The 122,284-nt window shown below is 44.3% G+C and overlaps 1 protein-coding gene across 3 annotated transcripts; it reads right to left on the bottom strand.

Annotated features, from left to right (window-relative positions):
• Positions 1-6,941: 6,941 nt before the first annotated feature.
• Positions 6,942-103,303, bottom strand: ADGRF5 (adhesion G protein-coupled receptor F5). Of its 3 annotated transcripts, none has more exons than XM_053286699.1 (21): positions 103,062-103,303; positions 59,787-59,915; positions 52,918-52,984; positions 49,813-49,983; positions 43,693-43,872; positions 40,454-40,575; positions 34,573-34,631; positions 33,892-34,043; positions 30,580-30,783; positions 29,303-29,518; positions 24,973-25,134; positions 23,978-24,202; positions 23,502-23,714; positions 20,921-21,073; positions 17,563-17,756; positions 16,431-16,610; positions 13,906-15,285; positions 13,399-13,440; positions 12,623-12,682; positions 9,761-9,845; positions 6,942-7,753 (listed from the first exon to the last, which is right to left on the bottom strand). In XM_053286699.1, the coding sequence occupies exons 2-21, from the start codon at positions 59,886-59,888 to the stop codon at positions 7,674-7,676; spliced, it is 4,047 nt and encodes a 1,348-aa protein (XP_053142674.1). In that variant the 5' UTR covers positions 59,889-59,915; positions 103,062-103,303; the 3' UTR covers positions 6,942-7,673. The 3 variants fall into 3 exon arrangements, with proteins under 3 accessions (XP_053142674.1, XP_053142675.1, XP_053142676.1); XM_053286700.1 differs by having other exon boundaries at positions 23,978-24,199; XM_053286701.1 differs by lacking the exon at positions 16,431-16,610.
• Positions 103,304-122,284: the final 18,981 nt, after the last annotated feature.

Here is a 122,284-nt window from a genome sequence, read left to right as displayed (position 1 = left end):
TATTGTCAGGGCCGGACTGGGGGCACTGAGAGGGTGGTGGAATATATGTGGGGAGGGGGCAGGTTTTAAGCAGAATGGTTAATTAAGGGTGGGAGTTGGGGCGCAGGGGTGGGGTGGGGCACACCAGGTGGGGGTGGGGTGCAGCAGGTGGGGTGGGGCAGGTGGGGCACACCGGGAATATGCCCTGTTGCCCTAAGGGCAGTCTGAGCCTACTTCTCACGACCAATCGGAAGGAGAGGAGGTGGGGCTCTCCGGACAGGGAGAGGGGGAAAGGGGAGCTGGGCAGCTGGCATGGGGAGAGCCCAGCGAGCTCAGGAGGGTGCACCAGGCGAGGGTGCACCAGGAAAATGCCTTGCTGCTCGGTGAGCCAGTCCGAGCCTGAGTATTGAGAGCACAGTGGCGAGGAGAGTGAGTTTTAACTCTTCCATCCCATCCTTTACTATGGTCCTGACAAAAATGGCCTCCCAAGTTGTTATTTGCCCTGAGAGGGAAGCTGCCATGGACACCAGTGGCAGCTTCTCTTCCAAGGAAAGTTGCCACTACATGGTGGTTGTTTGGGACTGGAGCACAGTGAGGAAGGGTCAGACCTCCTCCTCCATGCCATGGTCCTAGTCCTGACTGGAGTCCGTCCCTGCCCCCAAATGGCTGCCATTTGAAATGAATGTTCTCAGAGCATTAGCACCACACTGTTCTTTTCCGGGAGAGAGGCTGGCAAGTTCTCTGTTCTTGTCTCTCTTCCTCCTAAAATGGTTTGCAGCTGTTCCTTGTGGGTGTATGGTCCACACCAGCAAACAGTAATAAAAATAGTTACTCAATAGGTCCCTGAACTTCCTTCTCTCTGAAAGTCTAAGGAATATAACAACACCTGCTGGATCCCTTACACAGCCAGAAGTACCTAACCACTAAGAGGCTTTTACCCTGGCTCACTGGGATGCCCTTGCCTCGGGAAGTGTTCAGTGTCCTTGAAGGAAGATACAGGAAGATCCCTTTCCCAGAACGCCTGTGCCCCTGCAACTCGGGACAAGTTCAAACTATTGAGCACGTCCTCCTTCACGGCCTGTTCTACAGAGATGTATGAAACGCCCTTATTGCCTCACTTCTTGACAGGTCCCCAGGATGCTCAGGCCAATACTATGTCTCCTTATTACTCTCAGACTACAACATCTACAACATACAATGTTGCCAGGTTTTGCATGACAGCATGCAAAACTCTCCGGGCCCTGACCACCAGCAAGAACTAACTTCTTCAACCATTCAGTGCTACTGCTTTTAAAGTCTTAATTTCTTTTTTCAGAGATTTTAGCATTGCAGCAATTTATAGCTTACAGCATATAACTTTCAACAACATTTTAGCACCACCATGCCTCCACAGTCATATGCTACTGTTTTAGCAATTTTATAGCTCCTTTAACACTTTTTACAGACATTCATAGTTTGTAATCTTATAGTAATCTCATAGTAGCCTTACATTCTTTATGCTAATAGGCACAGATTCTATTGCATTTGTCTGCTTTTAATATATGTTGAATGCTCCTTTTACCTTGTGCTGGTCTGAAAGTGTTATGATGATTGATTGATTGACTGATTGAGTAAAAATAGTTACTCGTGAGAAAGCATGAACCAACAGACTTGCTTGTGTACTCATTCATAGAACTGCTGGCACAGTGAGAAGGCATTGAGGCTTTCAGCTGAAATGGCACCCTTCATCCCTTCCTTGGAAGCAGATGATGAAGTGGCTGAGAGTTTCCAAGCCATTTGAAAAACTCCTGAGCAAATGGGCAATATTCCCGAGAAGTCTGTTCCGTGCTCCATATCCAGCACTGTGTACAAGTGTCATACTGCTAACATTATAATATAACACTAGTATCTTTCAGCCCGTTAAATTAACGGGAGCTAGTAGCCTTCTCCGCCCTCCCCCGCCGCCTCCTCCCGCCCGGGCCCACCGCCTCCTCCGGCCAGGGCTGGTGCCATCCGGGGCCGCTGCTGCCTCGCCCGGCTTCCCCCGCCGCCTCCTCGCTTTGCCCGGCCGTCCGGTGTTGGCGGCGGCCACTTGTCCTCGGTGCGGCTGCCCGGCGGTGGCCGCTTCTCCTCAGCCTGCCGCTGCTCCTCCTCCCGCACGGGCCCACTGCCTCCTCTGGCCAGGGCCAGCACCATCCGGGGCCACTGCCGCCTCGCCCGGCTTCCCCTGCTGCCTCCTCGCTTTGCCCGGCCGTCCGGCGTCGGAGTCGGCCGCTTGTCCCTGGCGTGGCCGCCTGGCGGTGGCCGCTTCTCCTCAGCCTGCCGCTGCTCCTCCCCCCGCCCGGCGTCAGCGGTGGCCACTTCTCCTCAGCCCGCCGCTTCTCCGCCACCCGGCCAACATGGCGGCTGGCGCCTGCGTCCGTATCTCCCTCACTGTGTTCTGCGCACGCGCACCACGCATGCGCAGAACACCCGAAAAAGACACGGACGCAGACACCAAGCATCTTATTATATAGGATTATACTTCCTGTTTAAAAAGGAAGTAGCTTTCCTGCAAACAAACCCAGACTAGAGCACTAAATAGTGAGGCTGTTCTCACGCCAAGTCTTGCCTGCACATGAGAACCAGTTGAATCATGCCCAATCCCAGCGGTGCCTTGGTGGCAAACCTGCCAAGCCAGCCACCCTCTTAAATGGAGTTAAGAGAGTGAGGGCTCTCTTAACCCTGTTTTTCTGATCGTCTGCCAGCCCCAGGAGACTGCTGGGCTCCTGGCTGGCGTCAGGGGAATCCCCATAATGCACTGCACACAGTGCATTATGGGAGTCCTAGGGGGGTCAGGTGACACCTCCTGGCAGCCCGACCCTTCGCACAGCCAGAGAAGGCTGCATGTCTGAGTGTACCATCTCTGCGCCCAGACCAACAGAGAGGATCGTAAGCTTCTTGAGGATTCCTCCCCTGCCCCTTCAAGCCGGATCATGATAAAGAGTTCAGTGTCTAGAAGGCCCAATATCTGGCGTGAAATGAAGACCTAGGACATATTCTTGGGAGGATGGGTCAATGGTATGGTTCTGCTAAGGACCCTATATTGATCTATAACTTACGCTTTTTCATTCTGAGTTAGCTTGGTTTTCTATATCATGTTGCCCGGTGGTAAGGACAACTGTTCCACACATCAGGCACAGATTTGTGATCAAAAATGTCTTGTAAAATGGTTGTCTGTATTTGCCCAGTTTTTAAGGCACTTGTATACTCCCTCGTTTAATCTTTAAGAAATAGCTCCAGAGTTGTAAATTATATTAAGGTCTTTAATAACAACATTTAACTTAACGTATTTACCAAGATGTGTGTTTCCTACCAGTCTCTGTCTCTGAGTCTCTGTGCTGACACTTCCTGCCTCTGCTGCACAGACTGCTGGGATGTGTAGTACTGCAGGAAACATTGTAAGTAGCTACACTACAGCACTGAAAAGTTTTAAACTGAGAAGAAAAGTTTCAAGGAGGAAAAAATGTATTGCAGAAATAATGGCTTCACATGCATGTATTAAATACTACTTCTCCTTTCATTTTTATCATTTTGAAAAAAATGGGGTTTTTTTAAACCAAGCTTCTGCTTGTACACACATGGCCTTTGATGTGAATGTCATGCATAACTAATTTCAAGGCAGCTTAATGATAAGATACTGAAAGGTTTTCATGCAGGCACTGGACATTCTAGTGTGGGCAAAGGCTATGAGCATGTAAAAGGTACAGAGTGTTTCATGTACACCTGGACCAATAGAATAATAGAGTCCTACTCAGTCTTGTCTAGTATCAGTTAGAAGCAAAGAATCAGGGGCAAAACAGCATGCCTTGTTTCTAAAACAGATGTTGACAAGTCCTTAAGGTATGCAGATTTGTTTCTTTGGAAGAAAAATTGCTCAGGTCATTCATATATGAGCGCTACAGACTTTATTCTTTCCTGCTAGGGAACCCTGGGAACTGTAAGAACAAGGGATCAACAACAGTAAATTATCACTATTCTTATCCATTACAGTTTCCAGGATATTGTGAACATGACAGTTAAGCTGATATAAAACTGATTAAAATCTGCCGTGTTGATATGACCTAGTATTCCTTTCAAAATATGGGAGAAATGGACTAAACCAAGTTGTATTGCTGAGAGTTAATGTTTACTGTACTTTAGTCCTATTTGCTTGAAGATAGGCAAAAGCCCAACACAGGTGCTGTGATCTATGTAAGTAATATGTAGGAAATGATTTCTGTTTGGATTAAGATGCATTTGGTTATGGGTTTATTATCTTAAGATGCAATGTTATCATGATGCTGTAGGGTCATTTCACACACCTAAAACGTTGGGGCTATTCTTACGATCAAAAAATCGGGCTAGGAAAATCCTAGCCCGATTTTTGTGATCGTCAGAACCACCATGCTCGCAGCCGAGCCCGGTGGTTCTAGAGTGGCTAACCTGCTCCTGTAGCCAGCCCGTTAGCCCAGGTTTGCGGAGTGAGCACTCCATAAACCCGGGCTATCTGCTCGTGAGTATGCTTGCGCAGGGCATACTGGGGCGCGGCCCCGAGCTCCCCAGCCCCCGCCGTCTCCGTCTCGGAGCCGGTCATCGTGTGGGCGGCCAATCTGGCCGCCCAGGGCTCCCTGCCCGCTCGTGAGCGGGGAGAGCCGACTTAGCCCGCTCTTCCCGCTCACCAGGAAAAACTGGGTCTCACTGATCGTGAGACCCGGTCCATTGTCTAGTAAACATTAACTGCTAGATTTTCTGTGGCACATGTACTCCCAGTTTCTATTCTTATGAAACTGGAAATTTTTGGCAACCATGTGGTGTTTGAATCCTTGACCTTTGTTCACCTGAAAACTAAAGGTGGGCATAGTCATAAGAACATAAGAACAGCCCTGCTGGATCAGGCCCAAGGCCCATCTAGTCCAGCATCCTGTTTCGCACAGTGGCCCACCAAACACATACCATGGATATTAGGAAAGCTTATTTTAATAAACACTTTACCTTTACTTTAAAGATGGGTCACCAGCATCACCTTGAAGTTCACCTTGGAAAATACTTGTAGATTTGCTATGAAGCTAAATGGGGGAGCCCTGTGTCCAAACGTGTCTGTGATTACATGCAAATTGCAGAACTTCTGTAATAAAAACCCACCTATCACAGAAACAACTGATGCACTGCCTATATCAACATATATTGTTAAGTCCAAAAGAGGTTGATAGATGAGAGGAAGCCCTGCTATTCTGTGGCCATCATTCTGGATTGCAACGCCTCCAGCCTGAATGGCTTCTTTATCATTAATTTGCTGCGCCATTTGCTGAATCAGTCTAATATGCTGTGAACACCCTTACTCTTTTTTTTTTAACTAAGAAAAATTGAATAGACCCCAGAATAGAATTGAATAGACCCCTTTGTGTCTTTGGGACTGGTTTGCTAGCCTGTTTCTATCAGGTGCTTGTTGGATGGCCTGCAAGATGAGAATGTTTTTCCCAGTGTCTGCCCTTAGAGATTTTGGATGAACATTAGGAGAAACTTCTTACTTAATGGTAAGAGCAATTTGGCAATGAACCAATTACCTAGGAGGGTGGTAGGCTCTCTCTCACTGGAGATCTTCAAGCAGAGCCTGGATAGTCATCTGTTGGGGCTGCTCTATCTCTGGATTTCCTGCATTAAGCAGAGAGTTGGAGAGCAAGGCTCTCTCCAACTCTGTTTTATTATTCTTGATTGCCTTTGGGAAAGTCCCCCCCCGCGCCCTCATTCACTCAACACTGTTACTTCAGTTCTGTTAAAAATTGGCTTCATTTGGCATAAGGCTTTCCACATAGAAAATATGTTCTGTATGGGTATGTGGTGTAAAGAGGCATAGTGGACATGGATGAGTATCTGGAGGAAACTAAGTGGTGAAGGAAAGATACCCACCACAACCTCTCATGGCTTACAATTCTGAGGGAACCAGAAGTAAGGAGTCCTCTTAGGGCTTTTATGGTCTCATTTACCCCTGCGGCTTACTGGCTTAGAGGGTGATGACAATGACAAGGTCACCTTTGCAAACCTTTCAGGTATGGAGACAGTGAAGAGCAATGATCAGTTATAGCATTGATCTGATGCTTGGAGGTTGGGTGATGTTGCCCATCCAAAGTGACTGGTGGTATACTGGAATTCTTATTAGCCCTTGCCTTGGTAGCAAGTATACCTGCACTAAGTTTGGGGAGGTTGGTTTTAGCTAATGCAGTTATTGCAGATCTCACCTGCATATTAATACACTTTGGGGCATAGTTCAACTCATTTACTGAGGTGATTCTCGAGCGTGAGAACCGCCCGGCTCGCAGGCGAGCCCGATGTCCTCAGAGCAGGCAACCCACTTAACTAGCCCTCCCCAACCCCATCTTTTCGATTGTGTGTTGCCGCGGCACGACTCCGTGCCATGGCAACACACGAGAACCCCACTGGGAGGCTGAAACAAGCCCCCCGGCCCTGGGGGTCTCTCCAGGATGCCCGCCGTGCTTGCGCGGGGCATCCTGGAACTTCTGGGGGCCACATGGCCCCCAATCCCCACAGCCCCCACGGGCTTCGTGATGGAGCCGGCAGTCGTGCGGGTGGCCGATCCGGCTGCCCAGGGCTGCAGCCTGGATCGTCTGTGGGGAGTCTCCCTGATCGTGAGACTTGCCTCCCTGTCTTTTGTCTTCAGTCCAGAGATGTGGGGGCAATGCTACAACAGCTGATCTGGCGGGGCTGGCCAGCCTTGGCTACATCTTGGGCAAACTTAACCACAAAGTGATTTTGGTTTTGCATCAATGCAGGTCTCAATATGTCCTCTAAATGCTTATTTTCTGCTACAGAACATCTGAAATGGACCTTGACTATGTGGCACAAGAATAAGACTGAACTGTAGAGATGAAATAGAATTGTACTGTGTAGTATAATATTTAAACAGAAATATGGAAAGTGTTATTTAATAAAGGAATGCTTAATAATGGAAGGTGGGACACATTTTATGTTTAAACACAAAGATTGTATTAGGCATCATAAATATTTATTGGTGTATATATATATATATATATATATATTTATATTTACATATATACAGAAAAGAGAGACTTTTTTTTCTTTCATTTTAGTAAAGCAAACAGTATAACTGGAAAGTCTTCTATAGTGCAAAAATAAAGTGCTTCTGTTTGTACAGACAATAGTTTACAAGACTGAAAAGGGCACCAAGATGACATTACTTAAAATGTTAGGGGGAAACATACATAAAAGGCCCCAATCCAGCAAGGCAGTTTCACATAAACAATGCTTATTTGAACTCATTGAATGGTCTGGATGCATCTTTGGTGTGATTGGGATTTGTATCCTCCCCGTGTTCCAGGGCCATCAGCGGTTAAGCACAACCACTTGTCCTCAACTTTCAAAGGATGGGACCAACATGACTGTGCAGTGAAGGTTTACCAGTACTGTGGGACAGGAGTATATTCAGCATCTTACAGCACTGGATTACATTTCTTCTAGCATAAAGGCCTTATTAAAATTAATCTTTCAGACATCAGATGGTGCATTGGAGAAATAAACAAATATGCCACAGTACTTTACAGTCTATGCAAATGCAACAGTTTCATTATTCACATATTCTTTTTCTGATTATTGCTTGCTCAGGAAAAACAAAACAAAGAAGACCCAGAGACCTTTCAAACGTGCATAGGTTAACATTCTCAAGAGAGTAAAGAATATGCTTTTGAAGTGCTTTCAGAAGTTGAAAATGTTGGTTCTGTTGAAGAGACTTCATATCTCCCTGTGGAGCAAAAGGAAAATTATACTTCTGCATATTGCTAGTTGCCCTCTCCAGTTTAGGAGGACAACACCATAAATCTAAACATGAAATTTTATAAGATAGTATAAGGGCGATGAAATATGCATTTCCACACTTCAAAGCTTTTATCAATGACCTTCTTTAATGCAGAAAAGTTTTAAAATTTTAAAAGCTTTAAAAGCTTTGAAATTTTATATTCTAATACATGCATATTAAACCAGGCAAAAGAAAGCCACCTTAATAATTTTGAGAGGAGTGTGTGTGTGTGTGAGTGTTCCCTCTAACAGGGAATCCCAGATGTTGTTGACTACAATTCTCATAATCCCCAGCCAAAGCCCATCACAGCTGAGGGATGCTGGGAGTTGTTAACAACAACTGGAATTCCCTGTTAGAGGGAATGCTGGTGCATGTGTGTCTGTGTGTCTGAGAAATAGTGACTTGTAGGCCACCCATGGCAGAGCAGGGATTTGAATCTGGGTTTCCATAATCAAAGAGTAACATTGTAGTCAGTGTCTTTTAGTCACTGTGTCATACTCAGGGGCCAGTGTGACTGACTGAACTGTGAAAAGATGCAGTCATTTTTAACTGTATTTAAGAATACCATTTCATTTATTTATTTATAGTGGGTCGTGTCCAGAGAAAGTTAAGTACGCCATAGTTCCATTTGATGGAACTGTGCCTACCACGACTAGATCATGTCTTAATTTATGTCTCAAGTAATTCATTCACCTCATATGTTTCGAATCAGCCCACATAAAGCTAGGCCCATTCGGCACTTGCACAAAGGGGCGTTTCCATTCGTTTCAGTGGAGGGATGCTCCATGCATGCAAAGAAAGGCCGCTGTGAGCAGGACAGCTCAGTGTGAAGCATATGGCCAGTTCATATGTTATCCCAGCAGGGTGACTGCAGAAATTCATGGGAGTCTACTAGTGGTGCAGCTGATACCACACTCATGTGTTTTGAACTGTGCCAGAGAACCCCCTGAGACCCCCTGGTGTGGTTACTCCAGCTTGAACCATGTGGACAGTTCTGCAAACAGTTGACTGGGCAGCTGGTTGCAACTGTAATGTCACGTGCTATTGCAGTAACATGTGGACAAGGTCCCCACATCCAGGATTGATCACTAGATCAGGATGCACATTTTTGCAAAGGACACTTGTACTTCTCTGCACATAAGCAGTCCTTGCATTGGAATGAACAGGGAAACTCTTGAGGGCAGGGGAATTCCATTAGAGCTGCCATGCCTGCAAGGAATGCTGGATCAGGGCCACTGGATCAAGGCCAGACATTATAGATAGAAGGAGCTTGGTTTGACCTTATTGTGCACTGAAATTATGTAAACTTGAAGCGCCAGCTTGGAGAATAATACCTTAAACTAGCTGACCCAGGCCCAGAGCATCTGCTTCCCCAGTTCTCCCTTCCTCTCCCTCCATTTCAGGGCTCAGCCAGTTCTCCTCCCATCCCTTCAGCTAGTCCCCCTTACTGTGCTTTCTGCCACCAGTTCTCATCCTCCTCACGAGGAGGCCGGTGGCCCCATTTTCGCTGCCTGCTCAGCTTCCTCCTCAATCTCCCTCCCTCCCTCCCTCCCTCCCTCCCTCTCACCAGCTCTTGTCTCCTTGTGAGGAGCCCAGTGGTCCACTTTTGTCTGCCACTAGCAGTGGCACCGCCGCCTTCTCTTAGACCTCCCCCCACCTCCCACCCCAGCTCTCATCCTCCCTGCAAAGCCAGCGGCCCCATTTTCACTGCCTGCTCGGCTGTTCTCGGCAGCTCGCAATGGTGCTGCCACCACCTCCTCCTCGGTCTCCTTCCCTCCCTCCTCACCAGCTGTCGCAACTCTCAGCAGCTGGTCATGAACTCTCGCAAGATCTGCCACACACGGGATTCGCCATGGATATGCCTTAGAGAATTATGTATATAGATAGATGACACAAGGAAGGCAGATTTAACTAAAAAATGGCCTCTTGCTTTGCTTCTTTATCACCCCATACCTGTTTTGCCAAACAAGTTGTTTAATGTTCTTGAGAAAGGAGATCCGATGGAAAGCATAGCTGCTGACATGCCTTGGGATGTTGACTGTAAAATAAAAATGAGTATTTTAAAAAATGCTGTTAATCCTTTCTGCAGTGTATGGTTTTAATTTGGTTATTTCCTGTTTCATGATAGATTAAATCAGATAACTGCAGGAATAAACACTGGCTGACATCCAGACTAAATTACTCCCGAGCAGTCCTACTGAAATTAAGTTGTCCTTCAGAGTAGCCCCTGAGTAGTAATACTGAATAATGTCTAGATGTCAGCCACCAAAACTTAAAAACGGTTTATGAGGCTATCCAGAATTTCACCTCACAAAGGTATGAAATAACAAAGCAATTAAACCTGTTTGAATAAATATGAGGGTCTGTGTGGCAGAAAAATTGCAGGTAAATAAATATGAACAGTTACAATATGTATTCAAGGCAGTCAGGTATGGCCTTACATATATGTTACTCATACATGTTTTCCAACACTAAAAAGTCCAGTACATTTGCTGGGGCTGCACATATATGGAGCCAATCATCTCTCTTGTAAATGAGAAGGGAGGTGCCCATTAAATTCTACCCCCACCCCACCCCACTAAACCCCCAATGGGGGCAGCTTAACAGAGCTTCCCAACTGACTTCACCCGTGCAGCAGTGGACAATGAGCAATTGTTGAGGCCTCCCCTTCCCCAGGAAGCCCTCTGTGCCTCCTGGAAATATATTCCCAAGGATTCTCTTGCTGCCCAAGAGTGTCCTTGCTCTGTATGTCAGTCCATGACTCCAGGATACCCTTATATATAAATGGCATCTTGGGTCTTTAATCATTCCCAAGATTAATTCTTATGAGGTCTCACAGACCACTTTTCTTCATTCAAAAATGTCTAGAGGTGTGAATTACAAAATAATGAATAGGTATAACTCTTGCATTAATATGAAGTAGCTATGGAGCCCATTCACACAACCAGGTGGGGTGGGGAAGGAGGCAGGGTTCAACCTACCTTCCCCCAGTCAATCCCTCTTTAGCCTTTTGGAGCACAAGCTGTGTGTCCACATATGACCTGCACTGCCAGGAACATTGCAGAGCAACTGAGGCTGGGACTAGTTGTTCCAGCCTCTGCACATCCCACAAGGCACTGCGCAACGAACGTGGTGCCTTTCTTTAGGTGCCTGCCTGTATCTCCTCAGCTCTGTGGAGCGGAGGAGACACTCGGGCCTACAAGCTGGGTTAAGGGAGCGCTTGCTCCCTTAACCTTGGCTAAGAGCTGGGATTGGAGCAGGGTTAGGCTGGGCGGGACCACCGGGATCCATGTGGATCTGGGTGCTCCACACGAGCAGCCTCATTGTGTTGCTATTATTCATTCATTCATTATTTATTTATTAGATTTATATACCGCCCTTCCGATACGGCTCAGGGCGGTTCACAACATGATAAAAACAATTAAAAACAAATTAACAATTAAAATCAAACTATTAAAAACACAATAAAACCAATAAAACAGCTAAAAGCCCAAAACAGTTTAAAACAATTAATCATTTAAAACTCTGGAAGGCCAGGCCAAATAAGTACGTTTTAAGGGCTCTCTTGAAGGATAGCAATGATCTCAGATTACGAATTTCTGCCGGGAGTGCATTCCATAGCCCAGGAGCAGCTACAGAGAAGGTCCGCCTCTGCATCGCCACCAGACGAACCGGTGGCAACTGGAGATGGACCTCCTCAGATGACCTTAACGTGCGGTGGGGATCATGCTAAAGGAACATTTCGTCATGTTGTTTTTATTTAGCTCTCTAACAGCATGCAGTGTTTCGTTTTGCTAAGGTAAAGGTAAAGTTGTGCTGTCCAGTTGGTGTCGACTCCTGGTGACCACTGAGCCCTGTGGTTTTCTTTAGTAGAACACAGGAGGGGTTTACCATTGCCTCCTCCTTCACAGTATGAGATGATGCCTTTCAGCATCTTCCTATATCGCTGCTGCCCGATATTGGTGTTTTCCATAGTTTGGGAAACATACCAGCGGGGATTCGAACCGGCAACCTCTTGCTCCCTAGGCAAGTTACATTGACTTTAGTTGGGGTCTAAGTGGCTTACATACTCCCATTGGGATTGATGGGAGTACCGTCACAGCTGCATTTACACAACGCTTAGTCGGCACAGAGCAGCCCCGCCGCCACTAGCTGCCTGGGTGTGCTTTATAGTGGCTTGCAAGGAATGTGCAGCCTCTGTCTTAGATTGGTGGCGCCCTACACAGCAGGACTCCAATGCTCTTTTAGTGAAAACCTCAAATTAAAATAAACACATCCACACAAAGAGAGGGGAGTTAACACGGACCACAGAAGAATCAGTTATTGTCTTGTCAGAAAGTGCATGGAGTGGGAAATGGTACAGTCTAGGGAGAAAATCTTTATATGTCTTTATAGCCCTTTGGGGCCAGTTATGACATATTTGTGCTCATAACTCAAATAGAAGGGCGGGGGGGGCAACAAATGAACTGAGGCATGGTTCTCACCTTCAGCTCATTTAACTATTTTGCACAGTACAATGTGTTGGATCCAAGAGAGGACGGCGACTGGAAAGAAACCAGCATCTAGCCCTGTTCCCTGAATGCCTGCCCAAGAGCTAGAACAGCTCATGCAGGGCTGGCCCAGGCATGTTCTGCAGCAGTTCTCATGCCTCTGCTGGCATAAACAGAAGAACATTTCTGGATATAGTTTCACTGTTCTCATGCAATGCTCTAATGCAAGATGTAAAAATGCTCTTCTGTGAATGGAAGGGCACCTTCTGTATGTAGAAGGGCACCTCTGGACCTAAACCATTATTTATTCCAGACATAATATTACCTTTGATTGTTGTGAATTCCACCGGGATGGGCAACACTTATTCCCAAAGGCCTCACGAACCTGGACATTTGAAACAAGGGAAATTAAAACCAATATCAAATTATCACCACAATTTATTATAATAGAATCATAGAAAAGGTGACCAACCTCCTTGACCAACCTCCTGCTCATGAAAGCCATAGCTAGAGCATTCCCAGCCAAGGCCTCTCCTGCCTCTACATGAAGAGCTCCAGTGAGGGAGTGGGTGTCCCCCCACCCAGGTAATTACTTCCATTTCTGAACTACTCTTTCTGTCAAGAACACTTAATGTTCAACCAAAAAAACTATCCTACTGTAACTTAAGGCCATTAGGTCTAGTCTTGCTCGCTTCTGTGTGACAGCCCGGCCTTCAGGTAATCCGAAAGAGGGCTACCATGTCTACCTCTCCTCTTCTCCAAGCTAAACATAACCAGTTCCTTTAATCCTACCTCACAGAATTTGTTTTCCAGACCCCTGACCAACTTTGTTGCCCTCCTCTGAACCTGTTCCAATTTGTTGACATCCATTTTAAAGTGTAGTGCCCAGAAATAGACACAGTACTCCGGATGATTAGTGCAGAATAAAATGGAACTATTATTTCTTGTGACTTGGAAACTAGAGTTCTCTTAAAGCAGCCTAAAATAACATTAGTCTTCCCCTGCCCATCACACTCATGTTCAGCTTGTGATCAATTGCAATTGATAATAAAATTACAACACATATAAAAACCGATATTTTAAAATAATTTTCTTTCCTACCTTCCTGTCCCAGAGAGTTCCAAATAACAGAATGAATAACCCCTGAAAAATATTTGCAAATTAAAATTATGTACAATTCTACCACAGCATCCCAGATATACTTTTCTACGCATAATTCTAAAAGCCACGAGATCCCCACAGTGTAAATAAGAATCTCGTTCCGGAGGAAATGCAGCATATTTCTCATCTCTGGTTGCCATGTATGAAAAAAACATCAACAATAGGATCGCAGATATGTTGTTCAGGGAGAGAAATGAGAATATTTGAACATCTCAAGGATTGCAAACATTCTGATAAACAAGTTTAAAGGGCTGACCAGCAAGAGCCTGACCTCTGTTGGAAAGATTGCTTAACTGCAAGTTATTAAAACCAAAGTGAATAATAGTTTTGATCTCTAATAACTGAGATCCACAAATTTTATCAGGGCAGTTATGGAACAGGAGAAAGAGTTGTGGTTGTGCTCAGCTGTGATGTCTATGTCATATGCCTGATATCTGAGTCACTTACCTGAAAGGAATTAAGGATGGTAAATAACCAATGGAATATGTCTGGGCTTTTTGAGAAAACAACTGCGAAGCCAAATCCCCAGGTGAGACCTAATAGTGGTGTCAGAACACAAATGCTCTTGGCAATCCGATACAATGAGCTCTTTTCTTCATTTTTTGAGTTTTCCCCAATGGATCGTCTTCGTATTTTTGCTATGACCACAATGGTAATAGCAGCATTAACAACAACAATGACTATAGCAGGAATTACTAAAGCCAAGAGAGCTCTGCTAGGTTCCCAGTTGAGTAAGCAGAGGTTTTTGGTTAAACTTGTGTAAGATTTCTGTGGATAAGTGATGGCTATTGTGATGACTGATATAACTAGAGGGCAACCGTATCCCAAGCAGAAGCCTACAGCTTTCATGATGGTCTTGCTTGTATTATGGAAAATGAAGAACAAGTGGTAGAAGAGCATAAAGCCCAAGGTGAGCATCCAAAAGAAGACACAAAGGTAGAAAAAGTGAATGAAAAATGCTGCGGCTGTGCAGATTTTTGGATCCATGCTGGCACCTTGGTCATGTATTACTGCAACAAAAATGAACCAGATGTCCGCAATCAGGAGAGAAACTGCAATGTTCAGCATACAGACATGGCGCATGTAGGAGATTCTTGTTTTGGTTACTGGTTTCCACACAACAGCTTCTATCACAATGCAGACTACCAGGCTCAGTATCGAAATGCTCACACCAATATAAGATATATAGTCCAAGGACACCGAGTTCACATTCCTGGGAGACATCAAAATGGAGAATGAAGTCAAGTGATTACAGAAGCAAATGACATTGTCCCCACTGACTTTGCTTTCACAGCCAGTTTCATCCCAGCCTCCTTTATCCCCTGCAAAACTGAAATTCCAAAAGACACATCGGGGATTTTCCAAGGATCTGTCACTCTTCGTAAATGTCATATTGATGTGGAAATCTCCTCCCAAGATGCTATGAGTATCCACTGTGGTTGAGATTACCAAACCATTGACTACCAGTTCATCTGTATCATTGTTCAATGGAATAATATGGCTGAGAGCTGAGTAAGCCACGCTAATGATGGTAGAGTTTGAGTTCAAGGTCCTTATTTTAGCTTCATCAATGAGCACACTGCCACCGAGACTTGAGGGTTTGGAGAATGAAAAGCTCTTGTCATAATCAGAAAGATTGCTTTTATTAATGACTACACCTTTGAGCTGGAGGCTGTCATAGCTGATAGGTGGAATGATGTTGTCAATAGGTTGGAGGGACCTCGCAAATTTCTCCACTGAATCTAATAACTGAGAGCTCCCATTCGTAAAATCTTTCCAGGTTCCTGCTGGACTACTGATAACAGTGTCCACTGTAGACAAAAAATCCTGTAATTATGAGAGAATAAAAATATATTATTCAAGTTACTGACCATTACTCTCTGTGAACAGTGGAAACTCCAGTCCTCCACCAGCAAACCCTAATTCACCAACCAACTTCCAGCTGGAAGGCTCAGGAACTAAAGACTTACCTATGTTAGGCACAAATAAGACCCATGTTTTATTAAACTGCAATATTGTGATATTTAAAAATGGATCAGCACAATGACTCCATCAGCATGAAACAGATGGTTGTGATGTAGAACAGTCTGAGGACACAGGCTATTGGCATTCACGCTCTGGCATAAAGCCCAGAACTGTATCCTGCTTTGCTGATGATGATTTAGAAAGAGTACCAATCTTGAGGTAACTTCTTCAAGAACTGGAGGAGCAACCAGTTCCCCTTATTTCTACATCCATTCTAATGCTTTTCCATTTCCTTCCTTCCTCGGCTAGTTGACAGTGCTGCCTTCCACTCTGCCATATTGCTCTTTCTGTGTTTCCACTCCCATCTGGGGTGGCCCTTGCATGAAGCAAGGTCAGGCAGTCACCTCAAATGGTGGATTCTTGGGGCACCAGCAGGGCAGCAAGATCCTCCCCACTGTTACCATCAGAGCAGCTTTTGGGGACTGATATGACTTGTGTAAACTTGGCAAGGGGCTCCTCTATTCAGACTCTTTGCAAAGCTTACAAGAAGCACAAGGAGAGAAGAGGGGGCTGCTAGCAACCTTCCCTTCTCCCTGCCCCCAATGCACTGGCAAGGCTTGCAAGGGCTGGTTTTGAGAGGGGGTGGCCCCCACCTGGGGCAGGAGGCAAGGCAACAGGTTGCACTTCTTTGCCTCAGGCACACACAAAACCTTGGGCTGCCCAGACTCCCAGTTTTGCCCAAGCCACCAAAGGCCATATTCCCAGCCTGAATTTGTCATACCTTTCAGTATCTGAAACAGATTCAGTGGAGAGTACTTTGCAGACACAATGGCAACAGTGAGGAGAATTTTATTTTAGAAATCTCTGCTGCCATGTGCCAGTGTCATCTTGAATAAGGTGACTTTTTTGCCCGTTACCCCTCACACTTCTAATCTTGATGTTAACCATTCACAACAGACTTCCATCTAGTGCTGGTGAAAAGAGACCATCAGCTTCTTAGAACTTACTTCCATGGTCTCCTGCTTTGCATCTGCTGGTATGACTGAAATCAAATTCAGGATCTCAACAACAGCTTTCAGGTTTGCAGTTGAATTCTTTATATCTTGCTGTTCCTTCTTCACAGTGCTATTCAGACGTCTAAGGTATTCAGGCAACTCCTGCACTGAATCAGGACTGGACGCCAAGGACTAGAATTAAAATTAAATGTAGCAAACACAAATAGAATTCCACTTGAGATGGTCCTCATCAAGATTGTAAACCACCCATTTTTGGGCTGCACAGACAATAATCACTGTGAGGATTGCCACCTTTTCCTAACTGGCCCTATCCAATCCCAGCACAGTATCCCTCCAGTGGCTGTTGTTGGTGTCTTTCTTATGCTTCTTTTTTAGACTGTGAGCCCTTTGGAGACAGGCAGTCATTTAATTAATTAATTTCTGTATGTAAACTGCTTTGGGAACTTTGGTTGAAAAGTAGTGTATAAATACTCGGCATATTCGTATATTCTTGAATGTTGATAACATTCTTCTCTATGACAGAATTGGGAAAGCATGCCACCAGTCTGTGCCTTTAAGTCAAGCAATATTGTCAGAAACCAATTGGGCCTAGAGGGGAAAAATATCATTGAAATGTTCATCCACATTGCTCCACTTTTCATTAGGATCTCCTGTAAATCTCTCTACCTGTGTACACTAAAATCACCTGCGTGATATAGCTCAGCCTCATGCCGGTTTGTTTGGATCCATCTTCCAATGACTTCAGTGGGGCTGACTCCCAGCTCAGCATGAGGCCTGTGCAAATATTTGGCTCCAAATAGCTGCAGCCAATTAATCTGCATAGCCCTCTTGGCACTTTGTGGAGGTAGTTGTCCTCACCACTCACCTCTGCACAGAGCAGTCCTGGCCAGAGTGCCTGGGAGGAGGTTTAGTCCTTCCCAGTGCCCCATGCATGGCTTCCCAAATGCCACCGTGCTCTCATTCTCTTTGGGTGCTATACACAGTACCGCTCTGCCTAGAGGTGAGTAGTGGGAGCAGTCACTTTGGTGTATGCCACTGAGGCCGTGCTACTACAGTATTTACAGTTGCAGCTGAAGGCTATTGTAAAAAGAGATGGAGGACACAGACTGAGGGATATGCTTACCTCAGCAGAACTGAAAAGGTTATTAATTTCGACAGACAGGCAGTTGTTTCTAGCAACTCTCCATTTTGAACTGTCACACAGATAGGTGATGTCTCCTTTGACAAGGTTGTTGGCCTGTTGCAAGCAAGGCTTTGTGACCACAGTTCCATTCTTTCCAACACCAATTTCTGAGCAATTGCAACTTACATCCTTCGCTATGGAAAAAAGAGGAAGAGAAAGAAAAGTGTCTCATCTCTTGATACACACTTATAGGGTTAGAAGCAACACAGAAATATATGTCCAGTTCTCTGGGTTCCCTGCTCCTGCTTATATAAGGGATCGTTTAAGGGATGTGAGTAGTTTTCTTCAGCTAAGGAGAAAGGGTTAAATGGGTGCTGTAAATTCGGAGCCTTACCTATGACCATTTTCGCCACTAATTTCTGCAGAGAAGATGACAACCTTCATTTCAAAATCTTAGCTGGTTGCAGCTACCACTCTGTCTGTGGTTGGATATCAGCATGCCAGATGATAGGCTGTTATCAAGGGTTATAGAAGGGCTGGATTCTTGTGTTTCATTATTTTAAAAGCTACATTCATGTAGTTCCAGAGGTCGCAAGCAAAATGTGCGGGTAGCATTTTGCCCAATTGTTCAGGAAAAAGTAGGCCTACGCCTGCTTCCCACTGCTCTGGGAAAGCTACTCTTTTAAGGGATGTGGAACTGACCAATGGGGATGAAAGAAGCAATTGCTTGTGGTAGTTGCCTAGAATATGGTGGAGAGAACTCTTCCATGGTTTGGGGTATCATTCCTCTACACTGTCATTGTCTTCTCACAAAAGCTATTATGTAGTCACTGAACATTCAAAGAAGTTTGGCTCAGACTTGGACCTCTTGGGGTGGGGGGTCTGGTTTGAGTCCAAACCGGTTGAACCGGGCTGGTTCTGCACACCCCTACAGTATACAGAGCTAGACCTAGCTATAGCTTAAAATGACTGGCAGCTGTTCTCCAGAGTATCAGACTTCCCCGGTCATACCTGGAAATGCTAGGGATTGAACCTGGGACCTTCTGGAAGCAAAGCATAGTGCTTTGCCACTGCGCTATGGCCACTCCCAAAGTACAGTATATCTAGGTAGTTCCACTGGCACCAGTGGCATTATTTTCTCTGCAAGCACCTTGTTCTGGTGTGTGGACTATCTGTTTCTAGCACACTGTGGCTGGTTGGTCTAGGAGGAGCAGTTGCCTTGCACACATCTTGCCTTGCACCTGGGAATTAAGAGACTGATTGCTTAATCTTTGCTCTTTGCAGCTTTAAAAATGTTGTTAATCCTATTAACTCTAACGTGAAAGACTGATTTCTTTGACAGTCTAAACAGGATGGTTGTAAATTCCAATCATCTTCGTCGCAAACAGTGCAATGGGTGAGATGGAGGTGAATGTAATACTTCTACATACAAGGAGGAAAAGAGGCTCAGGTTCCACCCTGGAGTGGGTGAGACAACATCCTCTTACATAATGAGTGTGTAACTTAGTGCACAGGGTTGTAGTATAACAACACGTGTTGGGGATTAACCACAAGAACAGCTCCACTAGACCCTACCCACCACCCCTTCATTTTGCAGTGTTCAGTTCTGATGACTGCCCCAGAAGATAAAATTCTTCTACCCAAGAGGCCAGTAAAATACTGGGTGGCAATCTTAAATGCCTCCCATATTGTTGGCATTGTTGGCATCATATTGTTGGCATATTGTTGGCACCACCCATATTGTTGGTTATAAGCAATATGGCTATGTAATGTTCTGTAGGAAAGGCAGTCTTCTTGGGCTAAGCCTGTAGCCTAGTTTGCTCTAGCTCAAGAATTCACTCCATTCTGGGGTTATCCCTGTCCTTCTTTTGTGCCCATGTATATAAGGCTCATTACTGTGATGGTGGACCCTGGTGGTGATCTTCCGCTACCAAGATCACTTCTGCACTTGGGGAGTTCTCCTGGCTGAAAAGAAAAGATTCTCCAGCATGGTGGATCCAGGGGCAAAATGAAACAAGAGAGCAAGAAAGCATCTCATTCCTTGGTGCTATGGTAAGCTGCTAGCTAATCACATATACATTTCCAGGTTTCTACGGTCCAGGCTGCAAAGTTCTGAACAAGTGCGGAGTGAACTGCTGAACCTCTTCCCTTAGTGACAGCCTGGCACAGGAAGGTTGGCAGCAGCCCCAGAACAAGGGTGTGAGGGTGGGCACTGCATCCCCCTTGTTGCCCCTGAGTGTCTGTGGCAACATGCCTGTGCCAACATGCCAATGCAGGGAAAGTGTGCCCGGTAGCCTGATTCCCCAGCCCATGAGCCAACGTTATCTTCCCCATTCTCTTGCTGCCTTCTTTACCTGCCTACTTGCTGCCAAGGCTTGGCCTAATTCAGACAGAAGCCAAACCAATTCCAGATGAAGGCAGAAACAAACCACTCAGGTCAGGGCAGAAACAGACCACCCACACCCTAGAATGTATCTTCCTTTTGAAGGCAAATTTGCATGACTCCCAGAAAAGAAAAAAATCTTCAGGTACTGCAATTTCTCTCTACTGTATATATATCTCCATGCCTGGAATTAGAAGTCCTCATAAAGTATCCACTTTTTTTTTTAATAGGACAGTTGCCTGACACACAGCAATTTAGCATCTCAAGCTTTTCCCGTAATCTCCATAGCAGCTAAATTTCTGCAGCTTCAGCATGTAGCAGTGGTGGAGCAGGGACGCCAGCAGCCTCTGTCTAGCCAGCCACCTGAGGCCCCTGTTGCCCCAGCCATGCCCCCTGTGTCTGGCCACATTAGCAAATGGGGCAGTGCCCCCATTTGCAAAAAAAACTTGGGCCATTGCTGCATTTGCAGCATGTTGGGAAACACCTCTCTCTGCTCGTAAAAGCAGAGTGACGCATTCCCAGTCAGTCTGGGAACCCAGTGCTGGCTGAAACTTTTCACAAATGGCTGCAAGGAGGAAAACAAGGGGTTCCTCTTCATACTTTGAATGTTAACTTTCCCATTGATTGAGGAGCAGGTGCAGAGCAGCAGAAGCAATTGAATAGGACACCACAATCCACCCCATCTCTCTCCAACGTAATTTGGTGTGCTCTCAGACACAAAGATGGCAGACAAGCAGAATAGATCACAAAGACCTGGCATCGACAAGTGGTCAAATATATTTCCACGGCATCTTCCTCAACTTCTGTGATATGTGTCAGGAGCAAATACAAAACGATTTGTAGTCCAAAAATAGTGTGCTTGCTGTGCATAACAGAATACATGCATAATATACAATTAGGATGCACAAATTTGGTGAACTGGGATATAACAACCCAACAGATTTCATGGGTGATTATTCATATTCTCTCCCTTACCTGACACAATGTGTAGGATCATAGGTGAACTCTGGACACTGCTACCAATTTCATTAGTGAACTCACAGTATGCCTGTAAAACATGGCCTGTAGAACTGCAGTGATTAACCACTGTGTAGTTGTAGCAGTTGGCGTTGTCTTTCTCTCTGCTCTCTGTCGAGGAAGGTTTTGTATAGAACAAGGTAAGATTTCATCAGCTATGGAAAAGAAGCTTGTTTCCTACTCTTTTAAATCCAAACACCAACCAAGATTAGCATGTGCTGGAAAAGGATGGGGAGACAAGCCTCTTGGCACCTATGCAAGTTTTGTGCCAAAATCTGATGGAAAGTTTATTAGACTGAAATCCTGAAGAGAACCTGGGTGGGTTCAACCAAGTATGCGAATGGACCCCAAAAGAACCCACCACCACCACCACATCATAACCTAAAAAGCTATGCTTTAAAAGTATGCATAGACTTTGGAAAATTATCAAGTCTATGGATGGTGGAAGTATGCAATAACTCCAAACAGCATGGAATACAAAGATAATATAAAGAAAAACGTTTAATAAGCAATCTCATTTAACACATCAATGTGAGCATTGTATATTTAAAAATGTAAATACATGTTAACTGTGAAAAACATGAGTACAGAATAACAACTTTGTATAATAAGCATTTGTAATTAACCTTACTACTGAGGCCCGCAAAACAAATATACAAGGAACATCAAAACTCGAAGATCAGTCCTCCATAAGATGACCTTCTGAGTATCTGAACATCCAATGTAAATTAAAGAGGAATCCAGTTGTCCTTGAATCAAGTAAGAATGTAAGTTTCATAGCTTAAGGGGAGTTGGCATCAACTGCAAGTCATATATAGGGAATGTCTTTCCTTATCTACTGTAGCCAGGGCCAGGGCTACCATTAGGCCAACTAGGCAGTCGCCTAGGGCACAGACCTCAGAGGGGCGCAGAGTGTATCAAATCAATCAAAATGATTTGTGTGTCAACATATTTTCTTTTGTATTTGAGAAAGATAATAAAAAATTGATGTATTACCTATTCTTGCAATTTAAAATAAGTCTAGCGGTTTTTTCTACAAAACATCTGTTTTTGAAAATCGAAGTTGAAATGTTGGGGTGTGTGTGCAAGTACTTCACTTTGCCTAGGGCGCAAAGTAGTCCGGCACCAGCCCTGACTGTAGCCGCATGCATTTCAGCCTATACTGGGCCTTCTGCAGTGGAAACCTTGTAGTTCTCCAGGCAGCACCTACGCTATCATGTGGAACCAGGAGCTTGGTTTCCAATTACTATGATTTCCAAAATTTCTTATCGACTTGGATGTCCTGCCCACATGGCTTTGAGCTTGTGTTTTCTATTCCCAAATCCCAATAAGGTGGGAATACGACTACCCTGTAAACTAGCTCTGAGAATGCTGGTGAATCTTTCAGGGTCCTCCTGCTGATAAATCCTAAGTTGTAATTGCTCAGGTAAATGGCTCCTGCTTAGAAGCTGCGGTGCAGAAACTCTGCTGGTGGTGGCTGCTCAGTGTCACATGCCCCTCATTTTCTCACCTCCCCCCCCCAAAAGTATTCAAAAGTGGACTGTGCTTTTTGGGGGTTAGGTGGCAGGCACAGGACCCAAGAGAAGCTGCCATGAGACTGCTCCATTCTGCCCATCCTACCACCCTCATTCTTCTGCAACAAGCTGATATCTAGCTTTTCCTATGCCATTTCGAGCATTTTACAAACAGGGCTGTTACCTCAAATCTCTGCCGGTAGAGAGAGTGTGACTTTACCACAAAGTCCATACATGGGAACATAGGAAGCTGCCATATACTGAGTCAGACCATTGGTCCATCTCGCTCAGTATTGTCTACACAGACTGACAGCGGCTTCTCCAAGGTTGCAGCCAGGAGTCTCTCCCAGCCCTATCTTGGAGATGCCGCTAGGGAGGGAACTTGGAACCTTCTGCATGCAAGCAGGCAGATGCTCTTCCCAGAGCGGCCCCATCCCCTAAGGGGAATATCTTACAGTGCTCACACATGTAGTCTAGACTCTCATTCAAATGCAAACTAGGGCAGACCCTGCTTTGCAAAGGGGACAATTCATGTCTGCTACCACAAGACCAGCCCTCCTGCCCCCTCCCCCCAATGGGCTGAAGCAAGGAGGTAGTGACAAGAGGACTGAAGGCAGGTGCTCCCTTAAGCTCTGGGTGCTGTTGTGAGCATGCACAGCATTATCCTGGAAAGTTAGGAACCAAGGGGAACCACGTTCCCCAGAGCCTCTGGGTGCTGCTGTTCCTAATCATGGCACTGTCTGAGATAAGGCAGGCACCCCCGGCACCCTCATGTTAAGTCAAGAAATGGGGCGTGGCTTGCGTTTTAGGCCAACTCCTCCAATTAGGAGTTGGCCTAAAAGCTGAAGGGACGTGGTCCAATCCTAATGGATCAGGAGCAGACAGTATAAAGCTGGTAACCAAACCCACTTCCCTTCATTCTGGATTTTACCTCATCTGCAAGTCTTTCTTCAAAATGTGAAAGCTAGATTTAAAAGGAAACACACACACACCCCACCGCCCGGTGCCCTTCCTTGCTTTCTTACCTGCCATAATATTCATTTGTGGGATATTGAACTTCACTGTGTAATTTCCCCTCTTGCTTGTGCAGCACTTCAGAACCTCAGCCCCTGGACAAGTGAAGTCTGCTTCGACCGGACTTCTGATGATATCATTTTTCAGCGGCAGAGGAAAGACTTTCATTATCGTGTTTGCAGAGCTGTTCACAACATTTTGGAAGAAGGTGCAAATGTAGATCCCTAAAGACAATGTAACCAACATGGAGTTTTTAACTGACAGCACTGAAGTGATGATACTTGCAAACAAATGAGCATGAGGCCACTTGAAAGCAGTACTGCCATCTACTTAATGCTATACACGCATGCATGCAATGCAAACCTGGGAAATGCATCATAAGGAGGTTTTATTTGCAGAGTGATTTGGGTAACAGAATGTCATGTTTTGCTCTCTGACCACTGTAGATGGGCAGGCGTCGGGGGTGGAGGTGCATATCTTTACTCACCATTCCAGCGCTGGTTAGCACTGTGTACAGTTAGGACAGACTCTACTCCTGTTTCAGTCTCCGTGGTGGTGTACCAGATCCTGTCCACGTTCCTAGTAATGTTTTGAGCCTGGATTTCCCAAGTGACGTCGTCATGATTGTTCACATTACTTTTGCAACTTAGAGAGAACGGGTGTCCCTCAGAAACTATTCCATTGGTGCTAGACATGATGTTTACATGTGCTGCTGAAATATAAAATACAGGAGATGCCGATTATCACTTGCTCATGAATACAGTATCACAGGTAGGACTTGCAGGGAAGCTGGACCACATTCTTGTTCAGCATGTAGATCAGTTCTGATAATAGTGCGATTTCAGTAAAGAGGTACACATCACCCCATGATCCGCCTGAATAGTGCCTTGCTTTGCATTCGTGATCCTGACTTTCATTCTTCCTTATTGGAGCCTCCCTCTTTTGTATTTTTAACACAGTTTGGAACAAAGGCTACCCTACCTCATTAAAGTCTCCTTCTAATTTCAAGGGTGGAGACCGTTTCTGATTGTGCACAACTCTGGATACTTTCCAGTCTTGCGTGAAGGTTCTCCACCTGTTTGGGGCCTATGGTATCCAATATTTATACAAACAACAGGGTCCCCACACAATTCAAAACCCTAAATCACAATGCCCAAACTTAATCATACACAAGCTCTCTCTCCCATTGCCCAGGCTTCCTAGTCTTTGTACCATTACCCACAGCCTTCAGCCTTCTGCATTGCCTTAGCTACAGTATTTCACATTGTGTCTGTTACCACTCCAATCCTTCCCCAAGTAACTCAAATATTGTAATTAGAAACATGTGCTAAGTAGAGACATTTATGAAAAACTGCATTACTTGAAAGGCTAATGCTAACCACAGCATTTCATTCTTCCTAGGCTAGGTTTGGCACTGATTGTATCGAATCCTGGATAGGTACCTACAGCCAGCAAATGTGGCATTCCCAAAGAGATGCTTACCCACTATATAGGTCACGTTGATGACTTTGCTGTTGCGAGCACCTTCGGCAGTGCTCAACTCACAGGTGTATGCTGTTGTGGTCCCAGACCTTTCTGCTGGGCAGTCAGTCACATTTGCCTGGAGCAGGTATTGAGTACAGTTGTGAGAGTCATTAATGGTTCCTGTAATAAAATGAGATGATAGTCAATGTAGTCTTCAGCTGTTACTGAAGGCTGGCCAACTCCTCAACTAAAACCCACACTTGAAGGTCCTGTCCAGTGTCTCTCTCTTCTTTCTTTGTGGGTAAAAACCAGTGTGGCAGTTCTGTGGTATAATCAACACTTAGAATATGTTCCCTCACTCCTAATAAAGACCTTGGGTTTGGGTTTGGGTCCAACACAGCTTTTAAATGTAGCATTTACCGAATGTAAATGCCCTCTGTAGCATTTACAGGAGAGGAGAGCTGGTCTTGTGGTAGCAAGCATGACTTGTCCCATTAGCTAAGCAGGGTCCACCTTGGTTGCATATGAATGGGAGACTTGATATGTGAGCACTGTAAGCTATTCCCCTCAGGGGATGGAGCCACTCTGTGAAGAGCAGTAGGTTCCAAGTTCCCTCCCTGGCTTCTCCAAGATAGGGCTGAGAGAGATTCCCGCCTGCAACCTTGAAGAAGCCACTGCTGGTCTGTGAAGACAATACTGAGCTAGATGGACCTGTGGTCTGACTCAGTATATGGCAGCTTCCTATGTTCCTATGCTCCTGTGTACTGCTGTTTTATGCATCATTTCCCCTCCATTCTCAGAGCTGTGCCAGACAACTGCTCACTGCTGTGCGCCTTCGTTTGTTACCTCTCCTTGCTCTTCAAGTGTGTCCTGGCCCCTGCCCCTGTTTCCAGTGGACTGCTGGTTTCCCAGCAATGAGAGCATTCCTAATGATGCTGCTGCATTTCCCTCCTGCTTGTGACTCAGTGGAGACTACAAAGGGAGCCAGAAGGCCCTTTCCCCCTCACTCTACAGGATGGCGGTTGGACCGCACAAGGCAGCAGTGTAATGGAGGGGATGGCAAGAGGAGGAGTGTGTTTCCACCAGGGGTGTAGCTATAATTGAGCAGATGGGTTCAAAGAACCTGGAGCCCCCAGCTCCTGAGGGCCCCCAGCCCCAGCCCTCCCTATTTTCTTCATTATCCCCCTCACTCCAAGGGGTCACCAGGGGGTGGAGTGAACATGGGCCCCCTCTCCCCAGCTATGCCTCTGGTTTCCACAGGAAAACCACAGAGCTAAAGCAAGTTGAGCTTTGGAATGGCAATTCTGCATGAGCTGTCCAGAACAGCTCATGCAATTGCAATTGAAATTGACTTCTCTGACTCCTTCCACTTCAGCTGAGGCACTGAGTGATTAGCAGAAGATAAGATATGCAAAAAGCTGTAGAGCATGAATGGTTTAGTTAAGTATGTGTTGTATTCAGTGTGATTTCAGTGCAAACTGACCTTGCAAAGGGATTTAGAAGACAGCATTTTGAGATCAAAATACCCAAATATCTTTGGGAGCTCAATGCAATTCCAAAGCTCTTGCTAAAAGCCATGGTATCAATTGTGTGGAGTAGCTTTTTGAGAAGCTGGTTAGGAAAGTTCTGAAATTACACAGGTGTGTCTTTCCAAAGGTTTAGAAAGAATCTCTTGACTTGTTCAGGGGTCTTTTGAAGAGCTATTTTGTTTTTCTTCTGATTTTTATGAGTTATAGTGGTGTCTAAGTTTTGTTGCCCAAGTTGAGCAGTCTAATGTAATTTAGGCCACAATGTAATTTGGTGGGACATGATGTCTAAGCTAGTGGTTCACAACTTTTGCCATTACAGGGACAGGTCATCCACATGGGACTACAGGAGACAAAAGGAGGGGGAAGGGGAATAACCCTGTCAATCTATTGACATCCCCAGGAATCTTAGTTGCTTCTCTCTTTCTTGTAACCATGTTTTTGTACTTTCTTAAATGAAGTGATGATAAATCTCAACAATTCTGAACAGTAGGCTGATTTGTTTGGGCTACGGCTCACTCCAGTTCAGTTAAATGAACATTTGAAGCTGTTCCATAGTACCAAGGCAGTTCATTGGTCTATCTTGCTATCTCAATTCTCAAATGACCTGTGGTCACTGTTCCATGGGGAGGGAGTGTTTTTATTGAAAGATTGCTTGAATGCACAAATGGGTTGTGCTGCTGTGCTAGTGCCACAGGGACAGGCTCCTGCCCACTGCAAAATTCTCAAATAACTGTGCCAAAAAATTAAGTGTCGTTGTTGTTCATCATTCTCTTCACTCTTTCAACTTGTTTATGTGGGGCTTCCGGGGCAAAACTGTGGGTTGGGTGGCAGTGCGCCAAGGGTGGTGCATCCAGATTCCAAATAGGGCAAAGGGCTGATTTCTTAGGAATTTTTGAGGTTTGCATGTCTTTTAAGATTTTTCCCCATAGGGAATAAAGGAGGTTTCAGCAGCCCCATAACTCCACCTGGGGGGCACTGGGATGGTCCGAAGTGAGTGGTGGTATAGTGCACAGAGGGTGCCAACCACCCCCTGCCCTGGATTGCTAACCCATTGGGGTACTGGGCTTTGTTGTTTCTGAAGTGTTGAGTTTAGGTTCTCTGGTTCCAAATGAGATTTTTAATGAATAGCCATGAATCCACTCTCATATGCTACTAGATAATCTACTCTCAGAACACCTCTAGAACAAAAAAAAACCCCTGTACTTCATGGGTTGGCAACCCATGTGGGTGGTTGGCACCCTATGTGCACTACACCGCCACTTGCTCTGGGCCACCCCAGTGCCCCTCAAGTGGAGCTATGGGACTGCAGGAACCTCCATTATACCCTACGTGGAAAATCTGAAAGAAGCGTAACGTCATTAATTCTTAAAAAATCAGCCCTTTGCCAAATTCCTCTGAAAAAATTGTGGTAGCTTCCTTGTACCAACTGGGCACTACCACCAACCACACTGCACTCTGGGCCACCCCTCCCCCGCCCTGCATGAAGCTATACTTTTCCTGAAACCTCCATCATACCCTATGGGGAAAATCTGAAAGACACGCAAACGTTAAAAATTCACCAAAAATCAGCAGTTTGCCCAATTCTTTTGAAATTTTTGTAGTAGTTTCCACTCATTGGGCAATATGGGCACCCCTACCCACTCTTTTGACCATGTGACCCATTTTAAAATCTGAATTAATTCGGATTCGGATTAATTCGGATACAAAACAAAACTGAGGTGATTTGGAAGGCTTAATTTCAGACAAAATACAAAATGGGGTTGGTTCAGATTTGGTACAAAACAAAACAGAAAAAATACAAAACGTGCAACCCTAGGATCCAGTGAGGATTCCCCTTTACAAGCAAAGGGGAATCCTGCCTTTAGAAAACCATGGGGCAGTATGGTCCCAGTAGTATGGCCCATGGGGTGGCAGTGCAGTTTCAGCCTCCGTACATGTGCGGAGGTCACACAAATGGCCTCCATGCAAGCACAGAGGCCTCAACTGTGCCACCACCGTGTGGGCCGCACTGCTGAGGAGAGCACTGGGGTTTAGAGGAGCCACTGCCACTGGTGCCTCTGGAGGTAATGTGCCCTCTCGCCACCCCTCCCCGATCGCCCTTAGAAGGCTTTTAAAAGGCAGGATTTTCCTTTTCTCATCCTCAGTTGATTCCCCTTTACAAGCATCACAGACTGGTGCTGCGGTTTGAATTCATTTTGAATTTGAACTAAAACAAACAGTTCCATGCACACCCCTACAATGAGGTCATGCACCCGACCTCTCTGGGGAGGGTGGGCAAGGAGGTAGGCTCCTGCCTGCCTCCCCACACGATCCCCCCCCCACCACACACATTAACTTTGCCTCTTGCCAAGGCACACGAGCAGCGCTGCTGAAAGCGGCAGAGAGGAGGAAGCAGTTGCAGCACTGCTGAAAGCAGCTGGAGGAGGAAGCCCTCTGGCATCCCTCAATGCACTGCATCAGAATTGCCATGCATTGAGAGATTCCCCATCAGCTGGGCACTCTAACCGCCTGGCTCTGTTTGTGCATGGGCTGCAGCAGGCAGCTTGAGCACATACACGACTGGTGAACCAAGGCCAGTGCGCCCTTTTGCCTGGGTAAAAACCTGGGGGGAAACCTTGGGCAACCTTGTGGGGCAGCCCCGGAATCGGCCCCAATCCCAGTGCTTCAAATGAGCAGCCCTACCCCAGTAGGGCTGCGTAAGCACAGGTAGGGCTGCTTGTGTGAACAGCCTTAATAAACAGGAGTTCTGTAGCTATGCAAAGGCCTAGGGAACGGAACAGTCACAACTAGAAGCCAGGAGAGATTATTTTGCTTCATACCTGAAATATTTATTGCTCCATTTGGTCTCCAGTAAGGATGGAATATGTCAATCTCTCTGTCCGTGCAGCAGCTCAGTTCTTTTGTTTCCCCATTGCACACAATCACAACATCGTTTGATGGCACAATTTGGATTGGAGAGATTTCTATCTTCTGCTCAGCTTGGTACATGACAAATGTCTTATTATTCCATTCTGTAAAAGTGCAACTATAATTACCTGCAATAAAACCAAAATTGATTATGAATGGAGATTTTATCATAGTCCTTTGAAGCAGTTGTTCTCCAACAGGGTCCATCTCAGCTCGCCAAATGAGTTGTCTGTCTCAACTCTACAATATGACTTGAGAAAAACAACCATCACCCTAAAACATATATCTCGTTGGTCTTACTTTAGATTATTGACTATGCAGCAAGTCAATGATATAGAAAAAAATAATAATGAAATCTAAAGTAAGGCAACTTCTGTGTAACTGGAATATTTTAAATTCTAAAGGACCATTAGCACCTCTTTCTCTGCATGAGTCTGATGGTGAAGTTGTATGGCCCACTCCTTCTCCTGGTAACCCTTGAGACCACATGGTGGCAGGAGGAGTGGCTTGCCTGCCTTCAAGCGTGACTCACTACCATTTCCATATGGGATGGCAAAACTTAGCTAATGTGAATGAGAGTAGCAGCTAACAGGAAGATGAGCTAAAGGGCTATATTAGAGAGGAGAATAAAGCTGTGAATGGCCAGATCCACTGCTGCTGCCTCCTTCGAGTCCTGGTTGCAGCAGAACATTAACTATTAAGGGCACTTTTCAGGCATAATGATATCTCATGAACATAGGTCTTTGGAAACTGAGTGGGTCATAGTTCAGGATTGAGTGTGTCCTAGTCCTGGAAGGATGTCAGGAAGGGATTCATTCTGTGTTTAACCATCAAACTCTGGTCAAAGGAAGGAACTACACAGTAATCAACCACCTAGAGCAGGAAGAAAGTTTATTGTCAGCAATATGCTTGAACAGGTCACATGGTGTTGTCTGACTCGATTAAAGATTCCAGGTCAGTCTTGCTCATTAGCCAGAGCAACAAGGGGCAGTGGTGGCTGCTGTTGCTGCTGCTCTTTCTCCTCCTCCTCCCTCCCACATCACAGTTTGGCTTTTTGACTTCACCTTGCCTGCCCCCATCATACCCCACCTTGATAGAAGGGGGTCCTGACATGTAGATTGCCCTGTGGTTTGACTCATTATAGAGTTTCTTATGCTCTTGACTGATATATTTTTCTGTTTAGAATTACCGGCCTCATTCCATGTAATGCTTGTAATTTTCAGTCTTGACACCGCCATTCCATTCACTATTTCGCTAGTTATAGTATGCCTGGTGCTGTTGGAGCCTGGAACATGCCACGTCACATTGGTTGAAGCCGATTTTGACTCACATTTCATCATTACCGTATCCCCTTTGAAAATGTTTTTTGGGGAAAAGGAGAAATTTGTTTGACCTGGCATGACAAAAAGAGAAGTTTTCAAAACCAATGGAAAAATTAGTATTACTTCACTATCCAAACGATCCAGAGTGCCACTCATCCAGTATACTTCCTATGCACTTCACAGCACACTTGGAGGTATTTTGAACACACTCAGGAAAATCTTTGAAAACTGGGTTGAAAAATCTAAGGTATGGCACTGACTGCAAAGATGATTGCAGCCCAAGTGAAATGTGCTTCCTTTCTTTAGGAGGGTCATGGATCCAAAGTTTGGGATTGGACTTACCATAAGTATTCCTTCTCTTTGGCAGTAAAAGTATTGGACATCCTGATTTAGGGTAACTCACCCCATCATGTTCTGGAAGAATTCTATGAGTGCAAATGTGCTCATATACTTGGGGTGTACAGGGTGTGGGGAAGGATCCTTTTCTCCAAATATGTTTGCTTTCATATCTAATGATCCTGTTCATGTCTATTTTCGTTTGTGACAATCATATTTGTGATGTCACAAAAATAATGCATTTTGTTTCCTAATTTGTCCATTTCCATCCCCATTGGCTTCAATGAGGCAACTGCTTCCATTTCTCCTATCTATAATTTCTCAGTTTTCCAGCTAATCTGCATGAAGTTTGCCTGCATTTGAGGACACTTCCAAAGGATCATGCCAGCACCAAGGGGTTCTATTTTATACACCACTGAAGAGGATATACCTATTATAAGCTCCACATTTATTTCAGTGGAGAATCATCTCCAGTTCTTCTCCATTTGCCATTTTGCAAATTTGCCCCCTGAACAAGCTAACAGAGAAGCACCCAAATATGAAGAAGAAACAAGAAATATATCTGAAATAATGCCAAAGTTTCTTTGGTGGGAAGAATATTGTACTTGTTTTGCAAGTAAAAATCTCCAAGGCAAGCAGCACAAATACACAAAACCCCAGTTTGCTGGGAAAGAATTGCATCAGATAAAGTCAATCTAATCCCACTGCTCCCCAAACCCACAATATATAAACCTTCAATAAACTGGGAAAAATAAATGAAAAAACTTTTTTCTCACACAAGGCAAACATCTGCAATGGATTAATAGAGAGTAATGCCAAGAAGCACAGTTATGGCAAAATAAAAGCAAAGGCAAAGTAGAATTAAAGTGTGTGTGTGTGTGTGTGTGTGTGTGTGTGTGTGTGTTTCAGAAAGCAAAGCTCCAAGCATAGCCTGCAACACTTCTCCCTTCCTTCAAATCCTGACTAGAGCCAACTCAACCAGGCAAAGTGGAGAGGCACTACATGTGTTTTATTTTTCTCAATATCCCTCCCATTGCAACTCTTGTCATTGAGGCTGGAATGTTTATGTCTCAAGGCCTATTGGATTCTTGGACGCTTTGGTGAGAATGTGTCCGTTTACAATTGGAGACTTTACATCCCCCCTGCTATCTCTCTAGCCTCCCTCCATGGCTGCTGAGTTGATGAAGGAACACAGACACAATCAGACTTGAATGCTGAAATGGATCACTGCTCCCTCCAGAATGGCTGTGAACATTGTATTCAGCTCAGACATGTGCCAAACAGAATGAAATGGGTTCTCCTTGTTAAGTGTTATTGTTCATCCCAAAACAGATGCATACCCCTGTTAAACACATACGTTGAGGGAGGTACCCTCTACCAATGGAATGACAAGTTCCTTGAATAAAAATATTGGGAACATAGGGCTGGCCCATCCACTAGGCAGAACTAGACAGCCACCTAGGACACCAGTTCTTAGAGGGCACTGTAGTTCCCTGGACAGAAGTTGAATGGGCAGGTCTGCCTCCTAGATGATCTCCCTTGACTTGCTTTCCCCCTCCTGCCCACCCAGCACCCTCTGTCCCTGCCCCCTCCCTACCTTGCTGTGTTCTGTGGCTACTGCGGCTGCTCAGGTGGGAGTCTCCGTCCTGATTTTTCAAGTGCTCAGACCCCCAAAAGGAAGTGCATGGTGAGCGTGTTGGTTGGTTTGATTGCAGCCGGGGCTGGTTAGTCATGGAGAAAAACTCCTAGCAGTGCTGTTAAATGCTGCCTCTCGAGGAGGCAGAGGATTTGGCTAGATCCTGAAGGTTTCAGGGCCTGAACTGTTGAGGGGAGGGAGGTGGCAACAATACAGACAGGGGGGGTGTCAAGTCGGCTCTGACATCCTCAACTCTTTGTCATATTCTCCACTGTATTCCCAAACCAGCAAGGGTGAGCCATCCACCTGTCATCCATGCAGGCTGATCAATTGACCCAGAAAATGAGCAACCTGTACAGCTCAAGTTAAAGCCGGGGGCAACACACTTCCCAGCTGGGAGAACACCAAAGTCAAACTTCACCCAGGGTGCCAAAAATCCTAGTGCTGGTCCTGTGGCAACAACTCCTACTGGCTCAGCAGAAGCAGAACTTGAAGATTCCATCAGTAACATCCACAGAAATGAAGCAATAAGAAGGTTCTGTAAGGCATTGTCCAAGCAGCAGGGGTGTAATGACATTTGAGCAAGGGAGGACAATTGTCCCTAGGCCCCAAGGGTCTGGGGGTCCCCCAAGGTTCTCCCTCGCCCTTGGCCAGGGCTCTCCCTTGCACCCTCCCACACTCAGTCAGCGAGCAAAGCGCTCAGCAGCTGGGAGCACGAGGCACACCCCTCTCCACTCCAGCCAGCATTTCATGCTGGCTGAGGAAGAATGGACTCTCCCACCTCCAGATATTGGCCCCTCCCCTGTGTCTGACTAAAGGAGCTTAATTTCAGCGATTCCACCAACCACGGACAGAGGGAAATGAAACTCTGCCAGGTCTGTCACAGCCCTATTCTGGGCACTGGCCCTGCCCCCTTGCATCTGACGTCAGACACAGGGGTGTGCCTTGAATACATAAAGGGACACCCAGGGGGCAGGGAAACCGCTGGTTGGACTTTGTCCCCTGGGCCCTGCCAAGTTCCCTATGCCCCCTGCCAAGCAACCATGACAGAGGGACATGAGGCAGCATTTGGTTACTCTTTCTAGAAAGGCAGCATAAAACCAGTTGAGCCTGAGCATATATTTATGTGTTATTCATTAAAGAAGAAGAATAGTGTTTGTATCATAAAACCAATAGTATGCATTAAGGCAAATAGATCAATATTTACCTCTGATGACTTCTGAATGTATTTCAAACGAAGTGTTATCTATTTTGTAGGTTGCATTTAAGGCTGCAGCTACATCTGTACTTGCATTTATAATTGGCTCTGTTGATGTTCCTTCATATAAAATTGAATACGTAACTCCAATGCTTCCAGGCCTATATGCACACAGGACATCATATGTAATGATTACAGGTCCATTATATAATAAATGGTACTTCATTATCTGTTTATAATAATGTTTCAGACCTTGTATATAATTATTTCTCTTAGCCACCCACCGTGGGGATGTGTGTCTTCGGGGCGGAACTCTCACATGGAACTCTCGCGACACACTGTGAGAGTTCCCGGCAAAGATGGGAGCAAGGACGGAGAAGATGGGGCCTGATTGGGAAGGAGCTAAACGAGGGAAGCGGCGGGTAGGCGCTCTCCTGTCCATGGAAATGTACAGGCTCTACATTAAATCCTATTCAGCATGTAAAGTATAAATGCTTTCTTCTGGCCTTCCTGCACAAAAAGATGTCCTCTACACTATATTATAATTTGTGGCTACTTAGTTATTACTCACACTTACCATTGTAAAATATAGTTAGTATTTAACGGTTTGGCCAATGTGCAAAGATTAAAGTAGCATTCTATTCCCTCCCACAATGTTCTTAAGTATAATGGGGGGGAAGTGTTTCATACCTGAACCCTGTAACAATTGCATATTTGAAGCCAGGTAAACGTTTGTAGCCCTCAGTAAACTGAAAAAGAAGGATAAAGTTCACAAAACAATTATGAGACAATGAGAACCTTATAGGAAATTGTACCATTCTTGATTTTATTTCATCCAGCAGACTGTGGACATGCTTACTCAAATTAATTTGGTATATGCTTTTAATAGCCCTGATCCCTTGCAATTCTCATTAGAAATTGATGGACCTCCTCCATCTATTCAGAATGGTTAATTCAAAACAAATTATGAATACATCCACTGAGCTTCCAAACTTAATTTTTATTCTTTTTAAGCAAATAATTTCTGAATTGACAAGGCCTCTGGGTCCTGTCATGCATCCAAAGATCTCATCAGGCATTTGACGCACCTTGAGTCTGTTCAGACCTAGCGTGTTTGGTGCACCTAGAGTCTACAGTAGGGGTGTGCGAGCCAATTCACACATACACACATAATATTTATTTGGTCATTTGACCAGCAGTTTTACAAATACAAACATTTCAAACATGAACTAAACATTAGAACGTGTTTTGCAGAGAATATAACAATATTTTGCCACAGTTCTAATTTTAACTTGATCGCAAAGAAAATAAAAACCTCAATAAGACATCATCTTCTCTTCCATTAAGATTTATCAAGAGAGGAGAAAGTAACTTTCCTCTGGCTTCATCATAAAACTACAATGTAAAAAGGCATGTGCTATTGTTTCAGCACAGCCCATGGTACAAGGACAAACACAATTTGCCAAAGGAATTCCTGCATATCTGCCAAACAGGACTGCAGACGGAAGAACATCTAACCTGGCCAGCATCATGGCTCGTCTATATTCAGGAATCCTAACTACCCGAAGATAGGGGGACAAATTGAATCCGCTCAGTTGGTCACCCAAGAACAGTCTTTTGGGTATCTGGGAGATTTCATACTGCAGCTCCATATCCATTAGGCGTTGAATAATTTGAGTATGAGCTCTGTCGTAACCGAGCTCCTGTATAACCCCTAATGAGTATCCACAGCGGGCCAGCTTATCAATGGCCTCAGTATGCCAGCTGACTTTAAAGGAGTCCTGTTTTATGAAAGCAACCAAACCCTCCTGCAAAAAATAAATTTTTAACCAGTAAAGGATAATAACTCTCCATAGGCATGTCTGGAGCCTAACCATTCCAACCTCTCTTCTCAGAGCCACCGTGGGGGCACATCGAGGAACAGCTGCAAGCCAATTCAAATTGAGCCAGGCTTGAGTTTGAGCCGGCTCAACTCAAAGGCTCACTCTTGAACATAAATTCACATAAAGAAGGAGGCTTTGAGTCGGGCCAAGCCCAGCTCAAGAACCCTGACTTGCGAGCCGGCTCAAGGGTATACTTGTAAAGGGGAATCCAGCAAGCACTTTTCCATGGTACATGCAGGGAGGTGAGGGAAAAGGTATTATTTACCTTAAAAATCAAGCTGCCAATGGAGGTCATGCACTGAGGTTACTTTAATGGTGGCCATGTGTGTGCAGAGACCCAATCTGCAGCCTGACCAGCCAGTCATTTGGGAAGCCGGGAGTGGAGGTTGGGGGAACCCAGCCTGTCACCTGTCTCAGCTCGAGTCCTATCCATATTCGAGCCAAACTAGGAAAACCAGTTCCATGTACATCCCTAGTCTACAGTTTTCATACAGACTCCACCATGCAGCCAAAATGAAAAATATTGCCCTTCCATATCTGATGGATTGATCCAGACCAGGTCAGGATATACCTCATCACTAGTGCTCACAAAAGAGTGTATCTCAGCTGGTTTGGGATGATGTTATGCCTTAATTGTTTACCCACATTGATGCTTTCAATTGAAACTAAGTTGAATGCTCTGGATAAGGCATGGCCACTATTAAAAGAAGATGTTCAAGGATAGTCCCTCCTGACATTCAACTATACACACAGCATTAGAATCTTGGCTTTCATCCACCTAAGTCAGGGCTGCTCAACTTTGGCCCTCCTGCAGATGTTGTCCTACAACTCTCCCAAATCCGGGGCGCTTTCCATATTAACCTCTACAACAGTGTCACAACGTATCTGCTAAGTGTGCTTCTGTACTTCCTGTGTTGTGACAGCTAGTGAGCAGGGTGCCATTCATATTTCGGATGCCTTGTTTCGGATTTTATTGCTGCAATTTAGTGCTATAACGCTGTATGTCCATTGCAAAAAAGTAGCTGTAATTTCCGTTGTCGATTCTGGGGATCGTTTTCAATTTGATCCTGCCAAGCCAAAGCATTTTACCACATTTGTAGTGGGTAATCTGGAAAATGCCCTGGCTATTGGCCACTGTGCCTGGGGATTAGGGGAGTTGTAGTCCAAAAACAGCTGGGGACTAAGTTGATCAGGCCTAAGAGAACTGCTTAAGAGAACTGTATCTTGCAGTGCTGCTAAATTGGGGCAGAAAAACATGTTTTAGAGAGGAGGGGTTTTAAGTGTTAAAGCTAAAATAGCTAAATAAATAAATTGTTTGATAAATAAATAAGTTGATAGCTAAAATAAATTGGGATGCAATCAGCTGAACACAAAATAAATTGGAATGCAATCAGTCAGTTAACCTTAAATCCTACAAGTATGTGTAAAAAAAAAAGGTTTGTAAATAATTCCCTCCAAAATAAAGCTCCTCGGCATCCCTACCAATGAATTGTTTTAGTGTCATCCCTGTTCACGTGAGCCAGCCATGTCTAGCACCAATGAATACTGAGCAGTGAATCTCTTGCAGAGAAAACTATTCAGTAGCCTGGTTCTCATGACTAGAAGTATTTCAGGAGCTGTTCATGCTCCCGTTTTGTGATTGCGTATGAGTAAAAAGCAAAGTAAGAGGTGGGGGAAGTGACTGTTTGTGAGGCTCCCACTGAGTCGAAGGGCCTTGTCCTACCCAGCAGCTCTACCAGCTGCTTAATGAGGCAGCATGAGCCTCGCAGATGATTACTTCCCTTCACCTCCTACCTTGCTTTTATAAGCACACAGTCACAAAGTAGGAGCATGGACAGCTTCTGAACTTGGGTAGGATGCTTGTCCTACCCATATAATAAACTACCCTAGTGTCTTAGATACTGCAGCTCTCTCCGTTCCCTTCAGCCAACAAATGTGGCAAACCGTTCCACCATCTGGATCTCTATCTTCATTGAACACCAGAGCTGCATTTAGAAATACCAAAATACTCTTGCCACTATGATGGGATGAATGAAAACCCCTGACAGAAACAGTCTCCAGGCTCCACAGTACCTGGCTCATGGGCCTTTCCATGTAGGCTCATCCCTCATGGCTGAGTCACCTTGGCCAAGACACACCTATAGCTGTATGGCTGAGGCTCCTCTTGGAGGACAGCTAGTTCATATAATTATGTTTGTGGCACTGACAGTGTGTGGTGGAAGCCGGGGCATAGGAAGCTGCCAGAGGCATGAGGACAAGACCCTGCCGGCGGCCCCCATATGATAGTAAATTTGCATGCACCCTGGCTACGCCCCGTGTCAATGTCATATACAGGAGGCACAGCAAATATCAGGAATAGGGCCACTCAGTTTTGCTCGTATTTCTCTCCAGTCAGAGCTGTGTTCCAGCCTGGCAGGGAGCTCTTTCCTCTTTCCTATCATGAACCCCAAGTCTGGTTCCATGCTCTCTGGGTTGGACTCTGAGGATTCAGTGGAGAAGGCAGTCATTAACCCCAAATCTGACTCCCACATGCCAGGGTCCAACACAAAGGAGGAGGAGGAGGAGGAGAGGAGTAGTTTGAGGGGCCTCTGCCTCCAACACCAGTGTCTCCCATGACTGCTGACCTTCTCAAGACTCCCCTACCCTTATCTTCAGACTTGGCAGATGCAGCAGAGGCACCAGGACCTGCACTAGCAGCTGCCCTGCCCTGCCAGAGGCAGTGCCGGGAACTGAGACAGGCCCTTTAAGTTCAAGGACATTCCAGGCTTGGGCAGGGCTGCTCCTCAAGCAGAGGCCTCAGTCTGCCTCTGCTTCTTGCTGAAGCAACTTTGTTTGTGGACGTGTTTGGCCTTGTACCTGTTCCCTGATTTGGGGGGTTCCTTGGCTTCTGACCCCTTGCTTGCTTTTGACTCTGACCTTGCCTGTTCCTGCTGGACTGATCCTTGGCTTCTGACCTCGGGCTTGTTGTGACTTTGGCTTGGTCTGTTCCTAGTTTGTTTCCTGCCATGCCTGACTTGCCCAGGTATGACATTTCCCTGGTGAGGGAAAGAAGAAAGAGCTCCCAGACAGGCTGGAATGCAGTGCTGACTGAGGAAAATCGGGAATAGGGCTGAGTACCCTATTCCTGTCATGCTCCCTGTGTCTGGTATGTTGATGCAGGGGGTGTGACCAGGACCCGGAAGAGGGTCCATTCAGATCCTCTCCTGCTCCCCACTAGTTAGCACTTCGTTCCATCACTGCCTTGCTGGGAGTGAGATAGGGAAAGAAGCTCCAGCCAGCCAGAATTGGAATGAAGCATCAGCTGGGCAGGTGAGGGCACGTGTCACCTCATGCTCCAGTCAGAGAGCACTTTGTCTGCCAGCTGGGTGCAGGAGGGGGAAAGGGGTTCCCTAGGAGGATGACTTGGTGCCCCTCCAGACCCTGGTGGCCCAGGGATGCTCATCCTCCCTTGCTCCACGCCCCCCCCCCCCGCCACTCTCTCACACACACTACCCTCCACCATGTGGAAAGTCTCTTTCCTACATGAGGCACTTGATGGGCACTAAGGCCTAACTTGTGTGATTTCTCCTTTTTTTTTTTTTTAAGGGAACAGTCATGCAAACTGGACTAGCGTTCCCTCTGAGGCGTGCACATGTGCACATGCTCACAAGCTTTTCGATGTCAGCTCAGTTAATTTTAGATCCCATTCAGGTTGATTCAAGAAGGCCCCACTCTGAATGCATGTGTGCACACACTGCCTTGATACTGCCACCCAGAACAAAACTCATTCCGCACACAGATGAAAATAATTAGAGAGAACACTGAACTGGACCACTACCACCAACAGCCAGTGTGACTTCTCTCTCAGCCTAACCTATTTCACAGGGTTGTTGTGAGGAGAAACTTAAGTATGTAGTACACCACTCTGGGCTCCTTGGAGGAAAAGCGGGATATAAAATGTAAATAACAACAACAAGAAGAAGGGAAACCTAGTTTACCCTGAAGGCTATGAGGTGAAAGAGAAGGCCAGGCTCCGCTCCTCCGCCAGGATGGTTCAGGGCCATCACCAGCTGAATTTTATGAACCACACCTGTGTGACTCAAGAAAGGGCAACAACCCCCAATCCATTGAAAAAAATGTCGGGACTCCCATTGTTTTTAATGGTTGGACCCAGTTTGTACACTGATCCTCCATTCACTTAATTACTCGGCATAACTATTTTTTTCAGTTTTGAATAAATGTTGATAACAAATCTGCTTGTACTTAGCAATGGTGGAAACGGACTCCTACTATGAACATTTTATTAGATTAAGAGAACTGGCTGACAGGGGGTGTGTGTCTAATGTGACCGGGAGTTGTTTGTGGAGCTGCTGCTGCAGACACAGAAGCAGCCGTCTAATGGGCCGTAGTGCTAGAAGCTTTACTGTTACTGGGCTTTCCCCATGGGAAGAGATACAGTCATACTTCCAGGGCTACCGCCCGTTCTCCACAAGGGTGCCGCTGCTTCCATGTCTGAAGCAGCAACTCCGCAAAACTCACGTTCACATTAGAGATGCCCGCCCTGTCATCCATTAAAACCCTTTTCTTCCACAAAAATATTAAAGGAATTTCATTATTTCATGCTGTCATATTTAATATCAACAATAATCATAATATTTAGAAATATAAAATATTTCTACCATATGAAAGTGATTTTGATTCAGACATACCGCTTTCTCCAGATCATGTTTATATTGCTTATGTAACATAGAGGACGGATTTCTAAGATCATCCTTAAAGGCTATGTTGAGTCGGACAGACATTCTAATTTCTCTGTTTAGGAGAGGAATATCTAGGGCAGAAAAGAAGAAACGGTAGAAGAGTACTAGTAATATCAACTGCTGCTGCTGCTGCTGCTGAAGAGCAGTGATGGTACATGTAGATATATTCTACAATATATAACTCTTTCGAACTCTGATCACCATCCTTCAGAACCATAACTTTGCTTACAGTAGTTACAGTAATTTTGGTTTGCATAACATTTTGCATAAGTCTCTAAGGAGATTACAATCTAAATTCGGAGAAGATCACAAGAAGGAAAACAATAACAGAGCCAGTGTGGTGTAGTGGTTAGAGTGCTGGACTAGGACCGGGGAGACCTGAGTTCAAATCCACATTCAGCCATGAGACTTGCTGGGTGACTCTGGGCCAGTCACTTCTCTCTCAGCCTAACCTACTTCGCAGGGTTGTTGTGAGGAGAAACTTAAGTATGTAGGACACCGCTCTGGGCTCCTTGGAGGAAGAGCGGGATATAAATGTAAAAAAATAATAAATACATACATTTATAGCTACACTTTGAATAGCTTGGGGTAGGAAATACATGCCAGAGAGGAGGAGAGCTAGGGGAACATTTTGCTGAAGGAGGTGGTATGCAGGAAGAACAAGAAAGATGAGAAGTGGCTCTGAAGAGTTCTTTTAGGAAGAGGTTCAATAGGGGCCTGTGTGCAAGACAGGCTGTAGACTGAGACAATAAAACAAAATGATAAATCTCAGCTGAGATCTCATGCTCAAATGTGACTAAAGTATTGGAAGACAAAACTAGAGCAACATTTCACAAAATTTTGCCACACTGAGCTCACTGGAGGAAGGGTGGCCAGGATAAAAATCTAATAAACTATCTGAATTCAGCAATTTTGCAAGTTTCACCTTTCTAATTTTTATGTCAAAATCTGACTTTATTTTATTTAACATATTTCTATACTGCCCCAAATGTACGTCTCACATGTAATATGAACGTCAACTGTTTGATTGATGCAATGAATGAACTTAATACAAAGCTTATGTGAACTTCTTTCTGGGCTCTCTCCTGATGTAGACACCAGGGCCAGCCCGCCCGCTAGGCAAGCTACACAGCTGCCTAGGGCACCAAGCCGGTAGGGGTGCTGACAACCTGGGTCATGTGCGTGCACTTTCAGAGTCAGCCAGACAACCAGCTGGCTGGCTGATGAAAATGTCCCCATCACCACAGCCAGCCAGATGAAGGGCGACCACGGGCAAGGGCGTGCATCATCTGCCGGAACCAGCCACTAGCTAGCCAGGGCAGACGACAGGGATTGCACACTTGCCTGAAGGTGGTGGGGGATCTCCCAAGCCAGGCTTCATCTGGGGTGCCCTCAATCCTTGGGCCAGCCCTGGTAGACGCTTCTGCTTCCCACTGCTGAAATTAGTTCTAGAGAAAGCAAATTAAATTGGTGGTAACTGTGGACAGACTATCCACCTGTGGCTACATTAACATATCTACTGAGAGTAGAAAACTAAGGCTATTTATGTAGACAATTTCTGATAGTCTCCTGGAGTGAGGTATTTGCAAAGCTCATCTCAGCAGCTATGGTATATAATGTAACAGGTTAGAAGCCCAGTGTTACAGCTGCTGAACAATTTGATATGTTTGGACATTGGTCTTCCACTGGTGTGTCAGGGCCCACAAGTACATTTGTTGCAGGAAAATCCTCCTGTTTAATTCAGCCCCTTGCGATCATGCTTCCATCAACTTGACAGACAATGGGGCGTCTAACCGAACTAAAGAGGATTAGACAAGGTTCCCACAATAGAGCTCGTTGCCTGACAGAGAAATTCCCTTTTTACAAGTCAACATAACGAGGATGCATGCTCAAATTGGCGTTTATTCATGATCATGAAGGCAGAGTACAAGTCAGAAGTCTGACAAGCACTGCACACTCAGGGTACGTAGTTGCCAGTTTATATAGGTTAAAAGCAAGTCAGTACATTCATCGATATACGTCATTTGTGGTTAAATATATGTTTTCCTGTGGTGCCAATTGGAGCCTTGGACATGAGTTACTGTTTGGCCTTTCTGCTGACCCTACTCCTTATCAGTATCTCCTGGTGCCAGCTATGTATGTTTCTGCTGAGTGGGGGATTTGTCTGATGACCCTAGTTACATACATTGTCTCCTGTCAGGCTCTGGTATTTTTACCTCTTGGCCGATGGGCCTCACATCCTTGACTCAAACAATTCTATTCTGGCCTACTAGCCTTACATTCTGTTTAGGAGCCTGAACCAAACTTTTATACACTTATTTGTGGGTCTGGATTAAACATTTCTTTATCAATTGTGCCAGTTAAAGTTGGCTTACACTACTCGTACCATTAAAATTTCCCTTTGTTTATGTTTTTTATTTTAAAGAAAAGAGTGGAGGGGGGAAAGGGTTACAGGTGGAAAGAAGAAGAGCATCCTTTATGTTAAATTTTGCGGAGAATACAATTTGGGGCAGGTGCATGTTTTTCTGACATTGGCATGACACTGCACTTGACAAAATGTCCTCTGCTATCAACTGTATGGGAGCTCTGACCTGCTTTGTATGAGAAAGGAGAAAGACAGGCACTTCTTCTACTGCTACTGTTACTACTACAACTAAAAGAGGGTCCCATGTTGTAAGGTGGGATGAATGGCAGGCCCTGGATCTTATAATAATCTATCAGCAACTCCTTATTCCTCTGTCACAGGCCATTTACGTTTGAATTTTGCAAGTCATTTTTCAGAAACCATAGCAAGTCACTCTTAAGGATGGGCTATGACTGATGTCTGCCATCAGATATTGTCAAATCCTGGCTGACATAAAGAGCAGGGATGCACCAGTGCAGCGAGAGAGCAGAACTTCCTAACTACACCAGTGCAGTAGGAAGACGGCAATTTTCAATGCCCTCCCCTTCCCCAGAAAGCCCTCTGTGCCACCCCAAAATATGTCCCCGAAGGTTGCTCAGCCTGGGGCTGGGGAAGGGGAGGGCATCAAAAATGGCTGCACCCCATTGCACTGATGTAGTTAGTTGGAAAGTCCTGTCAGGGTGCTTCTCGCTGCACTGCTGCGCCCACGCTCTGTATGTCTGTCAGCCACTGACTGCTACTGCGTGGCAGCTGCTGGATACTGTCAAATAATACTTTCTCTTACCTTCAGATTGAAGTTGGCAATAGGTTCCAAGAGGAGGCAGCTGTGCAATACAATGGCAGTTGTCTTCTGGTGCTACAACAGTATTGTGGCAAACTGCATTAGTGTTGCATGCCTCGGCAGGCCACCCATAGCCAGGCTCACAGTAACAATGAGCGCTATTGTTGCCAGTTGAGTTGCACACTAATGTAAAAGCAGAACAACAAAAAGAGGTGAGGTGTGCTATTGTGCTGGGCACGGTCCGGTCCATCTCATTCCCTATATTTGTATATATTCACTGTATGTACTCTACCCACAAGATTCAAACAATACATTAACTGACTTCTGAAGATTGCCCGCATTATGTAAGGATGAGCGTCAAATGTCCTGAGGGACGTCCTCTAATACTGACTCGAGATGGCTAAATACATGGTAGCACATAGTATAGTTTGCTATCTCTTGCCATAGTCTAAGAAACTTATAGTATAGGTGTAAATTACTCTAGAAGGCACACCAAATACCTGCTGCCTAAAGTCAGAGATAATTAGACATATTTTAAAAATCAACTCTATGCTGGTCAAAGACTGAAATAAATTTAATTCTAATTTGAATTCTTTTAAAGATTTAGTATTTTGAGAGCAAAAACTGCAGCTTCTAAATGCATGTAATCATTGCAAGACATAATACAGCAAAACAGAGTTGAGTATGTGGCAAGACAGTATCTCTGTTTATAAGTCTGACAATAGTAACCAGTGATCAACAAAGATGCATCCCCATGAAGTAGATAAAATATATGTTCCATATATGTCTCTATGTAGATTAGGAACATAGGAACATAGGAAAAACTGCCATACAGTATAATGAGTCAGACCATTGGTCTATCTAGCTCAATATCGTCTTCACAGACTGGCAGCGGCTTCTCCAAGGTTGCAGGCAGGAATCTCTCTCAGCCCTATCTTGGAGAAGCCAGGGAGGGAACTTGGAACCTAGATGCTCTTCCCAGAGCGGCACCATCCCCTGAGGGGAAGATCTTGCAGTGCTCACACATCAAGTCTCCCATTCAGATGCAACCAGGGCAGACCCTGCTTAGCTATGGGGACAAGTCATGCTTGCTACCACAAGACCAGCTCTCCGCTTGATAATACAAGATTAAAATCACCTTACAGGCAAATATTAGGTAAGTCACATGCATAGCAGTGCCACTGGACCCCCAGACAAAAGATCCTGGAGTCTTCAAAAGGACTTGGTGCCAAAAAAGAAAGACACTTTGACCTTGCAACGAGATGTCTAATAGCTCAATACTGGGGGGGGGGGGGGATTCTCAGCTAAAATGTGGAAGAATGACAGTTCATGGTGCATTACCAGCATAACCATAAATAATTATGGTTACCATCAATGCATAACATGAACATTGTTGTTCAATTTGGACAAGGTAGAGTAATGGATATTCTAAAAATGGCAATTCCCCCTAATTTTATGGGGGGGGGGACAGAGAGTGGTTCCCATATTGGGCAGGGAACTGCCAACTGAAGTGAGAGACATGCATGTTTCTTGTGAGATTGCCCACGCATGCAATGGGCTGCTGAGTGCCCATCAAGCCTTGAGAAAAGGCAGTTCTGCACTCCCATCTGTAAGGTGTGCAGGCATGCTTTACAGGGACTCACAAGGAGTGTGTGTGTGCCTCTTGCTTTAATCGCTGGCTCCCTGCACAGTATGGGAGCTAGTGTACTGCAGGAATGGACTAAAATGACGATGGCCTATAGGAGGAGGAAAATTACTCCTATTGAATCTAATAGTCCCATTGAAATTAAAATGACAGGCAGTTTTTCTCATCATGTAAGCCAATACATTTAAATAGTTTGGTATTTAATAATGTATCCTTGGTCTATAGTTAAATGAGTTGTTCTTGGAATAGTCATTTATTGCTGTTAAGAGTTTTATATGTGGTTAAATTTGTGTAATAGCATTATTTTTAAAAAGCTGAACACATTTCAACAATCTTTCAGAAGCCACTTTGAAATTCAGTGAGTCATTCCTCTCAGCTCTTGATAATTTTATTAACACGAGTAGAGTATCACAGCTCCAGTCTCCGTTTGTGACATTTAAGCATTATAACTTGTTTCTTCAATACAAAATATGGCCTAGAAGTGTCCTTCTCGCTCAGAGTAGAGGTTAAATGCCCTTCAACCAGCACAAGGGCCAAGCGAAGTAGACACCTGGTTTTCAAATTTTCTCAATGGCTCTTTGTACACCTGTATGGACATGTACTGTGTGAAGTGACCCTCTTAGGGCAACCTTGGTTCAGTGAACAGCCAGCCCAACCTGCGGTTTCCATGCAAAGTGAACTGCCAGCCACCTCAGACTGCAGAATTGCATGCATATGAAGAAGCTGACACTACACAACAGGATCAGGCTAGGCTCTCCCTTCCCCTCCCAAAAGTATACATATGGTTATAAATTTCATTCTCAGAACAACAACAAAAAAGGCTACAATTAAAATACTTCATGCATTCTGCAGTTCTCTGAACAGCCTAGTCTTATAACATTTTTGTAGGAAGGACCAAAGTTCATTTCTCAGTGTAGGGCAGAGGCGTAACTATAGGGGGGGCAGGTGGGGCACATGCCCCGGGCGCCATCTTTTCTGGTCACATGGGGGGTGCCGCCATGACAAAAAAATTTTTTTTATTATTATTATTTTGTTAATACAAATGTTTCCTGCTCAGTGCAGCAGCGCTGCAGCAGTCAAGGGAGCACGTCAGCGCCCCCTCCCCCACGAGTGGTCCCTTCCGCGCCGCCCGCGCCCCCCTCCCCATTGCTTTGCTGGCGCCTGGCGGCCAGTCAGTGGCCTGGCATGGCGGCAGCAGCGGGCGCTTGTGAGGAAAAACCTAAGTATAATGTAGTATGTTGGGGGCGCGGGGGGGCACCATTTCAGTGCTTGCCCCGGGCGCCGTTTTCCCTAGTTACGCCTCTGGTGTAGGGACACAATAAAATAGCAGGCAGGGGGAAGAAATGCTTAAATGAGTTAGGTTTAGCTTAACAAACCAGGTTGTTTATTGAATTAGCCAGACTTCAGGGCAATTTTCATGAACAATTTGGTGGGGGAAGCAGGGGGGAGCCTTCGCAAACCTTGCCTTTCCCCCAAATGATCATCCTCTCCTTGGTGGGAGCGTAGAGCGCACTCCCACACAATCCGCACTGCTCCGTGCAGCATGGAGCAAGGTGGATTGCTTTGAGGCTGAGACTCATTATCCCGTCCTCCCAGTATCCCACAGTGCACTGTGAGCCGAGCATTCCCCCAGGGGACAGGCACTCTAGCCCCCCCATCTCTGTGTCAATGTGAGCTGCAAGCAGCCTGCGCTGATGCATGGTCCCAGCAGCCAGGTTAAGGGCACATTTGAGCCCCTAAGCTCAGCTAAGAGCTGAGCTTCAGCACTGAGTTTGGTGCTGCGTCACGCTTGGCTGCCTACTCCCAGGTTTGGCTGATCATGAGAACAGCCTCTTTGTGTTTATATTATAGTGGGGGTGCCATCACCTTCTTCGCCTTGGATAGCACAATGTCCTGGACCACCCTTGCCTGTTTCTTTTGGATTTGATTCAGCTGTTTTCGCTGGAACCATACCAAAATAAATTTCTAGTTCTGTCATTCATTCCACTCTATAATGATATCTATTCGAGATAGATATTGCAACTTACTATGAGTTATAGACATCCAGCTTACAAACATCTGTACATACAAACAAAGCTCCCTAACATTAAGGAAGAGACAAACGCCAACTCGTACACACAAACAAGTTGTTGCTCTTGGGAGCCATATGCATTCCAACTTCCAAGTTATGAACATCCGACTTACAAATGAACTTTTGGAACACAACCTGTTTGTAATCTGGGGGCTTCCTGTATGTATAATCATACTAGTAAAGACATTTAAGAGGAGAGGAAATCTGTCGACAAAGGGTGCTGCAATTTCCTGAAACATAAAAGTAAATCAAATTGCATGCTAGCTGAATCATAACAAACTACTCCTATTAGGCTTTTATGTTTCCAATAGACTTCCTTTTCTTGGGATGAGAAGAACATCTCTCAGGCCTCAGCTAGTCCTTTGTATTTTTTGGTGAATATTTTCAGACAGTTATTGGGCTGACCTGGTTGCAGGGCAGGTGTGCATGTATCTGAGAGCTTTACTACTTGCAACTTACAAAGACATGCCACTTCTAGTCAACCCTGTATATTTTAAGAATGCCTATAGCTTTAAAAACTTTTTATTTCTTCTTGCTGGGCCCCCTTCTTGTGATTTAGACATTCCTGGTTCCCCAAGATGAAATAAGAACTGGAAAAAATAAATGGACGTATAGCCTGAACTTCTTTCCCCATACCCTCCCTTTATCCATTGACAGCATCAGCACCCACTCTGTTCAACTGGCATGAAGCATTGGTTTTCTCCTTAACTGCTTCCTTTCCTTGGCACCTCCAGACCCCAATAAAGACAGGACACGCTTAGTTGGAGTAAAATAGGGCCATTTTATTAATGTACAGCAGGATAAGACTTGTGAGGTCCCTAACAGAGTGCAGGTACTCCTCCTGTGTGGGACCGCCTCCTAGGGAGGGCTGTCCCACACCAGGGTGAAGGGCCGGGTACTGATTTGGTCAGGCGCCAGGTCCTGATTTCCTCTCACCGCGAGGCTTTCCTCTGTTGGGGGGGCAACCTGACCCACCCGAACCCAAGCTGCTGTACTCTGAATTGGTGAGTCGAGCCAACCCCCTGGGCGAGGGCCATTCTCAACCCTTCAGGCCACAAAAATCCTGAAGGGCTGTTCCTTGGCCCCCCTCACCCCCAAATGGCCCTCCAGCTGAACACCGTGCCAAGCTGCGGAGCAACTGAGTGGAAGGGAGGCAGTCGGGCCTCAATCTGCCCACCTCCTTCCCTGATTAGCTGATCCTGGCCCTGTGGAGGGGGAGCCAAGATGGCGGCACTGTGTCTGCCTCATGTGATGGGGGCACAACCCCGCCCCCCACCTCATCGCGCTGACACAGTGGTGGGGATCGGCATTCCCCATGTATACAGCGCGCCACTAAATAATCTTGCTGCTTCCTTTAAAGACTGGAAAAATACAGCCCTTCCTCTCTGCCCCCTCAGCCAAAACTCGTGTCCTGGCCATCCTCCTCCCTCTCTCTCATATTTCTATATTGCCTGACGTGTGCATCCATAGGCAGTGTACACAAGTCTTGCCCTGACTATTGCAGCATTTTCCTCTCTGGCCTTCCATAGTCTCATTTTCATCCCTTCTCAAGCCAATACTTTATTACAGTCACAGACCAGAACAATCATAATACTTACATACAGAAGCCCAGCAAAATAAGCCATCAAGGTTGTAATACTGTAGTTAAGCATCAACATAGATCACTAAATTGGGTACTTAATGAGCTCCTGATGAATTTTATTGGCTATTAAACAGATCTTAGCCACATTATAAGATACTGAATTTTCCAGGTGGGTTTAGAGATAATTGAGATTAAAAAGAATCTGTACAATCTGGATGACAACTAATAACAACGCCATCCAACATTCTGCTGTTTGCCTCTCATCATCTGCCACTCTCATTGCTCTTGCTACTTGACACCCCTCCTTCTATCCCTAGCCTGGCTTCCTGCCTACTCTTGCACAAGCTCCTCATCCTAATCTTCAAGCCCTCCATGTTCTTGCCCCACCCATCTCTTGGCTCCTGCATACCAATACATCACTGCCTGTGGCCAACGCCACCACCCTTAGTGGGAGGAGCGGAAGGACCCTTACTCCCTCAAAAGGTTATGTCCTTTTTTTGGTTACTGTCTCTTCTACCTGGAACTGCCTCCCAGAATATCTGCATGATGCCACCACTCTTCCCCTCCCACCTTCAAATCTTTCCTCAGATTTGGCCTTCACCATTAAGCTTTGGCACAATTCCCTGGCCTCCACACTCTGCTGTTAACTAAACCCAAGTGCATGTAACTGAAACAATCACGTTTTCTTTCAGCTCACCCTTGTTGGCTCTTGATAGTTAACTATAGATCGTAAAGGACCCTTGCGGCAGCGACCTGTCCTCTTATAAAGCACTACGCACATATGGCACTATATAAATAAATAATAACTGGGAACACACGACTCACCTGTGGAAACAGTAATACTTGAAATGTTTGTAGCTGAATTTGGGAGATTTACCACAAGGGGAAAGCTCAGGTTCTTTAGATGGCTTCTGATGGCCTCCTGGGGTGAAGTTTCTGCAAAGCTTATCTCAATACCAATGGTGTATGCTGTAGGTATGTTGCCTAGTGTAGCAGCTGAAAGACAATTTGATATGTATTGTTAGGGCATATTGTAACTATAATCAACTTCTCATACATTTGGACTTTTAATTTGATTTTTAATTTAAATTTTAATTTAATTGATTTTTAAAAATTGACTTTTTAAAAAGTGTTTAAATGGTTCTGTATTGTATTTTGTTTTGTTTTCCTCCCGCTCCTTTCCCTCCCCACCCCGAGAGATCAGCTGTATGTAAAGGCTTAGCTTGGCTAGACTGGCGGCTAAAGGGAGACACCACTCTAGAGCAGCAGCAGGCTGGCAGCAGGTGGGGAGAGGGGGAAGGCAGCAGAGCAGGAAGGAGGCAAAGAGGGAGGGAGGGAGGGAGGGGAGAAGCTGGCTGCTCATTCCCAGCACACAGATTTAGCTATATGAGGGTAGTTTTGATCATTTAAAAGTTTAAGGGGTTTTTACCTTTAACTTTTAAATCCTAACCAAAAAGCCCAATGAAAGACCAAAACTACCCCTGCAATAACTAAATTTTTGCGCCAGGTAGTTGCCTGAGAAACGGGAAAACCATGGGAGTCAAACTTGCGATATCTGTGGGTCTGCTGTATTTACGAACAAGAGTGATTTATAATAAAATCATCATCGTCATTATTTATTTATTTATTTATTTATTTATTAGTCACCACATAACAAATTGTTCTCTGGGTAGCTCACAACCCAGCATTAAAACATCAAGAAAAAACAATCCAGTTAAAGAGCAGCTGACCCCGCTCCTCAGTTGAGAGAAGCCGTGTGGCTTGCTCATTTGCCGGGTGTTGGGAGTTTGAATTTTAAATCCCCAACCGGGCAAATGAGCAGCCTGTACCAGTTCTCAAGAACCTAACCACATTTTTTGGCTTAGGTTTAATGCCTGAATATCACAGTTAACTTTCGCAGTACTTTCATGGAATATTATTTATTTTATTTTTACATTTATTTCCCACTCCTCCTCCGAGGAGCTCAGAGTGGTGTACATGGTTATTTTTATCCTCACAACAACCCTGTGAGGTAGGTTAGGCTGAGAGATACGTGACTGGCTCAGTTTCATGGCTGAATGGGGATTCGAACTCAGGTCTTCCCAGTACTAGTCCAACATTGTAACCCATGATATTCAAAGGTTATCACAGGATATTCAATAACCCATGATAGTCAAAGGTTATCACAGGATATTCAATAACCCATGATAGTCAAAGGTTATCACAGGATATTCAATAACCCATGGTATTCAAAGTTCTCTTGCACAGGGACAGCCTCAGGATTGGAAACCTTGCAGGACAGTACATTTGTGGGCCAGACTTGCATTCCACTAGTACGTTACTCAGTAGCCCCTTCAACTTATTCTCTCTCATATTCCAGTTATTCTCTCTCATGTGGGATAGGCTAGAATTCTTTGGATTGTGTTACTGGGGTTCGGTGTGCTTCTAAGTTCTCAGTTCAGCCTGGGAGCACCACTGCAGCTGCTATGAAAACCCAGCAACTGAATGTGCTTTGTTGGCATCGCTATTTGTATAGTAACCTAGATATAGCAGCATTCCACTGATGCTTGTTAGAGTAAGCATATCAAGTGTGAAGGGGAGATGTGCACCTCCAAACACTTGGGGACAGGTGGCGGACAACAATGAACTCTGGTGAGCCCAGGCTGCCATGTGAGCCCAGCTGCAATGCGCAGCTGCCTCCTGGGCACCATCATCATGAATATCCATCACTGCTCCAGAATGCAGCATCATCCCAGGGGAGGGAAGGTTCAAGGATGTCTACCACCATAGAAAAAAACGATAGTCACTACAGTAGTGGCTGGCTCACCATTTTTTCCATAGACACTTCCAGGAGGTGGCTGTGCATGGCAGCTCCAGCCATCTCTCACACAAGTGGTGGTAAAAAAGGAGTTGAAGAAAGAATTTTTATTTTACTTAAAATGAATAGGATTCCAAGAGCGATTTGGGGCCCTCCAAATGAGATTCCGGAAACAAATTGTTACATCTGAACGGGCCCAAAATGAACCACAACAGGAATCCCTAAATATATTTGGGCTGGGGAAGATGGGAGTTGTAGTTCAACAACAGATTGCCCACTCCTGTTCTAAAAACTAACAGAATTCTTAAGCCAGGCTCTTTTGGGTGCTCCCCCCCCCGCCACCATATTCTAATGTGTGGAGACATGGTCATGCTCTGGGGCTACTGCCAACCTGCTCCTGCTGGCACTGCACATGCCTATGATTTCTTTCCTAAACTGATCAGAAGTGAAAGCCACTATGATTACCCATCTACTCATGACTTCCAGGTTTGATCAGTTCTGCTCACCAGGGGCCAGGTCACATGGGCACCCTGTTTTTGCATGAACTGCATTATGCGCTGAACAAAATGGGCAGCTGGCTCCTTTGTCCCCAAACCCCAGTCCCAAGGAGTACGTTGACGCAACAGGCTTGGGTAAAAGGGCCAAAATATATTGACATGGTAGAATCAGCGAACTGTGTGAAGCAGACTCCACCCCCTTGCAGTGCGGGCCTAACCAGCTGGTTTGGGACATTGCTGTCCTTGCCTGTGCCCCAAAATTGGCGACACACCCTGACTCAGGATAGAAGCGGGATACGCCCACTTCATCCCCCTCCTTGTCGACCAATTACCCATCTACTCATGACTTCCAGGTTTGATCAGTTTTGCTCAATGGGGGCCAGTTCACATGGGCACCCGGTTCTTGCATTAACTGTACTATGCTCTGAACAAAACGGGCATCTGGATCCTTTCAGCCCTGTATTGTTGAAAGTAGTGGTTTGTGTTCATGTCAAACTATTCTGATGATCACAGAGCAGGATCACAGATCAGGGAGAAAGTTATCAACCCAAAAGCAAAGTGGTTTGACTGCATACGAAACAACAAAGCCTCCATGACCTGCAAGGCAAACACACTCTTGGAAGAGATTGGACCTACCTTGCCGTTTCTGCCTAAGCAGCACTCTTTCTGCATTCTTCTCTTCTTTGCCATCTTTGCTGTGAATCTGAAAGAAGAAAGGCATTTTCCCACTCATGAGAGCATTTTTAAAAAAATGTTAGGATGAATACAATTGTGGGGTGTGGGGACAGGGCTGGATTAAAGAAGAACTAGGTACATCCACTCGAGTCCAGTCAACAGGCAGAGTCACAGGATAAACCCTTTTGCTCAGAAAGCCTGTAAAACTCTGTTTGCTAAAGAGTAGCAGCCAGCGAAGCTCTTCTCACGACCACTGAGAAGAGCTTCTTCCGGGTCTGCAGGGAGAATGGGCTTAGCCTGCTCTCCCCGCAGATGAGCAGAAGGCAGCCTTGGGTGGCCAGATCGGCCGCCCACACAACTGCCAGCTCTGTCACTTTCTGGAACAGATACAAGGAAATGGTACTTTCTCGAAAGTACTGACAATTGGTTTCAAGGGTCATTTAACAAATGACTAAAACATAAATATATGCAATGGGCACAAAAAGACAAAGGTCGCTAGTAAACATGGATTAAGTTGTCTACTAGTTCCAGCGCTGTGAGAAGTGAAAGTACTGTACACTCAGGTTCAAATCTGACAATATACAAGTGAGTGGCAAGGCCCTCAATGGTTTCATTTGAAAGGGAGCTGAGCCATTGCCTCCACAGACAAGTATAGCCTGTGAAAGAGCCACATGTGACCTATTTGTATAAAATAGACCTAAATAAATATAGCCAGTTTAAAATATCATAACCAACTACATGGTGCTTCACAGATATTTTGCTGCAGTATTTTAATGTATGGAAATTTAGCAACCTTGATGGCTTAGTTTGTCTAATCAATCTATCTGAGTGCCTCTAAGGAACAAGTCAATCTGCTGGAAATCTGCATAAAGATCTCACAGAAATAAACAGACTGCCTCACAGTGAGCTCTCTTCTCCCTAGTAGCTTGCTAGGTAGTGTAGAATCCAGAGGAAAGAGTTGTGGTATTGTAGTGGCACTGCGGAAGATATGGCGAGGAGGTTTAATGGTGTGGTCCACTTTCCCCCCTTTGCACATATAGGATTTTATTATTATTATTATTATTACATTTATATCCCGCTCTTCCTCCAAGGAGCCCAGAGTGGTGTACTACATACTTGAGTTTCTCTTTCACAACAACCCTGTGAAGTAGGTTAGGCTGAGAGAGAGGTGACTGGCCCAGAGTCACCCAGCTAGTTTCATGGCTGAATGGGGATTTGAACTCGGGTCTCCCCGGTCCTAGTCCAGCACTCTAACCACTACACCACGCTGATTTTATAGGATTCTTATACTCATACATTTAAAGAGTCTCATTTTAAACTTTTGTAACCTGGTAATCACCTGCATTCCTATATTCATATTTTGAATTTTATATCTTTATGCCAATTACTATAGCAAGCTAAAGACAAGGTTTGCTAAAAAACATACTCCCTATTAGCTCTACCTAATAAGAAAGCCGATCGCCGCGCTTCCTGTGGCACGGCTAGTTTGTCCCAGCCCCCGCCCCTTAGGAAAGGAGCACGTGGGGACTGGGCACGGCCTCCCATTGGCCCAGGCCGCTTCCGGGGGCTGGGCCAGAAGCCGGAAGCTGGCAGCGCGCCCGCGCCGGCTCAGTCCGTCTAAGCTAGGCTAGCGCCCGCTATGGCAGGTACAGTGCAGTGGACAGCTGCTAACTAAATAGGTGTGGCACCTTAGGTTAGGTAAATCAAGGAGGTGAAGCCGATCCCTTGAGGCTTGGCAGATCAGGGATGCTGCTTGACACCTACCTCGCTGCAGGCGACATCCTCTCCGTATGGCTGTGCAGCGTTGGTGGGGTGTTGTTCTGATAGTTAAGAAACCTGACATTAGGTCGGCGAAGAAGGGCCCCTCCACTACAGAGCAGAGGTGCGGCCTGGAGCCAAGGTGCCAACGCCACGGTCTTCTAGGTGGAGGCGGCCACGGTGTGGCCGGCCTGCTAGGCACCGCACTGCCATGGGAACATCCAATCCCAGCCGATATCTCTGTAGCTAAACCTCAATAAAATGGACCGTTATCACCATAACAATGTCTCCGCGTCTCCTTGGGGGTCTGGGTACAAAATGTCTTTGGCATTTAAACTGATGTGAGCTTATTGCCTCCGAATCCTAGAACCTGTTGGAACCTGCTGGTCTCCGGTGTGCAAGGACAAGACAGTGGAATCAGACAGATACGGTATAATGAGACAGAGACATAAGTTTTGGGCAGTATAAAAATATGTTAAATAAAATAAATAAATATTATGTACAGAGAAGCAAGTGCAGTCTGCCTTCAGTGCTCTGTGTGTTAGCCTCACTTCTGCTTCAGGACTGGAATCAAAGTAACTAAAGCACCATTCAAAAGCTTGCCTGGATCAAGGAATGGATTAACCAAAAACACCACTGGTCATAGCTTGGTTGTCTGTAACATCCTGCCAAGTGGTAAGGTGCCTTTCACTACATATCAGTCACAGATGTATGGTAAAATATTGGAATTAAATCAAAGAAGTTGTTAAGAACGAATGTGAAAAGAGACTGCCAAAGACCAAGAAACAGAAGAAAGCAAAATGGATATTTTCCGAAAGATCTCTGAACTCAAAAGGGGGTTCCAACCTTAAATTGGTATTTATTTATTTTATTTTTATTTATTCGATTGCTATACTCCCCTTCCAAAAATGGCTCAGGGCAGTTTACACAGAGAAATAATAAATAAGATGGATCCCTGTCCCCAAAGGGCTCATGATCTAAAAAGAAACATAAGATAGACACCAGCAGCAGCCACTGGAGTACTGTGCTGGGGGTGGATGGAGCCAGTTACTCTCCCCCTGCTAAATAAAAGACAATCACCATGTTAAAAGTTGCCTCTTTGCAGTATAAAATGCTGCAAAGCATTTGTTAAGGAATGGCAAAGGATAGATAGTAACTGATTCAGAGATGATCAAACAGAGATGGAAGGAGAATACTGAAAACCTGTACAGCAGGAACATCAACATCCAAGATACTCTAGAAGATATTTTCTACAAGAACCTCGAGTATGGGAAGATGAAATTAGGTCAGCACTCTGGTCATTACCAAGTTGGAAGGCTAGAGGAATTGGTGGAATAGCTACAAAAATATGGCAAGCAATAAAAGACGTATCAGTGAAGGCTCTAACCAAATTATGCCAGCAAATCTGGAGAACAACACAGTGGCCAACGGATTGGAAGAGGTCAGTCTACATACCTATACCAAAGAAAGGAGACCTAACAGATTGCACATACCATCACACAATATCCTTAATCTCACATGCTTTGCATCATCCAATGCAGATTAGAGCACTACGTGGAAAGGGAAATGCCGGGTGTTCAAGCTGGTTTCAGAAAAGGTTGAGGAATAAGAGACATTATTGCTGATGCACACTGGATAATTGAGAAAGCCAAAGAATACCAAAAAGAAGTCAATATGTGCTTTATTGACTACAGAAAAGCCTTTGATTGCATTGACCATGTCAAGTTGTGAAATATCCTTAGGAAAATGGGTGTCCCAGAACATCTCATGAGAAACCTATACAAAGGACAGGAAGCCACAATCCAGAAGGAACATGGTGAAACAGACTGGTTCCAGATTGTCAAAGGAGTAAGACAAGGCTATATACTTTCTCCTTATCTATTCAATTTATATGCTGAACACATACTGAGTGATGCTGGATTAGACGAAGATGAGTGTGGTTTCAGTGTTGGAGGAAGAAACATCGATAACCTGCACTACGCTGATGACACCACTCTGATCGCTGAGAATGTGGATGATCAGCAAGCTCTAGTAATGAAAGTCAAGGAGCACAGTGAAAAAATGGGACTATGACTAAATGTCAAGAAGACTAAACTAATGACAACAGGTACAGCAACCAGCCTCAGGATTGATAATGAAGACAATGAAGTGGTGGATAGCTTCTGCCTCTTAGGATCGACCATCAACAGTAAAGGATCCAGCAGTCAAGAAATACGTCACAGACTAGCACTTGGTAGGGTTGCAATGAAGGCCTTGGAAAGGATAGATGCTGTGACGTGTCTATACCTACAAAGATTAGAACGTTTGGACAATGGTTTTCCTCGTGACACTCTATGGATGCAAAAGCTGGACTTTGAAGAGGCAAGATAGAAAAAGTATTGATGCTTTTGAATTTTGGTGCTGGAGAAGACTTTTGAGGATACAGCCAGGAAAACAAACAAATGGATCATAGAACAAATCAATCCAGAATTTTCACTTGAGGCACAAATGACCAGGCCCAAACTATCATACTTCAGGCACATTATGCGAAGACCCAGCTCCCTTGATAAGTCCATAATGCTGCGGAAAGTTGAAGGAAAAAGGAGAGGATGACCAGCAGCAAGGTGGATGAACTCGATTACGACAGCAATGACTGCACCACTGAATGACCTGAAAGGCCAAGTTGAAGACAGATCATCCTGGAGAGAATCTATCTATATGGGTGCTAAGAGTTGACACCAACTGATAACACTGAATCAATCAATCAAAAATTGTCAGCTGTAGCCACTCACAGAATGACTGGGGTTGGGCTTCAGTGCCATTCTACGAGGCCTAGGCCAGAAACATTTTGTCTGAACTGGCTTAATATGGAGAATGGCTTTCAGAAAATGGTTAACCAGTAATTAGGAGGGATGTTATAAGGGGGAAAAAACATGATTGACAATACTCGTGAATAAGGGGGTCTTAAAAGCAATTTCTACCTCTCTGAGTTATGAATATGAACTGGTGAAGTAGGCATACCTACTGCAAAGCATAATGTAGTAAACAGAACTCGGGGGTACAGGAAAAATCTTTTTAGCTAGTGCTGAAGGGAATGGGGGTGTTAGCATGAGGCTAGGCTAATGGGAAACTACATGAAAACTCTTGTCAGGGCAATAACACTTTCAGATATTGGCTGCTGGCTAAGCACTCGGCAGCAGTTCACAATGAATCATACAAACCAAATTGTCTCACAGAGAATCCCGTTCTCTCAAGAAATATTTTTTAAAACACCTAAAGGTGTAGAGATGTATTAGGAAGCAGTTTTGCAATGTTTTAGAAGCCTCTAAAATGTCAGTGCCAGCAAGAAAAGGTAGAGAAGCCTGGGTGTAGAAGAAAAACAACAGAAATAGTACCAGGCCTCAAATCTCCCTGGAAGCTACTTAGAGCCAGCTCAGAAACTTGTCTCTGCATGCATCGTCTATGCACTCTGAAGCAAATACAGCGTAAGGTATGATGCAAGCACCATTTAGAGTATGCCTGTCTTGTAATAAGCCTCTTTAATAATTTGGTCTCCAGTCACAGCCCTGGCCAGTAGCTCAGCTGCAGAACTCAAAACTTACCTCTTCACCTGGCAGCTATTGGGGCTGAAACAATCTCAACTTGTTCTCACATTTTAAATGCCTGGCTTGCTGGCGTGGCATGTCAGGGGATGCCAGTTCTGCCTACCCAAAGTGGACCTCTAGTCACCTGCTGTGATAAGCCAACCATAATGAAGAACAAAACAGATCCTATACATAATATTTTATTCCTATGGGGTGGGGTTACAAAAAGTGACCTTGATGAAGAATAGAGGTCTGCTATCTTGGGCGGCCCATGCTACTTTAGCATGCTGTTTGTCATATGGGTCTATCGTCCTGATTGACCTATGCTTTTAAGCACACTATCTGTCTGCCATTATTGCTGGATGTTGCAATCTGTTCTGTTTCTGCATACTTCTGCTTTAAACGGATGCAATAAATGTTCCAGATTTTACTTTATATCTAGAGGCTATTCACACGAGCGTGCAAAACCGGGATAAGGGAGCCCAGCCCAGGTTTGCATGCTCGTGTGAACCACCGGGATTCAACCCAATTCTGGTGGCACCATGGCATCAATCCTCCTATAGAGCTACCCTTCAAAGCGAGTACTCCCTTAACCTCATTGTTTTGGTCATGTGTCAGCTGTGGCTGGCAGTTTCGGGGAGGGGGAATACTCATAATTCACCATGCACTCGTGCAGTGCATTACTGGAGCTCTGGGGGTGGGGGCGGAGCATCCAGGCACCCCAACTCTTGGAGCTGCCAGCAGCAGCTGGTGCTCGTGTGGGATGACAGAATGCTCGTCTGCAGGGAGGTAAGTTCTTTAGGGCTTTCTCCCCACAAGCCCAGTAGCCCTTTCTAACTGCTCATGAGAAAGGCTCCTAATCTGTGTTTGTTCTTTGGGCAACAGGCAGCTGGATCGAGCGGGACTTGTAAGTTTTGGGTTCTGCAGATGAGCGACTGGCCAGGGCTGTGATTCCAGACCTGATTATTAAAGGGGCTTATTAGCGGTTCCTAGACAGTACACATGGAAGCCCTGCTTACGCAGTCAGTCTTTGCAGAGCAAGCAGTGGATGGATTGTGAGAGCAGAGCATGAGCATGTAGACAGTTGAGCCTCATATCACCTCTTATGCTCTATGCACAATGGTGCTGTGGCTGCTGGTGGTGGTCACACCACAAGCTGTGGGTTCACTTCTGCACCTCAGCATGTGTTCATGGGCTGTGAGCAAGGGCGTAGCTAGGGAAGAGGGGGCCCGTGTTCATCCCTCTCTTGGGCGGCCCTCCAGAGTGAGGGAGACAATGAAGAAAATAGGGAGGGATGGAGCTGGAGGGCCCTCGGGAGCTGGGGGCCCATGTTCTTTGAACCCTTTCGTTCAATTATAGCTACGCCCCTGGCTGTGAGTGAGTTATCCATCCATGATGAAGGAAAGACTAAATTCTCAGAGGCTTCCTTTTAGGATGCTTCTCTTTACCTCACTGAGTACTATGCCCCCACCCCAGTCAAGCTAAATGTATACTGTGGAAGATACTCACAAGTGAATGGGTGAGAGAGCCAAAATTAAAGTCCACAGAACTCGGGGAAGATTCTATGACAATCATAAGGGTATAGAAAACTGGTATCCTCCAGAATAGCATCTTTCCAATGTTTAATTGCTGCAGAATCTACAAGGAAATACAAGAAAAGCTTTTATTTATTTTTAAACAAAATCATCATTCTATTCCTAAATGTCCGTCCAGTGAAAAGTAGGTCACAGAGGAAATTAAAGTAGGCTCTCAAAAGCACACCCATGCCACTACAGAGGCGGACTGTTCCATGCCAACTAGCCATTGCATAATCGCAGATGCGACACTATCTCCATTATCTCCAAGGGAGTAGCTTTGCAACGGCAATTATGCAATGACGTGCTTTTGAAAGTCTCACAGCGGCATGGGTGCCTCTCTTCCCCATCACCTCTCAATGGCACAGTATGCGAGCCATTATTTTGTGTGTGCTTTTTCCTATCTATTATCTCATTTAGCACATTGTTTTATGCTGCTGTTATTGCATGGCCCGTATGGTCATATTCAGATCCCTTTCTAAAACCCATCAGCATATCATTTTCTTCCAGACAAATGAAGGAACATAATTAGTGCATCACACTCTGGTGATGCAATAATTGCTTTTGATACTATATCACACCAGACATGAATGCTATTTATCTCTGCTACATACATGAGTTAAAACAGACTTACAGGTCATATTATATTGAGGCATATGACTATTCCTCAATTCAACACCTGAGAAAGAGCCTTTGTGAGGGGGCTACTGTCCTAGCCTGCTGGGAAAGCACCTCTTCTGCTGGTGCTTTCCAAAGGGAATCTTTGAGAGGGCTACAGGTTTTTCTGCAATGTCCCAGTTCCTTTGCTTTGACTTGGCAGCCTTCCCAGTGCCCTCACAATGTTAACTTTCCATAGCAAACACAATCCTACACATTTATCTCATTAAGCAAATTTATCATGGCACAGATGGTAAATGAGCTATTAAAATTAACTATTACTTCTTCTTCCTGTAATGATTTTGTCAAAATAGCATCTAGGCCTATAAAGCAGAAGGAAGGCCTTGTGTGTGCAGCTTAATACTTTACAGGAACAGCAAGGCAAATTCTCGATCTCCAAAATTCCCCTCTCCACCTGCCTTGGGCACAGGACATGTTAGCCTTCTTTCAAACAGGAAGATGTGGACAAGTGAGTTCTCCCTGCCTCGTGCAGGTTGGCCAGTGAAAAAACTCCATGCCCGCATTATATTGGCAGGATTGCGATCTTCCAGGGCCTTTTCATACAGGTAGAGTTGCTGCCCACCCACTCATATGGGCTAGCTGGTCACCTCTTGGGACTGAGTAGGAGTTTTTCCTTTGCTGCACTGAGTAGGAAATCTTCTTCACCTTTTAAACTCATAAACCCCTGCTAACTTGGCAAAGAGGCACCTTTTAACATGGTGATTCTCTTTATTGAGCAGGGGGAGAGTAACTGGCCCTATCCTCCACCCCCCAGCACAGTACCTCCAGTGACTGTTGCTGGTGTCTATCTTGTGTTTCTTTTTAGATTGTGAGCCCTTTGGGGACAGGCATCCATCTTATCTATTTGTTATTTCTCTGCGTAAACCGCCCTGAGCCATTTTTGGAAGGGCGGTATAGAAATCGAATTATTATTTCTTGTTTACACAGTCAGACAGGTGTTATTGACTGGTTTGTTTTATCCAGACATTGAGTCCTTCCCAAGGACCTGGGTTGGCTGAATTTTATTATCAATATTGTTGTTGTTATTATTATAGATATCATCGCCAAATATAGGTTGTTCCCAGTGAAGTTGCTTTTTGTAATTGGCTGATGGATGATCTCAAAACCGTGGTGCATCAGCTGGTAACCTCCAGGCTTGCCTATTGCAATGCGCTCTATGTGGGGCTGCCTTTGTATGTAGTTCGGAAACTTCATTTAGTTCAAAATGCGGCAGCCAGACTGGTCTCTGGGGTAACTCGGAGAGACCATATTATGCCTGTTCTGAAACAGTTGCACTGGCTGCTGATAGGTTTCCAGGCAAAATACAAAGTGCTGGTTATGACCTTTAAAGCCCTGAACAGCCTGGTTCTGGGCTACCTTAGAGAGTGCCTTCTTCTGTATGATCCCCATCCCACGTTGAGGTCATCTGGAGAGGTCTGTCTCCAGTTAGCACCGCTGCATCTAGCGGCGACTCGGAACCGGGCCTTCTCTGTAGCTGCTCCTGGTCTATAGAATGCACTCCTGGCAGAGATCCACAGTTTAGGCTCGCTGCTGGCCTTCAAGAGAGCCCTCAACACTTACTTGTTTGGCCTGGCCTTCTGAGGTTTTTAAATCGTTTTAAAGTATTTTAATTGGTTTTAAATGGTTTTGAATTGTTTTTAAATTGTTTTTATATGGTTTTAAGCCGTATGTTTTACATGGTGTTTGTTTTCATGTCTTTTTAAACTTTTTGTTCACTGCCCAGAACCTTTGGATGGGGTGGTCTATAAATGTAACAAACAAACAACTCAGCCCAGTGATACCTGTCTACTGGGAAGCTGTCCTCTGCAAGATGCAGTAGAAGCATGTCTGGTCCAATGTGTCATTTTTGAGCAAGTCACTCTCAAGCATACTGGTGCCATAACAATAATTGCCAACAATTAATATAAAAGAATCATAAATTTGGTGTTTTGTACCCCCAAATAAGCTTTGAGACACCTCAAAATATACATCCACACCATCATCAGTCACTCACCCATGAAATGCTCTACCATCATGACTGGTCCAACATGTTGCTTTTGTACACACAATGCCAACTGCACTGCTCCAGGCCAATAATTGCCAATATATATGACATATACATTAAAAAGGAGATGGAAGTATGCACCCCAAAGAAGGTTTTGGGTCATTTGAGATCATATACCCACAGCACTTCTATATGATCCCTCTGGGATGCTCTGCCATTGTGTCTGCCCAAGGCAAGACCCTGTCAAATATGCTGCCCCAGGACAAAAATTGTCAACATAGGCTTAAATGAGTAAGAAAGTGGACACATGCACCTCAGAATAATTTTGGGTCACCAAACGTGACACACCCAAAGGACCAGGAGACTGTCTTTTATGAGTCACATTAGTACTGTGATTCTGATCTAGCAAATCCTTCTGTGAAGTTTACTCTCAAGTACCTACAATTGCCAAAATACATATGAATGAATAAAGAGCTGGTGGTGTGCATCCTGAAACAAGCCTTGGGGCACCTTAAGCCAGACACCCACAGCACTAACAGAATGTGCCCCATATAAGATGCAATACCATCATGTCCAGCCCAATGCTTCACATGTACAAGGCATTTTGTCTGGTATGCTGCCTCCATGCCTATAATTAATAAAATATGTATAAAGGAATAAGGAACTGATGGTGTGCATGCCAAAATAATATCTGAGCCACCCAAAACGCACCAACACCACCAGGAGATTGTTTCCTTCAAGACGCCCTAGAATTGTGTTGAGCTCAAAGGTTTGTTTTTCTTGCAAGCAACTCAACTGCACATCATAATAGCCAAAGTACATACATAAGAATAAGGAGCTGGTGGTGTGCAACCTGAAAAAGGTCTTGGTCACCTCAGTGACACACCCACATCACCAGAAGACTGTTCTCTATGAGACACCCTAGTAGAATTTCTGGCTAAATGCTTTGTTTTTGTGCAAGATATGCTGCCCCATAACAATAGTTGTCAATATATGTATAAATAAATAACAGAATGGCCACATACATCCCAAGTAAGCTTTGGGCCACTCCAAACAATCAAACAATCCACAGTACCAACAGACTGCCCCTATGAGATACTCTTCCATCTTCTCTGTCCCTGTGTTTTGATTTTGCACAAGACACAAGGCAGAACCAGGTGATGTCACAAGACTGCCAATCCTGGAAAAATGGAGGTGGGGTAAAGTAGGGATGTGCATGAATCAATTTTTTAAATTTGATTTGTACCTGAATCGAATCACCACTGATGATGGGGTCCAAATCTCCCTCTAAATCACCTCAGATTCAATTTTGATCTGAATCTTAATTGATTTGGGGCAAAAAAAGGGTTCTGGAAGCAAAAGAGTGGGGTGGGTGGTAGTGCCCAATGGGTGGAAGCCACCACCCAAATTTCAAAGAAATTGGGCAAAAGGGTGATTTTTAACAATTTTTTGAAGTTTGTGCATCTTTAAGTTTTTCCCCATAGGAAATAATGGGGATTTCAGCTGCCCCATAACTGCATGGGGGGCATCAGGATGGCCCAGCATTTTTTGTTGTGGGTCGCAGTGCCGAATGGGTGGAAAGAAGCTACCATTCAATTTTCAAAGAAATTGGGCAAAGGGGTGGTTTTTAACAAATTTCTGAGATTTGTGCATCTTTAAGCTTTTTCCCATAGGGAGTGATGGGGATTTCAGCCATTGGGCACTACCACCCAACCCACTGTGGCCACAAAATGGAGGTCCAAATCTCCAAATTTGGGGGGGTCCGAATCTGTGTGATTTGTTTTGTACCCAAATCTGGGCAATTGAGAACAGGGGCAATTTGTTCTGTCTACAAATCACCCAAATCAGTTAGATTTGGGTACAAATTGTTTTGTACCCAAATTGATTCACACATCCTAGTAATCAGGCACCAGGGAACTGTCCACAAGTGGTCTCAAAATGATCTGAGATTAATCTTTGCCACTTGTCCTCCAAAGAAAAAGAAAAAGAAAACCTGAAGAAAAAGGATCTGTGGAAAAGCAGTGTCTCAATTCCTCTCTGCCCTGAGCCATTTTTGGAAGGGCAATATAGAAATTGAATGAATGAATGAATGAATGAATGAATGAAGTGAAAGAATGCCCGTGGGCAGAGAAGAAGGGGCATATCTGTGTAATATTGTAAAGGAAGAAGTAATATGTTCAGCAATGGATAGAATGTGTTGGGAGACACTGGTTTTCCACTGATCCTTTTTCTTCAGGTTTCCTTTTTCTTTTTCTTAGAAACACCACACCCTTCCTCTGTTGTTTCCTTAGCGTTGTTTTTAGATTGTGAGTCCCCTTAGGTCAGGGACCTGTCAACCATGCACATAGATAGTACTATGTTAATAAATTTATATAAAACTATAGACTATCAACTATATAAATATCTAAATGGAATAAATTGAGCCAGCGTGGTGTAGTGGTTAGAGTGCTGGACTAGGACCGGGGAGACCCGAGTTCAAATCCCCATTCAGCCATGAAACTAGCTGGGTGACTCTGGGCCAGTCACTTCTCTCTCAGCCTAACCTACTTCACAGGGTTGTTGTGAGGAGAAACTCAAGTATGTAGTACACTGCTCTGGGCTCCTTGGAGGAAGAGCCGGATATAAATGTAAAAATAAATAAATAAATGGAATAACTGGATGGTAATAACTAAATAGATGCCCTTCTGACTAGGTAAAGAAGCACTTTTCAAAGTGGTGATTATCTTATATTCACCAGGGGGAGTTCTCAGCCACTCTGAGAACTTTTGTTGTTGCTGAAAAGTGGCAGCAGCTCTTCTTATTCAACCCCAATACATTATTTCTCCAGTGTGAAATAATGCCCTTGTGTCCCCCCCCTTGCCCTTGTGTCCCCCCCCCTTCAGACTGAGAGTCTTCTGGGGACAGGGAATCTTCCTCCTCCTCCTCTTCCTCCTCCTCCTCCTCCTTCGAACTACTGTGTAAACTGCTTTGAAAATTTTTCATCAAAAGGTGGTATATAAATAATAGTAGTAATAGTTGTAGTAAATAAATGGATGATGATGATATTGCCTTCCTACTAACCCAACTCCTCTTCTAAAGCATATAATCACCTCTCTCTAATTACAATATAAGTCATTTAGACATTATAAAAACCTCTTCAAAGAAAAAAGAGCATGAAGCTGATCTTGTGGAAGAACAATCTCCACTAGCGGACTCTCTGCTCAGTCTACACAGTCTGTGAATATATTCAAACCACTGCTCAGACTTTTCACATTCACATCTAGCCATGTTAGACAAGGGCTATTCCTTGGATGGTAATGCCTATCACATCCCTCTTCCTTCCAAGCATACACACCTTTTTACCTGGTCAATTTTCCCTGTAGGCAAGGGAAACTTAAAACAGATGACCTGGCCTGTCTGGAGTGGATGTCCTCTCCCTGTGGATTGCAGTGTCACTTGCTTTGCTGCTGCCTTAAAGGAAGTTCATCTGAATGCAGATTGTTAATGCAACTGAGCAGGGTGTAGCTGCCCAGGCAGAGTCTATAGCATGATTTCTAGGCAACACCTTCCACTGCTTCAGCCTATGCAGCTTTTGAAGAGGAGCCGCATTCTGATACCATTCACCAGATGCTATCTCCCCAGTTCCTGATACAAGCTCTTGAGTTTCCTTTATATGGAGTTCTTAGGGGAGTGGAATAACTAGTTCCACAGGCATTACCTAGTATGGATGATTATTAATCTGGATGTTTAGTTCTTTCTTGTTGTTGTTTTAACCCTCACCTCTATGAAAAGCATATTTTACTAATCTGGCAGGTGGGTCAAATAAACCACAAAGTAAGTTGTAGAAATTAGACATGTGAGGGTGGGGCTGCCTTGAGCATGACATCAGCTGCAAAGAAACAAACAATAACCCCTTTATTAAGTATTTCCCTTTGGACCATACAGGAATAGAGGGAAGATAATGGTGTTTCAATAAGTACATACAAAAAGAACTGTGTTTGTTTCAGTTTTTCATCCAGTGCAATTCAGGGGGGAAATGATCTGACACTCTCAGAATATACACTGCAATTGTGTGTGGGGGGCAGGAATACAAGCAGAGGGGGAGAGTCATGAAACACAACAGGGCAATTTGTATCTTTTTGACATCAGCAGTCATTATACCAACCCCTACCCTTGAAGGAGACTCAAACAGGGGCTTGCTTGCTTAAAAGCCTCATAGGCAACCCATAAAGATACGGAAGGTATGGTTAAACATTCCTAAAGATCGCTTTAGAGCAGGAGGATGAAGCTTAGCATGATCAGAGCCATGTTTGATCCGCAGACATTATAGAGTTCTGGCCGAGATGTGCCCTATCCTGTACATCTAACAAGTCTAATTACAGAAATTGCAAGGCATGGTTTAACTACTAAAAGGGCGTAGTAGTGGTGAACTCTACGCTGGCTACAACCAGAGAGGCAGATACGAGTTCCATGGAAAACCAGAGTGAGGGGCTTGAAGGAGGTGACGACAAGGATGAGGTGGGTCAATAAACATGGAAGAGGGTGGATACAAGGAAGAACTACCTGGTTGGGATAAGCCAACCATAAAAGGGAATAAAGCACATTACTGAATATATTTGATTCCCTGTGGCGTGGGGTTATACAACATATACTCTGATGAAGAGTTGGGGTCTGCCTTCTGGATTGACCTATGTGTCTGCCATCTTGATTGACTCATGTTACTTTAGCATACCTATCGATCATCTTGGTTGACCTATGCTTTTAAGCCTGCTATCTGTCATCATGGCTTGACGTTAGTCTATTCTGTCTCTACATATTGCTGCTTTAAACAGAACGCAAAGCAATAAGTGTTGCAAAGTTTACTTTACTCGTGTGTCTCGTGGCTAAGCTTTGGCCCGGCTGAGCTGCCGACCTGATTATTCTATGAGAGTAAAAGGCTTCTACACCCTTATCTCAAACCTATGTGCATGTCTCACAACCAACAAATCTCACAGGACCCTTAGCAAGAATTTATGTGGGCATATAGAGATGAGCGACAATCAGCACAGCTATTCCATATGCATTCTCACTATCTGGTGGACTTTGGTGGACTGTAAGACATGTATCAATTAACATAGCCAAAAGCTTTATTAATTGCTTGACTTTCTCCTTTCTCTTTGTTGCTGAGCATATCATTATAACTTGGCTCCAAGGATTCAGGAAGGAATAAACTTCAACAGAACAAAGTCCCTAAAAGCAGAAGAAGAGGAATTCAGGAAACAGCACAAGCAGAAGGAGGAAATTAGAGCATTAGAATGAGCTTTTAAAAAATCAGAGAGTGTTTTCCTCTTCCACAAATAACGTTTAAATGCATTTTTAAAAAATAGTTCATTCACTCATCATTGCCAACAGTCCTGAGAAGCCATGGGAACAGCATTTCCTAGAAAATCACCCCCCTTTTACTTGAATGAACAATTGTGAAAGTAATGATCCAGGAAGGATTCAGGCCAGCGGCGTAGCTATAATTGAGCGAAACGGTTCAAAGAACACGGGCCCCCAGCTCCTGAGGGCCCTCTAGCTCCACTCCTCCCTTTATTTCTCTGTTATCTCCCTCACTCTGGGAGGGCCGCCAGAGAGAGGGATGAACATGGGTCCCCTCTCCCCTAGCTACGCCCCTGATTCAGGCCACATCTCATGCATAAGATTGGATTAATCTACTGGGCTTGTGCTATATACGTCTTCCAATCAAACTGCATATGTTGACTTGGGTTCTAACCAATTCCTTTGACACAGAAAACTAGACATCAGGAAGAGGATCTGGCTTAGCCTTCTCTCAGAAATGTTAATTTTCTATGTATATGGCATTATTTGTAGGGAGAAGCATTCAACCAGGTGAATCTCCATCTGCAATCTGAAGTGGTACAGCCTGGGCACAGGCTCACCACCTCAGTGGGAATTCAGTCTGAGATTTTTCATTCATCCTGGCTGTGGTTGTGAGCCAAGTCATATGGCATCACCCCACTCAGACAAAATAATAGGAGGTAGTCCAGGCAGGGCTGGTCGTGAGAACCGTCAGGATTGCTCCCAATCCTGGCACTAATCTGCTGGGTAGCCTGAGTTTTAAACCTGGGCTAAAAGTGAGGAAGGAGGACGTGCACATGCCTCATATCTCACTGACCGGTCATGTGGAAGCTGGGGCTGCCGGCAGCCCAAGCTTCCATAGAGCGAGAGGGAAAGAACGGTCTGGCAGTGGGAAATCCCCCAATGTACCACGCTCCTCATGTGGTGCATTCAGCCTGCTTTCCTCCCTCCCCTTCACCACTCTGTGATTGCTCGCACGCCGGTCATGTGGGTACACAGCGCGGTGGAGCCCAGGAGTGGCAAAGAGAAGGTAAGTAGTATCCTACCTTCCCCCCAAACCTCCTCAGCCCCAGGCCCCGCAGTCATGAGAACAACTTCATAGTCTTGTATCTTGTGTCCTACAAACTCTCACATGAGGCTAAAAGAACTATCTTTCTTCAGGGTGGGCTCACTTTGAACCTTTGGTCCTAAACCACCCCAGTGATAAACTGAGAGTATACAACCACACCATATATGTGTGGTACCATAAGATTGTTCTTCATTCCAAGTATTTACTCCAACACTTCTAAAATGCCATCTTCTTAGGGCCTGATTGGATGTTATTCTGCAGTATGAGCAGGTCAGGCTCAGGTGTATGAGTAACGCACTCCCCCTCCCTCTCTTTCCCAGGAAGCAAAGGCAGCTCCAGAGGGGGGAACAAGAGAGGGCAAGCACCCCCTCAGACAAGTAGTTTGCCCCCCACCTGCCATCCCGTTTCTGTTTCAGAAATCTGATATGTGGGATACAGCTTGCACACCCATAAATGCATTTTTGGCCCCTTCTGTGCCCTGCCTCAATTTTATTTCTGGTGTCACCACTGTTAGGAAGAGAGGTGTATGCCCTCACATGTGATTTTCATGAAGCAATGAAGCAATTCCATAGCAGCAGCAAATGCAAGTTTGTTATAAATGCCCCAGGGGAAAGAAGAGGGAAAGTCCAATCCTAAACATATTTACTCAGAATTTAATGGAAAGTGCTTCCTTTCTTGCAAGTATGTTTGGGAATGCACTCAAATTACCTGAAGCATTCAAAATGCCACCTGTTAAACTAAACTTCACAATCATATACTTACTCGCCAGTTTTAATAGGCACCAGATTACTCAAAAATCCAGTCTGCTACAGCATTAATTCTTCCTGAAGATTTCTATTAAACCATATTATAATTTCTGTGCACACAATTTCCTGTTCAGATGTTTTAAACAGCCTTTCACTATTATTCTTTGGGAGGCTTTTCTGTGCAATATTTGCGTTGTAGTCACTCTACAGCGATCTTCACCAAACATTCATGAAAAGACGATGGTGTCTCCAAAGGCATACTCCAAAAGCAAGTGGTGGCTTAGTGGAGGAAGACCATTGCAGACTACAGTGTGTGTTTTCACACATGATGTGTGTTAGCTGACACAAGAGATGACAAGCCCAGTACTGAAAGAGTGCTGTTTTCACCATGCTGCTATGCCACTGTATTTTTCTTTTATTGTACAAAACTCAGAACTTTTGTAGATAATAGCAATGTGGTTAATAGCACGTGACCTGTAGCTCTAAACAACTCATTGAGCCCTTTCTCACAATCTGTGAGAAAGGATTGGTGGGAGGACACTGGGATTGTGCACCCAGACAATCCTACATTAACTCTGGCAGCTGGAACACATTGTTCCGCCCCCCTCCCCTGAACTCCCATAATGCACCACAGTGCATTATGGGTATCCCCCCAACACCGGCCGGCAGCCCCGCTTGCTCCCTTAACCCTATTTAAGCTTCAGGCTCTGCAGGCGGGTTTGCTGCCATGGCAGTGACGGTAGCTGCTTGCCTCCCGCTGCTTCTCATGAGCAGCCAAGGACTGTCTTGGCTGCCTTAGCCCACTCTTGGCTGCTCTTGAAAACAGCCTCATTGACTTTTAGTGGAATTTAGAATTTCTAGGGATGGTGAACTCCCTCCATTCCAATTTGTTCTTAATCCAAGAAGCCGATTAAATAATAAGAGACTTACATCTGAGGAAATATTGATGGGAGCAGACTGTGTTTAAACTCTGGAAGCCAGGCTGCTATTCTAAACGACTATAAGCAGCAGCACACAAAACTTTTGCATGTCTGGCTGACATACAAAGCAAGGATGCGCTTGGTGCAGCGAGAGGGCAGGATATCAGAACTTCTCAACCAACTGTACCGGAGGAAGAAGCCATTTTTCATGCCCTCCCCCTCCCCAGGAAGCCCTCTGTGCCACCCAAAAATATGTCCCCAAGGGTTGCGCAACCCTTTATAGTAAGCATTCTGAAGCTTGTTCCTTCACAACTCAAACAAGCAAATGAAGAGTAAGTCCGTCCATTTAAATGAAAGCACAGTTGTCCATCCTAAACATCATCTTACTCCTCTGTAATTAGGGAAAGAATTGGATTCTTGGATGGCGATTTCTGTGCCCCAAAGCAAACCCTGTGGTAGTGGCAAAGGTGTGCTCAAGAGCAGAGGGGGTGCATTCTCCAGTGCGTCACCACCTAGGCAGTTAACCACTCCTCTTCAAACCCAGACAGCTGACACTATAATGTCTACACCAATGTTATTCATTGCAAGGCCTGCAAGTCAGTGGCAGTTCCCATCAACTGTAAGCATGGCTCCCTGATTAATTGTTCATTAGGCCAAAACCAAATATACCACCATACAGCCTCCCCAGGACTGCACACAGGTGTCTGTTCCTACCATGCTTTACTGCTCTTTGCCCATCACCAGCAGAATTCCTTGGTTGTCTATCACATTTATATAACACCCCATAGAAAATATCTGGGCGGCTTACAAATTAAAATACAACAAGTAAAAACTTAAATCAAGTAAAACAAATTAAAAGAAACTTAATAAAATAAACCATGTAAAACACACCAATCAAACCACACTAGAAAATGGCTCTTGAAGTTCTTTTCTGCCAAAATAGCCCACTCTGGAGAAATACTGAAGATCACTCATCTATACCTCTTCTCATTGGCCAAGTTGTTCTGTTGTGGTTTTCAAACGGAAATATCTCAGCAGCTACAACAACAACAAAATAAGCCCAGGTATTTTATAGGAATAGTGCAAATCACATACAGAATGCAGATGACATCATATAGATGCCATTTATATGAGGCATCTATATGAGCACAGAGAGGAGAGCTGGTCTTGTGGTAGCAAGCATGACTTGTCCCCTTAGCTAAGCAGGGCCCACCCTGGTTGTATATGAATGGGAGACTAGAAGTATGAGCACTGTAAGATATTCCCCTCAGGGGATGGAGCAGCTCTGGGAAGAGCATAAGGTTTCAAGATCCTTCCCTGGCTTCTCCAAGATAGGGCTGAGAGAGATTCCTGCCTGCAATCTTGGAGAAGCAGCTGCTAGTCTGTGAAGGCAATACTGAGCTAGATAGACCAATGGTCTGACTCGGTATATGGCAGCTTCCTGTGTTCCTAAATGCCCGATTAAATTCCCTGTAACAATCAGTGTTTGTGGCAGAATAAAGCACTGTCTGGAAACACCCCTAATGTACATCATACCTGAGGAAATACCCCAGTCAGAGTGTTCCAGAAGTGACAATACATTTTCTTTGTTCTGCACAATCCTATCTGCATAATAGTCCTGTGGCTAGATGCCTTCCTTTGTGGACTTCTATGTCCAGAGAAAAACTTTGTAGAGTGTTGCAGATCTCCCCTTCCCAGGCCTTTGCCCAATTAGAGCTGGGCTTGAGAAAAAGCCCGTGAGGGAGGCTTATAATACAGTAACTGAGTAAGAAACAGAAGAGTATTATATTTTCAGAGATCTTGTTTTTAATTCCTATTTTGGTAATAATATCAGGGTTCCAGGATAATATTGACTGGAAGACTATAGGAACAATCCTGTCCTTGAGAAATGCCCATTTGTGTCATCAGAGCACAGCTGTAATGCCAGCCTTGTGTCTGTGGGATGCTACCACCAGTGGAATACTCAGATTTGACGGTACAGAATTACTTTGCTGGCAAAATTGTCTATTTTACTGGGGGGAAATAAACTTTTGCTTCAAATCTGTCTGAATCACCTTTTTTGCACAGTTGTTTTCTGCCATGATAGCTGGCAATACTTTATGTAAATAAGATCATACGGATATATCTAACCAACCCATTATCATACTGCAAACTGATTGGTATTATGAAATGATGCATGATAACTCTGTGCTTCAGAAAATCAAACCACTTGGCTTGTGGAGGGAATGCAACATCAAGTAGAACGACATCATGTTGTAACTCATTATGGCCACATTCTCACAAAAAGTACGATAGCGCTTAAAGAGTTTACTGTGGTTGCTAAGTTCCACACGCTCCAGTGGGGCATGTCGTGAGCACCAGGAATTTCTGGGCAATCCTGCTTAAATTGCTATGGTTAACCAGCATTTAACCATGAACACGAACCGGTTTAAGCTATTTTATGGCCCGGGGGTGGGGGGTTGGTGGTCGGTCTGGGGCCCGACCGAACAGGGTGTATTTCAGTTTGACCCTGAACAGTCAAATCAAACTGGTTCGACGTCGAACACGTTTGACGTCGAACCTGTTTGTAGGGATGTGCACAAAACCGAACCAGGTCTGAACCAGGAGGGGGTGGTTCGGTTTTGGTTTTGTCCAAACCACCCCCTGGTTCAGTTTGGATCTGAACCAGTTCGGACCGGTTAGGACTGGTTCAGATCGGTTTGGAAACCTGAAAATTGGTAGGATGGTATCTGGCACCCAGGGGTACCTGTCACCCAAACCCCAAAGCATTCGGACACACGTACGATTTTTTATGAATTTTTGAAAGTTATTTTTTTTCTCATAGGATATAATGGGACTCGAACCAGGCCATTATTCCTTATTGTGGAGCACCCATGGGTGCCAACAACCATGCAAACCCTGAAGCAATCAGACACTCCTATGATTTTTTATGAACATTTGAAATATTTTTAATTATTTTTCTCATAGAGTATAATGGGACACAAACCAGTCCATATACCCTATTGTGGAGCACCTATGGGCACAAAAGCGGGGTGGGTGGTAGACAGACAGGGCTGCCTACCACCCAAAAAATCCCAAGGCAATTGGACATTCCTCTGATTATTGTTGAATTGTTAAATTATTTTTGAATTCCTCATAGAGAATAATTAGGATTGCAGCAAATGTATAGCTTCACGTCGGGGGGAAAGGGGTGTCGTAGAGTGGAGTGTGGTGGGTGGAAGTTCCTAGGGTGGGCAAGGAAGCTACATGAATTTTTTCAAAGGATTTGGGCAGAGGGCTGATTTTTGGTTAATTGTTGAAGTTTACACGTCTTTAAGGTTTTTCCTCATAATAAGTTATAATGGAGCTTTCAGCAGCCCCGTAAGTGCACTTGAGGGGTGCTGGGGTGGCCCAGAGTGAGTGGTGATGTAGTGCACATAGGGTGCCAACCACCCCCATGGGATTCTAACCCATGGGGTACAGTGTTCTGTGGTTTCTGAGGTATTGAGTGTGGATTCTATGATAGCATATTAGAATGGATTCATGGTGTCATTGAAAATCTCATTTGCTATCATAGAATCCACACTCAATACCTCAGAAACAAGAGAACCCTGTACCCCATGGCTTAGAAACTCATGGGGGTGGTTGGCACCCTGTGCAGTACACCACCACTCGCTCTGGGCCACCCCAGCACCCCCCAAGTGCACTTACAGGGCTGCTGAAAGCTCCATAACTTATTATGAGGAAAAACCTTAAAGATGCGTAAACTTCAACAATTAACCAAAAATCAGCCCTCTGCCCAAATCCTTTGAAAAAATTCAGGTAGCTTCCCTGCCCACCCTAGGAACTACCACCCACCACACTCCGCTCTACAACACCCCTTTGCCCCCGACGTGAAGCTATACATTTGCTGACACCTCCATGCTTCTTTATGGAGAAAAACCTTAAAGACACGTAAACTTCAAAAATCACTTAAAAATCAGCCCTTTGCCCAATTCCTTTCAAATAATTCTGATAGCTTCCTTGCCCACCCTAGGAACTACCACCCACCACACTCCACTCTATGACACCCCTTTCCCCCCGACGTGAAGTGATACATTTGCTGAAACCTCCATGCTTCTTTATGGAGAAAAACCTTAAAGACGCGTAAACTTCAAAAATCACTTAAAAATCAGCCCTTTGCCCAATTCCTTTCAAATAATTCAGGTAGCTTCCATGCCCACCCTAGGAACTACCACCCACCACACTCCACTCTATGACACCCCTTTCCCATTATACTCTATGAGAATAATAATTAAAAATATTTCAAATATTCATAAAAAATCATAGGGGTGTCTGATTGCTTCAGGGTTTGCATGGTTGTTGGCACCCATGGGTGCTCCACAATAAGGAATAATGGCCTGGTTTGAGTCCCATTATATCCTATGAGAAAAAAATAAAAATAATTTTCAAAAATTCATAAAAAATCGTACGAGTGTCCGAATGCTTTGTGGTTTGGGTGACAGGTACCCCTGGGTGCCAGATACCATCCTCCCAATTTTCAGGTGTCCAAACCAATCCAAACCGGTCTGAATTGGTCCGAACCGAACCACCCCAGTTTGGTTCGGATTCGAACCGAACCGGGGTGGTTCGGTTTGGATCCGAACCTCTGAACCGGTTCGCACATCCCTACCTGTTTGCACATCCCTAGCCTGGGCTGCCCCAGGCAGAGTTAGACTGGTCATGACAATAGACTGGTCATGAGAAGCAACAGCAACTTTGCAGCTCCCTCTGCTCCCTGCCAACCTAACCCCCTTAACAAACCCAGCTTTTAGCTGATGTTAAGGGCACTCTCGTACCCTGGAGCAGAGGCTGGGCTAACAAAACAGCCAGCATCAAGAGAACTAAAAAGCAGCCTGGTCTTGCCTCTCGGTAAAAAAAAAAACTATTTCATTAAATTATTCATATTTAATGAAATATTAATTCCACTCCACTGCCTTGTCCTTGCATACCACAACCACAACTCTTTCCCTTGGATTCTACATTGGCAACAAGAGTGGTTAAGAACCCCTCCATAAACCGACCAACCAACACAATTCCCTTCTCAATAACAGAAAACAACGAAGAGAGGGAAAGGCCTACAAGACACAGAGAGGACAAAAGGAAGGTAAGGGACAGAAACAAAGACAGGCATTTCTGTCTCTCCCTCACTTAGAATTCTGATTTTTTTCTTCTTCATAGAACAGACTGTGTAACACAAGACTTTTGTAGTAGCCTGCTTTTGAGTGTAGCAGCCATCTAATCTAGTGTATAAGCTCTGCCTAAAGGAGTGGAGTGGCAGCCATTTTGAGCACTTCTTTTATTCAGTTGCACAGCAAACTTTTCCAGCAGTGACTGGTTCCTCTTCCAATTTTAGGAGCTTCTGCCTTTGTTGCTATCAAAATGTTCCCTGCTTTTCCTGAATTTGCTATTCATGACTCCCACTCTACATTGGGACCTAGATTGGACCACTGTCTTGAAAGACTGGAAAATATATTTCTTGTGATAAAGAAAAATGACCCCACCACCAAGCTGGCGATGCTATTACATTACTGGAAATGGCAATGATTACGAAAAGGGAAAGCAAGCGCTCACCAAGTATTTTAAGCCTGCAAAAACATAGACTTTGAGCAGTGTATGTTCCCTCAAGCACGTTGAAAGGAAGGAGAAAGTACTGATGCATATCACACCCGTCTTTGTCACCTTGCATTCCAGACACAGACAATGAGATAAGGGCACAGATAATACAAGGATGTTCCTTCCTCAGCCAAGCTTCAGTGACAAATTCTATATGAAGCCCAGATGACTCTCACCAAAATATTGGACACTGCTCAAGCAAATGAAGTGCTTCTCTCCCACACTTTCTTTCCCACACAGTTCTCAAAGCTCTTTCTTTGTAGGAGATAGAGACTGCTACGTGTGATGACTCTTGCCCCCAGGTTGTCATTAAGACCATTAGCAGTGGTCATTGGAAAGCACTTCTGAATGATTTAGCACATTTGACTCCTTAGGCACAAGCCACCATTCAGTCCTTTGCCAGGGTGCACATTATCACAGACAATGATCTCCTCCCTTTGGGCACTTGACTGATTATTCCACATACTCTATGGAACCGTGCCATAGATTGGGCTCATGAAGGTCACCATGGTGAAAACCAAAGCATTGTTAAGAGAGAAAGTATGATTTCCTGGAATTGATGCCCTTGCTGAACAATGTGTGTAGTCTTGCTCTCTGTGCCAGGCTGCAGTTCCTCAGAGGCACTCAGCTCCACTGCAAGTTTCCCTTCCTCACCTTGTGTGGAGGTCAGTGTTGATTTTTGTGATCTCCCCAATGGCGGGCATCTGTTGGTTTTCATTGATGATCACAGTCATTTTACAAATGCTTACCAATACTTCAGCTAATACTGTAATCCCCAGATTGGATATCTTATCCAAAGTGGATAAGATTTTTTTCTTCCTATGGCATACCAGCTGTTCTCAAAAGTGACAATGGACCGCCTTTTCAGAGCTCCCAGTTTGCTCAATTCACAGGCTATTTAGGCTTCAAACACTGAAAAATCACATCATACTGGCCGCAGGCCAATGGAGCAGTTGAGAGGTTGATGAGGACTCTCAAGAAAGTTCTCCAGATTGCCATAGCAGAGGATGCCAATCTGAAACAAGAAATATTTCCTCCGCAGCTACAGGTCCATTCCCCACTGCTCTACTGGTGTGGCACCACCTACCATTATGTTTGGCAAACAAGTTTGGACAAAACTGCCTCAATTTCCATGTCAGGACACTGCTTTATGTCAATGTGATGAACATGCAAAGAATGTGATGAAAGAGTACACTGACAGATGCAGGTGAGCCACTGTTCTACCACTGAAAGTGAGTGACATGGTTCTTGTGAAAAACCTTCGGCCTTGGAACAAACTGTCACTGCCCTTTTATCCTACACCATATCAAATAATGCAGATAAAAAGCCCAGCATGATCACAGCCCAGCAGGGTAATCATACAGTCACAAGAAATATACAGTATCTCGCTTCAAACCAGTGCAGAGAACACATCAGACTTCATGCTCAGATGACGACTCCATACCCAGTGACAATGTCATCCCATCTAGCTCTTCTAAGTGTCTGCAGCCCTGTGTGATCCTGAGCAGTGCCATTCATGTTACCTGCAAAGGATAAATCATCTCACTCCAAACTATTTGCAGGACTATACTGCCTAGCAGGAGCTGGTCATGAACCTGTGGGCCAACTTTTGATCGTTTTTTTTAATGTGCATAGTTCTGTGTTTTGAATTTTATTAGTATTTTGACAGGACTGGTCTTTTATTGGGGGGGGGGAGTGATGTGGTGTTTTTGATTAATCCATTCCTTGATCCAGGCCAACTTTTGAATGGGGCTTTAGTTACATGTATTCCAGTCATGGAGTAGAGGCAGGGCTAACAAACAGCCAGCAGCAAGAGCTCTGAAAAGTGGTCTGCACTTGCCTCTATGTACATCTATATATTTAAAAGCCTTGGGTCATATGTAGCAAATCTCATGGTATGTGGCACATCTTGTGAGAGTTGAGAGAGTTGTCCAGAGGAGAGAGAAGCCATGGAGTAGGGCTGAGCAGTGTTAGAGGGACAGCTGCTGCCAAGGAGGGAGAGTTGAGGAGGAGGAAGAGGAGGAGGCACAAAGGGGGAAAAAAGAGAAATTGAGCAGGCATCCATCGCCCCGCTGAGTCCCCTGGGGGGGGGAGACTTCCTGGGGGGTGGGTGGAGACTTGGCTAAGGGGCTGGAGGGGGGACTGGCTGTGGGAGACTAAACGGGGGGGTATGGGGGAGTGTCTGGGGGCTGGGGAAGACTGTCTGGGGAGTGGGGAGAGACTGGCTGAGAGGACGACTGGCTGAGGGGAGGCAGGCTGTGGAGCTGGAGGGGAGACTGGCTGGGGGGATGGAGGGGAGACTAGCTGGGGGTGGAGGAAGCCTGGCTGGGGACTTGGAGGAGGCTGGCTGAGGGGAGTGGCTGAGGGTGGGGACTGGCTGAGGGGAGGCAGGCTGGGGGTCTGGAGGGGACCTGGCTGAGGGGGCTAGGGGAGACTAGCTGGGGAGGGGGGAGACTGGCTGAGAGGGAGACTGGATGAGGGGAGGCTGGCTGGGGGGCTGGAGGAGAGACTGGCTGAGGGGGCTAGGGGAGGCAGGCTGGGGGTCTGGAGGGGACCTGGCTGAGGGGGCTAGGGGAGACTAGCTGGGGAGGGGGGAGACTGGCTGAGAGGGAGGCTGGCTGGGGGGAAGCTGGCTGGGGGGCTGGAGGAGAGACTGGCTAGGGGAGGCTGGCTGGGGGGATGGAGGGGGGACTGGTAGAGGGGCTGGAGGGGGGACTGGCAGAGGGGGCTGGGTGACTGGCTGGGGAGAGGGAAGACTGGCTGAGGGGAGCCTGGCTGGGGGATCTGGAGGGGGAGACTTGCTGAGTAGGAGACTTGCTGTAGGGGAGCAGTGGCGTAACTAGGGAAAACGGCGCCCAGGGCAAGCACTGAAATTGCGCCCCCCGCCACACACACCCCGCCACACCCCCAACATACATCTGACTGACACACATGTTTCAGAAAACTTTTATTTTAAAAATTTTAAAAATTACAAAAATTACCAATATCATACATGTGGTCAAGCTCCTATCTACCACTTAAGATTTATTTTTTAAAACTATCCAAATTGTGGGGCTATCATTAATTTGTTTGGATAGCTCAGGTTAAAATGCTGGAAAACAACAAATTTCAGTATGCTGGGGCTCATGAAATCCCCAAATATTATGCGGAGTTGTACTTGGAAAAACTAAAAGAAGTGCCTGTCTAATTCTCTGCTATGCATTGTAGCATCACGATTACATAAGTTTTAAAAATAAATGGAGAATTTGATTTTCCCCAGATACTCTGAAAATAATTAAATGATATGCAGAGTAAACTGTGTCACTGCTTGGAATATATTCTAGTCTTTCAGAAAGACAGTAAAAATGAGAGAAAGAGCAAGAAACTCCCAGTGGGCCTTAATACTAAGGATTTCACATTGATTCAAAGACAAACTGACCATTAATAGCCATATTATTAAGACATCACATTTAACTCACTTATCACAAGAAGCAAAGTAAGAGCAAATGGATACAATCTTAGCTCATAAATTTCAGCTCAGTATTCACAAGCCCTGATTCTCTGTACATAGTGCCAATCTGAATATGTGTAAAGTGACATATTATATTAATTTTTTTAAAAAAATTTTTTTACCTGTAGCCCCTTTGGGGGACATCTTAAAGGCTGTGGGGGGTCTGCAAAGTTTCCCCCTCCTCCCACTGGCCTCTAAGGCACCATTTGAGCATGTGTGGTGGTCATTTTTTAATTTTTTTAAAAAATGGCCGCTGAAAACAAAATGGCCACTGTGCATGCTCAAATGGCCTCTGCGAGGCATGGCATGCCCTAGGGCCTTACAGAGGCCATTTGAGCATGCCTAGTGGCCATTTTGTTTTTGGTGGCCATTTTTTTAATTATTTAATTTTAAGAAATTGCGCCCCCCCCTTCAAGTGGCGCCTGGGGCACATGCCCCCCTGCCCCCCCTAGATACGCCCCTGTAGGGGAGACTGGCTGTAGGGGAGACTGGCTGTGGAGATAACATTAAACTATTACTATTCCTGATTCCATTCCACTGCCTTGCCCTTGCATACCACAATGCCTTCTCTTGGAGTCTACACTTGCTACCACAAGACCAGCTCTCCTCCCTGTGCTTTTCCCCCTGGGTTCTTTCCTGGCTAGGTTGGTGAAATGAATCATCTGATAAAGAGTGAATGGCACAGCATGCCATTCAGGAGGTCTCCAGGTAACCCTTCCAAAGTACCCCCAGGTGTTCATGCACCCCGGTTGAAAATTGGGTTTACCCTGGTTGAAAACTAGCTAGCATGACATGGATAAGACTAGACAAGACCTGTTTTCCCTGTCATATTAATTGTATTAACATGGGAAGCATTTTGGTACAGGGAGAGCAGCTGAGACAGAAAATCCAAATATTGTCCCCTAGCACTAACCATCAAATAACATTTAAATAACTTTTTCTTTGCTCCTCTCTAATGGCATCCAAAATTTGCAGCCTAAGCTGGTCACCTCACTCCACCTAGTAGTAGGGCCAGCCCTATGATGATGGAGCATTTACACGTGATCTTCAGCCTGTCAACGGGATTAATGCTACTACATTTTTACAGGAAGTGTAATTCTAGCCTAAGGAGTTAAAAGCTCCCAACCTCAACTGCACACCTGCACTGTGTGTTCCTGTTTGCTCCTAATTTTGCAGTCCTTTCTTTTGCTTTCCATGTCCCTCCCCATGTGGACCATCTCTTCTGATTGTGTTGTTATTCTCTTTACAAAATGGCCTTCTTCTCAGGGTGCATAACATGCCTAGCAAGCGGACAGTGTTTGAGGCATGCAACTTACAATGACCTTTAAGAAACAAAGGCCTACACAAAACAATAATTAATGGGAGAGTTTGTGAAAATGGGTTTGGCGACATAAATCACACTGACCCTTAGATATAAAGCAGCTTGGTTAAAAACAGCAAAACAACAAGCATTATTACAGACTGAAGCACCAACTTTGTAGTGATAAGGATTCCGGGGTTAAAAAGCAAGTGCTGACGTATTTCCCACTTGCTGGGGAAAAGAGCAGTCATCAGTGGGTCACTCCAGTGTTATCGGCACTTCAGCACTTCAGTCATTAGTTATGCATATTTCATAAACACAAGTATTATTTTACTACATGCAGACTCGTTTGGCTTCAAACTCATTCACACATTCTAGTTAATATATGTCAATGTTTCAGTTCAAAAACCCTAAGAATAACCACTACCATCCCACTGAGCAGGTCAAGGGGTGGAACCCGGGGCAAAATGCAGTGGGTTGGGACAGAGCCATGTCAGAGTTTGCCATGTCAGGGGCAGAGCCTGAAGGGTCCAGTGAGGGTCAACAACTGGACCCGTCAACAACTGGAATCCTTGTTTGCCTTCAAGAGAGCCCTTAAAAGCTTTTTGTTTGGTCTGGCCTTCAAGGGCTTATAAATCACTTCTAAAAGTTTCTAATGGTTTTAAACTGCTCTTAAATTTGTGTTTGTATTGTTTTAAGTTGATTGTTTTAAATGATTGTTGGCGGGTTCCGAGTTTCCTCCCTGACTTCTTCAAGATGGGGCTGAGAGAGTTTCCTGCCTGCAACCTTGGAGAAGCTGCTGCCAGTCTGTGAAGACAATACTGAACTAGATAGACCAATGGTCTGACTCATTATATGGCAGCTTGTTACAGACCAGGCCTGATCTATACACCAAATATGCTCATTAGCTGGTATATAAAACAGGTCTGGACCAAGTTCTTTTATATTAGTGACCACGTTTGATCTGGATGCAAAGAAGAAAGGAAATCAAAACCAGTCCTCAAGATTCAATGGTCTTTATTGAGTATAACAACATAATCTAGCAAGCAGAAAGCAGAACACTCTGTCAATATTGCTAACAGTATTTCCTAACCTGCACCAATATTCACCCGTGTGCCTCACTACCTTATGTGTGTGTAATTAAATCTTCCTAGAGTCTAATACAATTCAAATACAGGCAGAAAAGAAAGGGGGAGGGATGAAGGCTGCGGGCTGGCATCGTTTTGGGGAGGTTAGTAGAGGAAAAGAAGGGGGGAAGGAGAAGGGAGCAGGGAAGGATGGAGGGGATTCCAAGGCCTATAAAGGAGCAGCATATTTACCAGGAACGGAGGCTTGAGAGAGAAGAATCACTTCGGCTGAAGGGGTGAGGCGCTTGGCGGAGACAGGAGTTGTTGCAGTGCCCAGATCATGGCTGATAGCCGGAGCCTCATGGCTTGGGGAGTCTTGACTTTCTCACTGCACAGTAGAAGTCACAGACAGCCTCTGACCATGGCAGAGTTCCTGCTTTGCCCCGTGGCTTAGCAGCAAACCCTGGGATCCTCGTGAGCAGCCTTTTGCTGTAGGCCAAAAGATTGCTGAACTCTCTGTCTCAAAAGCCTCATTCTTATAGTGATTTTCTCTTTGATCCTTGAATAGAATCTATTAAAAGATCTCCTCTTTTCCTGTGTGTCCAAAAGGTGATAATTCGCTGCTACCTTCTGAACAAAATCTTAATTATTCAGGATATCGGCTAGTCCAGAGAGATTTCTGAATCTCATCTTCTGTAAACTCTGCGTGCTCAGGAAGGGAGGGGTGGGGAGCATTGCCTAAGGCAAATCTGCACATGAGAGCCACAATGGCATCTCCCCAGAAGGTGTTAAAAAGTTAGCAGTTAGTAAATGGGATTCAGGATATTCTGTGTGAGACAGCTTGTGTACCTCTACCCAGTGTTTAATTGAAAACAAGAGAATATTTACAGTAACATGCATGTGCAAGACATTCAATACATTTTTACTAGGACAGAAACATCAGTGAGGTAGAAAATAAAGTCCACAGGCATTTTCTCTGTATCCATTGGGCTATGTTGAATTTCTATAGAGAGCAATTGACAACGATTAACACTGGCTTCTTGCAGTAGGAAGGGGGAAGATCAGCCTCTGGCTTCCTGAGAAGCCATGGAAACAGAACCTTCTGCTCTTCCCAGAGTGGCTCCACCCTCTGAGGGGAATATCTTACAGTGCTCACACTTCTGGTCTCCCATTCAAATGCAACCAGGGCAGACCCTGCTTAGCTAGGCGGACAAGTCATGCTTGCTACCACAAGACCAGCTCTCCTCAGCATGCTTACATCTGGCATGTTTACGTCTGGCAGTGTCTCTTTTAATCAACTGTGGCAGTAGGGAGATCTGAAGTGAGACGCTGGTGCATGTTTATTTTTATTTTTAACATTTATATTCTGCTTTTTCCTCCGAGGAGCTCAGAGCGGTGTGCATGGTTATGTTTATCCTCACAACTACCCTGTGAGGTAAGTTAGGCTAAGAGATACATGACTGGCCCAGAGTCTCCCAGTGAGTTTTGTGGTTAAATGGGGATTCAAACTCGGGTCTTCCCAGTCCTAGTCCAACAATCTAACCACTATACTATGCTGGCTCACCCCACATGCTATGTTGGCATGTGGGGTGGGGGTGGGGGAATCCACAGGAATCCTCCCTGTGGCATTTCTCCACCAGAAGTCACCCTCCTACTCTTTGATCTTGAAGTTACTATTTCTGATCAACAGCTCCTCCAGGGACAAATAGCCCCTGGCAGAGGCGTATCTAGGGAAAATAGTGCCTAGGGCAAGCACTGAAATGGCGCCCCCTATCCAAACATCTGACACCCATCTTTCAGATAACTTTACCATAATATCAGCTGAAAAATACAAGTCAAGCTCCTTAATCTTTGAATATTTAATAAAATATTTAGCAGTGGACGTAGCCAGACCAAAAAATGCTGGAAAACTACAAATTTCAGTATGCTGGGGCTCATGAAATACCCAAATACTATGTAGAGGTGTACTTGGAAAACTAAACAGAAGTACCTGTCTAATTCTCTACTATGTGTTGTAGCATCACGATTACATAAGTTTTAAAAATAAATGGCGAATTTGACTTTTCCCAGATACTCTGAAAATAATTAAAGGATATGCAGAGTAAACTGTGTCGCTGCTTGGAATATATTCTAGTATTTCAGAAAGACAGTTAAAATGAGAGAAAGAGAGCAAGAAACTCCCAGTGGGTCTTAATACTAAGGATTTCACACTGATTCAAAGACAAACTCACCATTAATAGTCATATTATTAAGACATCACATTTAACTCACTTATCACAAGAAGCAAAGTACAGCAAATGAATACAATCCTAGCTCATAAGCTTCAGCACAGTATTCACAAACCCTGATTCTCTGTACATCGTGCCAAACTGAATATGTGTACAGTGACTTATATTATATTAATTTAAAATTTTTTTTAATCTGTAGCCCCTTCAGGGGGCTTCCTAAAGGCTGTGGGGGGTGTGTCTGCAAAAGTTCCCCCTCCCCCTGCTGGCCTCTAGAGCCTCGCAGGGACCATTTGAGCATGTGCGGTGGCCATTTTTTAAAATAAATTTTTTTAATGGCCACTGAAAACAAAATGGCCACTGTGCATGCTCAAATGGCCTCTGTTAGGCCTGACAGATGGTGGCTATTTTGTTTTGGTGGCCATTTATTATTAATTTTTAATTTTTAAAAACGACGCCCCCCTTCGAGTGGTGCCCAGGGCACGTGCCCTGCCTGCCCCACCCTAGTTACGCCCCTGGAGCTTTGCAGGAAGGGGATTTCTAGCAGGAAAATGGCACAGAGAATTCCCCCTTCTCCCAATGGTACCAATCTGAATTTGGCTCTCCTGTGACTGTTTTTTGTTATGAGAGACACTGCCAAACTTAAATGTGTATCTTAATGACAATTGTTTGTCCTTGATCGTCACTTCACAAGTTATAGAAATTGCAGGTACACTTGTGCGGACAGTACACACTAGTGGTTTTTCTTGTAATGTGTGAGTGCTATATCCTTTTTTTAAAAAAAAGAGCTTGGCTGTCATGCATTATTTGGAACATTGTCGTATACAGGCACATACGTTCTCATTCCTATAGCATTTAAAGCAACCCTAATGGTCATGAAGTAGAAACTGGCTCTTTGGTCCTTCGTTTGACCTGTCCCCCTTATATATATTAAATATATATAAGTAATTTTGTTAATTTATGTTATACTAGATGGACTGGCACAGATCATCTGTGCGCTAAGAACATAAGAACAGCCCTGCTGGATCAGGCTCAATGCCCATCTAGTCCAGCATCCTGTTTCGCACAGTGGCCCACCAGATGCCGCTGGAAGCCACAGGCAGGAGTTGAGGGCGTGCCCTCTCTCCTGCCATTGCTCCCCTGCAACTGGTACTCAGAGGCACACCCTTGAGGCTGGAGGTGGCCCACAGCCCTCTGACTAGTAGCCATTGATAGACCTCTCCTCCATGAAGTCATCCAAACCCCTCTTAAAGCCATCCAGGTTGTTGGCCGTCACCACATCCTGTGGCAGAGAGTTCCACAAGTGGATCACGTGTTGTGTGAAAAAGTACTTCCGTTTGTTGGTCCTAGACCTCCTGGCAATCAATTTCATAGAGTGACCCCTGGTTCTAGTGTTGTGTGAGAGGGAAAAGAATTTCTCTCTCTCCACTTTCTCCGTGCCATGCATGATTTTATAGACCTCTATCATGTCTCCCCGCAGTCATCTTTTTTCTAAACTAAAAAGCCCCAGGTGTTGTAGTCTTGCCTCGTGAGAAAGGTGCTCTAGGCCCCTGATCATCTTGGTTGCCCTCTTCTGTACCTTCTCCAGTTCAACAATGTCCTTTTTAAGATGTGGTGACCAGAATTGTACGCAGTACTCCAAGTGTGGTCGCACCATAGTTTTGTATAAGGGCATTATAATGTTAGCTGTTTTATTTTCAATCCCCTTCCTAATGATCCCTAGCATGGAATTTGCCTTTTTCACAGCTGCCGCACATTGAATAGACACTTTCAACGAGCTGTCAACCACAACCCCAAGATCCCTTTCCTGGTCCGTCACCGACAGCTCAGATCCCATCAGCATATACTTGAAGTTGGGGTTTTTCGTCCCAATGTGCATCACTTTACACTTGCTAACATTGAACCGCATTTGCCATTTTGTCGCCCACTCCCCCATATTGGAGAGATCCTTTTGGAGCTGCTCACAATCCGTTTTGGATTTCACTACCCGGAAGAGTTTGGTATCATCTGCAAATTTGCCCACATCGCTGCTTACCCCTGCTTCTAGATCATTTATGAATAAATTAAAAAGCACCGGTCCCAGTACAGATCCCTGGGGGACCCCACTTCTTACTTCTCTCCATTGTGAAAACTCTCCATTTATACCTACCCTCTGTTTTCTGTCTTTCAACCAGTTAGCAATCCACACATGTACTTGTCCCTTTATTCCATGACAGCTAAGTTTCCTCAGGAGTCTTTGATGAGGAACTTTGTCAAAAGCTTTGTCAAAAGCTAGTTCTCCCTGCCTGCCCCCCCAAACCTATCCTGCCCAATGCCCCCCCTCCCCCCTTAACCTGCCCCCTGCCATCCAGGCTGGTGGCAGAGGTGGCAAAAGCTTCTTCCATGGGCCGGCCTTCCACCCAAATGACAGGTTGGGCTATTTTGGGCCCGTTTCGGGGCTCTCTGTGCACACCCCTGTCATTTGGGTGGCAAGCAGGCCCAAGGAAGAAGCTTTTGCCACCCTTTGCACCCTCTTCCTCTCCACAGAAGAAACCAGCACTGCACCCGTCAGCCACATTCCCACCACCATCTCCACGTACATGACATGCCCTTCAGCCATGTTTTCATTGGTCATGGCTGTGGCGGAGGTGGGACTTGCCACATATGTCCTTAGTTTTACTCTCTCTCTCTCTCTCTCTCTCTCTCTCTCTCTCTCTCTCTCTCTCTGTAGCTATTTCAAGCCCTTGAAAATGTTGTGAATATTCCTCCCCAACATGGAAATCTCTTTAACACCATGCCCCAAAATGGTACCCCTGCAGAAGAGTGTGGTGGTAGAGAGGGAGAAAGTGAAGGTGTTGTCTTGCTAGGGATTTCAAAAGCAGGGTTCCAAAGTTGTCTTGTTCTAGATCAGTTAATTGAGAGCCCATTCCTTGTGCTCCGCAAATGCTGACTAAAATATATGGTGTCTGTGCATGTACCGAGATGGTAGGAAATCCATTGGGGTTGTTTCCTCCACACAAAATCAGACAGGTGGCAACCAGCATACAACTTAGAGTTTAGATGAATCGTGGGCACTGAGATCTTTGGACAGTGGTGGCGGGATCCCTGGCTAATTACTTAAGTCCTAGAAAGCCTAATGACAGGATGTGTCCTGCTCATTGAGGCTCGTTAACCTTTAAATGCCTTTTCCTGTTATTGTCGGCAAAGTAGCTGAAAAGACATCAAGGCAGCCATGCCTGGCAGGCTTTGTAGGAAGTTGCCAAGGAAGTCTTGCAGGTGAAGCCTGCTTGGTATTTACATAACTCAACTGCTGAAGCGGTTCTCTTGACAAAATATTAATGCTGCTACTCCTAGCAACCACAATGTCTGAGTACAAAATAGTGCCCACTACTTGACATGTGGTGAAATCTGGCTTTTGAAAACAAAGCCACTGCTTGGTTCAGGGGTGAAGAGACTGCACAGTACAAGTCCAACATGCTAATTCATCATTGCAAGTGTTCTGATTAAATGATCTCAAAGATATCCACAAACTGACCATCTATCAGAGGCGTAACTAGGGAAAACGGCGCCCGGGGCAAGCACTGAAATGGCGCCCCCCCCTTAGGTTTTTCCTCACAAGCACCCGCCACCGCCGCCAAGCCAGGCCACTGACTGGCCGCCAGGCACCAGCAAAGCAATGGGGGGGGGCGCAGTTGGCGCGGAAGGGACTGCTCATGGAGAAGGGGGCACCAACGCGCTCCCTTGACTGCTGCAGCACTGCTGCACTGAGCAGGAAACATTTGTATTAACAAAAATTTTAAAAAATTTTTAAAAAAATTTGGTCATGGCGGCACCCCCCCACGTTACCAGAAAAGATGGCGGCCGGGGCATGTGCCCCCCCTGCCCCCCCTGCCCCCCTATAGTTATGCCTCTGCCATCTACCCACGTTCTCACCCCAGCTATTTAAATGTGCCTTTAAAAATATGGTGGACATGGAGCCCAATGGTGAGGGGGGGGTGTCAGAATTTATTTATTTATTTATTAAAACATTTTTATACCACCCAAAACCTACGTCTCTGGGTGGTTTAAATCTAAATCAAGAAATAGAGAGAAAGGAGACACTCCCACCCACCCACCCCCCTTTTTAAATATTATGAACACAAAACAATCCCATTCTGGATTATGGGTCGCTTGCATCTGGGTATCTAAGAGGACAAACAAATATGTGGGATTGGGAACAAGACTGCCACACTGGCCCAGAATCACAACATATGGGCCTCAATCCAGGCATGACTTCAAACATGCATTTTATTTTCTGTGTGTATGTGTTGCTGTTTTCTGTGTTGTATGTTGCAGGGGCATAGCGAGACCGCCGGCGGCCCTTGTGCAGCCGCGGTGGGCACCCCCGCTAGCCCTGCCCCTGCCCCTGACGTCAGACGCGGGGGGCGTGGTCTGGCTCCCGAATGGACACTTGAGGCTCCGTTTGGGAGTTGCAGTTTAACTGCTGAAGGGGCCGCGCAGCCCCTTCGGCAGTTAAACTAAGGCTGGCTCTTGGGGAAGAGCTGCTCCTGGGCTGCGCTGCGAAGGCAGCACCAGTCTTTTAGCTCCTGAAGGGACCGCATGGCCCCTTCAGGAGCTAGTTAGGCTGGCACTGCGTTCGCGGAGCACAACCAGGAGTGACTCTTCCCTGCCTTTGCAGTGCCAGCCTTAGTTTAGCTCCAGAGGGGGCTGCGCGGCCCCCGCTCGGAGCTAAACTACCACCCCCACGTCTGATGTCAGACGCAGGGGGCATGTCGGGGCTGCTCCTGCGGCCCCTGATTGGTCAGCGGCCTGGGTTCTTTGAACCCATTGGCCCAATGGTGGCTCCGCCCCTGGTATGTTATTAAACATAGAAACCATTGTGGGGAGTGAGAATCCAGATGAGCCAACAACAGCTTCCCACCCACAGCAAACAGCAGCATGACACATCCTGATTTTTGCTGGGACCACAGTGCAGGAGAAAGGGTGAACCTCACTCCTCCCATCACACAGTCTTGATCTTGATCCTCCTGCACTGCTATTAAAAACGTGATACATCTTTCCCCTTGCATGTGTGTGTTTTAGTCTGTAAAATAAGAACACATATGGAACCAAACATCTGCCTGAAGTCACATCTAGTATGGTCTTAAGGCCTAATTCTCTGGGACTAAGTTTCTCTTCTGTATGTACATATCTTGATTCTGCCCCCCCCCAAGCTGGGGGCTGAATCACAACCATTTCTCATGGCATTGCGCCACTATGATCCTCCTCCACACCCAAAAGTCCATGCATACAGAAAACTAGCATGTCAGTGAGACACTTTGGCTGGAGCAACTAATTTTGGTTGTATCAGGGCTGAGGTAATTTGCCACTCATTTGGTGTTATGGTCACTTTATTGATCTATCTCTCCTATCTATCTATCTATCTATCTATCTATCTATCTATCTATCTATCTATCTAATCTATCTATCTACTTAAAGTGTTTCTATACCACCCAAAACTTGCATCTCTGGAACACTTGAGGATGTTCTACTGGTGCTAAACTCTTATCATATGAACAACAGCCCCCTCCACCAGATGCAGCAGCCACATGCAGCACAAGAGCTGTTCTTCAAGGAAGCAGAGAGCCCCTTAGATACAGTAGATGATCACTGGTTGTACTATACTTTTACTAGACACCTGCACCTGCAGTAAAATTATCTTTTCAAATAGGTAAAATGATACCTATGACCAAGCTGCCCCAGGGCAAGGGAGCTCACCATCTAGGGACCATCTATGGAAAGAGAGGGTGAGATGGAAGGAGCAGCCTTTGTGTGGGATTTTTTAGACACACCAATTCCTCATGCCATTCTGGCCACAATACCACAGCCTGTTGTGTCTGGTCAATTCTATGAATAAGGAATCTATTCAGAGGTAGAAGAGGAGGAGAGCTGGTCTTGAGTTAGCAAGCATGCATTGTCCTCTTTGGGTCTGTCGCAATTTGCATTTTAATGGGAGACTACATGTGTGAGCACTGTAAGATATTCCCCTTAAGAATATTCCCCTTAAGAATGGGGCCACTCTGGGAAGAGCACCTGCATGCTTGCATGCAGAAGCTCCCAGCTTCCCTCCCTGGCATCTCCAAGATAGGACTGAGACTCCTGCCTGTAACCTTGGAGAAGCTGCTGCCAGTCTGTGAAGACAATACTGAGCTAAATGCACCAATGGTCTGACTCAGTATGAGTGAACTTCCTATGTTCCTATTTGTTTATTTTGCATAGTTTATGTTATTATTAAAATAAATATTTATTATAACTTCTTCTTCTTCTATGATTGACAAGATGTAAAGTTTACTTCTTAAAATCCTGCCCTGTAGCCCTTCTGGTTTCTGAGATGTGAGTTCCAAAAATGGAGTTCCATTTTTAGGACTTGAGGGAACAGATTCAAAAAATCCTGGGTGTGAGCCTAAGTGTGTTTTAACAGCATGCAAGTGCATGATATGAAGCAGTTATGACTGCCTAGATTCCAGTTTTTCAAGTTATGCCCAAATTTTACCATCCTTCTGATGATTATTTATGTAATTAAAATATGTGTATTCTTCCTTTCAGTCTATAAATTTTGGACTCTGGCCTACATGCCTGGACTCAACAGGTAGGCCTCACAACCAGTGGCCTGGGCAGCTACTGAAGCCAGAACATCACCCAACTCCCACCAAACCCGATTGATTCATCTTTCAGTATTCTTCCTGGGTTGTATGAATTGGCTGTGAATCACATCTAAGAGAAAGGAAGAACAGTGTGAAGAGAATATGTCCGTTCTAGGTATATTTTTAAAATATGAAAGCTAATTGGAACGAGCTTCGCAAGGAAGCAGGATCTCCGTGACTGCCTTTGCCTTAGGATTGCCTTTTCGCTTAACAATCAGAGGAAACTGTGCCTTATCTGAGAAAATCCCAAGGGTCCTCATTTGGACAGTCAAACACACATACAAAATCCCTATTGCTCTACAACAACTTAGCTGGGGAGGTTGCAATTTTATTGAACAAAGGTAGGAGACGAAGAAGTGGTTCATTCCCTCCCCCACTGATCTTCTGCTTCTCAATGCAGCCTTTTCATTTTGTAAAAACTATCAGTGGAAAAAGATCCTTAATACCTGATAGAAACTGTCTCATGTCTAAAGTAAACTAAAGTGCGCCACTGAGTCAATTTCGACTCCTGGCGCCCCCAGAGCCCTGTGGTTTTCTTTGGTAGAATACAGGAGGGGTTTCCCATTGCCTCCTCCCATGCAGTATGAGACGATGCCTTTCAACATCTTCCTATATCACTGCTGCCCGATATAGTACCAGCGGGGATTCGAACCGGCAACCTTCTGCTTGTAAGTCAAGCGTTTCCCCACTGTGCCACTTAAGGTTAAACAAAGGATTAAGGTTGCATGGCTTTGGATTGAAACAGGCAGAACATTAAGATGTTTTCCTCTATGAATAGAGGACCTCCTTGTGAATGTAGGAAAAGTTTGGAACTGGCATTCTTAGCACCTGTCCTATATAGGGGTGCTGTTAAGGCTGGACTTTCAGGTGCAAGTCCAGAGCCTCCCATAGCCCTTCAACTCATCCTTAGTGTGTGCTGAAGCCCGCAACTTGTATTTGGAGGAGTGCAGAGAGCACTTGAAAAATGTCCTCACCCCAAACCACAGAGCTGAATTCTTCTTGCTTCCCCCTCCCACTTCTTGCCAGAGAACCTGTTCCGGCTGAAAGGCAGCAGCTAGTAGTTTACCAGATGAGCCACATCAGAAGCTGTGCCAGGATCTCACCCTGCAGCTGATCTAAACTAAAACTCCTAGGTTCCCTTTTGGTACCTCAAAGGGCTGAAAGGCTGCCTGTTGCAGAACTTTCTTATATCTGTAGCTGCAACCAGCAAGGTAGAGGTTAAGACACACCTCCAGGGTGGGGTGGTTGTCGTCAAACACAATGGAAGATTCACTCTAAGCCACAACTTTGAGTATAGCTGGCCAGACACCTCCCTCTTCATACTCACCTTATTTATTTATCTATTATTTTTTCTTATCTAATATATATTTTTCTATGTAAACTGCTTTGAGAACTTTTATTGATGAGGCCCTAGTAACAAGGGAGGTGCCCCTGTAAGGCCATTAGGTCCGGATGCTGAAATGACCTAGCTACACACCAGGTCCTATACATCTGTTAACAGCTGATAATGAAACAATGGGCTGGGATTAATGTAACACCAAACCATGGGTCCAATGGACCCAAGGTTCCATGAATGACCAGCCTGCATGCTTGGGGTTAACACAGCAGTTGGGCAGGCTGAGACAGCCAGGATGGGGAGAGAAAAGTGGGAATGAGACACACCTGCTGCTCATTTTCTGCCCTTCGCCTTGCTCATAAGGGTCACTACTGATCTAAGAGGCCCTTGAGAGGACTTGGGGCCAAGCCCATGTTCTTATAAACTCTTCTGGTAATAGTTTGGGCTACAAAGAGATAGAAGAGAACTTCAGGTCCAGAGAGGTTCAGTTTCTGGGACCGTGGGCTTCTTCTTTGATGAAGAACTGCTCGCAGAGATGGGCTGCACTTCATAGGTGCTGGGGGCAAAGTGTCTGGCAGAAGCCTGACAAATGTAATAAAGAGGGCTTTAGACTAAACTAGCTGGGATGGTCACAGAGCATCTCTGCCTCTAGTTCTCCCTCTCCCTCCCCCTTGGTTTCCCCTCTATTCTCAAGCCCCTGCCCCCCACTGCTGTTGTTTTCATTCCCCACCTCCCCGCCCGCCACTGCCATTTTCTTCGCCTGCCCACCCACCCACTACCACTATTTTCTCACCCACCACACCATTTTCTTCCCCCCCCCACCTGCAAACCTGTCTGCCACCACTGCTTTTCTCTCCCCCTGCTGGCAGCTTGCTCACAAACTCTTGTGAGAGCTGCCACACATGGGATTAGTGAGCGGTACTCCTTAGAGAAATATAGATAGATAGATAGCTTCTGTGTGGGACTGAGGCAATAGCCCAAAAGTAAGCAGAAAAGATAAAGACTTGGGTGCTACAGGAGAAACTGGGGGAGTTATCAGCATGGCTACCAAACAAAACAAAATAGCAGGAGAGATATTTGTTGTATTTGTATTCAAGAGGTATGGACCATAGTATTCATGGCTTTCAATTTCTGTACACTAATGCACAGAGTACGGGAAATAAAGAAGATTAGCTTGAATTTCTAGTACAAAGGGGTAAATATGACTTCCTGGCTCTATCTGAGACTTGGTAAGATGACTCCAAAGATTGGAATGTAGCAGTTGAAGGATATAATTTGTTGAAAAAGAATAGATGCAATAGAAGCAGAGAATGCATACCATACATCAAAAAATGTATGCATCTGCACAAAACTCTAAGAAAGTGAACATGTTAGTCCAGAGAAGTTCATTCAGGTAAATATAAGCAGTATAAGAAATAAAAATAAAATTATGCTTGAAGTCCACTATAGATTGCCATACCAAAGGGAACATGTGGGTGATGCTTTCCTGAAACATCTTCCAGGAACTATAAATGTTTCAAGGTCGCTAAGAGTCAACACCAACTTGATGGCATTTAATCAATCAATCAAGCAGGTAATACTGTGCTAGAATCCTTGATCTTATGGAAAGGTGAGTGTAATCAAACATGTTACCTTGGATTTCAGGAAAGGTATTTTTCATAAATCCAGACAGTCCTGTGGCCAGGATTTGGGTGGGTGGGTGGGCGGGCCTGCCCCCACCTTAAATTTCTCTTTCCTCCCCTCAAACAAATACTTTTGAAATAGCTGGATGTTGCTTTCACTTGGAACTGATGGGGGCCACATAAGCTGTCCCCCACATTTACACACACACACACACACACACACACCCGCCCAAACCTTTAGGCTGGCTAAGAGCCTGCATTCAGAGAAGCACTAGGTAGGATTCCCTGGCTAGAAAAACTAAGAGAGAAAGGATACCAAAATGGGTGTGAGTCCTTGGAGAAGGTGTTAATAAAGGCTCAATCACAAACAACTCAGAGAACAATGGGACAGGGAGACATCATGGTGTCATCTGAAAAGTCAATGTAGCTGCACATGTTAAAGCCAGCGTGGTGCAGTGGTAACAGTGCTGGACTAGGACCGGGGAGACCCGAGTTCAAATCCCCATTCAGCCATGAAACTAGCTGGGTGACTCTGGGCCAGTCACTTCTCTCTCAGCCTAATCTACTTCACAGGGTTGTTGTGAAAGAGAAACTCAAGTATGTAGTACACCACTCTGGGCCACTTGGAGGAAAAGTGGGATATAAATGTAATAATAATAATAATAATAATAATAAGAAGAAGAAGAAGAAGAAGAAGAAGAAGAAGTCCAAACTCAATGGCGGGAACACCATATAAGCCATAAACACCTGGGCTATACCTGTTATCAGATACACTGCAGGAATAATAGACTGGACCCAGACAGAGCTAGAGACGCTGGATCGTAAGACCAGGAAAATCATGACCATCAATCATGCTCTGCACCCCCGCAGTGATGTAGATAGGCTCTACCTCCCTCGCAGCTCAGGTGGAAGAGGAATGCTGCAAGTCCATCAAACAGTAGAGGAGGAGAAAAGAGGCCTTGAAGAATATGTAAAGGATAGTGAAGAAGATGTACTTAAAATGGTCAAGAACGAGAAACTATTCAACACCAATGAAACAAAGCAGGCCTACAAGAAAGAACAAGTCAAGAACCGAGCAGAAAAATGGAAAAATAAGCCTCTGCATGGTCAATATTTGCACAATATAAGTGGAAAATCAGACATCACCAAGACCTGGCAATGGCTTAAGAATGGCAACTTGAAGAAAGAAACAGAGGGTTTAATACTGGCTGCACAAGAACAGGCACTAAGAACAAATGCAATAAGAGCAAAAGTAGAAAAATCCACAACAAACAGCAAGTGCCGCCTTTGTAAAGAAGCAGATGAAACAGTGGACCACCTAATCAGCTGTTGTCAAAAGATCGCACAGACTGACTACAAACAAAGGATGACAAGGTAGCAGGGATGATACACTGGAACATCTGCAAAAAATACAAGCTACCTGTAGCCAAGAATTGGTGGGACCATAAAATTAAAAAAGTGGTAGAAAATGAAGATGTAAAAATATTATGGGACTTCCGACTACAAACAGACAAACATCTGCCACACAATACACCAGATATAACTGTAGTCGAGAAGAAAGAAAAACAAGTTAAAATAATTGACATAGCAATACCAGGGGATAGCAGAATAGGAAAAAAAAAGAAATAGAAAAAATCACCAAATACAAAGATCTACAAATTGAAATTGAAAGGCTGTGGCAGAAAAAGACCCAAATACAGGTGAAACTCAGAAAATTAGAATATCGTGCAAAAGTCCATTAATTTCAGTAATGCAAATTAAAAGGTGAAACTGATATATGAGACAGACGCATTACATGCAAAGCGAGATAAGTCAAGCCTTAATTTGTTATAATTGTGATGATCATGGCGTACAGCTCATGAAAACCCCAAATCTCCAGTCTCAGAAAATTAGAATATTACATGGAACCAAGAAGACAAGGATTGAAGAATTGAACAATATCGGACCTCTGAAAAGTATACAGTGTACTGTGCTTGATTGGCCAGCAAACTCGCCTGACCTGACCCCATAGAGAATCTATGGGGCATTGCCAAGAGAAGGATGAGAGACATGAGACCAAACAATGCAGAAGAGCTGAAGGCCGCTAATGAAGCATCCTGGTCTTCCATAATACCTCATCAGTGCCACAGGCTGATAGCATCCATGCCACGCCGCATTGAGGCAGTAATTGCTGCAAAAGGGGCCCAAACCAAGTACTGAATACATATGCATGCTTATACTTTTCAGAGGTCCGATATTGTTCTATTCTTCAATCCTTGTCTTCTTGGTTCCATGTAATATTCTAATTTTCTGGGATTGTGGATTTGGGGTTTTCATGAGCTGTACGCCATGATCATCACAATTATAACAAATTAAGGCTTGACTTATCTCGCTTTGCATGTAATGCGTCTGTCTCATATATCAGTTTCACCTTTTAATTTGCATTACTGAAATTAATGGACTTTTGCACGATATTCTAATTTTCTGAGTTTCACCTGTAATCCCAGTGGTAATTGGCGCCCTGGGTGCAGTTCCAAAAGACCTTGAAGAGCACCTCAATGCCATAGGGGCCACAGAAATCACCATCAGCCAATTACAAAAAGCAACTTTACTGGGAACAGCCTATATTCTGCAACGATATCTATAACAACAGCAACAACATTGACAATAAAATTCAGCCATCCTAGGTCCTTGGGAAGGACTCGATGTCTGGATAAAGCAAACCAGTCAATAACACCTGTCTGACTGTGTAAATAAATAAATAAATAATAGAAAGAGGGGTTAAACAACAGGCCCACTACTCAGTATGGATGGTGAAATATTAATGGGGGGACAAAGAGAGGGTGACATTGCTCAGCTTCTGTTCAGTCTCCATCTCCTCCCAAAAGGGGAGTTTGTGCAAACTCCCCAAAGCAAAGTGAATAGTGCAGTGTCAACATTGCACCTCAACTGATAAGAAATTGGTCAAATCTCTATCTAAATGAGTTCAAGTATTCAGGGCCAGACAAATTGCATCCTAGGATACTAAAGTAACTTGCTGGTGAATTCTCAGAACCTTTCTACCTATAATCTTTGAGAAACCCTGGAGAATGGATAAGTTGCCACAAGACTGGAGATGAGCTATAAAGAAGGAGAAAGGAGGATCCTGGAAACTACAGACTGGACAATCTGACACCAGGGAAGATACCATAGCAGCTGATAAAAGTCAGTCTGTCAGCATCTGTCACACTTGCAGATGACACAAAATGACAAGGGGAGCTAACACCAAATCTATCTATCTATCTATCTATCTATCTATCTATCTATCTATCTATCTATCTATCTATTCGATTTCTATACTGCCCTTCCAAAAATGGCTCAGGGCGGTCAACATGACCATGACAAATTGGGAAACTGGGCTGAAACATGAAATTCAACAAAGACACATGCAAAGTGTTGTATTTAGGCAAAAAACCACCTCCCAAAATCAAATGCATAAGTATGGGATGGGGATACCTGGCTTGGCAGTAGTACATGTGAAAAGGATCTTAGGATTGCAGTTGATTAATATCTGAAGGGCATTCACATACAACTTGTTCTTTGCTGCCCCAAAGGGCAGGACTAGAGCCAATGGGCTTAAGTCCCAGGGTAAATCTCTAGGTTACGGTTCAGTTAATTCAGCACTGAAATTGTCAAATAACATGAAGCACATTAATTTCGAAAAGTAAACCTAGAGAATGATCTGTCACTAAATGGACCTCTTTATTTTCATCTTTATTAAAATCCTTCATTACTCACAGACCTGTTTGAGAGTTCTAACTAAGTCAGTCATGGGCTGGTTCTGACAGTACTCTGAATCAACCATTCTAAATGCATGGAGGAAGAGCGCAGGTGTGTACATCCGTCTCCCCTTCTCACTCAGCACACCACCTCCTAATTGTGTGGTGAGTGGTTAATCTCTAAATGCAGAGATTAACTATTAGATACAGCATTTGCTCATGCATGATGAATCATTCCCACCCTGCCTGATCAAGAGGCTGTGTGCCAGCATGCCATGCAGGGAGGGTCATGTGCCCTGCACATTTCTGCCCATCACTCTTAGGATAGCCTGTTCAGAGTATTGTTGAAACTAACACAGTATCCCTGCCACAAGCAGGAATGTGGGAGCCTGAGTTTTCAATCTAGGTGAATGGGTTAAAGAGACAGGAACTTTAGTAGAGTTTGAGTTATTTCCTTTGTGTTTTAACAATCAGAGGAAGCTCTGCCTTGTTTTAGGAATTTCCCACACCTCTGATTCAGACATTAGAAAACTGTTCTGTTAAACTCATATCAGAAATGTTTACAGAAAAAAACTAAACAACTAAAACTCCCATGGAGATCTATCTGGATGTAGTGCATTTGTGATTCACAGGCATCTGACGAGGGTTTTGTTTTTTGAGGAAGTCACCAAGGGTATGATGATAACAAACCATGAAATAAACTAGATTATTGTAAGTGTCTTTGAAAAATAAACTGACAAAGCTCCACTGGCATAGCTATATATCCTATAGAAGAAATAGGATTTACAACAAGAGGTGCTTTGGTTGAAATTCAAGAGGCTGAACATGTGTAAGGAAAACTGCATTGCACACATGATGCAGCTTTGCACACACGTGCACACGCACACACACATATATGCTTTATTTACCACAAATGTATTGCAGTGCCAAAAATCTGGAAGTCTGCATAATCTGAAAGGTTTTCTTGAAAAACTAAGTTAAGTGGAAGGAATCTATGCATGAAGCAGAGGAAATGAGTTCAGACTGGGAAGTCTCTTGGGGACCCAGATAAGAACTTTAAAAGTTCCTGATCAAAAGAAACTACAGAGGGACATACATAGACACCCTGTTTTGAATAATATGCATACTTCAGATACTTTCCCCTCAAGCCTGATTAGCAGCATGGTTTCTTTTACAAATGAGAGTGGCCTCCACACCTCAGGCATTGGTTGGCTGCTTGTTTCTTTTAATCAATTCCATAGTGACCTCTGGACCTGGCTATTGCTGAATGGTAGCTGGCAAGCAGTTGTAGCTTTAGTCTTCCTCATATTAAGGGCAGAAGAAGTCCCTTGCAAAAGTGTCTCTATAGTTGCATGCCCTTGACAATCTTAATTAAATGAAAGTTTGCCAGCAGATATTGAAGACAAAAGAGGCAGCAAACTTTCTCTCCCAAAGAAGACAGCAAGGAAATAAATAAACAAAGGGGAAACAAAAGCAAGTTTGTGTTTTTGACAGAGCAGAGCAGTTAGGCTGAATGGGAGATTAGCTCCAGGTGAGTGACTCAGCTTGTGAGAGGGGTCACATTCCTGACGTGACTCAGTTTGCCAGCAGATCTTGAAGACCGAGGAAGCAGCAAATTTTGTATTTCTCTCCTAAGTACAAATTTTGTATTTCTCTCCTAAAGAAGACACCAAGCAAGGAAATACAGCAAGGATATAAACAAACAAACAAACAAGAAAACAAAGGGGGAAGGACAAGCTAAGTTTGTTAGGGCTAGTATTTTCTAGGGTTTGATTTCTGGCTGGCTGGCTGTTTGTGCTTTTGACAGAGCAGTTAGTCTGAGTGGGGGATTAGCTCCAGGTGAGTGACTCAGCTTGTGGGAGGAGTAACATTTCTGAGGTGACTCAGTTTGCCATCAGATCTTGAAGACAAGGCTCAGACCAGGGGAGATTTTTGAGCAGAAGTTTGCAAACAGACATTGTAGGAGTTTAGCGGGCATTTGACATGAAACTTGGTGGATAGGCATACAAGCAGTCCCCCTTCATCACAGAGGAGACATGCAGCACGAGGAGAAGGTGAGTACTTCCCGGTTAGGATTAGGGTTAGTAATGTTCTTGGAGGACGGAGCTTAAAACTTTTAATTAGCTGACAACTATACCCAAGATGTCGCTTCAAGTGAACAAGCCCTATATATTCCAAATAGCCAATCAAACCAGTTATGAAGTAGAATGCCAGCAGGGGCGGGGGTGCTTCCCAGTGTATTGCACTGAGTGTTGCATGTATGACTATTTGCCTCAGGGGCAGAAGTTCTGGGTGTACGCTTGGTGCAAAGAGATCCTGGCTTCCAGGGAACAAGTTTATTCCCTCAAAGCCAAGGTGGCTGACCTGGAGAAGTTCAGTGAGGCAGAGAGGTGTGTGGATGAGACCTTCAGGGATGTGACAGAGGCATCCGTTTCACAGGCTGATGGTACTTCTGTTTTCATGGACAGTTAAGGTCTCAGGGAAGGAGGACATCAGTCTGAGGAAGAGTGGAACACTCCCTTAACAGGGACCCCATCCTTGGGTGATGCACCCATATCCTCTCACACAGAGGATACTCCTCCAGGATGGGTGGGTAGGGGCCTCCTAGTAGTGGGTGATTTGATCATTAGGGGCATAGATAGATAGGTCTGTGACCCACGTGTAGACTACACAGTTCCTTGCCTGCCTGGTGCAAGGGTTGTAGACCTGTTTCACAGCAGCAGTGTTTTTCCCAGTGGCCTGTGGCTACCATTTTGCCCCCAAAGCAAACAGAACACCACTACATGATGACATAGCTTCATTCTGACAGAAGATTCGGGGGGGGGGATTTCTCCCCAGAAGCTGCCATCAGAATGACATTACAGACCAGTTCAGACTATATGTCCACCAGTCCTTCCAAATCATGAGACTGAAGAGCGTGACCATTCGTCTTCCCTTCTGCATCTAGTCTGCTGTTCTTCTGCCACCTAGTTATGGGGGGGTGGGATTGTCTAAACTGCCTCTCCACATAACTAGATGACAATAGGAAGGAGTGGTGGATGGGGTGGGGGAGTGAAGGTGTGTGCATCTAAGTTTCCCCACCACATGACTAAAATGACTGCTTGGAGCATAATCTGAACTGGCTTAATGTCATTATGGGTTGGTTCAGATGATTAAAACAATACCTGGTAACCATTAAATCCTAGATTCATGTAGTCACACACTCCCAATCTCCAGTCCAGTGAATGCACAAATGTTTGGTGATGTCAGGTCGCCACCACGCCAACCCAGCATTTACCCAGGATTGTGAATCTTGTATCTGAATTCTGGACATCAATCCTGAGTAAATGTTGGGTTGGCAGAGTGGCTAAAAATTGACATTGCTAAAAAATTTCCAGGTTCATACGACTGGAAATTGGGAGTGTGCCACACCAATCTAGGATTTAACTGCTACCGGACATTGTTTTGTTTGTCTCAACCAGCCCTGTATAGCATCATTCTAGAGATATTTCAAGAAATAATGGTGGCTAAGAGAAGCGCTCCTGCAAGGGATTTGTCAAATCTCTAAAACTCTAGGGCAGCATAAAATGGGAGAGGTAGCTCACAAACACATGATGTGATGACAGTGGACTGCATTTTCCCACCCCATTGCCATTGATCTGAGGGTGGGAAATTGGAGTATTATGACATCACAGTACATGTTGTGTACAACTAGACTTCACCTGGGAGAGAGAGAAAGACACAGAATGGTGTTGGCTCCATGTTTCTGCTGAAGCATGCCTTAATAATTACGACCAATTCATTTCATGTGTATTACAATATAAATATATAATATATTAATGTTCAGTGCATAAAGCAATTTGCTATCCATATCTCATTTGTTGTCAATAACAATCCTCTGAGAAAGAACATTATTCCTATTTTCCAAACAGAGGCAGAAAGCTATCAACTAGTACAAAATAACACTGAGTTTTGGGCTACACCAGATTAGAGTCTTTACTCTGGGATCCATAAAGAGTTGAGCTTCAATCATTCCTGTCAGTGGGCACAACTGTCCTATCTGACATCCACAAGAAAAGTGATTCTTTCTTAAGGGCATTTTCCCCATTAGGGATGTGCATGAACCTGTTCAGAGGCCCTTTTATGGGCCTCTGAACAGGCTCAAAAGATAGGTGGTTCAGCTGGTTCGAAGATGGAGGGCAGATACTTTTAAGGGCAGGAAGGGTGCTCTTACCATTCCTGCCATGTTTTCCTGGCTGGCACTGTACTTTAAAAGGATCCAGCGGGGCAGCAGCATACCTCCCTACTGCCCTGTCAGACCAGAAGTGACCAGAAGTACCTAACGTGCATGTGCACATCAAGCGCAGGTGAGCATGACATGTGCGCACGTGCGCCAGGTACCTCCAGTCACTTCTGGTCCAACAAGGCAATGGGGCGACAGGGAGGTACACTGCTGCCCTGCCAGGCCCTTTTAAAGTCCATCGCCGGTGGGGGAAATACGGTGGGAGGGGTAAGAGCACCTTCTCCCACCCTTAAAGGTATCTACCCTCCACCCTCGAGCCACCCCCTGCTGGTTCCTTGCAGATCCCTATTTCCCATGCAACAGAGTGCACTCTAGCCTGTAATGTATCCCTTGTGAAAGTTGTTAATGCAGTGCTGAAATTATTCGCAATGTAGATTTTCTGTTTGGTTACAAATAGAGGAAATACAAAAAATGATTGAACTATCACTTACAAAAGTAACCTAAAAATTACATAAAAGTTACAAGACAAAAAGATGATAAAGGATCTGGTACAGTAACCTAGATTCCCAGTTCCCTTGGCTTAAACCATGAAGGCATGATACTTCATTAGATAATCAAGGTGCTGAGAACTGAAGGATGTTCCTGGGCATAAGGGAACAAAAGATGAAATTAAAACTACTTGTGGCACTGTCTTTTACCCCACCAGGGTGATAGTTTGTGGTTTTCTCCTCTGTGAATTAATGAGAATGTTGAAAGGATGTGGTAAGGTAGAAGATCAATAAAAGGATATCAGAGTTGGCTGAAAAATAAATTCTGCAAAAAATATATGACCAGAATCTTCATCACCAGGCTGCATAATCAAACTTCTGACTGCCTATGTCCTGACTCTTGACAACAATATGGACGCACTGGTTAAAGAGATATTTAAAAAGTATGCTTTTAGCAACATTAGATTTATCCAATATTAATACATCGTAACTGATTCTATAGCCTCTTTTTTGAAGCCATGTATTTCACTGCAGAGATGAATCACTAGCAACATTTAACACAAAGTAAATATAGATACATGATATAGTTTTAACTTCCCCTAGGCTTCTGAAACTTATCTCCTGAAATGTACATATCAACATAATTTGTTCAGCTTTACTCTAACCGCATACTTCAAGAATACTTACTCTTGTGACACCATTAATCCTTACCTGAAAGATGTCAAGACCAAATTCATAAAAATCCAGCTAATTCTTATGCATTCTTTCTTCTGCACGCTGTAGCAAGTTCATGCCACTTGGCATCTCTCATTGATTTGTGCTCAGATTTCCCCCATTCTCCTCACAGGATCCTCTATTGCACTCTGAAATCAACAAGTCATACTTGATTTTGTTTTGTGTTAAATACAGATCGTGAGAAAACAGCAGATATTTTCCAAGCTATGATCTGACAGCCTGACTGCTACTTTTAAAGTGTGTAACATAAATCAACAGAATCCAAAAGGCCACCCTTTCCTGTAGTCAGTATGAAGGTCACCAGTAAAATCATTGGGTGAGACTAAGTAAACAAAGCTAATAAGTATAAATGAGCAGCTTAGAAGTTCATCACCCACCATAGTTCAGATTCCATCTGTTTATTTTTGGAATAACAGAAACATGATGCTTTCTAACAGTGTTGCCACTCAGAAATACTGAGAACTTCAGAAAATTAATAAAGAGCTTCCTGTTCTCACAAGCTTTCCAACAAATGATGGACAAGATGGTTGAATGAGGTTACCAAATGTTTCATAAGCCCCTGCTCCTATGCCCTTAATAGTAGCATGATCTGCAGATATTAGCGATTGAAAGTATGAACCTCCACACCATGAAAAGCTTTGCCTGCTAATTTCTGTAGATCAAGCTTCTTTACAGGCACAGCAGTAGGCAATTTCCCCAGTCAGCTGGCAACTCTGCGGATATCAGTTTTTAATGAGTGACTTTTTGCTGTACCATTAGTTTACTTGCTATTGAGCTGTTTATCTACCAACTTAATAGTTTATATTTTAATCTTTATGCCAGTTTGGCATAGATAAATGTGATACATACATTTTATAAATACGATAAAAGTTACTTTTGTGACAGGAAATAGAGTCAACTGCAAATATGAATTGAGAAGTTACATTTAGGGGACATTTGGGGATATAAAAACCCTAATGTTAAGAATTATACATTTTATTCTCATCCACATATCACTTAGGGTAGATTCACACAATCACCACCAAATCAGTAAGCCGGGCAGAGGTTCTTGGCAAGTTTGTGGCATGCAGTCCTGCCGGGTGTATTGTCTGAACCCACCCAAATCCAGTTCCCATGCAGAATTTCCAAGATTCACCCAACATTCTTCCAAGATTCTCTGTCCAACTTGAAATGTAGCTTACAAGTGGGTGAAAAATCCGATTATTTATTAATTATTTTATTTATTTGATTTGTATACTGCCCTTCCAAAAATGGATCAACATTCTCTTGAGATAATGTTGAGTAAATCTTAGGAATTTGGCATGGAAACTGGATGGTGGCATGTTCAGACATCACACCCACTAGGAGAGCTCACTCACTGGGAACTAAGGTTCCTGGCTTACTGACTTGGCAGTGATGGTGTGAATAATAAGAATAAGAATAAGAATAATAAGAACATAAGAACAGCACTGCTGGATTAGGCCCAGGACCTATTTCGTCCAGCATCTTTTTTCAAACAGTAGCCACATTCTCACATAATGCAGAACTGCGAGTTCAATGGGCCCGCGGTTCCGCTCGCCCTGATTTCCTGTCCGAATTCAGACAAAATGGAGAGCAGGGAGACTGCAGTCAGAGAGACTACAGAGAGGAGGGGGAACTGGCTGTGGAGCAGCTCACACAGCCAATGGCAACCAGAGAGAGGGAGGAGCTTTCTCCCTCAACTCAGGTTTGAAGGAATGCAGCCTGTGTTTCCCCATTCAGATATAACGCAGGCTGCATTAAACCTCAGTTGGAGTGGCAAAATTCATTTCAACCCAAGGGTACAAATTTAAGTTCAGAGAGCAGAACCTCGGGTCACTCTCCACATGGAACTGGAGGTTTGAGGGGCTGTCCTGCATTAGGACATAATGGTTCAGAAACCTCTGTCCTGTTCAACTCCAGTTCCATGTTATGTGCAAATGAAGTCAGTGGCTCATCAGATGCCTCTGAGAAGCCAACAAGCAAGAGATGTGGGCATACCCTTTCTCTTGCTGTTGCTCCCCTGAAACTGGTATTGAGAGGCATCTTGCCTCTGAGGCTGGAGGTGGCCCACAGTCACCAGACTAGTAGCCATTGATAGATCCATCTTAGATTTATCTAAGCCCCTTTTAAAGCCATCCAGGTTAGTGGCCATCACCATATCCCCTAATAGAATTCCATAGTTTAATTATGCGATGTGTAAAAAAGTACTTCCATTTGTTGGTCCTAAGTTTCCCAACCTTCAGTTTCATGTGATGACTCCTTGTTCTAGTGTTATGAGAGAGGGAGAAAAATGTCTCCCTGTCCACTCTCTCTACTCCATGCATAATTCAATACACCTCTATCATATCTCCCTGTAGTTGCCTCTTTTCCAAACTAAGAACCCCCAGATGCTGTAGTCTTGCCTCATAAGTAAGGTGCTCCAGGCCCCTTACCATCTTGGCCCTCTTCTGTACCTTTTCAAGTTCTAGGAAGGAACATAGGAAGCTGCCATATACTGAGTCAGACCATTGGTGCATCTAGCTCAGTATTGTCTTCACAGACTGGCAGCGACTTCTCCAAGGTTGCAGGCAGTAATCTCTCTCAGCCCTATCTTGGAGGAGCCAGGGAGGGAACTTGGAACCTTCTGCTCTTCCCAGAGCGGCTCCATCCCCTAAGGGTAATATCTTACAGTGCTCACACATCAGGTCTCCCATTCATATGCAACCAGGGCAGACCCTGCTTAGCTAAGGGGACAAGTCATGCTTGCTTCCACATGACCAGCTCTCCTCCTAAAGTTCTACAATGTTCTACAAGGTCCTTCTTAAGATACCACTGTCCTTCTTAAGGTGACCAGAACTGTACACAGTACTTCAAAACTAGCCACACCATAGATTTGTATAAGGGCATTATAATTTTAGCATTTTTATTTTCAATCCCTTTCCTAATGATCCATATCATGAAATTGGCCTTTTTCACTGCTGCCGTGCATAGAGTCAACACTTTCAACAAGCTGTCCACCATGACCCCAAGATCTCTTTCCTGGTTAGTCACTGACAGATCAGACCCCATCAGTGTATATGTAAAGTGGGGTTGTTGGGTTTTGCCCCAATATGTATCACTTTACAATAGATTACATTGTACTGCATTTGCCATTTTGTTTCCCACTCTCCCAGTTTGGAGAGATCCTTTTGGAGCTCCTCACAGTCTGTTTTGGATTTCACTACCCTAAAGAGTTTAGTGTCATCTGAAAATGTGGCCACTTCACTGATTACCCCAAAATCTAGATCATTTATGACCAAGTTGAATAGCACTGGTTCCAATACAGATCCTTGGGGGACCGCATTTCTTACTTCCCTCAGTTGAGAAAACTGTTCACTTATTCCTACCCTCTGTTTCCTGTCCCTCAACCAGTGACCAATCCACATATGAACCTGTCCACTTATTCCATAACTGCTAGGTTTACTCAAGGGTCTTTTGTGCAGAACTTTGTCAAAAGCTTTTTGGAAGTCCAAGTATACTATGTCAACTGGATCACCTTTATCCACATGCCTTTTGACACTCTCAAAGAACTCCAAAAGGTTAGTGAGACAAGACTTTCCCTTGCAGAAGCCATGCTGCTTCTCCTTCAACAAGGCCTGTTCTTCTATGTGTTTAGCAATTTTGTCCTTAAGTTTGCTTTCCATCAATTTACCTGGCACAGAAGATAAGCTAACCGGCCTGTAATTTCCCAGATCCCCACTGGATCCCTTTTTGAAAATCAGAGTTATATTAGCTAGTACCTTCCAGTCCTCTGGTACAGAGCCTGATTGTAGGGACAAGTTACATATTTCTGCTAGGAGATCCACAATTTCACATTTGAGTTCCTTCAGAGCTCTTAGGTGGATGCCATCTGGCTCTGACAATTTGTTAATTTTTAGACAACCTTCTAATCAAGATACAATCAATATACCTCTTGTACAATCTTATATCTTGATCTATACACCTGATCTCAATAGAATTCATATAGGAAATAGCAAGTAAAGGTGCAAGTTGGTTTCCCATAGCCAAGCCTCGCTTTTGTGAGAAATAGTCTCCATTAAATCTAAACACATTACATTGTAAACAGACAGCTATCAAACCATCAGTATTCTTAAGGAGGTGTATAGATCAATATATAATATTTTACAAAAGGTTAATTAAAGATCATGCACGCACACCCCGCCCCACCGTGATCACTCTAAAAATAAAACATAGCAGATTCTCACTGTCATTTGTAGCTCTGGAAAGCTCCATTTTTTCCATGGATGGAGTTGGAAAAGTCTGATCTGAACCGGGCTATCTTCATTTAGTTCAAATTCCAGTCCATTGTTCCTTTTTCAGTATGAACTTCAATAGTCCAGCACAGTCCAAAAACAGGCCAGAATAACACTAAAGAAGGATTGAGTAAACCAAATTTGAAATTATATTACTATGCAAGCTGTATAAAGTAGCTCACAGGGTGATTTGAAAATGCTGAAAAGCATTCTGACCTTAATATCATGGCAGATGAATTGCTGGTCCTTAAATTTGTTGCAAGTGCTTAAAACAAGTCTCAACCTTGTCTTTAGAAGCCAGTCCAAAAATGCAGAAGCCAGATTGCCTTCTGCTCCATTGTTGGGGTGTGTGTGGACTCACCTCTCGCCCCCAGCAATGCCCTCTGCTCCCTGGAGGGTGGCAGACCTGCCCCTCACCCTAGCAATGCCCTCTTATTTCATGGGGAGGGTGGACTCACCTTGCTTGCTCATCCTCCTTCTGGTTGCACCCATGAGGCATGTGATGGATGGACATAGCCATGTATTTATTTTTCTGTAAACTGTTTTGAGAATTTTGGTTGAAGAGCGGTATATAAATATTAGGAGGGGGGGGGGGAGCAAGTATGGCAGGTTTGGTAGCTCTTTCCTCCTCCTGGTTGCATTTGTCAGAATCAGAGACAGGCAACGGACAGGTGTGCCCATGAGGGAAAGGGAGCCAGCAAAGGTGGGGAACTGTTCCATCAGCAAAGGTGGGGAACTGTTCCATCAGTTCTGGGGAACTCGAGAGCAGTGTTCTCTCTATTTTTCCCCCCTTCTGTGTGCGGAATGAATTTTGTTCTGGGCAGTAGTATCAAGGCAGTGTGTGCACACATGCATTCAGAATGAGGCATTCCTGATTCAACCTGAGTGGGATCTAAAATTAACCCCGCGGACATCAAAAAACTTGTGAGCGCACACATGTGTGCAGGCCTTAGAGGGAACACTGCTCCAGAGTATCATGGGGTTCTTAATAAGAAATCCATAGCAGACAAACGTCCCTGAAAATCATCTTCTAGCCCACCACAATTAATCTTGTCCTACAATGTACAGACCCAGTGTTGGGTATGTTACAGGGTCTCAGCAGCAATGGCCAAAGCCTCAGAAAAGACTACAATTTCCAGCAACACCTGTGTCATTCCCAGGGCTCTTGAGGAATTAAAAGTGGGGTGGTTTGGGAGTGGGGGGGGGGATAGTCATTTTGAAATACAAGCCCCAGAAGGTAGCCTGCTTCCTTGCCACCACAAGCAAGTCAGCCAAACATTTGGATGACTGAAGGATTCAGGCCAAAGAGAAGCACATCTCTCCAGCAGGTCCAAATAAAATAGGGGACCCCTGTGAAATAAGGCAGACCCCAATAAAATAGGACCATTTACACAGCTTTAATAAACATCGACTTGATTCTGTTCGAGTTTTGGCTTGGCCCTCTTGCCTTCTCATGGCTTAGATGAAATAATTTACTTCTCTTTTTCTCATTCTTTGTCTGGGTCTTGCCTGTTTTCTGACAAGGAGGAGTGTAGTTTGATCTTTCTTTGTGAATCACTTAATATAAGGGGGACCTTATTGCATTACCATAATATAAGTCATCACTGCTAACAAAGCTTAATATATGAGCCACATGGTAGCTCCTATTCAGTTCAGTATGAGGAACTACTCCCGGTGTGGTAAGAAAAACGGGTCATTGTGTAGGAAATAGCCATGCCATGATGGCCATGCAATAGCAGAGAGGTGCAAACAGTTTCTTTCTTTCCCTTCTCTTTCTCTCTTTCATATATTTTACAAATAAATCATTTATAAATTTTATAATAATGTGCTAATCAGCATCATTGTATATAAAAATTAAAACATAGTAGAGCTTCCCACCTGCTAACAATGTACATGCAACACCCACAAAGACTGACAACTGATTTTTGTTTTGAAGTGTTAAGTAGATTAGTGACATGAGGCAGATTCACTTGTGTACAAATAAAAATTGAAAATTGCACCAAAGAATTGTACTTGTCACAAGCCTATTGGAAGAGAGGTGCGTGGAATAGAAACAATGATGTCTCATACAACAAATGCTATAAAGGCAATGGATAGGCAGATTGTACCTAGATGGTACAAACTCCAGAAACACTATTCCTGCCTGCAACCTCGGAGAAGCCACTGCCAGTCTGTGTAGACAATACTGAGCTAGATGGACCAATGGTCTGACTCTATATATGGCAGCTGCCTATGCCCCCCCCACACACACACACCACTTACTTTATAGGAGGCCTGTCTTTCTAATAAGAGGCAATGGCTGGAAACAAATAATAAAGAGCCAGATGCACAACAAATTCAAATTTGAAAATTTAATAAAATTACTAAGATGTGTATATTAATATACAATTCTTATTATATACAGACTACACTGGAATGTAGTCATAATAAGTTGTCTTGCAGTTCTTCCCCCCCCGCCCAAATTCAATTTTTATTAATTTTAACAACCGTAATATTATCATTCATTACAAATACACACAAAAAAGGTGGACTTCCCGCTCACATTTCTTCGTGAATCATCAACTATAAAATTTACCCTTGCTATAATAATAATTCAAAACATAAATTCAAACCCTTACAAAGATAATTAATCTAACAGACCTGCGATTTTTACTAAATTTCAAACCCTGCTGTCAAGTCCATAGTAGGAAAATAATTCTTTAGATACAACAAAAATGGTTTCCAATCTTCTTTAAAACATTCCAAGTTTTGATCTCTTAATAGTGCTGTAAGTTTTGCCATCTCCGCATATTCCAAAATTTTTATCAGCCAGTCTTCTTTTGAAGGCAGTTCACTGGTCTTCCATTTCTGTGCATATATAATTCTAGCCGCCGTAGAGGCATACATAAAAAATGTTAAATTAGTTGTAGAAATTGCACCTTGTGTTATTCCCAGCAGGAAGGATTCTGGCTTCTTAGGAAATTTCATTTTAAATATTTTCTTTAATTCATTATATATCATATCCCAATAGGCTTTAGCCTTCCCACAGGTCCACCACATATGAAAGAATGTGCCTTCAAAATGTCCACACTTCCAGCATTTGTTTGAAACATTTTTATACATTAATGCCAATTTTTTTGGTGTCAGATACCATCTATACATCATTTTATAATAGTTTTCTTTTATAGCATAACATGCAGTAAATTTTAAATCATTTTTCCATAACTTTTCCCAGGCTGCCATTTCTATATTATGCCCCACATCTTGAGCCCACTTTATCATAGTCGTTTTAACCACTTCCTCTCTTGTCTCCTCCAAAATCAACAATTTATACATTTTAGAAACTAATTTTTCATTGTTTTGACATAATTCCTTCTCAAAACTTGAAGTCTGGTCCTCAAATCCGACTTTAAGGTCTTTCTTATACATCTCATTTAGCTGATGGTATTGAAACCAATCTCTAACCAAATCTTGTATTTCATTTAAGCTTTTTAACTTACAATCCTTTTCCTGAAAATGTAACAAATCCCTATAGGTACCCCAACATATTTGCATATTTACTTCTTTACGTGATAAGGCTTCAATCGGAGATACCCATAACGGAGTTTTAGGTTCAAACCAATTTTTGTATTTTAACCACACCCTCATTAAACTCCTTCTCACATAGTGGTTCAAAAAATCTTTATGTATTTTACTTTTTTCATACCACAAATATGCATGCCATCCAAACCTTCTGTCAAATCCTTCCAAATCAAGAATTCTAGGGTTTCTTAGCGTTATCCATCCTTTTAACCATGTCAAACAAACAGCATCAAAATATAACCTTAAATCTGGCAAGGTAAGACCACCTCTTTCCTTTGCATCTGTTAGATTCTTAAAATTAATTCTTGGTCTTTTCCCCTGCCAAACAAACTTAGTTATGTCCTTCTGCCATTGCTTAAAACAAGTTAGAGTGTTAATTATGGGAATAGTCTGAAAGAGAAATGACATTTAAGGCAAGACATTCATTTTCACCACTGAAATTCTTCCCATTAAAGACAAATTCATTTTAGACCATCTTTGTAGATCAATTTTCACTGAATTCCATATTTTAACATAATTATTTATAAACAACAAGGAGTTGTTATTTGATAACCAGACCCCCAAATATTTAACTTTCTTCTCCACTTTCAACTCACTTATTTCAGAGAATCTGTCTTTAGCTTTCTGATCCATATTTTTAGTTAAAACCTTAGTCTTGGTCTTATTTATATAGAATCCAGCCAGCTGAACAAATTGTTGTATTTTATCCAAGAGTCTTTCAATCTTATCCATTGGATTCTCTAGAAACAGCACAACATCATCTGCAAAGGCTCTCAGTTTATAATCCTGTTTCCCAGTTTTGGGACCGTGTAATTTATCATCTTCTCTGATAGTTCTACAAAGCACTTCTAGAACCAATATAAAAAGCAATGGGGAAAGTGGACATCCTTGTCTAGTCCCTTTTTGTATTACACAATTGTCTGATAATTCCCCATTTACAATAATCTTAGCATATTGCTCCGAATAAATTGTCTTAATTGCCCTAATAAAATTATTGCCAGCAGTCATTACCTCTAGTAATCTCCACAAAAATTGCCACGAAATATTGTCAAAAGCTTTCTCTGCATCCAAAAAAATCATCGCCATCTGTTTATCATTATGTTTTTCATAGTACTCCAGTACATTCAGGACTGTTCTGACATTATCTCTCAATTGTCTCTTTGGCAAAAATCCAGCTTGATCTTCATGAATAAAATGCCTCAATATAACCTTCATTCTTCTTGCCAAAATGGCAGCAAAGAGTTTGTAATCATTATTTAAAAGTGAAATTGTTCTATAATTTTTAACTAACGTTAAGTCTTGGTCTGGTTTTGGGATTACTGCAATATTTGCGTACTTCCACGAATCCGGCATAATCCCTTTTTGTAAGATCTCATTCATAGTCCATTGAAGAGGTTGTAGAATTTGATCTTTAAATGACTTATAGTATAAAGCTGACAGTCCATCAGGCCCGGGGGCCTTGTTGGGCTTGGCTTGATTTATTACTTCTATTATTTCCATAATAGTTATCGGAGCATTCATAGTTTCTATTTGCTCCTTAGTAAGTTTTGGAATATTTTTGGTCCTAAGAAACTGCTCAATTTTTTTATCTTCAACTATTTTGCCTTTATATAATTCTGAATAATATTTTAAAAATTCCGCTCTTATTTCCTTTCCATCATAAGAGAGCCCATTTTTTGTAAGTATTTTGGATATGTAATTTTTCTTCTTCTCAGATCTGATTTTCCAAGCTAACAACTTGCCTGGTTTGTTTGTGAACTCAAATGTCCTTTGCTTAACATATTTCAAATTCCGTTCTAGTTCATTCGCTATCAACATAGAAAGTTGTTGTTCCAGCATTTTAATAGCTTGTGTGACCATCTTCTTATCTTTGGCCCATAATAATTCCCTTTCCTTTTTGGAGATCTGCATCAATAATATCTCTTTTTTCAATCCTCTTTGCTTTTTAAAATATGAATTTTGCTGTATAAAAAAACCTCTCATAACCGCTTTACTTGCATCCCAAACAGTTTTATTGTCCATTCCCTGATTTAAATTCAATTCAAAATAGTCCTTTAATTTCTTTTTAGCTTTCTCCACAACATCTGGTTTTTTCAAGAGGTATTCATTCAATCTCCAACGAAATGAAGTCGTTCTTTTCTTCTTCCATGTAAAACAAACTGGGTTATGATCTGAAAAAGTCCTAGGTAAAATATCCATCCTTTCCATACATGGTGTAATAGCTTTAGATGTCCAAACCATATCTATCCTTGAATGTGATTGATATCTTTCAGAGAAGTAAGTATATTCTTTTGCACTGGCATTTTTAATTCTCCTAAGTTGTCTTGCAGTTCTAAGCACATTTACAGGTAAGTAAGTTCTATTGCATTCAGTGAGACTCTGAATAAATGTGCTTAGGATTGTAGTGCACAAGTTTAAAATATAGAAACTATGCAAAAAGTATGATACTAAAAGCCAAATAGGTTGGCTTGGATTCAAAAAGCACTTCAACTAGTCCCACACACTCAAGGGGACTTTGAGCCCGTTTCTCTTGCACAACAGCCCCATGTGCCATATAGAAAACCTCTCTTGAACTGGAGAGAGTTTCAAAAGCAGCTTTTGACATGGTCTTGGGGTCTGCTGTTCAAATAATAATAATAAAAGACAAAAACTACTGGGCATGCCCAAGCCCTTGGGGTCCTGGTCGTTACCTGGAGATAAAACAAAGGACTCTTAACAGTCAAATGCAAAGATAAAAGAAAGAAGTATAATAGTATTAACAATTAAGTACAGCCTCCTATAATGCAGTAGAATGAGGTGGTCGAATCCGGTAGGGGCAGAGCTGATGCAATGTGCTTCCCCCCACCCACATTAAAAAACAACATCCACCCTATAAGAACCGAGTAGCACATAAAGGCAAGGGATTCTAGCCCAGTTTCTTCTGCTCTGTACTCGTTTTCTACTTGCAGGCAGTGTTTACACAAGGAAGCATTTTTAAAATGATATCCTCCACCTTCAGTCTGAAGAAGTACAGTCCATTTTACCATCTCAGATCCCTACCATATCATTCTGCTGTTTGCATAGACCAGCCTAAGAAGGGGTTTGATGTAAAAAGGTACTTTTAAACCCGTCAAGATCACATACCGTACATTGTGTTTTCTATTTTATTGTGGGGAGTTTTATGGTTACTATAGCTTACAATATTGCTGTTATTGCTTATGTGGTTTTAGGTTTTGGAAATCACCTTTTGGATATTCTATCTTGAACAGTGGGGTATAAATATATAAAATAACTGTGAATACAATGCATTATTCATACTGCCGGCTCATTAAAAATGTCTCTTTTGAGAAGTCTTCAAGCAAGTTTTTGGCTAAAACCCTTCTGCTGCTGCAATAACATTTATTATAATATGTAGGGTTTTTTTTTATTATATTGTTTTATCAATGGCTACTTGTTTTAATTGTCTTGTTAGCTGCTTTGTACACTTGAATGGAGGAAAATGTTTTTTTTAAATCATATATAAACCTTGCCAGTGCTGTCAGTCTCCACACAGGCCCTCCTTTCTCATCCATAAAACTGAGAGCAGTGATGGGAAAAGGTCATTTATAAACAGGGATATCAGCAAAGCACACCAAACTCCAGCCTGGATAGGACTGCTAGAGGCTTTGTCATGCTCACCTCAAAAAGCGGTGAATGTTATGAAACCCCTGAATTCTTCTCCAGCTTATATTAAAATCCAGGCTGGATCAAATCTGCCAGTTCAGCCCTTCCCCTTTCCTTTGAACAAGATTCACCTAGTGTGGGCAGCAGCAATGGTGGCACTCCTGCCATGGGAAGTAGGAACTGCAGAGTCAAATTGGCTTGGAAAATAAGATGAGCTATTTTGACTTTTTGTCAGTAGCTCAGCTAACTTTCAAAGCCAATTTAGCATGAGCTGAAAGGAAGTTGTCCATCACTACTTACAAATATAATGTATGTATGTGTGTACATACATATATGTGTGTGTATATTCTGAAATGTGGTGTTTGTGTTGGAGATTGACAAACCACAAAACAGTTGTGTGCTATGTTCTGTTATTATTACGGGGATAGGGAGAGCAGAAAGCTCTCCTCCAAGGGTTCATGCAATATATAGACCTTCCCCATTACATCCTGGCTCTCACAATAATGCTAGTGTATTAATAATGACTAAGACAATGTATTTTAGTTCTTTGGCTGGGCAATCTAGTAAATACTCCTCCTAAGGAGGCTTTTTCTTTTGCAGTCTGGATTCTGTAATCTGTGGCTTCTCCTTCCAAGATTTAACAGAGAGTCATGTTCACGAATGAACGAATTATGAAGGAAAAGTCTCATTCACTGGTGACTAACAGAAGCCTTGAAACAATTACCAGAAGTGATCAACCCAAAGGGAAAGAAACAAGAAAGGAATGTATATATGTCAACATGAAATAGGAACAAACTCATTAATCTTTGGTTTTATATATCTTTCTCACGTATCCAGATAGGAAGGAAATGGGTGAAATCCCTTTATGCTAAAACCTTTAGATTTGGGTATTGTGAGGAGAAATAATAGTCCAATGAAAAGGTTCTTTTCTAATACAGTAATACTCCCAACATTGTCAGCTTTGGTCATGGACAGCCACTAGAGGATAGGTTGGAGTCTGAAATCAGGACCAGGGAAGAGGAAACAGACTAGGAAGTGGAGCTGGGAAGCAAGCCGGGATTTAACACCGAAATCAAGGGTCAAAGTTGAGCAGACATACCAGGATCAGGAGACAAGCCATGAGTCAGAGATGAAACTGGGGGTCAAAGCTGAGCAGTCAAACAAGAACCAGGAGCGGAAGACAAAGTGAGAGTCAGAGCCAAAACCAGAGATCAAGCGAAGCAGGAACCTGGATCAGGAAACTCAATTCACCAGGACCTAGGGGACCTTAACACTTAAGCAAAGCCTGAGCCCACGCAGGAAACTTCAATATCCTTCCTGTCCTGGAAGGAGCCAAACAACTGCCTGGTTGGGTGGGGTCTGTACAGGCCTGAGAACTCCATGCCTGGCAAGACTGCTGTAGTTCAGTGGGGTGCAGGTTCTCAGATCCCCAGCCTTGACACAGGTAGTTCCTGAAACATTGTCGTGGCTTAGCCCTTAATTATGCATAAACAGTAACCAAGAGTGCTTTTGAGCATGTGGAGAGTCCATTCCTTCACCACAGAGTAAAAACAGCCGACATCCAAATATATACAATGCAGAAGTGGAATTTGTTTGTTTGGATGGCTAAAGTGATGCAGCATCAGTTGGTTGTACGACCAACTGATGAATGGTCCATCTAGCCCAGCAATGTCTTCCCTAACTGGCTGTGGGTCCGCAGCCCTAAAGCCAGCATGGTGTAGTGCTTAGAGTGCTGGACTAGGACCAGGAGACCCAAGTTCAAATCCCCATTGAGCCATGACACTAGCTGGGTGACTCTGGGCCAGTCACTTCTCTCTCAACCTAACCTACTTCACAAGGTTATTGTGAGGAAAAACTTAAGTACATAGTACACCGCTCTGGGCTCCTTGGAGGGAGAGCAGGTTATAAATGTAATAATAATAATAATAATGTCTGACTGTGATGATGATGATGATGATGATAATAATAATAATAATAATAATTAAAAATAATAATAAATTGAATCACTGCTAAACACTGTTCAGTAGCGATATAGCAATGGAGTTTGGACTAGACAAGTATGCTGCATTAATAATGAACAGAGGGAAAATAACAAAAACAGAAGGAATAGAACTACCCACTGGAAGCAACATCAAGAACCTGGAAGAGAAAGAACATTGCAAATACTTGGGCATTCTCCAGGCTGATAACATTGCACACACTGAAGTTAAAAGAAAAATTGGAAGTGAATACATCAGGAGAGTTAGAAAAATCCTCAAGTCCAAACTCAATGGCGGGAACACCATACAAGCCATAAACACCTGGGCTATACCTGTTATCAGATACACGGCAGGAATAATAGACTGGACCCAGGCAGAGCTAGAGACGCTAGATCGTAAGACCAGGAAAATCATGACCATCAATCATGCTCTGCACCCCTGCAGTGATGTCAATAGGCTCTACCTCCCTCGCAGCTCAGGTGGAAGAGGAATGCTGCAAGTCCATCAAACAGTAGAGGAGGAGAAAAGAGGCCTTGAAGAATATATCAAGGACAGTGAAGAAGATGCACTTCAAATGGTCAATAATGCGAAACTATTCAACACCAATGAAACAAAGCAGGCCTACAAGAAAGAACAAGTCAAGAACCGAGCAGAAAAATGGAGAAATAAGCCCCTGCATGGTCAATATTTGCACAATAAAAGTGGAAAATCAGACATCACCAAGACCTGGCAATGGCTTAAGAATGGCAACTTGAAGAAAGAAACAGAGGGTTTAATACTGGCTGCACAAGAACAGGCACTAAGAACAAATGCAATAAGAGCAAAAGTCGAAAAATCCACAACAAACAGCAAGTGCCGCCTTTGTAAAGAAGCAGATGAAACAGTTGACCACCTAATCAGCTGTTGTAAAAAGATCGCACAGACTGACTACAAACAAAGGCATGACAAGGTAGCAGGGATGGTACACTGGAACATCTGAAAAAAATACAAGCTACCTGTAGCCAAACATTGGTGGGACCATAAAATTAAAAAAGTTGAAGAAAATGAAGATGTAAAAATATTATGGGACTTCTGACTACAAACAGACAAACATCTGCCACACAATACACCAGATATAATTGTAGTTGAGAAGAAAGAAAAACAAGTCAAAATAATCGACATAGCAATACCAGGGGATAGCAGAACAGAAGAAAAAGAAATAGAAAAAATCACCAAATACAAAGATCTACAAATGGAAATTGAAAGGCTGTGGCAGAAAAAGACCAAAATAATCCCAGTGGTCATTGGCGCCCTGGGTGCAGTTCCAAAAGACCTTGAAGAGCACCTCAACACCATAGGGGCCACAGAAATCACCATCAGCCAATTACAAAAAGCAGCTTTACTGGGAACAGCCTATATTCTGTGACGATATCTATAACAATTGACAATAAAATTCAGCCATCCCAGGTCCTTGGGAAGGACTCGATGTCTGGATAAAACAAACCAGTCAATAATACCTGTCTGACTGTGTAAATAAAATAATAATAATAATAATATATTTTTAACTGGAGATGCCAAGGACTGAGCCGGAAACTTTCTGTATCTCCGTCAGCTAGTACTTGTACGTGGTTAGAAGGGTAGCATAGCCGTGTGGTTTTAAAAAAACAATTCTGCCTTTTTTCCTATTCCAAAGATTGTTTTTTTGTTTTGTTTTTTGCATTTTTTAAAAACAGAAGCCTGTCCTCCAGCCCTCTGTGCCCATAATATAACTCAGTCTTAATATTCTCTGCCCAGCAGCCTACAGGCTCTGGGTGGGCACACACTCCAGCCTCCTCACTGCTCATTTAGTTTACCACCCACCCCCAACTGCAGCCTTAAACAAAGGACAGCCTTCAGCCACCACCCCAGTCCAGCAGCAGCATATTATTCCCTTCCCAGCGGCCTACAGATTCTGGGCAGAAAAGGGACAGAAAGTGACATGAAGGCAGTGTGCAGCCTGCTGAACTGATGCCGAAATGAAAATGATGAATGTCAGTGTGATAATATGATGCTGATGATGTGATGGTTCTGGTGACTGGAGGGGAGTTGTGGTTTGGGGTACACCTCATGGGAGGAGAGCTGGTCTTGTGGTAGCAAGCATGGCTTGTCCCCTCAGCTAAGCAGGGTCTGCCCTGGTTGCATATGAATGGGAGACTAGAAGTGTGAGCACTGTAAGATATTCGCCTTAGAGGATGGAGCTGCTCTGGGAAGAGCAGAAGGTTCCAAGTTCCCTCCCTGGCTTCTCCAAGATAGGGCTGAGAGAGATTCCTTCCTGCAACCTTGGAGAAGCCACTGCCAGTATGTGTAGACAATACTGAGCTACTGTGTAGACAATACTGATAGACCAATGGTCTATCAGTAGGCTGGAGGCTGGAGTGTGTGCCCACTCAGAGCCTGTAGGCTGCTGGACTCAGTATATGGCCGCTTCCTTCCTATGTTCTTATGATGAGTTGTTAATGCATTTCTGTTTTGTAATGTAGCTTTCACTTCTCTCTTTAATGTTCGTTGTCTGAGACTTTGCTTTGCTTTTTCCCATCCATGGAAGGACTGTGACTGAAGCAGCAGCACATACACAAATGCACTCACCTACCCCCACCCCCCAGCCACGGCCAAGGATGAGCTTGCTGCTGGTGCCCTCACAAATGACTGTCATGCAGACTTAGAAAGCGCATAGCATTCTGAGGCCATGGCCAAAATTTTAACCCTAAACCCACTAACCCTTTCTCAGAGCACAGTATACTATATTTTCTCCCTACGTAATCTCAAGTCTAGCCGTGTGTGTGTTTGTGTGTGTGTGTGTCAATTCAAATGCCTTGGTTTGGTTTGTTGTTGTGCCTGTGTATTTTGGGGACCTCATGGATGGGCACAGAACAGGTTCTCTCTCTCTCTCTCTCTCTGGACTTCTTTGCAATGAAGATTGGGTCATATTGTGACTTCTAGCATCATCATCGTTTTTATTCAAATTAGATTGCTTGCATCTACAATAGGTTGTGCTGGTGCCACAGGCTCTGATCCGTTGCAGAAATGTCAAAAAGAAAAATGAGCCAAAAGATTGTGTGCTGTTGCTGCTGTCATCATCACTCTTCTACTTGTGTAGGTGGAAGTGGGGCCCAACCTCGCTGTTCCACTGGGAGAATGTTGTTTCGCACCCTTCCTTACTTAACCTGCTTTTATGGCCAGGTGCCACAGATGTAGCTGTCTGTTGCTTGTGGATGAAATGCTTGGGGGAGGGAGGGCAGGGCACATCTGATGCTGTTGTTGGGCCCAGTCTGCTGCCTCTGTGATATCACACTTACTTACTTACTTGTAGAGGTATGCATGGAACCGCGGAGCTGTGTTCCGGCACTGGGGGGGGGGGTGTTCCTTTAAGGGTGGGGGGAGGGTGTATTTACCCCTCCCGCCACTTTCCGGCACATGTATTTTAGTCAGTAATTGGGGTGGCAGGAGACCTCCCTGCCGCCCCTTTCCCCGCTCGGCTGCAAAAGGCTTCAGGAAGCCTTTTGCGCATGCACATGTCGCGTGTGCGTCACATCTACGCGACGTTCGCGTGCGCAGCCACACGTGCGCACATCGCAGAGATATGGCGTGCACACGCGCAAACGTGCGCATGCACAAAAGGCTTCCTGAAGCCTTTTGCAGCCGAGTGGGGGAAGGGGCAGCAGGGAGGTCTCCTGCCACCCCAATTACTGACTAAAATACATGCGCCAGAGGGGGGAAAGTGGCAGGAGGGGTAAGTACACCCTCCCCCCACCCTTAAAGGAACCCCCACCCCAATCTGCCCAAACCGCCCATGCCCGGACCGGTCCGGAGGCCTGTAGAATGGCCTCCGGACCAGTCCATGCACATCACTACTTACTTGCTTGCTTGTTGGCGGCTGCTGCTGTTATCTTGCATTGGGAGGGGGCATGTGAGACAGTGCATTTCATTGTTGTTGTTTCACACTGTTGTGTGCAGATCAATTGCATTTGCGGGGGGGATGGTGGGACACAGTGGATGTGGTGAGTGACATAGTGGATGTGCATGACCTTTGGAAACCTTGTTCTTTGCAAAGTTCTGCTGTTGTTGATGATGTATGCTGCATCCACCCTATGGGACAATGGGGACAGACAGTGCCAATTTCTGCCTGTGGGTATCTCCTAGGAGTGCCACAGTGGGTCAGGTGGTAGTGCCCCAATGGGTGCCTGCTACCACCCAGATTCCAAAGGAATTGGACAAAGGGGTGCTTTTAAAAGAATTTCTGAAGCTTATGCATCTTTGGTGCAGAAAAGGGGCTTCAGGGGCAGAAGAGTGGGTCAGGTGGTAGTGCCCCAATGGGTGCCTGGTACCACCCAGATTCCAAAAGAATTGGGCAAAGGGGTGGTTTTTAAAGAATTTCTGAAGTTGGCATGTCTTTGGGGAAGATTTAGGGCAGAAAAGGGGCTTCAGGGGCAGAAGAGTGGATTGGGTGGTAGTGCCCCAATGGGTGCCTGCTACCATCAAGATTCCAAAGGAATTGGTGAAAGGTTTGATTTTAAAAGAATTTCTGGTTTGCATGTCTTTAAGCTTCCCCCCCATAGGGAATAACAGGGATTTCAGTAGCCCCATAACTCCACGGGGGGCACTGGGGTGAGTGGTGGTGTAGTGCACATGGGGTGTCAACCATCCCCATACCCACAAGCCCATGGGGTACTGGGTTTTGTTGTTTCTGAGGTGTTCTGTGAGTAGATTCTCTGATAGCAAATGAGAGTGGATTCATTGTTTGTCATTGAAAATGAATGGCAGGAATCTCTCTCAGCCCTATCTTGGAGAAGCCAGGGAGGGAACTTGAAACCTTCTGCTCTTCCCAGAGAAGCTCCATCCCCTGAGGGGAATATCTTACAGTGCTCTCACACTTCTAGTTTCCCATTCATACACAACCAAGGCAGACCCTGCTTAGCTAAGGGGACAAGTCATGCTTGCTACCACAAGACCAGCTCTCCTCTGCTGCTTTTCATGTTGGAATGAGTCCCTCCCTCCTCACAGAGGTCATAGAACTACCAACTATTTGTGAGGAGCAGGAAGAGGAGGAGTCGGAGGAGTCAACAAGGCAAAGAATTAACACTGTTTGACTTTTATTGTAGATGTATATTATGTTTTTATGTCTGTAAACTGCCTTGGTGTCTTCAGATAAAATGAATATTTAAATGTGGAAATTAGAAATAAATAGATACATATAGTTGATCTGCTAGTAGATGTAGATTCTGGCTTGAATGGGTGTGCACTAGCTCCAAAGTTCACAGCTTGCATGTGCTCTTGGATCCACCGATGCTCTTGGATGCCCAAGTGATGGCAGTGGCCAAAAGGGCTTTTTACCAGCTTGGGCTGGTACATCAGTTGTTTCCTTTCTTGGACAGGAATAATCTAGCCAGGAAGTTTAACACACCCGGCTTTTAGACCACATCTTCTCCAGAATGGAGGGGGTGCATTTACATTTTGGCCAGATTTACCGAGTCCCTTTGAGCTATCAGGGAGCACATCACACACTCACAATTCAGGTTTTTCACTGCACATTAGAGTGCAGCCCAATTTAAATCCAGGGGGTAAAACCCCACTTTTTGCCTCAGGTTTTTTTGGCAGCTTTGAACTCACATAAAAGCCTCGCAGTAAACCCACGGTAAAGCCTGCTGTCTGGGAAAGCTCATGGTAATTATGCCAGTGTTGACCAAATTAGAATACTGTCATGTGCTCCATAATGAAGAGTTCTCAGAAA

The sequence above is a fragment of the Hemicordylus capensis genome, chromosome 1 (genome assembly GCF_027244095.1).
Source record: "Hemicordylus capensis ecotype Gifberg chromosome 1, rHemCap1.1.pri, whole genome shotgun sequence".
In the NCBI taxonomy this organism is placed as follows: Eukaryota; Metazoa; Chordata; class Lepidosauria; order Squamata; family Cordylidae; genus Hemicordylus; species Hemicordylus capensis.
Note: the sequence above shows the minus strand (reverse complement) of the source record. Positions and strands in the feature narration are given on the sequence as shown.

Excerpts from the sequence above, each read along its gene's own strand:
- ADGRF5 (XM_053286699.1), bottom strand. The coding sequence starts at position 59,888 with ATGCTATTCTGGAGGATACCAGTTTTCTATACCCTTATGATTGTCATA. Across the intron at positions 52,985-59,786 it reads GCTCTCTCACCCATTCACTT|ATTCACAGCAAAGATGGCAA; the intron begins GTGAGTATCTTC and ends TTCTTCTTTCAG. Across the intron at positions 40,576-43,692 it reads TTGCCAACTTCAATCTGAAG|ATATTCCTCTCCTAAACAGA; the intron begins GTAAGAGAAAGT and ends TTTCTGCCCTAG.